General features: G+C 46.1%; 1 protein-coding gene across 3 annotated transcripts; it reads left to right on the top strand.

Annotated features, from left to right (window-relative positions):
- Window positions 1-433: 433 nt before the first annotated feature.
- On the top strand, window positions 434-61,924 carry LOC141259434 (glutathione S-transferase 3-like). 3 transcript variants are annotated; one of them, XM_073675400.1, is made up of 7 exons: window positions 434-583; window positions 28,737-28,838; window positions 28,940-28,991; window positions 34,058-34,190; window positions 36,032-36,173; window positions 56,449-56,580; window positions 61,475-61,924. In XM_073675400.1, the coding sequence occupies exons 2-7, from the start codon at window positions 28,752-28,754 to the stop codon at window positions 61,616-61,618; spliced, it is 690 nt and encodes a 229-aa protein (XP_073531501.1). In that variant the 5' UTR covers window positions 434-583; window positions 28,737-28,751; the 3' UTR covers window positions 61,619-61,924. The 3 variants fall into 3 exon arrangements, with proteins under 3 accessions (XP_073531501.1, XP_073531503.1, XP_073531502.1); XM_073675402.1 differs by having other exon boundaries at window positions 508-583; window positions 28,713-28,838; XM_073675401.1 differs by lacking the exon at window positions 434-583 and adding an exon at window positions 20,167-20,548.
- The last annotated feature ends 59,972 nt before the right edge of the window (window positions 61,925-121,896 follow it).

The raw sequence follows: 121,896 nt of genomic DNA, 5'->3' as shown, positions 1-121,896 counted from the left end.
CAGGTTTGGGGGAATGGAAATTTGACCTTAGCCTCATCCCTGTATTTTACACTGTGTAGCAGGTCTTACTGCAAGTTAAATGGAACCTGTCACCAGAAAAAACGCTATTAACCTGCAGATATTGGGTTAATTTACTGCTTAATAGCTTTACTAACTTGCCCAGTGCCCACACTTACCCAAACGCTGCAGCGAGAAAATTAACTTTATTCCCCCCGGCAGCGTTCAGTTAGGGCTTTATACCCAGTGTGGTGACTGAACCCGCACTGGCGCCGCCCCGTGACTGAAGGCCAAATGCTGCTGGTGGGAATAAAGTTTATTTTCTCCCTGCAGAGTTCGGCTAAGTGGGGGCACCGGGCAGGTTAGTAACGCTATTAACTTGCAGATTAACCCCATATCTGCCAGTTAATAGCGTTTTTTCAGCTGACAGGTTCCCTTTAAGTGGCAAGTTTTGGCAGTGGAAGTGATGAGCTGTCCTGAATAGAAAGCTGTGTATGTAGATGAACACTCCCCTTCCCTTCTGCTATATAACAGATCTGGAGCTGACTCTGGAAGAAGAGCCGGAGATTGCTGACTTTACTGCTCTGTGAGTATTTTATTTCTTACTTTATGTAGAATTTCCACTGTTAAATATCCAAATAACCCTTCTGCCTCTAATCTGGGAGTTTATTACTTTTGGGGTGTTTCTTGCGTTAACTGATATGGCATTATTAATTTTAAGAGGAAGCACAATTTTACATTATAGAATGACATCTATTTGGTCATATGCATGTATTAGATTGTAAGCATTGCCCAGAATCCCCTAAAAAGTTAAAGGTCTAGAATTCCCTTTTGTAAAGATGTTAAAAAGTCTATTGTTCACTCTGTTAGCAAATTTCTGTAGTTACATAACTATACAGGAAAAATTCTGAAAAGAAGCAGAAAAGATGCTTCAGGGCTACAAAATTCCAGAAAAGGAGAGTTTCCTTAACCCCTTCACCCCGAAGCCTGTTTTCACCTTCCTGACTGGGCCAATTTTTTTAATTTTGAATAGTGTCACTTTATGAGGTAATAACTCTTAAAGGCTTCAACGGATCCCACTGACTCTGAGACTGTTTTTTCGTGACATATTGTACTTCATGGTTGTGGCAAAATTTGTTCGATACGACTTGCATTTATTTGTGAAAATATCGGAAATTTGGAAAATTTCGCAATTTTTAAACTTTGCATTTTTATGCCCTTAAATCAGAGAGATATGTCACACAATATAATTAATAAATAACATTTCCCACATGTCTACTTTACATCAGCACAATTTTTTTGTTTGTTAGGAAGTGTAGGGTTTTTACTCATTCTGGTGCGTCGCGAGGCAAACAGGAAGCTTTTTCATTTAAATGTCCATAACGGTTTATTTGCTTCATAAACTGGTCAAAAGCAAAATGCAAACAAACAGCCTTTAGTGCAGACAAAAACAAAGAAAACAGTCCTTTAAGCAAAGTCTCTGATTAGCCAGCGCTGTGGTCACACAGGATGGTAAGCATCCAGTACACGGCTCAGTGTAGAGACAACAACACACAGGAGACCTTCTCCCTCCAAACACACTTGTGCCAAACAACGGCCTCCATTTCATAGGCTGTTAACCACACCCACAGGTGAGGTATGTGGGTAGCTGGACCCGCCCAACTCTCCAAGCTACCCATAACCCAGTCCCAGGTGCACCAAACAGCCTCTTAGTGCTTACGTGCACTAGAGAAACACTCCGGGCTACATCACAGAGGACAGCCATCTTTGTGACATATACCTCCCTTTGACTATGTGACCATTAGCCACCTTACAGAAGTTAGAGGGGTTAAAAGTTTATCAGCAATATTTGATTTTTCCATGAAAATTTCAAAACTATTTTTTTAGGGACCACAATTTTCATGGGTGTGGAGTCCATATGGGATCGATTGTTGTAGGGTTTGCCTGGGTCCTAGGGCGCCTTGCTGGGGGTCCTTCCTCACTAGATGAGGAGGAAGAAAAATAGTGGAATGTGGGATCTTCCTCACTGCCTGAATCTGTGTCAGAGGCAAGGAAAGCGTATACCTCCTCTGGTGAATAGCATTTTCTTGATGAATGGGCCATTTTTATTTTATTCTTCAAAACAATGGGGATATGGGTGTAAGTGATGCTTTTACATGTGTATTGTGTGGGGCTTGTGAAAATGGTACTATTTATTATAAAAAGTAGAGAGAAAAAACATAGAGAAAAAAAGTAAAAAGGAAAAATTTAGAAGAAACACCTAGAAGAAATAGGTAAAAAGAAAAATCAGTAGAAGCCAATTATATAATACCAATTTATGTAGATATGTACACATAAAAAGCTCTTTATAGAAAGTTAATACATCAGATATAATCAATAACTAATATCCAGGGGTATGGATTGATAAAAGTATTATAAATATGTTGTGGAATAAGATCCTACACATAAAATAGTAGTCAATACCAAAACCTCACATAAATTATTACTACTACATAGTAGAAGATCAAATATTAATAGCTAAAAAAACGTGCAACACTCGCAGGGATATGTACACTGATGCAGTTAAACAATGCAATACAATACAGATAATAAATAAGTATTTAAGACAAACGGTAAATAACCTGTGTCCAGAGAACTGAAGCTAGCTAATGCTCAAGATCAAAAAATTGGTGGTAATATGAAGTCAATATGGACACAACCCTGTATAAAAGTGAGAAATTACTATAGCAGAAAACAAATAAGACCAAAATTGGTATAGTTAGATAGGAGGCAAATAGAACCTGTGTGGCAGCCAAAGGAGCACCCCTGACGCGCGTTTCGCGTACAGCTTTCAACTTTTTTTTTTCTAAAAGAAAATCAGGCGTCACTTACACTGCGATGTCCACTCCCCTAATGAGCTACCTCCCTACCTATAAAGCTACTCTGTACTAACTACTATTATTTTTTTTTCTAAAAAAAAAAATTCGGACATGACGTTCGCTACTCTACCTATAGCTAAAAAATGAAGAAGTCCCTTGGCACAGACTCTGATCAGCAGCAATACTGATCAGAGCACTGCGGCCACGGGAAGAGCACAAATGCTCAGCGCAGGAAAAGGCAAATACAAGTGTGAGATTGACTGGTGGGTATGGGGGGGGGAGCTGGAACAGGAATTTGGAAACTGCAGCTGCTGCTGTGATCACATACCCAGCACCCAGCACAGGAGATCGCAGGAGATAGATCACAGGAGGATAGCATTGGCCACCAATGAATTTTCTCTCAGGTAACAACACAGAGGGGGAATACAACCGCGCTGCACGCCAACTCTGAGGAAAAGATGGCGTGCAGAGCGGTGATCGCTATTTTAGATCAACCCTTTAGGCGCTGATTGGTCAGTAACTATTGTTCAGATAATCAGCGCCAAAATAGTTAATGAGCGATGTCGCAATCACCCCATCCATTGTGACTGCGGTGATTTTTTACAACTTTATTGTCACATCGCTGTGATTGGCTGGTCAGAATTAATCAGTCAATCACAGCGATCACCAAAGCGGGGGCGGTACAGCCCCCCGGGGTGACGTGCAGGGATGGCCTGCTTTCAGAGACAGCAGCCATCTTAACTCGCTCATTGCACAATGACCGGAAATAGTGGCACTGTATATGTACTTCGGTTTGCGGGAACGCACTTCCCACAGCACCGTCACATGTAGTGAAGGGGTTAAGCATCATCTGTTTGAAAAATGAAAGTTTTAAAACAGCAAAAAAAGACACACCCTAAGGATTTGTGAACACATCTTAAGAATATGTGCACGAGTTGTTTTGAGTGGAGCCTCTCCAAAATTCTCATCGAAAACACTTCCAATTCATTTCTATGGGAATTCCACTTTACTGTTCATATGAGGAGTTTTTAGAGGGTTTTTTTCCCTGTAGAGGATTTGAAAAACCATCTAGTGGAAAAAAAGAAATTGCATGTCAATTCTTTGAAGAGGATACTCAAAGTAGGGTATGTGCCCACAATGTCTTTCAGATGCCAATGGACCCACCGAGGTTTTTCTATACAACAAAGCTGCTTCAGGAAAAAAAACAGCAGACTTTTCTCTAAAGCGGCTTCACTGACAATTCCCCCATTGTTTTTAGTGCGGTTCTGCCGCCGGCATCACTTTTACTATAATTTAAACGTCATTAGACATTATAAACTAGAATACAATCCCTGATGGCTAGGCAATGGACGGCAAACCTTTTGCTTTATGCTAGTTAGTTATACAATTTGCTGCTACTTTGGAGCTGTATACCTATGTAACTACAAATAGGTAGATCTATCCGTATTAATATTAAAACTGAATGATTCAACTAGCGTAGCAATTTGACATAGGTAGGAACAATAAGGAACAAAGTGTAATTTTAATGTGCACTTAATCCCTTCACGACCTATGACGTATAGGTCGTGTATCCCCTTTGATGCGGGCTCCGGCACTGAGGCCGCATCTTTTCCGGCACATGATAGCTGGTTTGATCAGCTATCATGTGCGCCTAACAGCCACAGGTGGAATCGCGATCCACCCACGGCTGTTAACATGTTAATCTTTAACATGATCGCGCCGGAAGTGCGTCACAAACTCCGCCCATCAGCGCTCCTGTCACATGTCACATGGTTGGCATGACAACCAGTGGTCTGCAGAAGACTATTGAAGCAAGTAAAAAGTGTAAAAAAAATTTAAAAAAAGTTTTTAAAAATATTTTAAATAATATAAAAATTCAAATCATTCCCCTTTTGCCCCATTCAAAATAAAACAATTAAAAAAATACACATATTTGGTATCGCTGCATTCAGAAACACCTGATCTATCAAATATAAACATAATTAATCTGATCGGTAAATGGCGAAACGGGAAAAAAATCAAATACCAGAATTACCTTTTATGGTCGACACAAAATTGAAATCAGGCGATCAAAACATTGTATCTACCCCAAAATGGTATCAATAAAAATGTCAGCTTGTTGTGCAAAAAATAAGCCATCATCCAGCCCCAGATCCTGAAAAATGGAGACGCTACGGGACTTGGAAAATGGCACTTAAATAAGAAAGAACCTATACATGTTTGGTATCTACAAACTCATAATTACCTGGAGAATCATAATGGCAGGTCATTTTTAGCATTTAGTAAATATGGTAAAAAAAAAAAAATACAATTGTGGAATTGCACTTTTTTACAATTTCACCGTACTTGAAATTTTTTCCCCGTTTTCCAGTATATTATATGGTAAAATCAATGGTGTCGTTGAAAAGTACAACTTGTTCCGCATAAAACAAGCCCTCACAAGGCCATATTGACGGAAAAATAAAAAAGTTATGGTGCTGGGAAGAAGGGGAGCAAAAATCGAAAACGCAAAAATGGAAGATCCCAAGGTTGTGAAAGGATATCATTTGCACTAGTTACTCATATTTTTAATTTAACAATTAAAAGTCATGTTCTATTTTGGATTAGTTAAAATTGTATTTTTTGGCCCTTGGCTATTGGATTTAAAATGTAGCAGATAGAAACTATATACAGAGCTGGACAGCACAGCTCCGTACACTGCATACGTGATGATTATGGTGTACTGCACCTCAGGCCGTATTCACTTCTATAAGAGCTGAGCTGCAGCGCCTGAGAACAGCCACTGTACATTGTATAGAACTGTGCTGTTCCAGTTCTGTGCACTGTTTACATCTGTCAGGAGGTGCCGGGATTTGCTTCTTCACAAATCAGTTTATTACCACCTATCCTAATGAATGGAGAAGTACTGTACTAGTTAACCCTTTTAAAGACATGCATTTTTTCAATTATAGTAACCTTTAATAGTGACTATTATGCTATTCCATACCGTTAGTTCCGTAAAATACTGATGTATACTAATGCAATGATCAGATGTCTTTCCAGTTTCCAAGAATACGTTAGAATTAAGTAAAACAAAAATGCAGGAGCAAATTACGCACAGGGTTATTTTTTTTTTTTTTAGTCTGTAACTTCTAAGAAACAGGTTAGCATTTCGCTTCGTAGATAAAACATTAGGACCCCAATTCATCAAAACGATTACACTAGAATTCTGGTGAAAATCGCTTTGAAAAGATGCTAAATTCTTGCGCAATTCTTTAAGGGGGTTACCCCCGTTTAGAAAAGTTTTTCTTATTTGCTCTGTTAGTAGTGGGAAAAAAAAGAACCTGTGCTTTACTTTACTTCTCTGAACCCAGGCAGGGTATCTTGGCTGTTGCACCTGTCTCTGTTCTCTGTCTTCAGCTCTGATGTCAAATCAACAGTGCTGCAGCCAATCAGTGAGTTCGGCAGCTTTTCTGCTGTCGATGTCGCAAGTCAGTGAGCTCACTGATTGGCTACATCACTGTTAAAGGGAACCTGTCAGTAGGATCTACCCTCATATGACGTCTATATGGACATGAAAGTTGAATAACATGATACCTTGAAATCTGCGCATCAATTTTTTTCCAGAGTAATCCATGTTTTTCTTAATTTGTAAATGAGCTGTTAAGATTTATGGGCCGGACATCTACCTCAAAAGCTTATTTTAACCTCTTCACGACATATGACCTACTGGCACGTCATACCTTGCGGGTACTTACCGTAAATGAACATACCGGTACGTCATGGTGATTATGCGGGCACAGGAGTTGTCTCTAGGAGCTCGACTTAAGTGATAGCCGTGTGCCGGCTGTCTCAGCCAAGGCCAATGCCCGCACTGCCCCCCAGCTGTTTACCCCTCTAAATGCCGCAATAAATAGCAATTGCAGCATTTAGAAGGCTAAGCGAGGGAGGTCTCCCTCTCTCACTGGATCGACACCCCGCAACATGATTGCAGGGAGCCCAATAGTTGCCATAACAGCAGGACGTCAAATAATGACTTCCTGGTCTGCCAATTACGGTGGCCTGTTGGTGTAAAAGGCGTTTTGTTAGTGTTGCCATGCATTATAGCAGTGATCAGAGTAATTAAAGTCCTATACAGGGACTAAGTAAAAAGGTAAAAAAAATTGAAAAAAATTTGTAAGACAAATAATCACATAATAAAGAACATAATATTAAAAAAATATACCAATAAATACATATATTTATGTAAAGAGAAAAACGAACAAAAAAAGTACACATATTGGTATCGCTGCGTCCAGAACAACCCAAGCTCTCACACTATTTAACTCCTCCAGTGAACACTGTAAAAAATAAATTAAAAACGTGGCAAAAAACTATGTTTTTTCATCATACCCATGAAAAAAGTGGAATAAAACACAATCAAAAAGTCAAGTGTTTATAAATATGGTATCTCTGAAAACGTCATCTTGTCCCGCAAAAAACAAACCATCACACAGCTCCATCAGCGGAAAAATAAAAAAGCTACAGTTGTCAGAATAAGGACATGCAAAAAATAATTATTTTTTTCTATAAAATTGTTTTTATTGTGTAAAAGAGGCAAAACATAAAAACTATTATATAAATGTGGTATCCCTGTAACCGTGCTGACCAGAAGAATAAGCTGCCTTATCAATTTTACCACATGATGAACAGCATAAAAGAAACCAAAATTCCTGAATTGCTGTTTTTTGTTCATTTTGAGATCAAAACTTGTTATCTGTCAGAAAATGGTACCACTAAAAACCCAACCTGCAAAAAACAAGTCCTCATATGACTGCTGGCAAAAAAATTAAAAAATTATAGATCTCAAAATTATTATTTTTTTACAAAAAATAAGTGTTTGATATACGGTAGCAAGACCTAAAAGAAAATAGATAAATCTGGTATCTCTGTAGTCCTACTGACCTGAAGAATAAAGCCATCTTTTCACTTATACCGCACGGTGAACTGTATAAAAAGTATATAAAACCAATTCTTGACCTGCTGTTGACTTGTTTATTCTGTCTCCCAAAGATCGTAGTAAGGCTCAGCGCACATTTATCCTGCGCTCTACACTGAGAGAATACATCTCGGTTTCCATGTAAATCTTTGAAATACGCGATTCTGACATCACCCCTGATGAAAGATTCCCTAAAATGAGGCAGATGGAGGCACCTTGGACTCTCTATGGCCTATGATCTGGTGGTGTCCGTCTTTTAAAGTGTGCATAAAAGTGTGGTTGGATGCAGGTGAAAGAAGGCCATATAGAGCCCAAAGTATCTGTCAGCCTCATTATAGTGAATGGTTCCCTCGAGGGTCTCAACAGAATCATGTCATTCAGAAATTTAGATGGAAACCCGATGTAAGTGCTCAGCGTAGAGCACAGGATAAATGTGATCCCAAATGTTATGTAAAATGTTCCCAATAAAAGATTCAACTCAATACACAAAAAAAGCAAATCCTCACTCAGGTCCATCATCTGTTAATGGAAATATAGGAGGCTTCCACGTTACTGGTAGCACAAAGCCTCTGGAAAAGTGAAATGGCTCCTAGCCCCCCAAAAGAAATCCAGCGAATTCTGCACTCCCAAATCCAAATTCCCCCTCCCTTTTGAGCCTCACAGTGTGCCTAAACAACATTTAGCATCCTCATGTTTGTCAGTACTATAGCGATGAGAGCCTTATTAATTTACAAAGTGTGTATCTCCAGATGCACGAGCTGGTCATAATTGTTAGAACCCTCCTGTTTGTTTTTTCCATCTTGCGTTTTGGGGTCACGTGACCATCTGCCTTTATATTCCTGCTCCGCCCTTTTGGCTGTGCTAGACTTCAGTGTTTGACTGTTTCTCTAGCCAGGTGCTTTGGTGCCTTTCTCTGTCAGTTCGCTTGGTCCTTCTGGGACCTCTAGTACCTTTTTGTCAGTTTGTCTTGTATTATATGATGATCCTGATCGAATCTCATCTGCTGAGGCAGAACTCAGGCGTTTGAATCAGGTGATGATGAAAATTATTGCACACACTTCAGAAGATGGGCCTCAGAGGTTAAATGGAATGATCCAGCTCTGAAATGTCTATTTCTTGCTGGTCTGAGTCAAAGGTTTGCTAATTGCGTTCACCTCACCTGAGACTCTGCAGGATGCCATGCAATTAGCTGTTCCTGTGGATAAGAGACTGAGATTTAGACACAATGAGTTAAAGACTCCTGTAATGCCAGGTCCTAGTCCCCAGAAAATCTGCTCTGACGGCGGAGAGCCGATGGAGGTTGGGGCGAAGTCGCTCCCCTCTCAGGAAAGAGACAGGAGGTTCGCCGAGGGATTGTGTCTTTATTGTGGTAAAGCTAACCATTTGATTAAGTATTGTGAGCTTTGTTTAAGTAAAGTAAAAAAAAAGGTCAGTTACACCCGTAAAGCTTGTTTACGCTCTGCAGGAGTATTTCTTTCTGGGAGTACTACTTTGCAGGAAAATTTGATTGGATTTCAGGTATTTGTGGATTGTGGTTCAACACTTAATGTGATTGATAAAGGGTTTTTGGAAAACCTTAAATTGAAATCCAAACCTTTGTCATCACCTATTTCTGTGAGTGCAATTGATAACACTCCCTTGAAATGTATTACTCACAAGGTTGCTGCATTTCCCCTCACTATCAATGGAGTTCACCAAGAAATTTTGGACTTGGATGTATTAGATAATTTACCCTCTCCGGTTGTTCTAGGATTGCCTTGGTTAAAACTGCACAATCCTTTGCTGGACTGGTCTACTAATGTGATTAAGTCTTGGAGTCCGAAGTGCTATGATAAATGTTGTAATGGTCGCATTGCGGCTGTGGAAAAAGGGGAATTACCTGTACCTATTCAAGATTTTTGGAGGGTTTTTTCAGAGGAAGAGTCGCAAGTTTTACCTCCTCATAGGGATTATGATTGCGCCATTGAGTTTGTTCCTGGAGCTACTCTTCCCAAGAGTCTCTTGTTTAATCTGACTATCCCTGCAAGAAAGGCCTTGGAGGAGTACATAGAGACTAGCCTGGCTGCTGGTCACATTAGACCTTCTAAGTCACCTGTGGCAGTTGGATTTTTCTTTGTTAAAAAAAAGGACATAGGTTTACGTCCATGTCTGGATCTTCGTGAAATTAATAAGATTACCATACGCAATTCCTACCCATTGCCGTTAATTCCTGACTTGTTTAACCAGTTGGTGGAGGCCATGTGGTTCTCTAAAATTGATCTCCGGGGGACATACAATTTGTTACGAATGAAAGGAGGGTGATGAATGGAAAACTGCTTTTAACACACCGGTAGGTCATTTTGAGAATCTGGTGATGCCTTTTGGTCTTACCAATGCACCTGAATTTTTTCAGAACCTTATTAATGACATCCTGAGACCTTTGATTGGTAAGAATGTGGTTGTGTATTTGGATGACATTTTGATTTATTCACCAGATCTAGAGTCCCATTGGCAGAATGTACGTGAAGTTTTGCAGTTATTGAGTGATAATTCACTCTTTGCTAAGCTGGAGAAATGTGAGTTCGCTGTGCAGAAAATTTGTTTTTTGGGCTACATTGTGTCCAGCGAAGGCTTTGAGATGTACCCAGTGAAGGTTCTGGCTGTGCAGGAATGGCCTAGGCCTATTAGTTTTAAATCTATACTGAGATTTTGGGGTTTTGCCAATTATTACAGGAAATTCAGTAAGAATTTTTCTGTAATTGTTAAGCCTCTGACCGATCTCACCAGGAAAGGTGCGAATACGGTCCAGTGGACTACTGAGGCCATTAAAGCATTTGAGTATCTCAAAGAGAGGTTCAGTTCTGCCCCTATCCTTATGCAGCCTGATGAGACCAAGCCTTTTTTGGTCGAGGTCGATGCTTCATCGGTAGGGGTAGGAGCAGTTTTGTCTCAGGAGAACAAGGATGGAGTACATCCTTGTGCCTTCTTTTCGAAAAAAAAATTTGGAAACCGAACTGGATTATGATGTTGGAAATCGGGAGTTGCTCGCTATTAAACTCGTGTTTGAACATTGACGGCATTTTTTGGAAGGCGCTAGATTTCCTATTCAGGTTTTCACAGATCATAAGAATTTGATCTATCTGGATGCTGCCAAGCGCTTGAATGCCCGTCAAGCTAGGTGGGCACTTTTTTTTTCTCGGTTTCATTTTTCTGTTACCTATATCCCTGGTACTAAGAATGTTAAAGCCGATGCTTTATCTCGCAGCTTCTCTCCTACGGTCGGTGCCAAGGAGGAGGAGAGCATTTTACAGAAAGGAGTTGTGGTGGCGGCATTGGACTCCGTTTTGGAGAATGGGATTCTGAAAGCTCAAGATGATGCTCTATCTAACACTGCCCATGGGAGGTTGTTCGTGCCTAGAGCCTTTAGGAGAGATTTGTTTGTGGAGTGTCATGAGTCTCGGTTGCCAGGTCATCCAGGAATTTCGGAGACTAAGAGACTTATCGGGTCGCAGTTTTTGGTGGCCTGGATGGCAGAAGGAAGTCATCAAGTGGGTGCTTCAATGTACTGTGTGTGCTAGGTCAAAGGCTTCACATACTCCTGCTGCGGGGTTGCTTGGCCCTCTGGAGGTTCCTAGTGCGCCTTGGACGCATCTCACAATGGATTTTATTTCTGATCTTCCTGTGTCCGAGGGTTTTACTGTCATCTGGGGGGTCGTGGACCGTTTTAGTAAGATGTGTCATTTGGTTCCATTCATTAAGTTGCCCTGCGCCAAGACACTCGCTAAGGCGTTTGTTAAGGAGATTGTCAAGCTCCATGGCGTTCCCACAGATATTGTTTCTGATAGAGGACCTCAGTTTGTGGCTCGCTTTTGGCGTGCTTTTTGTGACAGGTTGGGAGTCCATTTGTCATTTTCGTCTGGGTATCATCCTGAGTCTAATAGACAGACTGAAAGAAAGAACCAGGATGTTGAACAGTTTTTGCGTTGTTTTGTGGCGGACAATCAAGAGGTGTGGTCTGAGTTTCTGCCTCTCGCAGAATTTGCTCTTAACAATCACACATCCTCCTCTGCTGGGTGTTCTCCTTTTTTGTTGTACTGGGAGACATCTGTCTTTTGGTTCGTTCTCCAAATTGGGGTCGGCGGTGCCGGAGAAGGAGAATTTTTCCGGTGATTTGGAGAGAGTTTGGACTAATGTACAGTACAGACCAAAAGTTTGGACACACCTTCTCATTTAAAGATTTTTCTGTATTTTCATGACCATGAAAATTGTACATTCACACTGAAGGCATCAAAACTATGAATTAACACATGTGGAATTATATACTTAACAAAAAATTGTGAAACAACTGAAAATATGTCTTATATTCTAGGTTCTTCAAAGTAGCCACCTTTTGCTTTGATGACTGCTTTGCACACTCTTGGCATTCTCTTGATGAGCTTCAAGAGGTAGTCACCGGAAATGTTTTTCTCTTCACAGGTGTGCCTTGTCAGGTTTAATAAGTGGGATTTCTTGCCTTATAAATGGGTTTGGGACCATCAGTTGTGTTGTGCAGAAGTCTGGTGGATACACAGCTGATAGTCCTACTGAATAGACTGTTAGAATTTGTATTATGGCAAGAAAAAAGCAGCTAAGTAAAGAAAAACGAGTGGCCATCATTACTTTTAGAAAAATTAAGGTCAGTCAGTGCAAAAAATTGGGAAAACTTTGAAAGTGTCCCCAAGTGCAGTTGAAAAAACCATCAAGCGCTACAAAGAAACTGGCTCACATGAGGACCGCCCCAGGAAAGGAAGACCAAGAGTCACCTCTGCTTCTGAGGATAAGTTTATCCGAGTCACCAGCCTCAGAAATTGCAGGTTAAAAGCAGCTCAGATTAGAGACCAGGTCAATGCCACACAGAGTTCTAGCAGCAGACACATCTCTTCAACCACTGTTATGAGGAGACTTTGTGCAGCAGGCCTTCATGGTAAAATAGCTGCTAGGAAACCACTTCTAAGGACAGGCAACAAGCAGAAGAGACTTGTTTGGGCTAAAGAACACAAGGAATGGACATTAGACCAGTGGAAATCTGTGCTTTGGTCTGATGAGTCTAAATTTGAGATCTTTGGTTCCAACCACCATGTCTTTGTGCGACGCAGAAAAGGTGAACGGATGGACTCTACATTCCTGGTTCCCACCGTGAAGCATGGAGGAGGAGGTGTGATGGTGTGGGGGTGCTTTGCTGGTGACACTGTTGGGGATTTATTCAAAATTGAAGGCATACTGAACCGGCATGGCTGCCACAGCATCTTGCAGCGGCATGCCATTCCATCCGGTCTGCGTTTAGTTGGACCATCATTTATTTTTCAACAGGACAATTACCCCAAACACATCTCCAGGCTGTGTAAGGGCTATTTGACCAAGAAGGAGAGTGATGGGGTGCTACACCAGATGACCTGGCCTCCACAGTCACCAGACCTGGGTCTGGGTCAACAAGTGCTAAGCATCTCTAGGAACTCCTTCAAGATTGTGGGAAGACCATTTCCGATGACTACCTCTTGAAGCTCGTCAAGAGAATGCCAAGAGTGTGCAAAGCAGTCATCAAAGCAAAAGTTGGCTACTTTGAAGAACCTATAATATAAGACATATTTTCAGTTATTTCACACTTTTTTGTTAAGTATATAATTCCACATGTGTTAATTCATAGTTTTGATGCCTTCTGTGTGGATGTACAATTTTCATAGTCATGAAAATACAGAAAAATCTTTAAATGAGAAGGTATGTCCAAACTTTTGGTCTGTACTGTACGTTGTAACCTTCAAGAGGCTAACAAGAAGTCCAAGAAGTATTTTGACAGGAAACGTAAGGAGGTTTTGTTTACTGTGGGTGACATGGTTTGGTTGTCCTCAAAGAACCTGCGGTTGAGGATTCCTTCTAAAAAACTGGGTCCTAAGTTAGTGGGTCCATTTAAGGTGCTTCAGGTTGTTACCCGTCTGCTGTTAGGTTGGATGTCCCTACTTCCTGGAAGATTAATCCTGTGTTTCATGTTTCCTTGTTGAAAAAGGCTGATGTGTCAGATAGGGATGCCACTGTCACAGTTCCTCCTGTGGTGGAAGACGGCGAATATGAAATTTCTCGTATCTTGAATTCTAGATGGCATAGAGGGAGATTACAGTATCTTGTCTCCTGGAAGGGTTTCAGTCCCGAAGACAACTCCTGGGTAAGGACGGATGATGTCTCTGCTCCTAGGCTTGTTAAAGCTTTCCACAAGAGGTTTCTGGATAGGCCTGGGCCTGGAGGATATGGAGGATCCTCATAAAAGAGGGGGTACTGTTAGAACCCTCCTGTTTGTTTTTTTTCATCTTGTGTTTTGCGGTCACGTGACCATCTGCCTTTATATTCCATCTCCGCCCTTTTGGCTGTGCTGTACTTCAGTGTTTGACTGTTTCTCTAGCCAGGTGCTTCTGTGCCTTTCTCTGTCAGTTCGTTTGGTCCTTCTGGGACCTCTAGTACTTTTTTGTCTGTTTGTCTTTTTGTGTTCTGCAACAACTTCTCTGTTTAGGAGATATCCCATTTTTGTCCCAGTCCTTAGTTCTTTTAGGGACCCCTCCCCTTATGCTATAGGTCTTCTTTCAGACTAGCCGAGGACTAAGGCGGGTCTGTTCGCTATGAACAGGCAGCCCGATACATCGTAGGGATTCAGCTGAATTTTACTGTAGGGACAGTTTTCCCTTATCTTTCCTTAGTACATGTTGCAGATCATAACAGTAATGCCCTGATGTCGGCCCTGTTTATATTGTTTATGGTTTTGCCTTACAGAATATAGAATGTGACTGTTTTATCGTTTGGGGCATTCTGGAAGAAATGATACCAATTATGTGAAAGTTGTTTTTTTTGTTTTCATACAAAAGCTGTGTTTTTAGTGGCAAAACAGCTGTCCTCCATTTTTTCTTGCTTTTTTACACCTTGTGTTGGGCTTTTTTTTTTTTACTTAGTCCCACTGTGGGACTCAAATATTTTTTACTTTGATCACTGGTCTCATGACCCAGCTTGTTAGAACCTGCAGAGGGCAGGACCTAACAGGCTACTGTAATCTGAGGTCGTTACTTGACCTTGGGTTGCAATAGCAATAATCTAAACATAAGATTAGCATGCCAAAAGGTTTCAAAGAGAGAGTCCTCTCCCTCTTTTAACAATCTAGATGCTGCTGGTGCGATTGACAGCAGCATCTAAGGGCTTAATAGGCCCTGATAGGTTCTAAAACAGATCTGGATGATGCCGCCAGGTGTCAGTTGTCATATAGAGTGAGTACAGAAAGTATTCAGACCCCTTTAAATTTTTCACTCTTAGTTTCATTGCAGCCATTTGGTAAATTCTAAAAAGTTCTTTTTTTTTCTCATTAAAGTACACTCTGCACCCCATCTTGACTGAAAAAAACAGAAATGTATAAATTTTTGCAAATTATTAAAAAGGAAAAACTGAAATATCACATGGTCATAAGTATTCAGACCCTTTGCTCAGTATTGAGTAGAAGCACCCTTTTGAGCTAGTACAGCCATGAGTCTTCTTGGGAATGATGCAACAAGTTTTTCACACCTGGATTTGGGGATCCTCTGCCATTCTTCCTTGCAGATCCTCTCCAGTTCCGTCAGGTTGGATGGTGAATGTTGGTGGACAGCCATTGTCAGGTCTCTCCAGAGATGCTCAATTGGGTTTAGGTCAGAGCTCTGGCTGGGCCAGTCAAGAATGGTCACAGAGTTGTTCTGAAGCCACTCCTTTGTTATTTTAGCTCTGTGCTTAGGGTCATTGTCTTATTGGAAGGTGAACCTTCGGCCAAGTCTGAGGTCCAGAGCACTCTGGAAGAGGTTTTCATCAAGGAAATCTCTGTACTTGGCCGCATTCATGTTTCCTTCAATTGCAACCAGTCAACCTGTCCCTGCAGCTGAAAAACACCCCCATAGCATGATGCTGCCACCACCCTGTTTCACTGTTGGGATTGGGTGATGAGCAGTGGCTGGTTTTCTCCACACATACCGCTTAGAATTATCACCAAAAAAGTTCTATTTTCGTCTTATCAGACCACAGAATCTTATTTCTTGTAGTCTGGGAGTCCTTCATGTGTTTTTGAGCAAACTCTATGCGGGCTTTCATATGTCTTGCACTGAGGAGAGGCCTCCATCAGGCCACTCTGCCATAAAGGCCCGACTGGTGGAGGGCTGCAGTGATAGTTGACTTTGTGGAACTTTCTCCCATCTCCCTGCTGCATCTCTGGAGCTCAGCCACAGTGATCTTGGTGTTCTTCTTTACCTCTCTCACCAAGGCTCGTCTCCCACGATTGCTCAGTTTGGCTGGACGGCCAGGTCTAGGAAGACTTCTGGTGATTCCAAACTTCCTCCATTTAAGGATTATGGAGGCCACTGTGCTCTTAGGAACTTTGAGTAAAGCAGAAATTCTTTTGTAACCTAGGACAGATCTGTGCCTTGCCACAATTCTGTCTCTGAGCTCCTCGGGCAGTTTCTTTGAGCTCATGATTCTCATTTGGTCTGACATGCACTGTAAGCTGTGAGGTCTTATATAGACAGGTGTGTGCCTTTCCAAATCAAGTCCTATCAGTTTAATTAAACACAGCTGGACTCCAATGAAGGAGTAGAATCATCTCAAGGAGGATCACAAGGAAATGGACAGCATGTGACTTAATATGAGTGTCTGAGCAAAGGGTCTGAATACTTATGACCATGTGATATTTCAGTTTTTCTTTTTAAATATATTTGCAAAAATTTCTACATTTCTGTTGTTTTTCAGTCAAGATGGGGTGCAGAGTGTACTTTAATGAGAAAAATATGAACTTTTTAGAATTTACCAAATGGCTACAATGAAACAAAGAGGGAAAAATTTAAAGGGGTCTGAATACTTTCCATACCCACTGTACAACTGACACCCATGACATTTTACCCTTTGGTGGGGGCCAGGGCTCTACTTATTCCTAAGAGTCTACTGCCGTTAAAAAGCGTATTGGCGCTTGTAAGGTGTTAATATTGTATTGTGACCTCTTTGTTTTGTTTGCATCAGTTTCTCCAGTAATCCTCCTTGTTCGGATGTTGAATATAATTGCTCCATGTCCCATGTGAAATAGTTCATTCTTTCGCAATGTCTGACTGCTAATGATTCTGCTCAAAGATGGAATCTGCTACAAGAATTAGCAGATATTGAACCATTTAGACTGTAAAAAGAAATAATCAAATAAAAAAATCATAAACTTGTCATGAACATTTGTTAGATGCAATTAGATTTTGGCTCACTTATTGCCATACATGATGTCAGTGCTTGTTTGCAGCCATTAAATCCTAATCAATCATTTAGTTCCACAATCGCAGGTTTCCTCATATGACCAGTGCACTCACTGTGCTTGCCAAAATTATTTTGGCCTCTAAACACATGAATGCTAAATAAGTAAGAGACTGCTGAAGGCCAGCCTAAACTTTCACAAGACTTTTTTGTTTGAAATTTTGGGAAGAAAAAAGATCTCCGTGTTCTCATACAATATCATAATTTTTTTGGGATGTGTTGGGCACATGGTCATATTGAACTGCGTAATATTTATAAAAAAAAGAAACTCTGCAAAAATATCTTAATAAAAAAACACTATATACAAAACAGCTGTCAAAGTATATTTTAAAACACCCCATAAAAACCCTTTGGAACAGGGTACATATATACACATACATTATATATATATATATATATATATATATATATATATATATATATATATATATATATATATATATACAGTACAGACCAATAGTTTGGACACACCTTCTCATTTAAGGATTTTTCTGTATTTTCATGACTTTGAAAATTGTACATTCACACTGAAGGCATCAAAACTATGAATTAACACATGTGGAATTATATACTTAATAAAAAAGTGTTAACAGCAGCTCAGATTAGAGACCAGGTCAATGCCACACAGAGTTCTAGCAGCAGACACATCTCTACAACTGTTAAGAGGAGACTTTGTGCAGCAGGCCTTCATGGTAAAATAACTGCTAGCAAACTACTGCTAAGGATAGGCAACAAGCAGAAGAGACTTGTTTGGGCTAAAGAACACAAGGAATGGACATTAGACCAGTGGAAATCTGTGCTTTGGTCTGATGAGTCCAAATTTGAGATCTTTGGTTCCAACCACCGTGTCTTTGTGCGACGCAGAAAAGGTGAACGGATGGACTCTACATGCCTGGTTCCCACCGTGAAGCATGGAGGAGGAGGTGTGATGGTGTGCGGGTGCTTTGCTGGTGACACTGTTGGGGATTTATTCAAAATTGAAGGCATACTGAACCAGCATGGCTACCACAGCATCTTGCAGAGGCATGCTATTCCATCCGGTTTGCGTTTAGTTGGACCATCATTTATTTTTCAACAGGACAATGACCCCAAACACACCTCCAGGCTGTGTAAGGGCTATCTGACCAAGAAGGAGAGTGATGGGGTGCTACGCCAGATGACCTGGCCTCCACAGTCACCAGACCTGAACCCAATCGAGATGGTTTGGGGTGAGGTGGACCGCAGAGTGAAGGCAAAAGGGCCAACAAGTGCCAAGCATCTCTGGGAACTCCTTCAAGATTGTTGGAAGACCATTTCCGGTGACTACCTCTTGAAGCTCATCAAGAGAATGCCAAGAGTGTGCAAAGCAGTCATCAAAGCAAAAGGTGGCTACTTTGAAGAACCTAGAATATAAGACATATTTTCAGTTGTTTCACACTTTTGTTAACTATATAATTCCACATGTGTTAATTCATAGTTTTGATGCCTTCAATGTGAATGTACAATTTTCAAAGTCATGAAGATACAGAAAAATCTTTAAATGAGAAGGTGTGTCCAAACTTTTGGTCTGTACTTTATATATATATATATAGCATTAGTAATCAAACATTTATATCAATTAAAGAGGTTTTCCGATTTTTAGAAAAGTGTACTGCAAATGTTTCCTATTATATAACATACCTAAATCAGATAGTACTCCTCCACCCCGGGTGTAGCACATGCCTTCCGCCCCTGTTTTAGTCTCAGTGTTTGGCTGCAGCAGTGTTGTCACGTCGACAGTTAACATCACTGCATCAGCCAAACATTGAGAATAAAATAATAGAGGAGAGAAAGCTCTGTACCCGTGAAGGGTGAGTGCTAGCTGATTTTTTATGTTACATGATAGGAAAGATTTGTAGTCCACTTTTTTTCTAAAAATGAAAAAGGCCATTAAATTTAACGCAGATCTGTCACTTGATTCATGCTGCCTAAACCACTGTCAACATGCATCAGAGCGTGGCTGCACAATTTCCACCAGGTATATTTTTGTAGTTTGAAGATCTGTCCGTCTTCTCCCAGCTCCGCTCCAGGTGATTGACAGATCCCTCGCTAAATGAATGCATTCTTCAATGTGTGTATTTAGTGGGGGATCTGTCAATCACCTGGAGCGCAGCTGGATATTCAAACCACATTTTCTCTGAAATGCCGGAGCACCTGTACTCATAGCACAAGTCTCACAATGATGCCTTTAATGGAGGAAGGGGAGGACTTTTGCATCACACATTCACAACCCAGAGGCCATTTTAATTGATGGCAAGATTGCGGCTAACAACATATAGGCATGTTAAGGATGAACTTAACCTTACTTTAATGCAATATACACTCCTCAACATTGAAATTATAGCACCAAGAAGGAAAACCAAGGGACTTGTTCATGAAAAGTAAATGATGAAAAAATAGAAAACAACATTTTTACAACATGTCGCTTTATTCAGTATCGAGTATGAGCATCACACACAGAAACAAATGTACTTACAAACCTTGTCTTGCTATCAATGAAGTTATTAATGGTTGTTTGAGGAAAGTTCTGCGATGCTGAATGCACTCTGGTACACAAATCATCAAGATCCACTGCTGGCAGCACTCTTTGCAATTGACAACCACTGACACCCCAGATGTACTTGATAAGAAACAAAATCCAATCAAGATAGAGAAGTATATATGCAGATAAAAAACAATTTTATTCAAATATATATTAAAAAAGGATTCAGATAAAATGACATAAAGGAGAAGAAAAGACGAAGGAACTCACAGTGACAATGAGTGTATAATATATAAAAATACGTGGACATCATAAAGCCATAATTCATGTGGAGCTCATAAATTAGACTCAAAAGTGACTAGTGCTTAGTACATTCAAATCAAAAATAAATAAATTACATGATGATGTGCATTAAACCCAGTGGAATAATGTAATTAATCTAAAGTATGAATGGGTTAACATATGACAAAGCAAAAGTTATAAAGGGCGGCTGCAATGAGTCCAAAAGATAAGTAGACTCCAAGTTGTCCAAAGTCCAAAATAATGCTCAATGCTAATTCTCAGTAACCAATTCTAACAATAGCAGCAAACAATGAAGACAAGTGTCAGTAGCATAAGGAATAGAGTGCCAGAGAAGTATGCACAAAGCTAACAGGTGAAACAGGGACAGGGGGCAAAAAGGAGGCGATACAACCTTGTCACTGGAGGAGAGAAGACCCCAAGGCACGTTTCGCGTTCCGCTTCTTCGGGGGGAGAAGAAGTGGGCAGGAGGGAGAGACCCAGCGCGGGAAGTCCGCTAAGAATGGAACATAAAGAGAGGGGTCCCGTTAAGTGCTCTTGAGATACTTGAGGGAGTGCTGAACCCCTGCCTGGTAAACGCAGCGCGACGTGGGAGGCTGACACCTGTACAGTGCCACCTGAAGAACCTAAATAACTGTGAGTAAACTTGGATGACTGCACCCCACTGTTTCTGTCAGTTATTTCTACCACGTTATCCCTCCTGCACTACAACGCCCAGCATCACCATCTGCACTTACACTGCCCTGGAGCTGTGCTCTGCCTGTGGAGAGCCGCACCAACCAAGCTGCCCTAACATCTGCTCCGGAGGTCTGCAGCAGCGCCGGTACCCATTACTGGGAACCACAGGTGGCGTCACGAGACAAAACTGTTATTCATCCCTTCGAGTAACAGACCCCCTTTTAAAGAGTGACCCCAGGGTACGGGCCCGGGAGCCGACTGCCGTGACATCCCACAGAAGGTAAAGGCCTGGGTACCGAGTTTCCCCCATATCCCCCTGGGCGAGTCAATTTCATGTCCCCTAATGCTTTTAGCCTCCAGATATAGGGTTAATCTGCACATTAATAGTGTTCTAAAGCTGTGCAGCCGCCACTATCTGTCAGTGCTGGGGTGTGGTTACAGCCACAGCTCATTATATACTGAGTGGTGATTGAAGCCGCACCTCTATGGCTGAAAGCTGGAGGCTGCCAGGAGGAATTAAGTAAATTTCCTCCCGGTAGCCAGGCTTCCAATTCAGCGGCTGCACAGCTTTAGAACTGTATTAACCTGCCGATTAACCTCATATCTGCTGGTTAATAGCATTTGTTGACATGACAAGTTTCTTTTAACCCCTTTAAAGCCCAGGGCATACTAATACATACCTGCTCCCGCACACAGGCTGATTGTCACAGCTGACACCCGGTACTATGTGCTGGGAGTGGTCCCGCACAGCTCCCTGCACATTAACCCCCGGAATGGTGCGATCAAAGTCGATCGCAGCATTCCGGAGGTAAGCGCCGGTACTCACCTCTTCCCCGGCGTCCCGCGCTGTCTGAGGCCAGGTCCCTTGGTTGTCATGGTGACCCGAATGTCGTCATGACAACATCCGGGTCACCAGACAGCCGGAAGATACTTTGATCATGCGCAGTGCACGATCAAAGTATCTTCTGTCTCTGCAGCGCTGACAGCCTGTATAGCACAGGGATGGTGCTCCATCCCTATGCTATACAGGCGATCAGAGTAAAAAAAAGTGAAAGTCCCATAGTGGGACAAAGTATAAAAGTAAAAAAAAGTGTTAGAAAATGATAAAAAAAAAAAAAAATTGTACAAATATTAAAAAAAAAAATAAAAAAATAATCCCCAAAAAATAAAAATATAATGTACCCATCAATAAATATTATTATGAAAAAAAAACAAAACAATAAAAGTACACATATTTGGTATCGTCGCGTCCGGAACGACCTAACCTATAAAACTGGCCCACTAGTTAACCCCTTTAGTGAACACGGTAAAAAAAAAAAAATAATAAAACTAATCAAAAATCGATGCTTTATCATCATACCGCCAAACAAAAAATGGAATAAAACGCGATCAAAAAGACGAATATAAATAAATAAAATAAATAAAAATGGTACCGCTGAAAACGTCATCTTGTCCCGCAAATAACAAGCTGCCATACAGCTCCATCAGCCAAAAAATAAAAAAAGTTACAGCTCTCAGAATAAAGCGCTGCAAAAAATATTATTTTTTCTATAAAATAGCTTTTATTGTGTAAAAGCGCCAAAACATAGAAAAACGATATAAATGTGGTACTGGTGTTAACGTATTGACCCGAAGAATAAAGCTGCCTTATCAATTTTACCACACGCAGAACGGCCTAAAAAAAAAATAAATCCTGAATTGTTGGTTTTTGTTTATTCTGCCTCCCAAAAATCGGAATAGAAAGCGATCAGAAAAGGTCATGTGCCTGAAAATGGTACCAATAAAAATGTCAACTTGTCCTGCAAAAAACAAGCTGTCACATGAATCTGTTGGCCGAAATATGGAAAAATTATAGCTCTCAAAATATGGCGATGCAAAAACTAGTCTTTGCAAAAAAAACAAACGTCTTTTAGTGTGTGACAGCTGTCAATAATAAAAAAACAATATGAATCTGGTATCTCTGTAATCGCACCGACCCGAAAAATAAAGTCGTCTAATCACTTATACCGCATGAGGAACGGCATCAAAAATAAACTCTAGGGTTAGGGTTGGGTTAGGGTTGTGCTAGGGTTAGGGTTGTGCTAGCATTAGGGTTAGGGTTGTGCTAGAGTTCGGGTTGTGCTAGGATTGTGCTAGGGTTAGGGTTGTGGTTGTGCTAGGGTTGGAGTTGTGCTAGGGTTGCGCTAGAGTTGGGATTTTTTCGAAAGTAAAGAAAAAAAAATGATGACGATATGGCGACTAGTGTTGAGTGCAAGTGCTCGCTATTTGAGTTTGCATCGGGTGCTTGGGTATGCACCGAGTATCCTGGGTGCTCGAGTGACATGCTCGACTCTTCGCCCCATATGCTTCGTGGCCAAAAAAACCTCGCTGGGATTGCCTGCCATGCACGAGCGATCCCCGCATGTTTTTTTATTGAGTGTCTAACAACCGTAAAGCATGCGGGGTGGGGACTTAAGCATGTCACTCGAGCATGCGCGATACATGGTGCATACCTGAGCACCCAATGCAAACTCATGTTGTGAGCACTTGCGCTCAAGTCTAACGACAACTTATTCAATATGATGACCTAATGTTATTAAATTCTGTGTCGTACCTCTGGGTTCAAAATGTTCACTATACCCCTTGATAAAATCCTTGAGGGGTCTAGTTTCTTAAGTCACTTGTGGGGGGTTTCCACTATTTAGGCACATCAAGGGCTCTCCAAGTGCAACATGGCGTCCGCTAATTATTCAAGCAAATTTTACATTCAAAAAGTCAAATGGCGCTCCTTCCCTTCTGAACCCTGCCGTGGGCCCAAACAGTGGTTTTCAACCACATATGGGGTATCTGCTTACTCAGGAGAACATGCACAACAAATTGTGTGGTGAAATTTCTCCTGTTACCCTTATGAAAATGCAAACTTGGGGTCTGAAAAACATTTTTGTGGGAAAAATTTGAAAATCTTATTTTTATGGCTCAATGTTATAAACTTCTGTGAAACACCTGGGGGTTCAGGGTGCTCACCACACATCTAGATACATTCCCTGGAGGGTCTAGTTTCCAAAATGGTGTCATTTGTGGGGGGTTTCCATTGTTTAGGCACATCAGGGGCTCTCCAAATGCAACATGGCGTACGCTAATTATTCAAGCAAATTTTACATTCAATAAGTCAAATGGCGCTCCTTCCCTTCCGAACCCTGCTGTGCGCCCAAACAGTGGTTTTCCCCCACATATGGGGTATCGGTGTGCTCAGGAGGAATTGTACAACAAATTTTGGTGTCCATTTTTTACTGTTACCCTTGCGAAAATAAAAAAATTGGGGTCTAAAGTAAAATTTTTGTGAAAAAATTTAAATGTTCATTTTTTTCTTCCACATTCCAAAAATTCCTGTGAAGCACCTGTAGGGTTTATAAACTTCTTGAATGTGGTTTTGAGCACCTTGAGGGGTGCAGCTTTTAGAATGGTGTCACTTTTGGGTATTTACTGTCATAAAGGCCCCTCAAAGTCGCTTCAAATGTGATGTGGTCTCTTAAAAAATGGTTTTGTAAATTTTGTTGGAAAAATTAGAAATCGCTGGTCAACTTTTAACCCTTATAACTTCCTAACAAAAAAAAATTTTGTTTCAAAATTGTGCTGATGTAAAGTAGACATGTGGGAAATGTTATTTATTAACTATTTTGTGTGACATATCTCTCTGATTTAAGAGCATGGAAATTCAAAGTTTGAAAATTGAGAAATTTTCAAAATTTCACCAAATTTCCAAAATTTTCACCAAATTTCCATTTTTTTCACAAATAAACGCAAGTGATATTGAACAAATTTTACCACTATCATGAGGTACAATATGTCATGAAAAATAGTCTCAGAATCAGGGGGATCCGTTGAAGCATTCCAGAGTAATTACCTTATAAAGTGACAGTGGTCAGAATTGTAAAAATTGGCCTGGTCATTAACGTGCAAACCACCCTGGGGGGTAAAGGGGTTAAAATAACAACTTGATTTGCTTCTTAACGACCAGTGGTGAACATCTTTGTCACAAGTCGAATGCGGAATGTATACCATACTGGGCAGACACTGGATGTTTTTCACAGCCAGCGTCTTTGAGATAGCAGTGACTAGAGTTAACTCCAATTGCTGCCATTTAACATTTTAAATGCCACTGTCAATCAGTTACTTTGTATACCAATTAGTGCAGTATATACACTCCTTATCATTGAAATTACAACATCAATAGGGAAAAGTCATGGAATTATGGAAATCACAGGATGGATTGACAAGTTAATGATATGCAAATGATGAAAAAATGGAAGTAACATTTTTGAAAACATCTTGATTTATTTAGTATAGAGCATGAGCACCACATAGAGCAATAGACACACGTACACATCTTGGCATGCTATCATTGAGGTTATTAATGGTTGTCTGAGGAATGTTCTGCCACATTGAATGCACTTGGGCACGCAAGTCATTAAAATACGCTGCTGGCAGTAGTCTTTTACAATTGCCGATCAATGAAGTTTGCAAACAGCTCCCGGGACACTCTGTATAAATGACCGTTCCACGATTGACATATTCTGCACTCCAAGTGAAATTGGACATCATATACCAAACGTAAGGCATGAAAAAGTGTCTACATAAAACATCAGTAGGAGTTTTACAAGACATTAGGCTACAAAAGCCAGAAATCCAGCTACAGGTGTTCAATTAACCTCAAGCCACCACATGCAAAGGCTATCATGATGCAGAGTAAGACAGCAATGGAGGCTGAAATTGAGGTCTCTCCTCGTCAGCTATGAGTCCCGCTTTTGTCTTGAATGCAATAATAGCCGGAGATTGGTCTGGAGTCCAGTGAACACCTTGAAGAGACCTTTGCGAAGGAACGTAACACTGGTCCTACTCCTGGAATTATGGCATTGGTTGGCACAATGCATGGTAGCCGGACACCTCTGGTTATCATTCCAGGTAAACTAACAGCTTGGCGTTACATTGATTTGAGCGTGAAGCCAGTGGCACAGCCATTATTTACATCTTTGGACTTGTCTACCCTTAAGCACATCTGGTTCATACTAAGTTGGCAAATACAAAAAAGGCTGCCAGCAGCAGATCTTGGTTTGCCAGAAGCGGATCTTGATTTGCGTAAACAGGTAAAAAACAACATCAGCTCACCGGTATAAAGGATTCCATGGATATGGGTGCTGTGCAAGGAAAACTTAAGGCCAGTTCCTGGGCAACGAGAGTAATGGAAGGATGAGAAAAAAATCCAGCAACCGCAGGGAAAAAAAAAGCATAAATTAAAACATCATATTTATTTAGTACATTAAAAACCAGGTATAAAAATAAAAACTACATGAAGGAAGAAAAATAACTCATGTTTATTCAGCCCAGAGCAATACTTGTTCTTTGCAGTACATAGGGTGTATTACCCGTAAATCAAAGACTAGGATAGCAGAACACATCAATGACACTATTCCTGATTCCTTTAAAATAAAACTCTCCATGTCAAGACTATCCAGACACTTCCTAGAGAGAAAGGTGCTGTTACTTCACTGACCGTTACGAGCTGGGGACTGGGCTAATCTGTTAGTAGCGCGAAAGCATAGACCCGGTGTCATTTTCTTACTTCAAGTAGTTTTATTTTTATCCCTGGTTTTTAATGTACTAAATAAATGTTTTAATTTATACTTTTTTTTTCTATTTTTTCCTGCGATTGCTGGATTTTTTCCTCATCCTTCCATGACTCATTTTGATTTGCATACCTAAGTACATTCAATGTGGCCAAAGAGCCCTCAGACAACTATTAACGCCTTCTCACCGTGACCAATTTTCATTTTTTCTTCCCATTCTTTCCAGATCCATAACTTTTTTTTCCATCCACAGACATATTAAGGCTTATTTTTTGCTGCATGAGTTGTACTTTTGAATGACACAATTCATTTTTCCACATGATGCATTGGAAAATGGGAAAAAAATATTTAAAATGCGGTGAATTTTTGCGATAAAACCTAAATTCTGACATTGTTTTTTGTATTTCGCTTTTACGGCATTCATTGTGCAATATAAATGAGCTAGCAGCTTGATTCTCTATGTTAGGGCTTGCTCATTACTCAAAATTGAGCCTGGTATAAACGTTGTCACAGTCATAAAGATTGTTGATTGGCTGCAATGCAGCCTTGCAACAAGCTTTATTATGCGCCGCAGATTCACTTTCAGTTTAAAGAACATGTTCTGGGTTTGTACCGCAGACAACACAGGGTGTGCAGCACAGACCCTGAACATTAGCATTATGGCTAATGTTCTCTGGCTATTAATAACAGCTCATAGCTGTTTGATTAGCATTTACTGGCTAATTTACAGGAGGACTCCAGAAAAAAATTGACGTAGGGTCCCCCTATAAAATCTAACAAGCAAAAGCTAACCAGACAGCTTTGGGCTGATATTAATAGCCAATGAAGGGGCCATGGATACTAGCCCCCTCCAAGGCTAATAACATCAGCTCTTAGCCGCTCCAGAAATGGCACATCAATAAGATGCGCAAAATCTGTTGCTTAGCCTCCGCTCTTCCCACTTAACTTGGTGTGGTGGCAAGTGGGGTACTAGGGTTGGGGTTCATATCTGCCTTGCATTGGCAGTTGACATGAAGCCCCGGGGTTAGTAATGGAGAGGCGTCTGTTAGACACCCCCATTACTAACCCATAGTAAAAGTTTGTAAATAAAGACACCGCATGTAAAAATTCCTTTATTTGAAATAAGAATACACATGGTTTGACTCATTTATTTAAGGATGAAAAACACAATTATACTCACCTAATGCATAATCCCTGAAGCCATTGTCACCTGTAAAAAAATAAATAAAAAAAACCACATATCCCTTACCTGTCTGACGTGATGAAATAATTCAGTGTCCCACAATGATCTGGATCAAGTTGTAGAGTAGTCACATCAGCAGTCACTGATGTGACTGCTCTACACGACAGCAGGCTACACACTGACACAGGCAGTGTGTAGCGCTGAGCTGCCGTGAGAAAGTTCACAGCTGATGAAATCCTGTGACCTCACTTACGGCACAGGCATTGCGTGTGTACTTTCGCAGCGGTGGTGCCGTAAGTGAGGTCACCAGGGTTCATCAGCTGATGAACTCCTGTGAACTCTATCACAGCAGCTCAGCGCTATACACTGAGTAGCTGGCTGCCGGGTAGAACAGTCACATCTGCTGATTTGACTGTTTTAGAAGTGATCTGATCATCGTGAGACAGTATGGATTACGGTGGATAGGTGAGTATTATGGTAATTTATTATTTTTTACAGGTGACATGGGCTCCAGGGATTAGGCGTTAAGGTGAGTATTAAGGTGTTTTATTCTTTACAGGGGACAAGGGCATCAGTATAACTGTGTTTTTTATTTCAATATGTATTTATTTATTTTTTTAAATTTGAGCACAGGCGCCAGCTGATGACTACTCCCATCAGCGGCGATTGCGCTCGCTGTTATCAGTGACTGCAAGCTTAGGCTGATGGGAGTAGTAGTACTCTCATCAGCCGACGCCTCTTACCCGCAGTAACTTTGTACTACGGGTCACAGTCACAGCTGTGGGATCACGCTGACATCTGACAGCGTGATCCTGCAGTGCTCTGACCGGCGGTAACAATTTTACCGCCAATCAGAGCCCCTGTTTCCAGTGCTGTCACGCAAATGACAGTGTGGGAAATGACGGATGTTCGGGTCTCCCATTGATATAAATGGGGTCCAGGTTCAGGTACTGTTTTGGTACCTGAACCCAAACTTTTAATAGCTATTCGGCCGGACCCGAACATCCACCACTCCTGGGGAAAATAACCACCAAAGAGTTACCAATATTTCATATTCTACGTGTAATAAAATGTTATGCAATATTCTTTTTTTGTATCAATTTTTCACAGTTTTTAAGACTTCTGCGTCTTGTCCTTGAGTACAAACCATTATTACTTCCAGAGGACACAAACCTGTTTTGTTTTCCCTACTGAATATTTTTTATTAGTTTGCAGTAATCACTATGACTTGTTGATATTTAGCTTGATGCTAAGTTCTTACTGTACTTGGCTAAACTTGACATCCAAAAAGTTTCTTTTGTTGTAGCCTGTGTTCTCATCTGCTCACTGTCTGCAGGTAACTGTATTCTTCTTTAAACAGACAGAACATAGAAAGATGTCTGCAAAACCCAAACTACACTACTTCAATGGCAGAGGTAAAATGGAGTCCATCCGCTGGCTGCTTGCTGCCGCTGGGGTGGAGGTTTGTATTGCATTAAAATGTATCATAGTTTTGGTATTCTTAACAAACAAGTAAAATTACCTTTAAATTATTTATTCTCAGAAATTGTTTTTGTTTTCCAGTTTGAAGAAGAGTTTTTGGAAACAAGAGAACAATATGAAGCAATGCTTCGAGGTATTCTTAACTTTCCTACAATTTTTTACCTTTCACGTGGCTGTTGGCATCTGATTTGGAGGCGTTTGTATTCGTACTAGTTTTATAATGGACAAAACCCAAGACAAAAACAAAATAAGCAAACACCCTGCAGTAAATAAATAAATAGCTATAGTGCATGAAAATAATATAGGGTACTTAGTTAACATGATTTTGATAAAAAAAAATGTAAAAGCCATTCCACCACGTCAAGGTGACCCTATTCGGGACAGTCCTAACCTCTAATATTAAAACCTTAATATATGTCAAGTGACGTAATGTGAATAAAGGCTGAGAAGGACTGAGATCCGGCTAATGAACACCCAGCCATACGAATGTAATCTCCAGCTTAAGGAAGAGGGAGGCCTTATTTACAGAGAGTGCAAAAAAATGAAATAAATAAAAACCTAAAGTGATGAACTGGAATATATAAGTTGGTATACATGCATTGTGTAGGCACATGTTCACACTGGCCACTAAACAAACAAAACACTGGTTTCCTCCCACACTTCAAAGACATACTGAAAGGGATTCTAGATTGTGAGCCCAATGGGGACAATGCCGATGATGTTTGTAAAGCGCTGTGGAATTAATCGGGTTATATAAGTGAGTGAAATAAATGAATATATATGCGTCCTCCATCCTGGTATGTATGTCCTTCATCCTGGCCCCACCCTGGTACATACAGTTGAAACCAGAAGTTTACATACACTACATAAAAAGACACACATGCATGTTTTTCTAAATATCTGACATGAAATCAGAATAAGCTTTTCCCGTTTTAGGTCAATTAGGATTACCATAATTTTTATTATTTGCCAAATGCCAGAATAATGAGAGAGACAGAATGTTTTAAGGCATTTTTATCACTTACTGCAAAGTCAAACGTTTATATACACTAAGATTACTATGCCTTTAAACAATTATGGACTGCCCATATGATGATGTCATGTGTTTGGAAGCTTCTGATAGGTTTTTGGGCAACATTTGAGTTAATTAGAGACACACCTGTGGATGTATTTTAATGCACACCTGAAACACACTGCTTTTTGTGTAGCATCATGGGAAAGTGTAAAGAAATCAGCCAAGATATCAGGAAGAGAACTGTGGACTTGCACAAGTCTGACTCATCCTTGGGTACAGTTTCAAGATACTTGAAGATGCCTCGTTCATCTGTACAAACAATTATACGCAAGTACAAACAAGATAGGAATGTCCAGCTATCATACCGCTCAGGAAGAAGACGGGTTCTGTGTCCCAGAGGTGAATGTGCTTTGGTCTGACATGTGCATATCAACCCAAGGACAAAAGCAGAAGACCTTGTGAAAATAATGGCGAAAGCTGGTAAGATTGTGTCAGTATCCACAGTGAAACGAGTACTGTATCAACATGGGCTGAAAGGCCACTCTGCCAGGAAGAAGCCATTACTCCAAAAGAAACATAAAAAGCCTGATTATTGTTTGCAAATGCACACAGGAACAAAGACCTTAATTTTTGGAGACATGTCCTGTGGTCTGATGAAACTAAAATTTAACTTTTTGGGCATAATGTCCTTTGTTACGTTTGGAGGAAAAAGGGAGAAGCTTGGAAGCCTAAAACACCATCCCAACTGTGAAAACGGAGGTGGCAGCATCATGTTGTGGGGTTGTTTTGTTGCAGGAGGGACTGGTGCACTTCACAAAATAGATGGCATCATGAGAAAAGAAGATTATGTGGCAATACTGAAGCAACATCTCAAGACATCAGCCAGGAAGTTGAAGCTTGGGCGGAAATGGGTCTTCCTAATGGACAATGACCCAAAGCATACTACCAAAATGGTAACAAATTTGCTTAAAGATAACAAAGTCAATGTTTTGGAGTGGCCATCACAAAGCCCTGATCTCAATCCTATTGAAAATTTATGGGCAAAGCTGAAAAGGCAGGTGCGAGCAAGGCAACCTACAAACCTGGATCAGTTACACCAGTTTTGTCAGGAGGAATGGGCCCAAATTCTGACCAACTATTGTGAGAAGCTTGTGGAAGGATATTCCAAACGTTTGACCCAAGTCATTCAGTTTAAGGGCAATGGTACCAAATACTAATGAAATGTATGTAAACTTTTGACTTTGCAGTAAGTGATAAAAATGCCTTAAAACATTCTCTCTTTCTCATTATTCTGGCATTTGGCAAATATTAAAAATTATGGTAATCCTAATTGACCTAAAACGGGAAAGGTTTATTCTGATTTCATGTCAGAGATTGAGAAAAACATGCATATGTATCTTTTTATATAGTATATGTAAACTTCTGATTTCAACTGTATATCTCTTATCCTGAGCCCCATCCTGGTATATATTCCCCATCTTGGTATATGTCCATCGTTCTGCTGCTGTTCTTTAATGTTTAGTAGAAAATAAACCATTATACTCACCAGGGGCGTACATAAAAGTCATGGAGCTCCATAGAAGAAGTATAATGCACCCATAGTCCCCCATATAATATACTGTACAGCTCATAGTCATCCATAAAGTATAATGCACCCCCATAGTCATCCATACAATATAATGCACCCCCATAGTCATCCATAAAGTATAATGCACTCCATAGTCATCTATAAAGTATAATGCACCCCATAGTCATCCATAAAGTATAATGCACCCCCATAGTCATCCATGTACTAGTATAGCCACTGATCCTCTTCTGAAGCCGGCAGCTGACTTTGGCGTGTGACGGGAGCGTGTAACTTCACTGCCATGTGCCCCATCATGTGCACGCCGACGTCAGCTTCTTGCCTCTAATTGTCCAGCAGCGTATATTGTAGACCCAATGTATCTGTGTGTCTATGGATGCACATCCAGTTGAAGTTTCTGCTGACGTCGTGGGCCCCTGAACCGCCGGGCCTGGTTGCAGTGGCAACCGCTGTGACCACGGTCGTTAGGCCGCTGAACAATGTCATGGGTCAAAGTAATGTTCGACAGTAGACACCAAATCCAAAAATAAAACTGCAGTACTTAAAGGGGTACTTCGAGAGATAAAAAAAATTGTACTGTCCCTGCCCTCATAAACTATAAAGATGAGATGCCTAGTGCACTTTTATCATCTTTAGAACACTTGTAATTCCGTGTGACCGCAGCTGCTCCTCATTGCTCCCTCCTCCCTTCTGGGACAAGAAGTCACACATCAGTGTGCATCTCCCCCCCCCTGTAAGTTACTGCCAGCCTGAGAAGGTGTGTGTGTGTAAGGGGGGGGGGGGGGGATATCGATTATTAGGAGACTGGATGATGGTCACTGCATGGAGCTGGGGAGATTCATAAGTCTTCAGACTTATCGATTTGGACCGGACAACCTCTTTAAGGACTGTGTATCTGTCAATAGTGGGGGATACTGTATCTCAGTTATACTGCTTGGCCTGCTTTCCATTCCGATCACATTAGCATTAGGTCTTTCATTCTTAGCACAGCTATGACAGCTACAATGGGCCTCAATGAAACCCTGTTAACATCTAATGGATTTCACCAGATTTCCAGTGAAATTTGCAGCAGACAATACTATTCTCTCTGTGAAATATTAATGGGGTTTTTTATTTCTTTGTTTTTAATTTTTTTTTTTATATGGCATTATGCAGAAATCTGAATACTAGTCTTGGCTATAAGAGCTCATTCACACAAATGTACTTTCGGTCCGAGTACTGTCCATAAAAAAAGGACCGCACTAGGACCAATGTTATTTAGTAGGGCAGTGCAGATGATCTTTTTTTTTCTCTCACCGAATCTGTGTGTAAAATAAAAATTGCAGCATGCACTAGTTTCTTGAGTACATCGGACGAGACTCACCCATTCAAGTCTATGGGTGCGTGAAAAAAATCAGATGCCATACGGAGACACAGTGTAAAATACAATTTTTATGTATACATTGCAATTCTGTAACAGGAAACTGTAAATGGTCCTGTAAATGATTAATAGCTGCTGCTGTAAAAAAAAAAACAACGGATTGTATACCGATGACAAGGGAGAAAAGAATCGTCCAATTTTTCTGGATGAAACACTGAAGATTTTTTTATACGCTCATGTGAACCCAGCCTAATAGACAGTGTAGCACAAATCTAGTGTATTGTAAGGTTGTTACAAAAATGTACACTGCTTTTTTAAAGGATTATCCAGTGCCTCTCACAGAGGTCCTGGTGACATGGAGTCTTTCAAACACTTGGACAGGTTTCATTTCACAGCCAGCAGATGTCATGCACACAGTGACAATTGTTGCAGGCGACATAACTGCTATGAAAATATGAGCAGGAGGACACAGTGCTTAAGAGCCCCATTCTCTGTGGTGTATACCAACTTTTGACGTCTGCCATGTATTTCTTCCAGGAGTCAGGAGGATTTGTATGGACTGAACTCTTGTGCAGAGCTGCATCATACTAGGCAGGTGCCTGCTGTTTTACACAGGAGACACCCGCCAGCAACTGCTATGATTTGTGCAAGCTCAGATTGTAGCAGTAAACCGACATGGATACTGTTCACCATTGCATCTAAAGGGCTAGACAGAGTGGACCTCTGTGACCCTCAGTGCGCCCCTGGGGCAAGATCACAGGAAGCCAATTGTTGTTTAATGGCAGCTGGTGGCCTTCAGGGGTCCCCAATCCAGACCTTCGCTATGGGGTCCCCAGATTTCTATGTTCACCGCTGCATGCACCTGTCCTTTTAATTAGAATAGGACACATGTGTAATTTCTGTCGGGTGTGCATAATACTGGCCAAGGTCTGACAGACCCCCAAGTCAACAGCACCTCTGAACGCTGGATGCTGAAGTGAGAGTTCAATATCACCTTTCAATATACATATTTTACTTAAAGGTGAGATTGAACTCCTCTACCTTCAGAATAGATATAGATAGATAGATAGATAGATAGATAGATAGATAGATAGATGAAGATGATGCTCAAAGGTGAAAATAACCATTCAAAAAAACATATTTTAAGCAGCGATTTTGTAAACGTGTGCGTTTTATCAGTTGTTTTGGTAGATTTGTTGATGGCGTTTGTTTAATTTTTGCCACTTTAACTTTTTTCAGATGGAGCCTTGCTGTTTCAACAAGTACCCATGGTGGAAATTGATGGGATGAAGCTTGTCCAGACTAATGCAATTCTCCAATACATTGCTTCAAAGTATAAACTTTATGGGAAGGACCTGAAGGAGAGAGCTCTGTAGGACCAAATTTTATTAACTTGTTTTATTTTTTCTTACCAACCACCAATCAAACCAAACTTAATTTATGAAGCAATAATTCTGATTCCAGCCTCATTCACATACCAATCATTATAAGACTCTCTGACTATTGTGAAATGCTCCATCATGTTCTATACGTACTGTATGTTGCCATTCCACACTTGATGCACATACATTATGATGGAGCAGGTCGCTAAAATATCTGGATCCAGCAGAATATCTAGGTATGCTTCCATATAAAGGGGAGGTATACCTATGCATATATACAGTGGCATTTAAAAGTTTGGGCATTCCTAGTCAAAATTACTGTTATTGTGAACAGTTAAGCAAGTTGAATATGATAAATGATCTCTAAAAGGGCTAAAGTTAAAGATAGTACCTAGTAGCACCCCCTTTTAAAAGTATCAAAGCTTGTAAAAGCTTTTTGTATCCAGACAAGAGTCTTTCAATTCTTGTTTGAGGGATTTTCATCCATTCTTCCTTGGAAAATTCTTCCAGTTCTGTGAGATTCCTGGGTCGTCTTGCATGCACTGCTATTTTGAGGTCTAACCACATATTTTCAATGATGTTCACATAAGGGGACTGTGAGGGCCATTGTAAAACCTTCAGCTTGCGCCTTTTGAGGTAGTCTATTGTGGATTTTGATGAGTGTTTAGGATCATTATCCATTTGTAGAAGCCATCCTCTTTTTAACAGATGAAATTTGATTGAATACATTCTTCCATCTACCCATGAAATGTTCCCCATGCCATTGGGTGCAACACAACCCCAAAGCATGAATGACCCACCCCCATGCTTAATAGTTGGCGAGATGTTCTTTTCCTGAAATTCTGTGCCCTTTTTTCTCTACAGATACCTTTGATCATTGTGGCCAATTTTAACCTTATTCGTCCACAGGACTTGTTTTCAAATTCATCAGGCTTGTTTAGATGTTCTTTTGCATACTTCTGATGTTGAATTTTATGGTGAGGATGCAAAAGAGATTTTCTTCTGATGACTCTTCCATGAACAGTCTCTGAACAGCAGAACAATGTACCACAACTCCAGAGTCTGCTAAATATTTCTGAAGGTCTTTTGCCGTCAAGCGGGGGTTCTGATTTACCTCTCTAACAATCCTGTGTACATCTCTCACTGAAATATTGCTTGGTCTTCAAGATCTTATCTTGACCTCCACTGTTACATTTTGAACTGAGGAAAGGGCAACTTGAAAATGCTTTGCTATCTTCTTATAGCCTTCTCCTGCTTTGTGGGGCTCCACCATTTTAATTTTCAGAGTGCTAGGCAGCTGCTTAGAAGAATCCATGGCTGCTGTTTTTTGGCACAAGTTTAGAGGAAGGCTGGGTTTTTATAAAACTGGCAGATTTGCATCGCCTGCCCTTTCCCAACAATGATCGTGAACAAGCTATAACACTAACAGGCTACTTAAGGTTTGAAACCTTGGTCAAAGTTATCTGAGCACACAAATCTCCAAGGATGCCCAAACTTTTGAATAGGCCAATTTTCCTTTTTGGAATTTTTAAAAGGTAAAAGATGAAAATATATATTTTTTTTTACCTAAAATACAAAGGAAACGTGTCATCTTTAACTTTAGGCCTTTTAGAGATCATTTCATCTTCAACTTCTTTAACTATTCACAATAACAGTAATTTTGGCCAGGGGACCCCAAACTTTTACATGCCACTTTATAGGTGCACTATTATTAGTAATCTCTGAGAACTGGCGCAGACTACAATGTAGATACATTGTCTTTACCTAGTAAATTTTGCAACTGCTAATACTAGGACTGTGCTGCTTAATATATTTATTCTCATATCCTTAGAATAGATATGTATGTGGGAGGCACCAACGATCTTATGGAGTCCATAATGCGGTACCCCTTTTCTCAGCCAGAACTAAAAGAAGGACACCTCAATACCATTTTGCAGAAGGCAAAAAACAGATACTTTCCAGCTTATGAGAAGGTAAAAGCCTTTATCACTAACCTGAAATAACCATAAATATCACAACTTTCAATAGTCAATATACAGGTTAAAAGTAGTGTTGAGCCACCCCCGTAGTGTTCGAGTTCGGTTCGGTTCGTCGAACACCCGTGTGTTCGCCGAACTGTTCGTCGAACTGTTCGTCGAACACCTTCGAACACCGTTAAAACCAATGGCAGGCAAACAAAAACACATAGAAACACATAGAAAACACCTTCAAAGGTGTCCAAAAGCTGACAAACTGCTCAGAAGACACAACTAACACATGGAAAAGTGACAAGTACATATAGTCATGCGAAAAGAAAAGAGGTGGAGGAGTAAAAGGAGGGGGAGACACAGATATAGGCATGTCATGCCCTTCTAAAATCCAAAAAGTGAGAAGCCGACACGTTCAGTCCGCTCCTGCCCGTGCCACCTCCGCGTCGCCGGGTTTGTGCCAGAGCCGCGGTGAACCCTGACGGCCAGCCCCCCTCTCCCAATACTGGTGCCTGTCCGCTGGTGGGTCGAGCGAGCACCCCTGTGGTGGAGGCAGCTCTAAGCTTTTTAATTTAAATTGTCTCTCTAATTTGAATGAATACACTTTAAATCCATTTACAAGGATCTATTGGAGGGCAAGTCTCATGCCAGCAGCCGCGTAATTCCAGCTCCAGTAGCGTCCACTAAAGCTGCTGCAGTTATAAAGCTTTTATAAGGATTGAGCTCGGCTGTCCACTGCAAGGCATCCTACTGCCAGTCCCAGCCCCTATGCCTTGGGGTGCCTCCTGATGCTCTTCACTGAGTATCCCGTGGTCCCGAAGCATTTCCTTTGAAAAAATTAAGTGTCCAAACTACAGGTGGTGTAGCTTGCTTAACAGCCGGGATAATCCGCTGACTAGCAGACACTGCTACTAGGCACAAAGTATTTCCTGGGCTAGATGCAGTTAAAAATTTGTAATTAGATACTCTCGTTGGATGCTGAGAAAGCATTCCATAGAGTCTCCTGGCACGCCATATATGATTCTCTTAAAAAGCTTGGGGTAGGGGTCTAGGGGACCCTTTTATAGCCAAAATCACGGCCCTGTATCGCAATACGTCACCTAGGCTGAAGATAAATGGAACTGTAGCACCCTGAGGGCTCGGTTGCTACAGAGGTATTGCACCTCACCCAGAGGTGTGATATCTCACTCTCAGGTAAGGATGTAGTGTGGATCAGGACCCGACACCTGCATGCATTACACCACATTGCTGTGGGGCAGGGCGACCAATATGCCCCTGAGATGGGCACGACAGTCCCTGTCCCTGGCTGGAGTGGGGGGAGGGAACACTGAGGAAGGGGAACCCTGTAGTGCAGGAGCAGGGAGGAAGCAGTTCCTGGGTGCATTGAGAAGGGAGTATAAAAGGTGGGCACCATCTTAGTTCAGTGCAGAGAAGTCTGAGCAGAAGTGGCAGGGAGCAGGGGCTCTGCATGAGCTCTGCTCCGGAGGCGGGCCTAGTAACAGAGGCCCAGGCCTAGAAGAGGGAGAAGGAAGGAAGAGGAGCGGAGAAGGCTCCAGGAACGAGGAACGAAGGGATCCCAGGGGTGCGGACGGGCGAGTCGCCACCGCACGCCCGAATCCACCTGCGTGGAGGGGTCAGGCCAAAGGGGGAGACCGGTCCCCGAAACTAGTGGAGGCAGGAAACGACCCTCAGCTAGAAACAGGAGGCTGTGACATTTTATGTGGCGCAGCCCCTCGCTACACCCGCTAGGAAGGCACCACATAGGGTCAGGGAAACTGGCGCCAAGTTTACCAAGAGGAGGCCCGAGGCAGCCGGACAGAAGGGTTGGTAAGAAAGGCCAGACAAAGGACACACAAAGGGGGTCCTGTGAAGCGCTCCAAAGTTATCTGGGAGTCGTCTGAGCCCCTCACCTGGTGAGCACAGTACGACGTGGGCAGCCGTTACCTGCAGACGTGGTCTGGATAATAAGAACTGTGAGTAAAGGCCCTGGACTGCATCACTGACTCCGTGTCGTTACTGCTGCTGCCCTGCACCATCACCCCCATCCTCCGCATACACTGCCCTGAGGCTATACTCCTCTCGTGGGGAGTTATGCTACGCTCTGCTGCACCCACAACACCAGCCTCAGCGGTCTGCCCTGGAGCGGCGGTTCACTCTGACCGCAATCCACGGGTGGCGTAGTCGGACATTTAAACATCAAAACCACATAAATAGTTCCGCCACTGGTTTGACCGCCCTGAGCCACGGAACCGGGTCGCCGCCACGGAGACTACAACCACCAGCATCCACCAAAAAGGGTCCGGCTCCGGGTGTCCCAAGGCCCAGGGGGCGCGTCAGAACATTTTCATCACCTTTCACAATCACCAATGGGACAAGGCAGGGATGTTCTCTGTCCCCTCTCTTATACATCCTAGTGACGGAGCACCTGCTCTCATCAATTCGCCATAACCCCAATATTAGGTGGATTGAGGTGGGAGGCACCGAGTACAAGTGCTCTCTATTTGCTGATGATGTCCTAGTATATATCACTCAATCACATATATCCATCCATGCTGTTATGGCTGAAATAGATCACTTTGTTACATGGTCAAATTTTAAAATCAATGCAGCGAAGTCTGAGGCCCTCGATGTCTCCCTCCCCAAATCCATATAGGATTCCATCCAGTCCAACTTTCCCTTTGCCTGGCCCTCACAGGGTATCAAATACTTAGGAATTCCTATTCATAGAGACCTCTCCCATCTATGTTATCTTAATTTTGGGCCCTTTATTGAACAACTCCATACAGACCACGGTTGGCAAGTTAGAACTGTAAGATTCACTACGTGAACCACTGGTGTTTTGTGGAAAAGCACATGTACACTGTGTTCCAAATTATTATGCAAAAAGTGTTTAGGAGTGATAAGGGAAGAATTTGTTTGTTTGTCAGTTAAACTCATTGATGGTGATGTGTGTCAGGGCTCTTTATATCACTGTAAGCAATTGCAGACACCTGTGCTAATTAGTTTGGCAGATGTGTCCAATGAAAGGCAAGACTACTTAAGAAGGCTGTCTCACATTATTAAGCAGCCTACATTTTCTGCCAAAATGGGAAAGAAAAAGGATGTGTCGGCTGCTGAGAAGCAACAAATTGTGGAGTGTTTAGGTCAAGGCATGACTACAATCAACATTGTGCGATGATCAGGATGAAGTGTCTTGGCAATCAAGAAGTATGTAGCTGATTCACAGTACACACGTGTGCGTGCTGATAAGGGCAAATTGAGGACTCTTTCCTACAGGCAATTACGTCAGGTTGAAAGAGCAGCGTCAAAAAAGCCTTGTCATAGCAGCAGACAAGTTTTTGAAGCTGCTGGTGCCTCCAACGTCCCCCAAACAACAAGATGCAGGGTCCTTCAGAGGTTTGCAGCTGTGCATACGCCATCCTGTCGACCTCCTCTATCCACTTCACACAAGCAGAAACGGCTCCAGTGGGCCAAACATTACATGAAGACTGATTTCAAAACTGTTTTGTTCACGGATGAGTGCCGTGCAGCGCTCGATGGTCCAGATGGAGGGAGTGGAGGATGGCTGGTTGATGGACACCCCACGCAAACACGGCTACAGCGCCAACAAGGAGGAGGTGGAGTAATGTTTTGGGCTGGAATCATGGGGAGAGAGATTGTCGGCCCCTTTAGGATCCCTGAAGGCGCTAAAGATGAACTCCATAATGTATGTGGATTTTCTCAAACAGCACTTCCTGCCATGGTTCAAGAAGAAGAACCGTGTATTTCACAGCAAGATCATTTTTTTGCATGATAATGCACCATCTCATGCTGCACATAAAACATCTGCATCTCTGGCTGATATGGGCATAAAAGGGGACAAACTTATGGTGTGACCCCCATGCTCCCCTGACCTCTACCCCATTCAGAACCTTTGGAGCATCATTAAAAGGAGTGTCTATGATGGCGGGAGGCAGTTCACATCTAAGCAACAGCTCTGGGAGGGTATTCTGTCCTCATGCAAAACAATTGAAGCAGAAACCATCCAAAACCTGACAAATTCAATGGACGAGAGAGTTCAGAAGCTCCTTTCGAACAAGGGGTCCTATGTGAAAATGTAACATCACCTAGAATAAAGTTTTGAGTTGAAAACTGTTTGATTTCAGTTTCTAACAACCTGCTAATGCTTATAATTTCAAAAATGACCATTTTTTTGGTCTTTATTAAAATGAAAAGGTTGATCGAAAAGTTTGGGGGATCTAAGAGTGTGGCAACCCAGTAGTCATGATTACTTCGAATTCTGACAATATGAGGGTCATGCTGCAGGTAGTGCAGCAAGAAGGCACTTATGTATCTTGCGCATCTCGGAGCCCCAAAATTATTTTCCGGGCTAGATGCAGCTAAAAATTATTATTAATTTTAAATCTGGTGAAGCTTTAGTATAGATGGCCTAATAGGATCAGTGCTGCACACTGCTACAAAGCCCAAATTATTTTCCAGTCAAGATACAGATAAACATGATTAGTAATTTTAAATCTGGTGGAGCTTATTATAGATGGCCTAATAGAATGAGTGCTGCACACTGCTACAAAGCCCAAATTATTTTCCAGCCAAGATACAGATAAACATGATTAGTAATTTGAAAGCTTAAAACGGTTGGTAGGGTGATTTTAACCAATCATCAAGTCAAGCTTTTACTCTCCCCAGGATGACACAGGGGTAAAAAAGTCGTTTCGGATCCATGATTTGTTCATCTTTATGAACGTGAGTCTGTCTACATTATCAGTGGAGAGCCGCGTGCGCTTATCTGTCAGCACACCACCAGCAGCGCTGAACACACGTTCAGACAGAACGCTGGCTGCGGGGCATGACAAGGTCTCCAAGGCGTAAGTGGCTAGCTCTGGCCATTTATCCAGATTGGAAGCCCAAAAAGAGCAAGGGTCCAGTGACACAGTCATGGCTTCAATGTTTACTTGGAGATACTCCTGTACCATCGTCTCTAGGCGTTGACTATGTGTCAGACTTCTTGTCTCCTGTGGCCTTGCAAAGGATGGGCTAAAAAAGTGGTGAAATGATTCCGCAAAATTGATGTTACCAGCAGATACTGTGGTTCTGTTACGGTTTGAGTGCTGAACACTTGACGGTCCCACGGTTGGCAAGTTGGAACTGTGAGATTCACTACGTGCACCACTGGTATGTTGTGGAAAAGCACATGTAAGATTCTGCAACAGTCTCTGCTGATACTCCTGCATGCGTGCATCCCTTTCTATGGCAGGAATAATTTCTGCAAATTTACTTTTGTACCGGGGATCTAACAGTGTGGCAACCCAGTAGTCAGGATTATTTCTAATTCTCACAATTCGAGGGTCATGTTGCAGGTAGTGCAGCAAGAAGGCACTCATGTGTGTTGCGCATCCAGGAGCACCAAGTCCCTGTTGTGTTGGTGGCGAGGTAACAATCATGCTTCCTTCCTCTGTCCTCTCCCCCCAACCTCGCACAACAGAAATGTGATCAAGGTCTCCCTCATCTGATGAGTCTTCCATCAGTTCGTCCTCCACTTCTTCCTGGGCTCCTGCACCTTCCTCACTAGTTTGGCTGCTACCATGCGCCCTGGTAAAACCATCTCCCCCACCCTCACATGCCTGCTGCCTTGGTGCTGCCGACCGTCTGGACCTTGCAGATGTTAGCCCTTCCGCATACAACTCCTCCTCCTCTACTTCCTCCACCTCCTCTTGTGCCACCACCTGACTCCGAATTCTGTTTAACATGTGCTCCAGCATGTAAATCACCGGAATAGTCATGCTGATAATGGCATCGTCAGCACTAAACATCTTCGTCGCCATTTCAAAACTGTGCAGAAGGGTGCATAGGTCCCTGATCTGAGACCACTCCTCCAGCGTGATTTGCCCCACCTCTGGATCTCGTTGGCCCAGGCTATACGTCAGAACGTATTGAACCAGGGCTTGTCGGTGCTGCCACAGTCGCTGCAACATGTGCAGAGTTGAATTCCACCGGGTAGGCACATCGCATTTTAGCCGGTGAAGTGGCAGGCCCAACGACTTCTATAGAGATGTAAGTCGCTGAGCTGCAGGATGCGAACGGCGGAAGTGAGCACACAGCGACCGTGCCCTCTGCAGAAGGCCATCTAGTCTGGGATAGTGGGCTAAAAATTGCTGGACAACCAGGTTCAACACGTGAGCCATACAAGGCACGTGTGTGACATTGCCCCGGCGAAGGGCCGCACCCAGGTTTGCAGCATTGTCGCACACGGCCTTCCCTGGTTTCAGGTCCAGTGGAGACAACCATTCATGAAATTGGTTCTCCAGAGCTGACCACAATTCCTCAGCTGTGTGACTCACATTTCCCAGACATTTCAATGTAAAAACCGCCTGATGACGTTGAGCCCTACTGCCAGCATAGTAAGGAGGTGTGCAGGATCCCTTCTGCGCAGTTAGAAAGCTTGTGGCATGACCAGACAGGCTTTGGGTGCAGGTGGAAAACCGAGAGGAGGTTGAGGAGGCAGAAGCAGTGGAGGAACTTTGACATAAAGAGGATTGACGCACAACTCGTGGGGACAGCAAGACTTGGACAGCAGCCCCTTGTCCTGCTGTCACCATAGTTACCCAGTGCCCAGTCAGCGACATGTAAAGCCCCTGTCCATGCCTACTCGTTCAAGTGTCTGTGGTGAAATGCACCCTGTCACACACAGAGTTTCTCAAAGAAGCGGTGATGTTGTGTGCGACATGCTGGTGGAGCGCAGGCACACCTTTCTTTGAGAAGTAGTGCCGACTGGGCATCTGGTACTGGGGCACTGCGACGGACATAAGGTCTCGAAAATCCTCTGTGTCCACCAGGCGGAAAGGCAGCATTTCTGTAGCCAAGAGCTTGCAGATGGTGAAATTCAACCTCTTAGCTTTCTCATGGCTAGGAGGAAATGGTCTTTTACTTGTCCACATCTGAGGGACTGAGGGCTGGCTATTGTGCTTAGACGGGGTTGATAAGGGTGTCCCCGGCAAACTGCCGGTCTGTGAGGAAGATGCAGGCGGACATGTTAGGTTGCCTTGATCCAAAGGTGGTGCTATCGATGTCGGACAGCGCTCAACACCAGCTGGTGTTACCACCTCCAAAGAAAATGATGACCTGCCAATCACGCTGGCTGTTGCGGGTAAAGAGGTGGCAGGTCTGCGCCCCAAAACAGGTGTGACTGCTGTCCCCCCAGTCACAGAGGATGAAGAGGCCGCGGATGCACAAGATATGGCAGACGGTGGTTGGCCCGGCCGGCTAGGCCGCATTGTAGCACACTGAGCTTCCCACTGCAACTTATTCTTCATGTCCATGTGCCGGTTCATGCATGAAGTACTCAAACTATGTATTTTTTGGCCTCTACTTAGCTTTTGCTGACAAATGTTACAGATAACACGAGTTGGGTCATCTTTATCGATCTGAAAAAATGCCCAGGCTATGCAAGGCTTAGCACCCATGCGACCTGAAGAGCCACCACGACTTGTGGTGAGAGGCAGAGTTGTGTTTGAGGATGCAGTTGTTGACGTGCTTCCAGTACTACGTCTCTGTCCAGGAAGGCGCAACCTGACCTCGTCGTCACTAGCATCTTCCTCCACCTCCTCTGCTGACCTCATCTCTTGGCTGACTGTGGGTTGACAGTAAGTGGGATCTCCAACCTCATCATCATCACCCTGTGCGTTATCACACCCGTCGTCCTCAGAGCCAACCTGTTCCTGCCCTGACAAAAAACTAAAGTTGTCGCTCCAATCAGGTATTTGAGTCTTATCATCGTCTTCCTCATTGTCTCCACCAACAGGAGTTACAGTTTGGGAATGAGGGTCTACATTATGGTCAGAACCTTCTGCGTCTGGTCCTGGATCCGACTCATAAAGATTCTGGGCATCAGTGCAGATCATTTCCTCGTCTGGATTCACAGAAGCGCTGGAGTCGACCTCTGATTCCCAGGCTATAGTATGAGTAAACAGCTCTGCAGACTCAACCATCTGTTCTACCTCATACTCAGACGGGCAGCTGGAGATTTGGGAGCTGTGAGGAAGCAAGTGCGATTGGGGTGACACCTTTGAGGACTGGAGTATTTGTGATGTTGAAGTTGATGTGGAGGAGAGCCCACTTAAAGGAGCACTTGATATCCGTTGAAGCACCTGCTGTTTTTGTGCCTCATCTGGAATTTGTAGCGATTGGCGTGGCCGTAAGAAAGGGATCTTATCACATTGTCTGCTAAAAGAAGTAGACATTTTAGTTTGGCTGGAAGATGGTCTTTCTTCTGCAGATGTTACTGTTGCTTTAACACCTACCCCACGGACACAACCTTTTTTCCCCTTCCCAACACGCCTATTCCCCTTTCCACCAGCAGCAGGCCTTTTTCCACTCATTTTGGTGGTTAACTAATTCACAACACACAGCTACAAGCCCAATATTTTTTCAGAGGTAGATGCAGAAAAAAAATATATTCAGTTTGCAACCTGATGGAGGTCTGTATAGATGGACTAATAGAACAAGTCCCACACACTGCTAGAAGGCCAAATATTTTTTCAGAGCTGGATGCAGAAAAAAATTATATTCAATTTGCAACCTGATGGAGGTCAGTATAGATGGACTAATAGAATGATGCTATGCCCAAAAGATTTTACTTCACTAGGTGCAGTAAAAAAAATTGGTATTCTATACACAGGTGGTATATCTTGCAACACAGATAGGCTACTCCACTGACTAACACACTCTGCAATAGGCCAAAAAGGATTAGCTTTGCTAGATTCAGCCAAATGCTGTGAAAAAAACTTGCACAGCACTGGCACAGACCTGCCTGGCAAAAACTGATAGGAACTGATGTAACCTAGTCCTGAAAAGGACTCCAATTACAATTAGTCTTTACTCCCACAATCTATCTATTTAAGAGCACAGACCTGCCTGATAAAAGTCGTAGGAAATGCTGTAACCTAGTCCTTAAAAGGACTGCAATCACAACTATTCCCTACTCCCAAGCTATCTGTAGATTTGTGCGAAAATTGGCTTGAAATTAACAAGGTATAGCGCACACAGCAACAGGGGTGCCGTCTAACACGCAGCTGCAGCAGTGAGAAAATGGTGGCGACGGAGAAAATGGCTTGGTCTTATAGGGCAAGGACATGTGACATACACTGCCAATGACACATGCCCTTGCTTGTGTGAAAAAAAGCACTTCGCTCCGTGTGTGCGCTGCTGATAGGCTGACAGATTGCGCCTCTCCACTGTAAATGCGGGAAAGAGAAAAAAAAATGGAGATCTTCATTATTCCTGCAGAGATCCATCCCCTGCCCCTCCCCCCACCCCGCTGTACACTCAAACTGCGTATTAACATTAATTTTCATCATTACTGAGAAAAAATCCAGTTATGATTTTGGTGCACGAACAGTTATCGAACATAACCTCGAACAGCCGAATTTTTCTCAAATTGTTCGTGTTCGCCGAACGGCTCGAACACCGCCCAAAACAGCTCGAATTTGAGATTGGCGAACAGTTCGAGTAGAACAACGCTCATCTCTAGTTAAAAGGTTATTTCCATCTCCCAATTTGATTTTCTTTTTTTTCTGATCTATCAGAGATCTTAATTATACTTTAACCTGCAGATATAGGGTTAATCTACAGGTTAACCACTTCGCGCCAGAGCCTGTTTTTGCCTTCGTGACCGGGCCAATTTTTTCAATTCTGACCACTGTCACTTTATGAAGTAATTACCCTGGAACGCTTCAACGTATTCCCCTGATTCTGAGATTGTTTTTTTCGGGACATATTGTACTTCATGATAGTGGTAAAATTTCTTCGATATAACTTGCGTTTATTTGTGAAAAAATCTGAAATTTGGCAAAAATTTTGAAAATTTTGCAATTTTCAAACTTTGAATTTTCATGCCCTTAAATCAGAGAGATATGTCACACAAAATAGTTAATAAATAACATTTCCCACATGTCTACTTTACATCAGCACAATTTTGGAACCAAAATTTTTTTTTGTTAGGGAGCTATAAGGGTTAAAAGTTGACCAGCGATTTCTCATTTTTCCAACAAAATTTACAAAAACATTTTTTTAGGGACCACATCATATTTGAAGTCACTTTGAGGGGTCTTTATGACAGAAAATACCAAAAAGTGACACCATTCTAAAAACTGCACTCCTCAAGGTGCTCAAAACCACATTCAAGAACTTTATTAACCCTTCAGGTGCTTCACAGGAATTTTTGGAATGTGGGAGAAAAAAATTAACATTTAACTTTTTTCACAAAAATGTTACTTTAGACCCAATTTTTTCTATTTTCACAGGGGCAAAAGGAAAAAATGGACCCCAAATTTTTTTGTGCAATTTCTCTTGAGCGTGCTGATACCCCATATGTGAGGGAAAACCACTGTTTGGGCTCACGGCAGGGTTTGAAAGGGAAGGATGCCCATTTGACTTTTTGAATGTAAAATTTGTCTGAATAATTAGCGGACGCCATGTTGCGTTTGGAGAGCTCCTGAAGTGCCTAAACAGTGGAAACCCCCCACAAGTGACACCATTTTGGAAACTAGACCCCTTAGGGAACTTATCTAGATGTGTGGTGAGCACTTTGAACCCCAAGGTGCTTCACAGAAGTTTATAATATTGAGCTGTAAAAATAAAATTTTCACATTTTTCCCACAAAAAGTTTTTCATCCCTTAATTTTGCATTATCATAAGGGTAATAGGAAAAATTGCAACATGAAATTTGTTGTGCAATTTCTCCTGAACACGCTGATACTCCATATGTGAAGGCAAACCACTGTTTAGGCGCACGGCAGGGTTTGAAAGGGAAGGAGCGCCATTTGACTTTTTGAATGTAAAATTTGTCTGAATAATTAGCGGACGCCATGTTGCGTTTGGAGAGCTCCTGAGGTGCCTAAACAGTGGAAACCCCCCACAAGTGACACCATTTTGGAAACTAGACCCCTTACAGAACTTATCTAGATGTGTGGTGAGCACCTTGAACCCCAAGGTGCTTCGCAGAAGTTTATAATATTGAGCTGTAAAAATAAAATTTTCACATTTTTCCCACAAAAAGTTTTTCATCCCTTAATTTTGCATTATCATAAGGGTAATAGGAAAAATTGCACCATGAAATTTGTTGTGCAATTTCTCCTGTACACGCTGATACCCCATATGTGGAGGCAAACCACTGTTTGGGCGCACGGCAGGGTTTGAAAGGGAAGGAGCGCCATTTGACTTTTTGAATGTAAAATTTGTTTGAATAATTAGCGAACGCCATGTTGCATTTGGGGAGCCCCTGATGTGCCTAAACAGTGGAAACCCCACCCAAGTGACACCATTTTGGAAACTAGACCCCTTAGGAAACTTATCTAGATGTGTGGTGAGCACCTTGAACCCCAAGGTGCTTCACAGAAGATTATAATATTGAGCTGTAAAAATAAAATGTTCACATTTTTCCCACAAAACCATTTTTCATCCCTTAATTTTGCATTATCATAAGGGTAACAGGATAAATTGCACCATGAAATTTGTTGTGCAATTTCTCCTGAGTACGCCGATACCCCATATGTGGGGGAAAACCACTGCTTTGGTGTATGGCAGGGTTCGGAAGAGAAAATAGCGCTATGTTGGCTGGGATAGGTGGCAGACACCATGTCACATTTGAAGAGTCTCTGACATGCCGAAACAGCAGAAACCCCCACAAGTGACCCCATTTTGTAAACTACACCTCTCAAGGAATTCATCTAGGGAAGTAGTGAGTATTTTTTAATTTTTTTAATTTATACCATTGGACAGTGAAAAAAGCATGATTATATTTTTACCACAAAAAAATGTTTTACCCTCAGATTTTACTTTTTCACGCAGGGCAATGTGTAAAAATGGTGCCGAAATGTGTCACACAATTTCTTCTAAAAGTGGCTATACCCCATATGTGGCTGTATCGTACCGCTCAGCCATACAGCGAGATCTGGGAGGGACGGAGTGCTATTTGACAATTGGAGAACAAATTATTGTAGAATAGGCATTTGGATTTTGGAGCACAAAATTTTCTGAATTTCTTTTGGGGGGCAAGGGCCATTTCGCTTTTCCAGAGCTTTTCTGCTACCAGTAACTTGGAAGTCCCTTATATTTTTAACAGATGACGGACCTGAGTGGGGACTAGCTTTTTTGAGGACTGAGTTGAAGCTTTTATTGGGAACATTTTACATAACATTTATCCGGCGCTCTAGGCTGAGCACTTACATCGGGGTTTCCATCTAAATTTCCAAGTGATATAATTCAGATGAAACCCCTGCGGGATCCATTCACTGTAATGAGGCAGCAGAGTTACTCTGGACTCCGTCTGGCCTCTGTTTAGCGGTGTCTTTTTTTTCAGAAGTGCACAAAACTGTGGCCAACCGCACTTTTATGCACGCCTAAAACAAATGACACCGTGGGATCCCAGGCTAGACGGCGTCCACAGTGGCCTATATCTGCCTCATTACAGGGAATCTTCCGTCATGGGTTCTGGCTGAATCACGTATTTCAGAGATTTACACGGAAACTCTGGTGTAAGTGCTCAGCGCAGAGCGCAGGATAAATGTGAGCAGAGCCTTACTGCGATCTTTCGGAGACATAATAAACAAATCAATAGCAGGTGAAGAATTGGTTTTATTTATTTTTTACGCCGCTCCTCGTGCGGTATAAGTGATGAGATTACTTTATTCTTCGGGTCGGTGCGATTACAGAGATACCAGATTTATATCGGGTTTTTATGACTGACAGCTGTCACACACTAAAAGACGCTTTTTTTTGCAAAATCTAGTTTTTGCATCACCATATTTTGAGAGCTATAATTTTTCCATATTTCGGCTGACAGTCATGTGATGGCTTGTTTTTGCGGGACGAGTTGACATTTTTATTGGTACCATTTTTGGGTACGTGACATTTTTTGATCGCTTTCTATTCCGTTTTTTGGGAGGTAAAATTAACAAAAACCAACAATTCAGGAATTGTTTTTTGAGTTTTTTTTTTATGCCGTTCTGCGTGTGGTAAAAGTGATCAGGCAGCGTTATTCTTCGGGTCAGTACATTTACAGCGATACTACACTTACTGTATTTTTTTTTATGTTTTGGCGCTTTTACACAATAAAACAAATTTATAGAAAAAAATATTTTTTTTGCATTGCTTTATTCTGAGCACTATAACTTTTTTATTTTTCAGCTGATGGAGCTGTATGGTGGCTTGTTTTTTGCGGAACAAGATGATGTTTTCAGCGGTACCATTTTTATTTATATTTTGCTTTTTGATCGCATTTTTTTCCACTTTTTGTTTGGCGATATGATGAAAAAGCATATTTTTTTGCTCCTTTTTTTGTTTATTTTTATTACGGTGTGCACAGAAGGAGTTAATTAGTGTGACAGTTTTATAGCTCGGGTTGTTTTGGACGCGGCGATACCAAATATGTGTTCTTTTTTTGGTTTTGTAAAAATATACGGATTTATCGGTTTAATATTTAATTTATTTATTTTTATTTATTTTGAAATTTTTTTTTTAACAGTTTAAAAACTTTTTTTTTTACTTTTTTTTACATTTTTACTTAGTCCCTGTATGGGACATTAATTTTTATTTTTCTGATCCCTGATCTCATGTAATGTAATAGACATATATTACATTACATGAGATCTTCCCTGACTGTTTCAGTCAGAGTCTCCTGTCTGGCTCAGCTGCAGTTGAGCCAGACAGGACACCATATATGGCAGAGCTGGAGGCGGTCATGTGACCTCCAGCTGCCATAGCAACCCCAGGTCCTGGAAGGAATCGGAGGTCTTCGGAGAGGTAAGTAAGACGACCCCCTCTCCTCCTGCTGTCTCCTATATGCCGTGATCACTATAGATCGCAGCATATAGAAGACCGCAAAGGGTTAACATCACTGGGACCTGATCCAATCAGGTCCCGATGATGTTCCCTGTCAGAGCTAACGCTCTGCACCGGAATCGCAGCGCTTGCAGGACCCTGGGGGTCCTGAGCGCTGCGAGACCACCCACCGTTTTTAAACGTCCGCGCTGCACAGAGCCCAGGCAGCGCGGACGTTTATGTACAGTGGGCGGTCGGGAACCGGTTAATAGCATTTTTTAGCAGTGTCTGGCTGCTGTACTGAAAGCGCGACTCTCAGTAGAAAATTAACTTTATTCCTCCCATGAGTCGCTGGCTTTGAGGCCATGTTCACACGTTCAGTATTTGGTCAGTATTTTCCATCAGTATTTGTAAACCAAAATCAGGAGTGGGTGATAAATACAGAAGTGGTGACGTGTTTCTATTATACTTTTCCTCTGATTGTTCCACTCCTAGTTTTCACTTACAAATACTGATGTGAAATACTGACCTAATATTGAACATGTGAACGAGACCTTAGTCACAGAGGCGCGGCCACAGTCCATGCTCACATCACTGTTAGCACTTCCCGACACTTTGACTGACAGCCGGATCTACTCTGATGCACTACAGAGCCAAATGTCAGTCAGGCTGTGTGCCCACGTTGCGTATTACAAGCGTATATGCTGCGGAATTTCCGCAGCGTAAACGCTTGTAAAACGCATGTATAGCCGCACCCCATGGTCCCCAATGGCATTCCGCAATGTCAATGCCCATGCTGCGGATTTTTCCGCAGCGTATATGTAGCACCCTGAGGATTCGGCTGCTACAGGGGTATTGCACCTCAACCCAGAGGTGTGATATTCCACTCCCGGGTAAGGATGGAGTGTGGAACTGAGCTCAGATAGACTGCATGCACTACATACATCCCATTTCAGAGGAGCAGGCCGACGGTACTCCCACTTGGAAATGTGCAGGTACAACCGAGCCTGTTCCTGGCTGGAGTGGGAGGGGGGTGGTACATCCCATGTAGTGTAGGGGCAGATAGGGGGAGCAGCCTGGGTAAAGTTAGGAGCTCATTGGGTGCTGGTCACCTGAGCTCACACATAGAGGGTGCACATAGAGGGTGGGCACCAACTAAGATCAGGGTCAGATGCAGAGAACAAGTCAGACGCAGAGAGTCAGGAGCAGAGGAGAGAAGAAAGATCAAGACCCAGAGTGAGAGAGGAGAAAAGAGAAAGACCCAGAGCACAGAAGAGAAGGGACCCAAGAACCCAAATCAGAGCACCGGGTGAGGAGTCAGCATCAGGGTACCGGAACCCAAGCTGGTGGGGGTAAAAACAATCCCCAGCCAGAGACCGGAGACCGTGGGCAGTGTCTGTCACGGTCACCCACCACATTCACCCCGAAGGCACACCACATGAAGGGTCAGGGAACCCAGGGCCAAGGGTGTCCCAACAGAAGGCCCGAGGGAGCTGGACCTAGGTGAATCACTGGTGGGGACGGCTGAAGAAAGGACAGAGGGAGAGCTCAGGGCCACGCTCCGGACTTGTTTGGGGGTTGGCTGGATCCAGGACCTGGTGGACGCAGCACGGCTCGGGTGGTCACTAGCAGCTGGAGTGACCAGTACAACATCTGCAGTAAGTAAACACCCTTAACTGCACAACCCGAGTCTGTCTTCATTGCCGGCTGCACCGCACCACCACAACCCCCATCCTCTGCGCCTGTCCCCTCTGAGGCTATACCCCTCCCGTTGGGGGTGATCCCACCAAGCTGCGCATCCACCATCAGCCTCAGCGGACCCTGCTGCAGCAGCGGCCACAGCGACCGCATCACAACGGGTGGCGTAGTCGACACAAAAGAACTTTAGTAACATCTGTAAAGCTGCCACATAACACTGAGCTTGACGCCCTGGGCACGGGGCCGGGTCACAGCCGCTCGGAGACTACAAACCCCCATCTGATCCGGTGCCGGGTATTCCCCTCAAAAAGGAATATGTCCCAGAGGGCGCGTCAACTTTGGCGTAGTCGGCAGGATTACGTGCCCACAACAACCGGGTACTGCGTGCCTGAAGAAAAGTGCAAGTTTACCTCAGAAAGAAGTCTCCCGCCGGTTCCGGAGGGTCCACGCCATCGGACTCCATCACCAGTCGTTTCCCGCCGATTGTCCGCCATTTCCAGCTTGTTCCCGCCATCTGCAGAGTTTCCCGCCACTGGGCGACGCTTCCCGCCAAAACCGCAGATTTCCCGCCTTGGAAGAGCAGCGGACGCCATTATGGGCGTGCCAAAGGAGGGCAAGAGGCCACCTCCCATCGTGGGCCGGGACAGAAAATGGCGCCAAAAGTGGAAACCGCCCCCACCAACAGAGACTGTGATGCTGGAGGTGTCTGTCAGCGTGAAAGAACTACCCCTGGAGCTGACAGTCACCGAGTTGCCCCGGGACCGCCCTCTAAGTGGGAGGAGACGAAAGAGAAGAGAAAAGATGGGTGTCGCTTGGAGCAGTCTGGAGCGAGCGCACCCGGAGGCAGGAAGCCTGGAGAGGAGCAGCAGAAAAGCTCACCCGGAGATGGAGAGAAAGCAGAACAGCACCGGCCCGCTGGCCAGGAGTCTGCTAGAGACCGAGGAAGGAGGGCAGAGCAGCACCGGCCCGCTGGCCAGGAGCCTGCCGGAAGCAGAGCAGAGCAGCACCGACCCGATGGTCAGGAGCCTGCTAGAGTCCACAACCCCGCTAGGTCTAGCGGAGATCTTAGCGCAGCTCCCCCGAGACCGGGAGTGTGCACAAACTGCCCTGGAGGGCCTCGCACGGAGGATGGCCCGGGTACAGCGGGAGATACTGGCGGAGTGGAGCCGGGAGATGGCTCAGCACGCAGAGACCAGTCAGCGGAGCACGCTACCCTGGAAGAGGAAGCAGACCGCCTCTACGGATGACGCGGGAGGACCCAAGGCCGGAGACGGCGCCGAGAAGGGAGCCGAACGCATGGAGGCAGGTAAAGGGGACGCCTATACCCCAAGCCAAGAAACCGCCCACCTGCCCCAGCTCCCCGTCGCAGAGCCCGAAAGTCCCCCTGCTGTGCCCGTAGCCGCCACGTCACCGCTATGGACTAGGCCCCGACCGGAAGCCGCCGCAGCGACCCCTGTGACGTCACGCGCCTCGACCCGGAGCGTGACAAAGCAGGAAATACCACCAGCCTGGTCGCAAGGCCTAGTACCCCCGGGCGCCGCATCACCAACAGCGCCCCCTACCTCCGCGGAGCCTCCGGCCTGGCCGCAAGGCCAGGTAGCCCAGGGTGCCGCCGTTCTTACGGTGCCCTTCACCTTCCAGATACCCCAGGCCTGGCCGCAAGGCCCGGGCAACCCGGGCGCTAACACCACCGCGCCCATCACAAGAGGACCCGGACGGGTCTGAAGCAACACCATATCACCAAGAAAAAGCAGGAGGGAGCCGTCGTTGAGGACGGGAATAGAGACTGTATATAGTTGCCCGTCGGGGCACAGTGAACCGTTGCTGCTAAAATAGTCCCCGTTGGGACCAGTGAACTGTTTACCCATTAACCCCTTCATCCTACAGGCTGAGGACTGTGAGCAGCCATTCCCTTCCCTCTACCTGGCCGAGGACTGAGAGCGGCCAACTTTCCCTGTATATAGTTGCGCGTCCTAAAGCGCCCCCTACCGGTTTTATAGGAAAACCAGTTTTTCTAAGAGACTGTCGCACTTTTCCCGGACACACGTTGCACAGTGTCCGGAGGAGGAACCAGAGACAAGAGAAGTCTACGAGAATGTTTATATAAAAAAGTTTTATATATATAATGTTTTATATGTTTATATGAAAAATTTTGTATGTTTTGGTGTTATTTATGTCTTTACAGCCCGAGGACGTGCTGTGGTTTACCAGGGGGGAATGTAGCACCCTGAGGATTCGGCTGCTACAGGGGTATTGCACCTCAACCCAGAGGTGTGATATTCCACTCCCGGGTAAGGATGGAGTGTGGAACTGAGCTCAGATAGACTGCATGCACTACATACATCCCATTTCAGAGGAGCAGGCCGACGGTACTCCCACTTGGAAATGTGCAGGTACAACCGAGCCTGTTCCTGGCTGGAGTGGGAGGGGGGTGGTACATCCCATGTAGTGTAGGGGCAGATAGGGGGAGCAGCCTGGGTAAAGTTAGGAGCTCATTGGGTGCTGGTCACCTGAGCTCACACATAGAGGGTGTATATAAGGTGGGCACCAACTAAGATCAGGGTCAGATGCAGAGAACAAGTCAGACGCAGAGAGTCAGGAGCAGAGGAGAGAAGAAAGATCAAGACCCAGAGTGAGAGAGGAGAAAAGAGAAAGACCCAGAGCACAGAAGAGAAGGGACCCAAGAACCCAAATCAGAGCAGCGGGTGAGGAGTCAGCATCAGGGTACCGGAACCCAAGCTGGTGGGGGTAAAAACAATCCCCAGCCAGAGACCGGAGACCGTGGGCAGTGTCTGTCACGGTCACCCACCACATTCACCCCGAAGGCACACCACATGAAGGGTCAGGGAACCCAGGGCCAAGGGTGTCCCAACAGAAGGCCCGAGGGAGCTGGACCTAGGTGAATCACTGGTGGGGACGGCTGAAGAAAGGACAGAGGGAGAGCTCAGGGCCACGCTCCGGACTTGTTTGGGGGTTGGCTGGATCCAGGACCTGGTGGACGCAGCACGGCTCGGGTGGTCACTAGCAGCTGGAGTGACCAGTACAACATCTGCAGTAAGTAAACACCCTTAACTGCACAACCCGAGTCTGTCTTCATTGCCGGCTGCACCGCACCACCACAACCCCCATCCTCTGCGCCTGTCCCCTCTGAGGCTATACCCCTCCCGTTGGGGGTGATCCCACCAAGCTGCGCATCCACCATCAGCCTCAGCGGACCCTGCTGCAGCAGCGGCCACAGCGACCGCATCACAACGGGTGGCGTAGTCGACACAAAAGAACTTTAGTAACATCTGTAAAGCTGCCACATAACACTGAGCTTGACGCCCTGGGCACGGGGCCGGGTCACAGCCGCTCGGAGACTACAAACCCCCATCTGATCCGGTGCCGGGTATTCCCCTCAAAAAGGAATATGTCCCAGGGGGCGCGTCATATATGCTGCGGTCAAAAATCCGCAGCATGTTCATTAATTTTGCGTTTCCGCATGCGGAATCAATGTGCGGATGGTACCCAAGTCTGGAGGAGAAGAGACTCTCCTCCAGACCTGGGTACCAAAGAACCTGTAAAAAAAGAATAAAATAAAGTTTATACTTATCTTCTGATGTTTTCCCTCCGTCGCGCTGTTGTCTGAAGGACCTGCCACGTCATTGAGTCATGTGACCCATCACATGACTCAATGACGTCACCGCAGGTCCTGCACACAACAGCGTGAGCCGCTCAAGACTCCGGACGGGGCAGAGAATGCATCGGTAGGTGAGTATAAACTTTATTTTTTTATTTTTTACCATTCTGATTCTTTTTTTTAACTATTACTTGGTCACACTATATAAATCCATGCCGGTTGCATGGATTTATATAGTGTGAACAAGTTGTCAAGCACTTTTCCAAGTGATGCTTAAATCACTTGGAGAAGTGCTTGATAACCCGCATGCGGAAATGCATGCAAAGACGCTGCAAAGACGCCTCACAAACGCTTCTACCTGGCGGGAAAACCGCATGTGAAATCCGCATGCGATTTTCCCGCCAGGGAGAAGCGTAAAAAATATGCTTCAGTTCCGCAACGTGGGCACTTAGCCTCAAAGTGCAACTAAGCTGCATATAATAAGCGCTCACTATTATGAAATTATTACATGTAGTGCAGCTAATTCCACGATTATTGTCTATGGAGAATGAGGGGGGGGGGGGGTAGTTGGTGGCATCAGGGGGTTTATTATTACATATAGTGCAGATTACACCAGCCTATGTATAATAATCTCATAGTAAATCCACCCCACCCTGACTGTAATCAGAGCATTAGCTGCGCACTTACTACAGAAAATATAGGACGCACACCCAGCTGAAGATTTTGCTAGTATCGGCGGGCCCTTTACCCACGGATGCGGCCGCAGTCGTTATGCCACTGCTCCTATAGACAGTGTTGCCAACTTGACTTTTTATTTTCTTTGGACAGCTTATCAAAAAATCATGGACAGACAATATTTTTTATGGACACATTGGAAAACCATAATAAATCATTATGATTATAAGTGATGCGTGTCTACAGCCCATAATTCTGATATGTAGACATTAGCTGCATTCACTGTAAACTGTAAAATGAGGTTAATTACAGAAAAAAAGTGTATAATTATCTTGAGCTTCAAAAAAATCACAAATGCCTTCCATTTTTTTTGGACAGGGCAAAAAATTACCTTATTTTTATGGACTGTGTTGGAATTTCTGAACAGTTGGAAGCCCTGCATATACTGTAGATGAATAATTCTTTAAATTGCAGGTCCTAAGAGATCATGGAGGGAACTACCTAGTTGGAAATCAGTTTAGCTGGGCTGACGTGCATCTACTGGAGGCTATCATGATGGTGGAAGAAAAATGTGCTGATATTCTGACTAATTTTCCTCTCCTTAAGGCAAGTTTATCTGGGTTGTAGATATAATGCCATGTTTTTGCTTAGAATTAAGTATGTTGAAGCTTGTATGTCACAAGTTTACCGCAACAGAGAGGGGTCCAAAGACGGCGGTGTCTCATTTCATGTACTCCTGCACTGATTAGAAGCACTTTACCATCATATTTAATAGTGCAGGTTTCTGCTAGCAGTGCAGGGATTAATCAGTTGAAAGATTTTGAGCTATCCTGCTTTAATGGTCTCAGCTGTTCAGTATTGGCCACTTCCCTCTGCTATATATACTCGCCTTTGGCAATCAGGGATTGCTAGTGTTAGTTTCATACTGTCTGGTTCTGGAATTGGAGGTGTTGTTTTTTGTTTGAGGAGGCGTTTGGAGTGTTGTTCTAAAGACTGTTGTTTGGTGATTTGTCTTTGTGCATATCCTCATCCTCTCCTGTTTCTTTTTCCTTCCCTTTACTTCCTGGTGTGTTTGTGCATATTGGTGTGATTGGTATTTTCATTTATCCCTGTACGTCTTGCATTTTTAGTCTGGTTTGTGTATTCTTATATACTACTACTCCCCAATTCCCTGGGTGAGGGAGGGGACAGATAAGGGTTGATTTAGGAGCTCAGCAAGGCCCATGGCCCGGGCATCTTCACTATCAGAAATAATCCAGGGAGCAGGAATAGTTAGGGAGCTGCTTGCTTTAGGGTTAGGGTATTAGCCCCTAGCCCCGGGATATCCTACAACAGAGTCGTTACATTGTGTTTACATGCTAACCATAAAGCCTCATTCCGATGTCCGATTTACGAGTACATTCACATGTCCGATTTTTTTTTTTGTCGGACCAAGTGGTAAGCTTAAAGTATCAGAGACACGTCCAATTTAGATCCAAAAGGTCTGATCAAAATCAGCAATACAAGTCAATGGGTCTGATTTTTTCATGGACCCATTAACTTGCATTGTGGATTTTGATCGAATTTTCATGCACTGTCAGAATGGAGAAGGTGGAGAATTTTTTTCTTTATTTCGGATCACACTCTGATCAAACTGTGATCACAATAATTGATCCAATTTTCTCGTATACCAAAAAAATCGGACATCTGAATAAGACCTGAGGGTATGGACACCTTGTTTTAACTATTTTTGGCTACCAATCATTTAGGGGTTTCATTAAAAATATTGTCATCGTTTGCTTTTTATAGGCTCGGTGTTGCACTATCTATTACTGGCTGTAGAATGAGTTGACTAAAGCCCCCGTCACACTAAGCGAGATCGCTAGCGAGATCGCTGCTGAGTCACAAGTTTTGTGACGCAACAGCGACCTCAGTAGCGATCTCGCTACGTTTGACACTTAGCAGCGACCAGGCCCCTGCTGTGAGATCGCTGGTCGTGTCGGAATGGTCTGGACATTTCTTTGATTGTTGAGGTCCCGCTGGGTAGCATGCATCGGTGTGTTTGACACCTTACCAACGACCTTGTTAACGACCCAGACACAGAAACACATAGGCGTGCATCGTTATACAGATCGCTACGGGTCGCCGCATCGTTGCTGCGTCGTTGGGAAGATCTGACTGTTTGACATCTCACCAGCGACCACATAGCGACGCAGCAACGATCCGTGACAGGTCGAATCGTTGTCGGGATCGCTGTAGCGTCGCTTAGTGTGACGGGGCCTTTACACTGTCAGTGAGCTGGTTCTGGTGCAAGAGTTTATATCTCTTATCTTTCTTCTTCATAGCTCTTCTCAGTTGATTTATGACGACAGCTACACTTTCACGTTGGCATAAACGGACTACCAAAAAGGTAACAATGTTTTTAACTTTTGACTTTCAGGCTCCATATCTCACCATTCACTATTGCTTTGAATGTGAGACTGCCATCATTTTATAGACAGACATCTTGGCTATCTCATACATAAATTTTACTTGAAACTATTTAGCATATGATTAGTTATGCAGATTGTCATATCCCTGCATTGTTACTGTTTTGCTCCTGGTGGTGGAAAAATAGCTTTCTTCCTGTATACTACAAAATACAACCTGTTCTCACATTCCCTAATAGCTCAGTGTGTTATTAGATTGATTCCCAAATGAAAAGCCATTGGTTCGAATCAAGGAGCAGCCATGGAGAAGATTTCCCTAGAAAAGAGAACCAGCATCATCCAGCTCATCAACAGAGGTCTCTTGGCTAAGAAAATTGCTAAACTGCATCATGTGAGTGCCCTGACAGTTGGAATAATACAAAATGAAGTCCATCCATCCATTCAAAATCCAAGAGGTGAACGCCCAAGCAAAATATTGGAGTCAACAAGACGGCTCATCACAAGGTTGATCATTTCTGGCACGACAAACACGGCAGTGGAGGTGGCTCGTATGCTTTGTAATAGTGAGATCACAGATATACATGCCAGCACCATGCGACACACGTTACACAAGTCTAGAATGGTGGCCCGAAAAAATGTGAGGAATCCTCGACTTCAATATCATCTTAAGGAGCGTTGGCCTGAGTTTGCAAAAAACGTACGAAAAGTGGACAAAGATTGGAAATGAGTGATTTGGAGCGATGAGATCAAAATCGACTAGTATGCACCAACTTTGGGAACATGTAGAAGAGACCTGGGATCAGATTTCGGTTGAGAAATGCTTGAATCTGATCGAGAGCAGCCAGAAGGATAAATTTACAAAATACTAACAAAACAATAAAAAATAAAATTTAGATTTTTAGGAGCAAAACAGTAACAATGCAGAGAAATTCCAAAATCTGCTTAACTAATCATATGCTAAATAGTTGCAAGTCAAATTTATGTATCAGATAGCCAAGATGATTGTCTATAAAATTATGCTAGTCTCAGATTCGAAGCAATAGTGGATGGTGAGATATGGAGCCTGAAAGTCAAAAGTTCAAAACATTGTTACCCTTTTGCTCGTCAGTGTTAGGCTGAGTTCACACGATGCGTTTTTCATGCGTTTCCGCGGCGTTTTTGCAGTTGCGTAAACGCCGCGGAAACGCATGAAAAACGCATGGTAGAAGGGCAGCAATGTTCCCCAATGGAAATCCGCATGTGCTGTGCCCATGATGCGGATTTTTCCGCAGCGTAAACGCTGCGGTCAAAAATCCGCAGCATGTCAATTAATTTTGCGGAAACGCTGCTCTTTTGCCGCTATTGACTTGCATTAGACCGCATGGAATCCGCATCACTGTATATGTTGATGCGCTTTTCATGCGGTCTAATGTGCGGATGGTACCCGGGTGTGGATGAGAGGACTCTCATCCAGACCCAGGTACCATTAAAAAAAAAAGAATAAAATAAAAAATATATATATTCTCACCTTCTGACGGCCCGCGCTGCGTCCTGCCGGCTTCCCGGGCACTTCGCGGTTGAATGAAGAAGGACCTTCGCTGACGTCAGAGTCATGTGACGGGTCACGTGACGCTGACGTCGGAAGGTCCTAAAGTCTTCACTGCCGGCAGCCGGGACCGATGAAGCAGGACACCGGGGGCCATCAGAGGGTAAAGTATAGATTTATTTTTTATTTTTTGACATTCACACACTATATAAATCCATGCCGGTTGCATGGATTTATATAGTGTGAAGTTGACAAGCACTTTCCAAGTGATGCTAAAATCGCTTGGGAAGCGCTTGTCAACCCGCATGCGGAAATGAAAGTGAAGACCGCTTCACATCCGCATGTCCCTGGCAGGAAACCGCATGTACAATCCGCATGCGTTTTTTCCTGCCAGAGAGATGCAGAAACGCTCAGGAAAAAATCCTGAGCATTTCTGCATCGTGTGCACATACCCTAAGTCAGCAGAGAGGAGCTATGAAGAAGGAAGATAACTTATTTCCGAAGGAGCTCAGGTAATTCAATCTTCTGCCAGTAATAGCTCAACACAGAGGCTACAAAAGTTAAATGATGCAAAATTTTTAATTAAAGGGATCTATCAGCAGATTTTTGTTATGTAATCTGAAAGTAGCAAGATGAAGGGGCGGAGAAACTGATTGCAGAAATGTATCACTTACTGGGCTGCTAGCTGCAGTTTACATACAATCCCTGTTTTCTCTGCTGTAGATGTAGCAGTGGTCAGAATGGTAAACTATGTATAACCAATCCCACACAACTGATTGGCAGTTTCCTGTGTATTCTGTACATTATCAGCAAGCTGCCAATCCATGACAGCTGGGTTATGCAGATTTTCTGGATTGTCTGGTGCGAGACATCTAGTCCTGCAGTAATAATCTCCCTGGAATCAGGCTCTCTTCTCCTAAATTATTTTGCTCTCAGATTAAATAACAAAAACCTGCTGACAGATTCCCTTTAAGCAAAAATTACATATATTTAAAGGGGACTTGTCTGCACATTCTTAAATATAGAAGTAGTAGTATTGCTGTATAGGTGTGTGTCTCCAAATAAAAATAATACCTTTTTTATGGAGATTGGATGTGGCAGTCATAACAAATGTAGTGTAAATGGCATATGCAGATCAGGCTGGAAGTGCATTGGGGGTGTGCCAGTATACTTGCACTACTTTCAAATGCATTGACACGCCCCCAGCACATTCCCAGCCTTATTTGCATACGGTTTCTATACTCGATTTCTCATGACTGGCACATTAGATCTGTACAAAAAGGGAACTATTTTTAGTAAGGGATAAGCGCCTGCAGCCAAACCACTACTTCCACACATAATAGTAACTTGTTAGTGTATTTTAAGTACAAAAAATGCTCTCACACATTTTTTTTTATTTGTTTTGGGATTTTAACTTGTGGCTATTTCCAATATTTCTCCTTGTTATCTGTGAATGAAAACGTATTTACTTTTCAGAGACTGACCACATGTATTGGCTTTTTTTTGTTTCCATTTGATGCCATTTATTGAATATTGTAGTTATGCCAATTCAATTTATATTATTTAGGGCTTCAAAGCAAGAATAAGTGAAATTCCAACCATCAAAGCTTTCCTGAAGCCTGGGAGTCAGCGGAAACCAGTGCCCGATGAGAAATATGTGCAGACCGCAAGGACTGTTCTGCTGATGCACCATTTTTTATCACCCAACTAAGAAGGCCCAAGTGCTGGAATGTCCCAATCAGTAATTACCATTGGTGAAAGCTATATTATAATGACAATAGCTATATGATGAGCTTCCACCTCTATATAGAAAGCTGTAATTTACCCAATTGCACAAATCCTCCTATCATGTAACAGAGATACTAGACTTCAGTGTAATGGATATGTACATATATTGGATATGTAATGTATATGGGTTGGGCAAAAGAATAAACGCCCAAATCAACAAGCTTAAAGATTTTTTTCAAGTCCCTCAGCCAATTTTTTGTGTGATTTTAAATATAAATATATACAATAAGTATTTGTGTGACTATCATTTGGGCACAAAACTCACCAGGAATAATACAAGGCTTACTGCAAAAATGCTATTAGAATGTATCAATGTACAGCGCTTGCACTTTTTCATTGAATGTTAGGCTCTGTTCACATTTACATTTATCCTTTCCGTTTGTCTCTTCTGTTTGACAGCCTTTCTTAGAGCAATGTTCACACTGTGTTTTGGTGCTTGCCTGAAACACAGTGGCTCAGTGGTTAGCACTGCAGCCTTACAGCACTGCGGTCCTGCGTTCGAATCCCACCAAGGATGACATCTGTAAGGAGTTTGTATGTTCTCCCTGTGTTTGCGTGGGTTTCCTCCGGGTTCTCCGGTTTCCTCCCGAATTCCAAAGACATACTGATAGGGAATTTAGATAGTGAGCCCCAATGGAGACAGTGCCCATAATGTCTGTAAAGCACTGTGGAATTAATGGCGTTATATAAGTGAGTAAAATAAAAAATAAGTACTACAGAAAATGATGTCCGACTGAATACAGTGACTTCCTCTGCATCATTCCAGTCAATGGCCCCATCAGCGCTAATGTCCGAATCACTTTTTGGATGGCTTAAGACCTACAGTGTAACTGTTATTGAATTTTTTACGTCATAAATCAATAATACACATGAATATTAGCATCCTTGTAATATATCATTACAAAGGAACCATGATCTGTTCTCGGAGTTGCCGGGGCGTATGCAGGTGGTCGAGCATGACGTCCTGACGGAAGCGCATGTTATGGTAAACCTTAAGCCCTATAGGATTCCTGAAGCCCGCCGTGAAGTGATCTCAACCGAGGAGAAGAGTATGCTGGACCTCGGTGTGATAGAGGAATCAAAGAGTGGATGGTCGAGTCCCATTGTTCTTGTGCCAAAGCCCAACGGAGAGTGGAGATTTTGTAACGACTACTGCAGGCTGAATGAGGTATCCAAGTGTAACGCATATCTGATGCTCCGCGTCGATGAACTCATCGAGAGGCTTGGACCTGCGAGGTATATTACCACCCTCGACTTGACCAAGGGCTACTTGTAGATCCCCATGTCCCTGAGGGCCAAGGAGAAGACGGCTTTCTCAATGCCTGATGGGTGTTTCCAATACACCCGAATGCCTTTCGAACTGCAGGGGGCCCCAGCCACCTCCCAGAGGGCCATGGATCAGATCCTCGGCCCACATAAGAAGTATGCCACAGCCTACCTTGATGACATTGTCGTCTTTAGTCCAGACTGGGCTAGTCATCTGCCAAAGGTACCTGCGATTCTGGATGCTCTGAGGACTGCAGGATTTACTATAAATCTGAAAAAATCTGCCATTGGAAAGGATGAGGCCAAGTACGTAGGCACTGTCATCGGGAGAGGCGAAATTAAGCCACAGGTCAATAAAATCGAGGCAATTCAGAACTGGCCGCAAATCAGGGGCAGACTGGGCCCAGAGGCAGAGGTGCAGATGCTCCCCTGGCCGGTCCCCAAGCAGTTGTTAAGGGCCGCCAAGTCCTCTGCTGCTTTAGAGGCTGCGGCCAGCCCTGTACCTCGAAATGTGTGCAGGTACCGGCCAGGGCGGCTGCAGCACAGCAGACACTACTCTCCTCACAGGCTCACACTGACCTTCTTTCTCCCGCGGGAGAAGCGCTTCAGCGTGTGAGCAGTGCGGGAGGCCAGACACTGTTGCCCCTTTGTAAGTATGGGCTCCGTGAAGAGTGATGGAGGCAGGAGATTTGTGTTGTTTGTAGAGTGAGGAGGTGACAGGACGCAGCTCATCTCCTCACAAGTCCAGGGCTGGATCCTGAACTTTATCTATAGCCGCTCTGCTGATGATCAGTGGGATTTATTACAGCAGTTTGACTTTTCATTCAGGTCGGGCTGTCAGTGTGAGGTCATCGGCTCCCGATCTGTATGAAGGCTCAAACTGCCGACATAAATCACATAGTGCCCCAGATAATACAGCCACTGCAGACCTAAGTATACAGACCCCTGCACAGAACTGATCCTGCACCAGGTACAGGGCATCACAAGTATATATACATATATATTGTAAGGCGGCAATGTTCACACCTTGCAGTAACTGAGGCAGTGACCCAAGCAAGTCCAACATAAGCTGCTTTTATTCAGCAAAACTCACAGGTAAACAGAAAGTCCTCCGCTTCGCAGCCGGGTTAACACAAGTCCATAACAACGGTTGTCGGGGGCAACGGCCGTGCCGGGCCGCTCAGAGCCTGACTGGTGTAGAGCCTTCTCAGGCGTGGGTTCAGCTACTCACAGGCCCGCCTCACATATCCCCCCCCCTCTGTTCAAACTTATGGGGCTGAAGATTTGTCACCATACAGGGTGTCCGGGACAGCGCATCCGCGTTTGCCTGCGACTCCTACAGAGAAACTGAAATTTTGCAGTGACAGAAACCACCTGGTGACTCGCGCATTCCTCTCCTTGGCGTTGGACAAAGGTCCAACTTCGACACTTCATTTAATTTCCGGAAATCGTTACAGGAGCGTAAAGATTCGTCTGGTTTCGGGATCAGTACGATGGGGCTAGCCCACTCACTCTGCGATTCCTCGATGACTCCTAACTGGAGCATTTGTTTTACCTCAGCCGTGACAATGTCATGTTGGAGAACCCCAGTCCTAGCCGGTAGCTCTGAGAACACGTCGGTATTCTGCTGCACCAGTGAGCAAGCCTCCCGTCGCTGCTGTTTAGTGAGAGCATCACTTATCCTGACCTCTCCCCAGGACGCACCCCTGGCTGAGGGTACACGTACTACCAACCGATTGCCCTTGTTAAAAGACCTGACTGTGGCTCTTTTATTATATGTGCGCCTCCATGCTGCCTGGGCATCTAACAGATGTTCTTTCACGATGGGCATGACCGCCGCGATCCGGTCCTGCATACCAGCCACGTGTTCAATTATTCTCCTATGTGGAGTCGGCTCTTGTTCCCACGTCTCTTTGGCTACGTCCAACAGACCCCTAGGGTGTCTGCCGTACAATAACTTAAAGAGAGAGAACCCTGTGGAAGCCTGGGGTATCTCACGAACGGTGACCATCAAATAGGGTAGTAACACGTCCCAATCTCTTCCGTCCTTAGAAACCACCCTTTTTAACATTGACTTGAGGGTTCTATTGTACCGTTCTACTAGCCCGTCGGTTTGAGGGTGGTACGTCGAGGTGCACAATTGTTTTATTTTTAGCAGTTTGCACAGTTCCTCGTCACCTTGGACATAAAAGGGGTCCCTTGATCCGTCAGGATCTCCTTAGGTAGCCCAAGGAGACAGACATGGCAAACAGGTGTGGCGTAGTGGTATAGCCTCCGGGTACTGGGTGGCACAGTCGACGACCGCAAGTATATGTTGGTGGCCACAAGTGGATTTTACAATGGGCCCTACCAAGTTCATTGCAATCCGTTCAAAAGGTACCTCTATCACTGGCGGAGGTACCAATGGGCTATGGAAACTTGCGGTGGGTCTGGTTAGCTGACATTCGGGGCAGGATTCACAGTACTTTTGGACCTCCGCGTAAATCCCCGGCCAAAAGAACCGATGCAAGATACGCTCTTGCGTCTTTTTAACCCCTTAGTGTCCCCTCAGCAGGTGTGTGTGTGCCATCTCCAGAACTGCCCGACGGTACGACTGAGGTACCACTAACTGTTCCACGAACTCGTCCCTGATTTTGTCTACCCTATAGAGCAACTCACCGTTGACCACCTTGCGTGGAATCACAGTATCTGCATCGGGCTGTTGAGCTACACCATTTACCTCTAACACCCTTTTCGGCGCCTGAGTCAGGGTGGGATCCTGTAGCTGAGCTGTCCCAAATGTGCCCCGGGACACGTCCAGCTCGGGGATCAATGGGATCTCCTCGACCTCTCCTGACAGCACCTCTAGAGGAAACCTATTGGGGTTACACTCTGTCCCTAGGTTGGACACCCCTATGGCAGGTACCCCTTACTCGGGTTCTTCGGGTACAGCGCCCGTAATAAATTTTACCGGGGTAGAGTGTTTTTTGTTTTTCCACAGAGTCCAGAACAGAGGCAAGTCTCTTCCCAACATTGTCCCATTGGGAAGAGTTTTTACCACCCCCACCACGTTTCACGTCCCCACATGGCGTGGACAACACTACCTCCGCGGTTGGGTATTCTCGGAGGTCCCCATGGATACACACAACCCCGGTCCACTGGGGTTGTCTCCTGCCACCAGTGACTCATGTACCAAAGTCACTAGGCTCCCCGAGTCTAAGAGGGCCTCCGTTGGGTACCCATTAACCAGTACCTGGCACAGTTGGGGTTCACTGTCCGGGGGTTAGTCACTCGCAGAGCAGACGGTCTGGGTGTACAGTGAGACAAGGCGGTTATACCCGCAGTCCATGGGCTCTGTAGTCAGGGGGCAGTTAGCAACCACATGTACCGGCCCATGACACCGCCAGCACCTAATGGCAGAGGTACTGTTAGATCTTGTGACCTTTTGGGAGGGAACCGGTCTCCTGCCACTCTCACTCCGGGGTTCCCCTTCAGCACGGGTACGGTGCTGACTGTCCTCAGCAGAGGGACGCGACCCCTTTCCCGGTTCCTGATTTGGCAGGGTCCGGCATGACAGCCGCGAGGGGGCAGAGTCCCGTATAAAGTCCTGAGTAGCCGAGTAGCGCTCGACCAGGCTGACCACCTGGTCGGGGTGCCGGGGTTCCTTTGCCCCACCGAACGTTGGATAGCAGCCGGCAAAGTCCTCACCAGCCGGTCGAGTACCACCCTCTCCACCATCTGGGGTGGAGTCAAAGTATCAGGCTGGAGTCAAAGTCTCAGGCTGGAGCCACTTCTTTACCAGCTGCAGAAGGTCATAAGCCTGAGACCGGGCGGGTTGGGTCTCCACAAAGGCCCATGAAAATACGTGCTGAGCCCTTACGTATGTATTGACCCCCAGACGGGCAAGGATCTCACCTTTGAGCCTCTGGTAGTTCTGGGCGTCCTCCACAGGTCGAAGTAGGCCTTCTGGGCATCGCCGACCAAAAACGGAGCCACCACTTTTGCCCATTGGCCGGCTGGTAGGTTTTCCCACTCTGCCGTGCGTTCATAGATGGTAAGGAAGGCTTCCACGTCGTTCTCCTGTCCCATCTTCCTCAACGCTGAGCGAACCTTGTCCCGGGCCTCTCGACGTACCGGGACTGGTGCCGTCGGCATCTCCTACAGGGCTGTGAGCTCGATCAGCTCATTGGTGTGCTGCTGCTGCTTGAGCTGCTCCTGCTGCTGCTTGAACTGCTCCTGCTGCTGCCGCTGCGTGAGGACCAATTGCCTTAACAGCTCCTCCATTTTGTCCACGGGGTTGGGCTGAAAGGTGGCCGGCCGGATAGTGGTCATGCAGCTGCCGGTAGGGTATGCCTCAGTCACAATGCCCGCATTCTCCACTAAACTGTAAGGCGGCGGTGTTCACACTGAGCTGTAACTGAGGCAGTGACCCAAGCAAGTCCAACATAAGCAGCTTTTATTCAGCAAAACTCACAGGTAAACAGAAAGTCCTCCGCATCGCAGCCGGGTTAACACAAGTCCATAACAACGGTTGCCGGGGGCAACGGCCGCGCCGGGCCGCTCAGAGCCTGACGGGTGCAGAGCCTTCCCAGGCGTGGGTTCAGCTACTCACAGGCCCGCCAAGCTTTCCTGCTATGCTCCTAGCAGGTCCCCACACTGAACAACACTAACCCTTAATGCAGGGTTTTTAAAGGACCTGTGGCAAGAGTCACTGGAAAACCCAGTTTGGAGGGAGGAGGCTGTCCCACTGCTTTTCCCCAAGAAATGAAGGCCCTGCTGGGTTTTACTTAATCTGCCTTGGCCAGATAGCCTGACCAGGTCAATGCTCACCTTCATTCCTGCATTGCATCCGCTGCTGTGTCTGTGACTGCAATGCACTCCAATGGGTTTAATAGGTCTCTGTACACATTCTGGGATATATACCATCCCTCGTATACGATCCTAGTCACTGCCTCACAAATATATACAGCTATCTATGATGTCCTGTAGCCAGGATCCTGATCAGTCCAGTGCATATTCCACTTTATGTCAGTGTACAGTACATACAGTGCTGGTATATGATAAACAGTGATACAGACATCAGATGTTAAACAGTATACACATTGTCATATAGATGTACACTGCTCAAAAAAATAAAGGGAACACTTAAACAACAGAATATATCTCCAAGTAAATCAAACTTCTGTGAAATCCAACTGTCCACTTAGGAAGCAACACTGATTGACAATAAATTTCACATGCTGTTGTGCAAATGGAATAGACAATAGATGGAAATTATTAGCAATTATCAAGACACCCTCAATAAAGGAGTGGTTCTGCAGGTGGGGACCACAGACCACATCTCAGTAAAAATGCTTTCTGGCTGATGTTTTGGTCACTTTTGAATGTTGGTTGTGCTTTCACACTCGTGGTAGCATGAGACGGACTCTACAACCCACAGAAGTTGCTCAGGTAGTGCAGCTCATCCAGGATGGCACATCAATGCGAACTGTGGCAAGAAGGTTTGCTGTGTCTGTCAGAGTTGTGTCCAGAGGCTGGAGGCGCTACCAGGAGACAGGCCAGTACACCAGGAGACATGGTGGGGGCCGTAGGAGGGCAACAACCCAGCAGAAGGACCGCTACCTCCACCTTTGTGCAAGGAGGAACAAGAGGAGCTCTGCCAGAGCCCTGCAAAATGACCTCTAGCAGGCCACAAATGTGCATGTGTCTGCACAAACAGTTAGAAACCGACTCCATGAGGGTGGTGTGAGGGCCCGACGTCCACAGATGGGGGTTGTGCTTACAGCCCAACACCGTGCAGGACGCTTGGCATTTGTCACAGAACACCAGGATTGGCAAAGTCGCCACTGGCGCCCTGTGCTCTTCACAAATGAAAGCAGGTTCACACTGAGCACATGTGACAGACGTGACAGAGTCTGGAGACACCGTGGAGAGCGATCTGCTGCCTGCAACATCCTTCAGCATGACTGGTTTGGCAGTAGGTCAGTAATGGTGTGGGGTGGCATTTCTTTGGAGGGCCGCACAGCCCTCCATGTGCTCGCCAGAGGTAGCCTGACTGCCATTAGGTACCGAGATGAGATCCTCAGACCCCTTGTGAGACCATATGCTGGTGCGGTTGGCCCTGGGTTCCTCCTAATGCAGGACAATGCCAGACCTCATGTGGCTGTAGTGTGTCAGCAGTTCCTGCAAGATGAAGGCATTGAAGCTATGGACTGGCCCGCCCTTTCCGCAGACCTGAATCCGGTTGAGCACATCTGGGACATCATGTCTCGCTCCATCCACCAACGTCACGTTGCACCACAGACTGTCCAGGAGTTGGCGGATGCTTTAGTCCAGGTCTGGGAGGAGATCCCACAGGAGACCATCCGCAACCTCATCAGGAGCATGCCCAGGCGTTGTAGGGAGGTCATACAGGCACGTGGATGCCACACAAAATACTAAGCCTCATTTTGACTTGTTTAAAGGACATTACATCAAAGTTGGATCAGCCTGTAGTGTGTTTTTCCACTTTAATTTTGGGGGTGACTCCAAATCCAGGCCTCCATTGGTTAATAAATTTGATTTCCATTGATGATTTTTGTGTGATTTTGTTGTCAGCGCATTCAACTTTGTACAGAACAAAGTATTCAATGAAAATATTTCATTCATTCAGATCTAGGATGTGTTATTTGAGTGTTCCCTTTATTTTTTTGAGCAATGTATATACAGTAATGGCCAAAAGTATTGGCACCCCTGCAATTCTGTCAGATAATGCTTAGTTTCTTCCTGAAAATGATTGCAATCACAAATTCTTTGATATTATTATCTTCATTTAATTTGTCTTCAATGAAAAAACACAAAAAGAATTGTCCTAAAGCCAAATTGGATATAATTCCACACCAAACCTAAAAAAGGGGGTGGACAAAAGTATTGGCACTGTTTGAAAAATCATGTGATGCTTCTCTAATTTGCGTAATTAACAGCACCTGTAACTTACCTGTGGCACCTAACAGGTGTTGGCAATAACTAAATCACACTTGCAGCCAGTTAACATGGATTAAAGTTGACTCAGCCTCTGTCCTGTGTCCTTGTGTGTACCACATTGAGCATGGAGAAAAGAAAGAAGACCAAAGAACTGTCTGAGGACTTGAGAAACCAAATTGTGAGGAAGCATGAGCAATCTCAAGGCTACAAGTCCATCTCCAAAGACCTGAATGTTCCTGTGTCTTCCGTGCGCAGTGTCATCAAGAAGTTTAAAGCCCATGGCACTGTGGCTAACCTCCCTAGATGTGGACGGAAAAGAAAAATTGACGAGAGATTTCAACGCAAGATTGTGCGGATGGTGGATAAAGAACCTCGACTAACATCCAAACAAGTTCAAGCTGCCCTGCAGTCCAAGGGTACAACAGTGTCAACCCGTACTATCCGTCGGCGTCTGAATGAAAAGGGACTGTATGGTAGGATACTAAGGAAGACCCCACTTCTTACCCCGAGACATAAAAAAGCCAGGCTGGAGTTTGCCAAAACTTACCTGAGAAAGCCTAAAACGTTTTGGAAGAATGTTCTCTGGTAAGATAAGACAAAAGTAGAGCTTTTTGGCAAAAAGCATCAACATAGAGTGTACAGGAAAAAAAAAGAGGCATTCAAAGAAAAGAACACGGTCCCTACAGTCAAACATGGCGGAGGTTCCCTGATGTTTTGGGGTTGATTTGCTGCCTCTGGCACTGGACTGCTTGACCGTGTGCATGGCATTATGAAGTCTGAAGACTACCAACAAATTTTGCAGCATAATGTAGGGCCCAGTGTGAGAAAGCTGGGTCTCCCTCAGAGGTCATGGGTCTTCCAGCAGGACAATGACCCAAAACACATTTCCAAAAGCACTATAAAATGGTTTGAGAGAAAGCACTGGAGACTTCTAAGGTGGCCAGCAATGAGTCCAGACCTGAATCCCATAGAACACCTGTGGAGAGATCTCAAAATGGCAGTTTGGAGAAGGCACCCTTCAAATATCAGGGACCTGGAGCAGTTTGTCAAAAAAGAATGGTCTACAATTCCAGCAGAGCATTGTAAGAAACTCATTGATGGTTACCGGAAGCGGTTGTTCGCAGTTATTTTGGCTAAAGGTTGTGCAACCAAGTATTAGGCTGAGGGTGCCAATACTTTTGTCTGGCCCATTTTTGGAGTTTTGTGTGAAATGATCAATGATTTGATTTTTGCTTCATTCTCTTTTGTGTTTTTTCCTTGCAAGCAAATTAAATGAAGATAATAATACCAAAGAATTTGTGATTGCAATCATTTTCAGGAAGAAACTGAGTATTATCTGACAGAATTGCAGGGGTGCCAATACTTTTGGCCACCACTGTACATCTATATGACAGTGGGTATACTGTATACCATCTGATGTCTGTATCACCAATGTTATATACAGGATAAAATGAAGCTGGTGTAACATCTGATGTCTATAGTCACATATTATACTGTATATAACTAGTGTTGAGCGAACATGCTCGACACTGCTCGGTACTCGCCCGAGCATCACGCTACTCGGGATGTTCGGCGAGCATCGAGCATTTCCGGGTTACTCGGGCGGGAGCTCGGGTCTCCGCCCTGCATGTTTGGCGCTCTTTACAGAGCCAATGAACATGCAGGGATTGCCAGCCAGTCACTGTAATGCTGCAACCATGTTGGTTGTGGGCATTACAGTGATTGGCTGGCCGCACAGCGTCACCTCGAGTATTTAAAACGGGGCGCCGCCATCTTGGACACAGTCGCTCCGGATTAGACAGTGTAGGGACAGCGCTGCTGATTTAGGGAGAGATATAAACTGCAAAATAGTTAGTGCAGGGTCTGTAAAGGCTGCCAGAACAAACAAACAGTCCTTTTCAGGACTAATATCCATCCTAGATACCAGGCAGGCAGGCTGTATAGGAGACACAGTGGTTATACCAGCAAACGCTGCATTACAGTCCTGTGTGCTCCTGTTGCTGAAATTGCTGGACTTAGCACCAGGTGTCGGGGGCCAGGAAAAATCCTTTTTTTTTCATCTAAATCCTCCTTTTTTTTTCCTCCTTCACACTGTACAAATACCCGTCTTATTAACCTTTTGGTGTGTCCCCCCCCCCCCAAAAAAAAAGCGTGTCTCTGATTTTTCAGACACAAATATAACTGTTGAAAATAGTCTGGTGTAGGCTAGAGAAACAGAAGTGTTGTTTTGCACTTCCACAGTTCAAACCTCTGTATTATCCATTTTGGGGCATTTGTATCTAAAAAAAAAAAACAGTTTGAGTGTGTCGCTCACTGTTCAGCCGCAAATATCTCTATTTAAAAAAGTGTGGTATACCCCAGTAAACAATAACTGTGGTTTTGCCATCCCACGGTAAAAAATCTCTATTATTCAGCTTTTGGTAGTTTTTTCCGTAAAGAAAAACAGTAGTGTCTCCTGACTGTTGTGACACAAAAATATATCTGTTGAAAATAGTCTTGTGTAGGCCCGACATCCCAGTGTGGTTTCGCAGTTCCACAGGTCAAATCGCTGTACTATCCAGTTTTGGGCCTTTGGTATCTAAAAAAAAGCAGTTTGAGTGTGTCGCTCACTGTTCAGCCGCAAATATCTCTATTTAAAAAAGTGTGGTATACCCCAGTAAACAATAACTGTGGTTTTGCCATCCCACGGTAAAAAATCTCTATTATTCAGGTTTTGGTAGTTTTTTCCGTAAAGTAAAACAGTAGTGTCTCCTGACTGTTGTGACACAAAAATATATCTGTTGAAAATAGTCTTGTGTAGGCCCGACATCCCAGTGTGGTTTCGCAGTTCCACGGGTCAAATCGCTGTACTATCCAGTTTTGGGCCTTTGGTATCTAAAAAAAAAGCAGTTTGAGTGTGTCGCTCACTGTTCAGCCGCAAATATCTCTATTTAAAAAAGTGTGGTATACCCCAGTAAACAATAACTGTGGTTTTCCTCTTCCACGGTTCTAATCTACTCTTTATTACCCTTTTTCCATAGATAGTGCAAGTGTAAGCTATTTACTTCATTTACAATGGGCAAGGCGCGTAGCAAGGGACGTGGAAGTGGACGTTCTGGTGATGGTTCGCGCAGAGGACGGGGCTGTGGCCAAGGTGAAAATGTGCCACAACCAACAGCCACATCTTCTCGCTCCCACTTCTTGACCGAATTACTAGGGAAGCACAGAACAACACCAGTATTGAGAACTGATCAGTGTGAACAGGTTATTAATTGGATAGCAGATAATACTTCCAGTTACCTGGGCACCACCACCTCCGGTCTGTCTTCCACACGGTCAACTCTTAGTAGCCGTGAGTCTCGACCGCACACTCCTCCTCACCCTGATGCTCCTTCCTCCCACCATGCCGAGTGTCGTCAGACAGCAAGTGATCCCACACTTGGACACTCTGAAGAGCTGTTCACTGGTCCATTTCCATATTTGGGCCCCTCGCCTGATACGCTTGAAGTGGTGGAAGAGGAGATCCCATGTTGCGATGCCCAAATATTTGAACAGCCACGGCCACAGGAAGTCGACGTTGGCAATCTGTCACAAGAGGTGGACGATGACGAGACACAATTGCCAGGAAGTGAGGAGGAGGATCGTGGTGCGCAAGTGGAAGAGGAGGAGGTGGTGGATGATCTAGTAACTGACCCAACGTGGAAGGAGGACATGCAGAGTGAGGCCAGCAGCACACAGGGGGAGGGAGGCAGAGTACCCCAACAGGCAGGAAGAAGCAGTGTGGTGGCCGCAGACAGAAGGCAGGCAACCGTTCCCCGTAACACCAACACGAGGGACGTTGCCAGTACAAGCGGTAGGTCTTCCAGAGTCTGGAATTTTTTTAAAGACTCTGCTGATAACCCCAAAAAGGCCATATGTTCCACCTGCCATGCCAGCATCAGCAGGGGTGACAAAACTACCAGCCTGACCACCACCAGCATGATCAGGCAGCAAAGCACCCGACTTTGTGGGGCGAAACCCAGGGTCCACGACCAGTGTCAGCGGGTGTCACCACTTCTTCCACTGTTGTGTGTGCAATAGAACCCCCTGTTGTGTGTGCAAGGCAATCCCCTGTCCATACTGCATGTAAAGATGCCCCCTCCTCTCAGTCTTCACTTGTTATGGCAGTTTCTCAAGAAACAGCATCAACGTCCACGTTCACGTCCCACCGCAGCGTTCAATTGTCCATATCCCAGACCTTTGAACGAAAGCGGAAATTCGCAGCTAACGCCCCACAGGCCACAGTCCTAAATTAGCACATTTCACGACTGCTTGCATTGGAAATGCTGCCTTTTAGGCTGGTGGAGACGGAATCCTTCCGCAATCTTATGGCAGTGGCTGTCCCTCGGTACTCGGTCCCCAGCCGACACTATTTTGCCCGGTGTGCCATCCCCGCACTACACAAGCACGTGTCCCAAAGCATCTGCCGTGCCCTCAACAACGCAGTTACTGGGAGAGTCCACCTGACAACGGACACGTGGACAAGTGCTTGTGGCCAGGGACGGTACATCTCTCTGACGGCACACTGGGTAAACATAGTGGAAGCCGGGACCCAGTCGGACCTTGGGACGGAACACATCCTCCCCACACCGAGGATTGCGGGCCCTATGTCAGTCAGAGTTGCCCCCACTGTGTACAGCTCCTGTGCATCCTCTTCCTCCTCCTCCTCCTCATGTTCAGCCTCCATCTCAGATATCACCACATCAGTTACAAGCTGGAAGCATTGCAGTACTGCCTCCGCCAAGCGGCAACAGGCTGTGCTGAAACTCATAAGCTTAGGTGATAAACCTCACACTGCTTGTGAGTTGTGGACAGCTGTGAAAGAGCAGGCAGATCTGTGGCTGAGACCGCTGAACCTACATCCCGGCATGGTCGTGTGTGACAATGGCCGTAACCTTGTGGCGGCTCTGAGGCGAGGTGAGATCACACACGTACCATGCCTGGCTCATGTGCTTAACCTCGTGGTTCAGCGGTTTCTTAAATCGTACCCCGAGTTGCCAGATCTGCTCGTGAAAGCACGCCGCCTGTCAGCTCATTTTCGCAAGTCGGCTACAGCTTCCGCCGCCCTTGCTGTGTTGCAGCAGCGTTTGCAGCTTCCGGCACACCGACTGGTGTGTGATGTCCCCACACGTTGGAACTCTACCCTCCACATGTTGCAAAGGATTTGTGAGCAGAAGAGAGCAGTTGTGGAGTACCAGCTGCAACAAGGCCGTCGATATTCAGGTCAGACTCCACACATAAGACCTCAGGAGTGGACCTGGATGTCTGACATATGTACCATCCTGACAAACTTTGAGGAGGCCACCAAGATGGTGAGTGGCGATGACGCCATCATTAGTGTCAGCATCCCACTTGTCTGTCTTTTGCAACGCTCTCTGCAGAGAATTAAAGAGGAGGCATTGCAGCCAGAGTATGATGAGATGGATCAAGAAGCCGTAGCGGGCGATTACACACAGCCCAGCCTCATCTCATCCCAATGTGCATTGGGGGAGAATGAGGGAGAGGAGGAGGAGGAGGAGGAGGAAGAACAGGAGCAGCTATCATGCGTTGTAGACGGTAGTACCTGTACAAGTGTCATACCGTCGGTTCAGCATGGGTGGCCTGAGGACAGGGGGGGGGAGGAAGAGGAGGAGGAGGAGAGCATGGTCAGTCGTCATCTTGGTGAGGGCACGGAAATCTTGCCCGTTACCAGTCTGGCACGCATGGCTGACTTTATGTTACGCTGCCTTAACCGTGACCCTCGCGTTGTCAAAATGTTGGGTGACAGTCATTACTGGTTGGTGACACTTGTAGACCCCCGCTACAATGAGAACTTTCACTGTCTTATTCCTGAGGTGGAGAGGTCTACAAAAATGGGGCAATACCAGAAGGCCCTTGCTGCAGAACTCTTAAAAAAATTCCCATCTGAACACGCTAGCGGCAGAGGTCACAGTTCGTTGCCCAACCAAGGCGTACAGGCGAGAGAGATGCAACTCCAATCCAGCAGAGGCAGGGGAACACTGTCAACGTTCTGGGACAGTTTTCTGACACCCGCCCAGCTTACAGGCCCTGAGGCGCGGGGTACTCTCACAAGGAGTGGAAAGTTTCAAAAGATGGTGAGGGAGTACCTTGCCGATCGTACCAGCGTCCTCCGTGATTCCTCTGTGCCTTTTAATTATTGGGTATCCAAGCTGGACACTTGGAATGAACTCGCTCTGTACGCCTTGGAGGTCCTGGCCTGCCCTGCCGCTAGCGTGTTATCGGAGCGTGTTTTTAGTGCCGCTGGGGGAATTATAACTGATAAGCGCACTCGCCTGTCAACTGACAATGCTGACAAGCTGACCCTTATCAAAATGAACAAGGGCTGGATTGGGCCAGACTTCTCATCACCACCAAATGACAGCAGAGTAACATAAAGTCAAATCCACTGTGTTATTTTGGGAGGTGTATTCACATGCACCGCTTCACACCCACACATGGGTATACGCTTCCTCGTTTCGGCTGTTTAATCTTCTTCTCCTTATCCTCAGCCTCCACCACCACTATACCACCAGGGTGCCAGCACTGCAAGTTCCTCCGTCCTTATTTTTGGCAGCTTTTGCTTGCAAGGCATAAGCAAATACTATGGGACACCCACTCCCCAATAATGGGACTTATGTTTGTAATATGCTGTACTGCATGGCTCTTGTAAGGGGCATTGCAAGTTGCTCCGTCCTAATTTTTGGCAGCTTTTGCTGGGAAAGCATAAGCAAATACTATGGGACACCCACTCCCCAATAATGGGACTTATGTTTGTAATATGCTGCACTGCATGGCTCTTGTAAGGGGCATTGCAAGTTGCTCCGTCCTAATTTTTGGCAGCTTTTGCTGGGAAAGCATAAGCAAATACTATGGGACACCCACTCCCCAATAATGGGACTTATGTTTGTAATATGCTGTACTGCAAGGCTCTTGTAAGGGGCATTGCAAGTTGCTTCGTCCTAATTTTTGGCAGCTTTTGCTGGGAAAGCATAAGCAAATACTATGGGACACCCACTCCCCAATAATGGGACTTATGTTTGTAATATGCTGTACTGCATGGCTCTTGTAAGGGGCATTGCAAGTTGCTCCGTCCTAATTTTTGGCAGCTTTTGCTTGGAAAGCATAAGCAAATACTATGGGACACCCACTCCCCAATAATGGGACTTATGTTTGTAATATGCTGTACTGCATGGCTCTTGTAAGGGGCATTGCAAGTTGCTCAGTCCTAATTTTTGGCAGCTTTTGCTGGGAAAGCATAAGCAAATACTATGGGACACCCACTCCCCAATAATGGGACTTATGTTTGTAATATGCTGTACTGCATGGCTCTTGTAAGGGGCATTGCAAGTTGCTCCGTCCTAATTTTTGGCAGCTTTTGCTGGGAAAGCATAAGCAAATACTATGGGACACCCACTCCCCAATAATGGGACTTATGTTTGTAATATGCTGTACTGCATGGCTCTTGTAAGGGGCATTGCAAGTTGCTCCATCCTAATTTTTGGCAGCTTTAGCTTGGAAAGCATAAGCAAATACTATGGGACACCCACTCCCCAATAATGGGACTTATGTTTGTAATATGCTGTACTGCATGGCTCTTGTAAGGGGCATTGCAAGTTGCTCCGTCCTAATTTTTGGCAGCTTTTGCTGGGAAAGCATAAGCAAATACTATGGGACACCCACTCCTCAATCATGGGACTTATGTTTGTAATATGCTGTACTGCATGGCTCTTGTAAGGGGCATTGCAAGTTGCTCCGTCCTAATTTTTGGCAGCTTTTGCTGGGAAAGCATAAGCAAATACTATGGGACACCCACTCCCCAATAATGGGACTTATGTTTGTAATATGCTGTACTGCATGGCTCTTGTAAGGGGCATTGCAAGTTGCTCCGTCCTAATTTTTGGCAGCTTTTGCTGGGAAAGCATATGCAAATACTATGGGACACCCACTCCCCAATAATGGGACTTATGTTTGTAATATGCTGTACTGCATGGCTCTTGTAAGGGGCATTGCAAGTTGCTCCGTCCTAATTTTTGGCAGCTTTTGCTGGGAAAGCATAAGCAAATACTATGGGACACCCACTCCCCAATAATGGGACTTATGTTTGTAATATGCTGTACTGCATGGCTCTTGTAAGGGGCATTGCAAGTTGCTCCGTCCTAATTTTTGGCAGCTTTTGCTGGGAAAGCATAAGCAAATACTATGGGACACCCACTCCCCAATAATGGGACTTATGTTTGTAATATGCTGTACTGCATGGCTCTTGTAATGGGCATTGCAAGTTGCTCCGTCCTAATTTTTGGCAGCTTTTGCTTGGAAAGCATAAGCAAATACCATGGGACACCCACTACCCAATAATGGGACTTATGTTTGTAATATGCTGTACTACATGTGACGCGCCCCCTGGGCCGTGTGTACACGTGTATGGGATACCCGGTGCCGGGTCTCTGGGGTCTGTAGTCTCCGTGACAGTGACCCGGTCCCGTGGCTCAGGCTGGTCAAACCAGTGGCAGTCTTTCTTAGGTTTTGAGGTTAATTGTCCGACTGCGCCACCCGTGGATTGCGGTCAGGGAGTACCACCGCTGCGAGGCAGACCGCTGAGGCTGGTGTTGTGTGCGCAGCATAGAATAGGATAACTCCCCTCGGGAGGAGTATAGCCTCAGGGCAGTGAGTGTGGATGATGGGGGTGATGGTGCACGAGCGCAGCAGGAATGACTCAGAGTCTTTGCAGTGCAGTTCAGGGTCTTTACTGATGATTATAAGGTAGAACCTCCCGGGAGTACTGGCTAGCATAAGAGGCCTGGTCAGTCTGTGAGCAAGCAGGAGTTCCCCTGGCCAGGTGGAGTTGTAGGCCTCCCCGTCTGTCTGCACTCTTCCTGGCTACCTTGCTGTAAGCGGGTAGAAGTAGCCCACGTCCCTGAGTGTACCGTGTAGTGCTCACCCATATGGCTGGTGACTTGGGGCCTTCTGTTAGCCTCCGCTCCACGACGGCGGTGCTGGTCCCTTGCTTGTGACTGAGCCTCCGGGCTTCTATGGCCAGAGGACCTGAAATCCTCTGCCGGCTGGTTTCTGCTGCTGGATATATAAGTCCTCACAGCTTCGGACTCCTGTGTCCGGTTCCTATTGTCTTCTGCCAGGGCGAGCTCTGCTCAGCTTCCAGCCCCTGGTCTTTAGCTCCTAGCTCCTACAGAGCTCCTTGCTGTTACTTTCCCTTGCTCTCACTCTGACTCTGACTGTTCTCTGACTCACTCAACCCCGCCCCAGATCCAGTTTATAAGGGCAGAATTCTCCCCTCCCAGGATTGGGGTAGGAGGATGTTGCATGTTTAAGGGATCCTGACCAGGAAACCTCCCACTTGCTCTCCGACGTAATATCTCTATTACTGTGGTGACCAGACCCCTGGGGTGCCACACATGGCTCTTGTAAGGGGCATTGCAGTTCCTCATAATTTTTGGAAAGCCTTCCATTCACTGCTTAGGCCAACAGTGCACGGGAGACCCAGTTGCTATAAATGGAAAAAAAGGTTAAGTTAATGCCCTCTGACCTCCATGTCATTTCCAAGGGGCATTGGAGTGGCTCGAAATTTTTGGTAGGCATTGCACTCACTGTATGCCCTATAACTGTGTAGCCGAACCGCTCCTTTTGTTACAGAAACATATCCTACAAGACATATCTGGTTGACTGGCCTGATATTGATGTGAATGGTCCCTGTTCCTCCTGCTCTTTCTCCTTTGCCACTACCTCATCCATCATTTATCACCTGAAGCTTTGTTTTAACGGGAGTCATAGAACTTGGATAGTAGCAGGAAAACATCCAGCAATCCTCGGAGGAGGTAGGATATGCGCCAAAACGCTGACCACCTCAGGCCTAGCCGCTATTACATACATGCGCTTGCATTACAACAAAACAAAGCAGATGCTAACTTCTATCATCCTCATCATGCTCCTCACCTTGGCACTCTCAACTCCCCTGATGGAGAAGCCAGGGCCCACCGGAGGAGTCTGATAGTCCGGTGGGCTCGGCCAATGCTGCCCTAAAGCAGGCCAGGCTAAGAAAAGTGTGGGAAAGGTTACCGGGACAAATAGGGGTGGCTGGGGACCGAGTATGGACACCCGGCCACCCCCTGGAGGCTGGGGAGCAAGCGGGAACACCCGGCCACCAGGCGGCTGGGGACTGAGTATGGATACCAGGCCGCCGACACAGCCATGGCGTGGTGGCCAGATTCCGCCTCCACATTCCTAAAAGGCCCAATTTAAAGTGCAAGCAAGCAAGCAGTATGGTATTGCAGCCTGGGGGTGGGTGGGTGGCAGGCTGCATACTTGCGCTTGCATTGCAAGGAATAGGAGAGGTACAATTGAACACTGCCCTGGGACAAGGACTTGAATGGGGATAGTTGCAAGTCTGCAACGACAGGTGCAAGGTGGGAGGCATCTTCGCATGTACCATGAACAGGGGTTTGGCATGCACACACTACAACAATTAGAAAGGGGTGTAAGAGAAAATATATATGTAAATGTGTCTATTTAACCATAAAACCTATATATATGACACATAGACTAGATATAATATAAAATATAACATTTATTGATGATAATTTAAAAATGCATAATAAAAGATGGGGAAAGGAATCACAGAAAAGGAAGTATATTAGCACATTGCACTTTACCACTGTTTCACTTTATTACCTGCATATATAATATTTTAACACTTCATGTGGAGAATTGGTTGATATATTTACTTTATTTTTGTGCATGTTCATCTGAGTACTGCTGATACTTACCTCTGTGGCCTTCCTTTTCTGTGATTCCTTTCCCCATCTTTTATTATGCATTTTTAAATTATCATCAATAAATGTTATATTTTATATTATATCTAGTCTATGTGTCATATATATAGGTTTTATGCACACACTACAGCGGAATAGGCTCTCCTTCCCACTAAATGCACTGTGGAGGGCACAGGTAATGTTTTGGTATACGCGCTTAATCTTATGTATAAGGCACACCAGGACAAATATGGGCGGCTGGGGACTGAGTATGGATACCTCGCTGCCGAAGCAGCCATGAGGTAGTGGCCAGCTTCGGCCTCCTCCAAACTAAAAGGCCCCATTTCAAGTGCAAGCTAGCAGTATGGAATTGCAGTCTGGGGGTGGGTGGGTGGCAGGCTGCACACTTACACTTGCATTAAAAGAAAACATAGCAGATGCTAACTTCTGTCATCATCATCATGCTCCTCACCTTGGCACTCTCAACTCCACCGATGGAGAAGTCAGGGCCCACCGGAGGAGTCTGGTTCTCTGGTGGGCTCGTCCAATGCTGCCTAAAGCAGGCCGGGCTAAGAAAAGTGTGTGGGGGGATGTTCCAAGAAGAAATAGGGGCGGCTGGGGACCGTTTATGGACACCCGGCTGCCCCCAGGCGGCTGGGGACCGTGTGTGGACACCCGGCCGCGGGGCGGCTGGGGACCGAGTATGGACACCCGGCCGCCGGGCGGCTGGGGACCGAGTATGGACACCTGGCCGCCGGGGACTGAGTATGGATTCCAGGCCGCCAACACAGCCATGACGTGGTGGCCAGATTCCGCCTCCACATGCCTAAAAGGCCCAATTTCAAGTTCAAGCAAGCAAGCAGTATGGTATTGCAGCCTGGGGGTGGGTGGGTGGCAGGCAGCATACTTGAGCTTGTATTGCAAGGAATGGGGGAGGTACAATTGAACACTGCCCTGGGACTAGAACTTGCATGGGGATAGTTGCAAGTCTGCATCTTCTGATGCGGTAAGGATCACTTATGATGGGCACACTTTTAGACAGTGACCTGGGAGTCAGAGATGCTTCCAGGGGTCTTCCCCATGCTGTTCCCTTGTCTTTTCAGCACTTTATGCATGTGTCACACAGCACATGGCCAGATAAGGTTGTAAAATGTTAAAATGACATTTCACGGTGAATGCATTTGTCATCGTTGAAAGCAATACAAAAGTGCAAAACCGCATAAAAAATGCTACTTGTGAACATAGCCGAAGGTGTGGAGGAGTATTTTTGTTTTTGGTCATCTATTTTAACTTATACACAAGTCTTTGCCCTGGAAAGGATGTTCCTTAACATATTTCACAGGAAAAAAGTTTCACTTTCGTTTTTGAACGTTTTATTGTGAGCCAGTAAAAGTGGCTTAATACCTCTGACCACGTTGTTGACAGCAGTGACCTGGGGGTCAGAAATGCTTCCTGGGGCGATCCCCATGCTGTCCCCATGTCATTTGAGCACTGTCACTATCGTTTTGGGCGCTTGTTAGGCTTTTAAAAGACTGCCGGGGGTGCCACCGCAAAAATGCTCGAGTCTCCCATAGACTAACATTGGGCTCGGGGCTCGTTGCTCGGGTCGAGCACCCGAGTATCACGGCGAGCTCGGCCCGAGCTTCGAGCACCCGAGCATTTTAGTGCTCGCTCAACACTATATATAACCATTGTATGTCTGTAGTAACAGTTTATCATATACTCGTACCATCACATATTCACCTGTATACCATATGTGGCACACTATGTGCACAAATATCAGATGATATATGCAGGATAATATGTGGCTGGTGTTAAATCTGAGGTTTTCAGTCATAGTATAATATATACCATCAGATACTGTCCTGTATGACATCTGATGTCTGTGTTTCATCATATCAGTGTAGTATCGGCGTCTCTGCCCCCTCACAGGCAGAGACGCCGTCCCTCTTACCGCCGCTCTTCTGGCCCGGCGTCTTCCGGCTCTCCTGCTGCTGCCGGCGCGCGCAGCTTCCCGGGCACTGTGCTTAGGGTGCGTGCTCTCCCTCCCTCTTAAAGGGGCCGCGTGCGCCGTCCTAAGGAGTCCCCGGCCAATGGCAGGAGGACTTCTCATATAAAAGGCACCTCCTCCAAAATGGAGGTGCCCGTGCAAGGTTGTAGCTTTGTTTTCTAAACTCTGCTTCAGCCCTCAGGTCCCGCTGCTAGTCTGACTACCAGTCAAGTCCGCCAGCCTGACTACCAGTCCGGTCCGCCAGCCTGACTACCAGTCCGGTCCACCAGCCTGACTACCAGTCCAGTCCTCCAGCCTGACTACCTGTCTCCGCCAGCTAAGTGCACTCTCCAGCCCGACGGTCTACCTACGTTCCAAACCCGCCAGTCTGTATATGGGCCAGGCTTGCCTGCCTACCCGGAGAACGTACCATTTACCTGCCGTGCCTACCAGCCAGCCTACCTGAAGGCTCCTACCAGTTACCTGCCATGCCTACCAGCCAGCCTACCTGGAGGCTCCTGCCAGTTACCCGTGGGAGTCAGCTGCTCTCATACAAGGACTGGCCCAGAGTAGCACCTGGTCCCTCTGCTTGGTACTTCCCTGGTTCACGAAGTCGATTGAGCCGCCGTGCGACCTTGGTCAGTCCAAGTTGATACCTAGTTACGCCCCTCTGGTCCCTCCTTGCATCGCAGCACAGAGTTTTCACCACCCGGATCCATAACAATCAGTACACCATCATATTGTTTCTTATGCCAATCACATACCGTATTACCTATTACCCTGTACACTGTATGTGGTTTATTGTGCGCACAGACATCCAACGTTATATGTTAAATACAGGATAATATAATGTGACTGGTATTCTGTAATAATATGTAACAGTCACATACTATGCTATACATGCCATTGGATGTCTGTAGTTACAGAATATCATATACTAGCTTTTGGTTGTGAGAATGGAGAGGTACACTTCAACTATGAGAGACAGAATCTAAAAATAAAATTGAGAAAATCATATTGTATGATTTTTACATAACTAAATTGAATTTTATTGCATGAAATAAGTATTTGATACAATAGAAAAACAGAACTTAATATTTAGCCCAGAAATCTTTGTTTGCAATTACAGAGGTCAGACGTTTCCTGTAGTTCTTGACCAAGTTTGCACACACTGCAGCATGGATTTTGACCTACTCCTCCATACAGATCTTCTCCAGATCTTTCAGGTTTTGGGGTTGTCGCTGGGCAACATTGAGCTTCAGCTCCCTCCAAAGATTTTCTGTTGAGGTCAGGTCTGGAGACTGCTAGGGCACTCCAGGACCTTGAAATGCTTCTTACGGAGCCGCTCCTTAATTGCCCTGGCTGTGTGTTTCGGGTCATTGTTATGCTGGAAGGCCCAGACACGACCCATCTTCAATGCTCTTACGGAGGGAAGGAGGTTGTTAGCCAAAATCTCGCGATACATGGCCTCATCCATCCTCCCTTCTATTCGGTGCAGTCGCCCTGTCCCCTTTGCAGAAAAGCACCCCCAAAATATGATGTTTCCCCCACCACGCTTCACGATTGGGACAGTGTTCTTGGGGTTGAACTCATCCTTTTTTTTCCTCCAAACAGGGCGAGTGGAGTTGATACCAAAAAGTTCTATTTTGGTCTGATCTGACCACATGACCTTCTCCCATATCTCCTCTGCATCATCCAGATGGTCACTGACAAACTTCAAACGGGCCTGGACATAGACTGGCATGAGCAGGGGGATCTTGCGTTCCTGCAGGATTTTAATCCATGACGGCGTAGTGTGTTACTATCGGTAATGTTTGAGATTATGGTCCCAGCTCTCTTCAGGTAATTGACCAGGTCTTCCCAAGTAGTTCTGGGCTGATTCCTGATCTTTCTCAGAATCATCCTTACCCCACGAGGCGAGATATTGCATGCAGCCCCAGAATGAGGAAGATTGACAGTCATCTTGTGTTTCTTTCATTTTCTAATAATTGCTCCAACTGTTGTTGCCTTCTCACCAAGCTGCTTGCCTATTGTCCTATAGCCCATCCCAGCCTTGTGCAGGTCTGAAATATTGTCCCTGGTGTCCTTAGACAGCTCTTTGGTCTTGGCCATGGTGGAGTGATTGGAGTGCGATTGATTGAGTGTGTGGACAGGTGTCTTTTATACAGGTAACAAGTTCAAACAGGTGCAATTAATACAGGTAATGAGTGCAGAGTAGGAGGGCTTCTTAAAGAAAAACTAACAGGTCTGTGAGAGCCAGAATTCTTGCTGGTTGGTAGGTGATCAAATACTTGTTTCATGCAATAAAATGCAATTTAATTATGCAAAAATCATACAATGTGATTTTCTGGATTTTATTTTTAGATTCTGTCTCTCACAGGTCAAGTGTACCTATGAAAAAAATTACAGACAGCTCCATTCTTTGTAGGTGGGAAAACTTGCAAAATCACTAGTGTATCAAATACTTATTTTCTCCACTGTATGTATGTATATGTGCTATGTATGAAGTCCACTCATTTTTTAAATTTGGTGTAGTGGACTACTAAATTTGTATTCCTGATTTTCTATGTCAGACAAGTAATGATACTATAATGCTATTATGATAATATAATTTTTTAATTATTCCAGGTTAACATACTGATTAATAATCAATAGTACCCATCTATTTGTAGCAACTAAATAAGATTTAAAATAGAGAACAAAAGTCCATGCTACTAATAAAATATCAAATGTTATTATTTTACATTTAAAACATAAAAAAGAAACATATGCACTTTATCAATAGTGACAAAAGCAAGTGGGCATACTTACTGGAACAGTAAAAAAATCCCAGAAAAATAGGGTCACAGTTGCTGCTCGGGTGCAATGATAAATGTTTACATAAGGAGGATGATATGTCTCACCATAAAGCAAAGGCATTTTGTGCATAGCAGAAAGTAAAGTATTGGAGAGTGTCTCCTTGTACTGTCACACTGTTAGCAGCAAGACTTCAATATCTAACTGCTGTGGCAAGACGACTCGCTCGGCTCTCCAGGAGGCAGACTCAGGACACACGTTCTCAGGTTACCTTTCTGCTGGTTTATTGTCTGGCATAAACTCGTGCAGGGTTTCGCAGAAAAAATAAACAAGACCCCTCTGGGTTAAACGGAAAAACAAAACAAAGTATAGCTCAGTCCATAGTTGAGCGGGTTCCGCCCGCTCTCGGCCGCATAAACTGCACAGGTAACAAGCTCTGCAGCTTCCACAATACTGTCTGGAGACTTCCCTCTCCAGACCACACTTCACAGGAAAAAAAACAGGACTGAGCTTTTACACATTGCTCAGCCACACCCTGAGGGGAGGTAGGGGGAATGGCATCCCGCCCTCTTTGCCATTCCATAAAACAGCACACCCTTTAACAGAGTAAATCTACCAGCATATAACATGCTGGCAGAAAAATAAAGTAGGTCTTAGTTCACACAGGAGAGCATCCTGAGTGACACATATCTCCCCTCACATATAAAACCAGTGACACTGTCACATATTCCCCCCCTCTGCCCAAAGCCGGGGGTTTGGGCACCTTCTGACACCAGGCAGGGAATCCTAGAGAGGGCATCTGCATTCCCATGTAACTTCCCGGGCCTATGCTCCACATGAAAGTTAAAATCTTGAAGCCCTAGGAACCATCTAGTTACCCTGGCATTTTTACCCCTCTTCTCCCTCAACCATCTCAACGGGGCATGGTCTGATACTAATTTAAACTTCCGGCCTAGTAGGTAATATTTCAGTGTATCCACGGCCCATTTTATGGCTAAACACTCTTTCTCTACTATGGCGTATTTCTTCTCGCAGGAGGACAGCTTTCGGCTTATATAGAGAATGGGATGTTCGTCCCCATTTATCTCTTGGGAGAGTACAGCCCCTAGACCAATCTCTGAAGCGTCCGTCTGGACCACAAATTCTTTCTTGAAGTCTGGCGCAACCAGGACCGGCTGCTTGCACAGTGTTAGCTTCAACTGTTGAAACGCGGTCTCCGTTTCTTCCGTCCATTTCACCATGATTGATTTGGTGCCTTTTAGAAGATTCGTTAGTGGCGCAGCAATCATACCGAAATTCGGGATAAACCGCCGGTAGTATCCCACCATTCCCAGGAATGCTCTCACCTGCTTCTTCGAGAGTGGTTGCGGCCAGGTTTGAATTGCCTCCACTTTCTTGATTTGCGGCTTTATTTCGCCTCTCCCGAGAACATAGCCCAGGTACTTGGCCTCCTCCTTTCCGATGGCACACTTTCTCGGATTTATGGTAAATCCTGCCTTCCTTAGCGCGTCCAGAACGGCCTGTAGTTTAGGTAGGTGACTAGCCCAGTCTGGGCTAAAGACCACAATGTCGTCGAGGTAGGCTGCGGCATACTTCTTATGTGGGGCTAGGATCCGATCCATAGCCCTCTGGAAAGTGGCTGGGGCCCCCTGTAGTCCGAATGCCATCCGCGTGTATTGAAAACACCCATCAGGTGTTGAGAAAGCCGTCTTCTCCTTAGCCATCTGGGACATGGGGATCTGCCAGTAGCCCTTCGTCAGGTCGAGAGTGGTGATGTACCTCGCCGGTCCAAGCCTCTCGATGAGTTCGTCGACGTGGGGCATCGGGTACGCGTCACACTTGGATACCTCATTCAGCCGGCGGTAGTCATTACAAAACCTCCACTCTCCATTGGGTTTCGGCACGAGGACGATTGGGCTCGACCACCCACTCTTTGACTCCTCTATTACTCCGAGGTCTAACATCCTCTTCACCTCGGCCGAGATCACCTCCTGGCGTGATTCTGGAATCCGATACGGCTTCAGATTCACTCGTACCTGCGGCTCTGTCAGCACATCATGCTCTACCACTTGAGTATGCCCCAGCAACTCTGAGAACAGCTCCCGATTCCGCTGTAGTAATTCTCAATACTGTTGCTTCCGGGGCGGTGATAGAGTCTCTGCAATAGTGACCTCCTCCACCTTGCCTTCTGGTGCGGCTCCCAGGCAAGGAGTTTCCACAGGTTCACGGTCCCGCCACGGCTTGAGCAAATTTACATGATATATTTGATGCGGCTTTCTTCGGCCAGGCTGGTGGACTTTATAATTAACCTCGCTGACTTTCTCCACCAGCTCGTATGGACCTTGCCATTTGGCAAGGAACTTGCTCTCGACGGTAGGGATCAGCACCAAAACACGGTCCCCGGGCTGGAACTGTTTTAGTCTCGCCGACCGGTTATAGACCCTCGCCTGGGCTTCCTGCGCCTGGAGGAGATGTTCCTTCACGATGGGCATCACCTTTGACATTCTCTCCTGTAACTGGGCGACATGTTCGATGATACTCCGGTGTGGCGTGACTTCAGCCTCCCAAGTTTCCTTGGCGATGTCTAGGAGACCTCTTGGATGCCGCCCATAGAGGAGCTCAAATGGAGAGAAGCCAGTGGAGGCTTGAGGAACTTCTCTGACCAAGAAAAGCAGAAATGGGAGCAGGTAGTCCTAGTCTCGCCCATCCTTTTCAACGACCTTCTTGAGCATCGCCTTTAAGGTCTTGTTGAAGTGTTCTACTAGGCCGTCCGTCTGTGGATGATAAACCGATGTCCGAAGCTGAGTTATCTGAAGGACTCTGCAAAGCTCCTTCATCACCTTGCTCATGAAGGGGGCTCCTTGGTCTGTCAGAATCTCTTTTGGTAGACCTGTCCGAGCAAAAATATGGACCAGCTCTCGGGCTATACTTTTACTGGACATGTTCCTTAGGGGAACCGCTTCCGGATACGGAGTCGCATAGTCCATGACGACCAGGATATATTGGTGGCCCCGAGATGATTTAACTAAGGGGCCCACGAGGTCCATGGCAATCCTCTCAAAGGGAACCTCTATCACAGGTAGTGGGACTAAGGGGCTACGGAAGTGGGAGGAGGGAGCAGTTATTTGGCAGGTGGGGCAGGACCTACAATAGTTTTGAACTTCTCGATAACACCCTGGCCAATAAAACCTTCTCAATATCCTCTCCTGAGTTTTCTCAACCCCTAGGTGTCCCCCCAGAACATGTGAATGGGCCATATCTAGCACCCGCCGTCTGTATGGCCCCGGCACTAACAGCTGTTCCACTATCTCACCGCCCCTCAGTTTGGCCACCCGATATAGCAACTCCCCCTGCACTGCAAAGTGGGGGAATCTGGTGTCGGCCACCGGCTCTTGGGCAACCCCATTACATACAGTAACCTGGTCGAACGCCCCTTTTAAGGTCAGGTCTCGAACTTGAGCAGTCCCAAAGTTCTCTCTGGAAATATCTAACGCAGGGAGGTCGGCCTCCTCGGTCACCGTCTCACCCTATCACTGGATAGGCATAATAGGAGACCCGTCTGCCTAGGCTGCAGTCCATGGGCTCAGGGGATATTTGACACCTGGCGGCTACATGTCCAGGGTTGTGACACCGCCAGCAAACTATATCTTTACCAACTGTTCTAACGGCACCTTCAGGGGGAGTGGGACGCCCCCCAGTGGTGGCTCTAGACCCCTTCCGTGGTGAACCCGCCCCCCTTTGGGTATCCCAGTAGGGAGAAGTTACTGCATCCGGTTTCCCAAGAGATCTCTCGACTACCTGGTACCTCTCTACCAGGCCGATGAAGTCATCTGCGTTCTGGGGATCACCCTGGGCAACCCAGGTCTGTACTGGCTTGGGAAGGGAATGCATGAATCTGTCAATCACCACCCGCTCAACCATCTGGGCCGGAGTGGAAGACTCCGGTTGTAGCCACTTCTGAACCAGATGCAGGAGGTCAAACATCTGCGAGCGAGGGGGTTTGTCGCTAGCATACGCCCAGTGATGAACTCGTTGGGCTCTCACCGCCATATTTACTCCCAGACGTGCTAAGATCTCTGTCTTTAGTTTGGGATACTCCTTAGCATCTTGCAGCGCCAAGTCAAAATACGCCTTTTGGGGTTCACCCGATAAATATGGCGCCAGAACCTCTGCCCACTGTGCTGGTGGAAGTCTCTCCCGATCAGCCACCCTCTCAAAAACAGTCAGAAATGCTTCTACATCATCCCCAGGGGTCATCTTCTGCATGGCCCGCCTTACCGCCTTCCTGACGTGAGAATCATCAGTCGGCCCTGGGGGTGGGGCGGCCGCCCTGCTCTGGATGGCGTCCGCCAAAAGCTGTATCTGCTGTTGCGCCTCCTGCTGGTGCTGCTGCTGCGACTTTTGCTGCAACTGGATTTGCTGAAGCAACAGTTTGGTCGTCTCCTGGTGTTGCTGCTGTATGCTCTGCTGGGCCTGTAGGTGTTGCTGCTGCATGCTCTGCTGGGCCTGGACCAGGTGCTTAACAAGCTCCTCCATGCTGCTGGACTTCTCTCGCTTAACCAGAAAAACAAAACAAAGTATAGCTCAGTCCATAGTTGAGCGGGTTCCGCCCGCTCTCGGCAGCATAAACTGCACAGGTAACAAGCTCTGCAGCTTCCACAATACTGTCTGGAGACTTCCCTCTCCAGACCACACTTCACAGGAAAAAAAACAGGACTGAGCTTTTACACATTGCTCAGCCACACCCTGAGGGGAGGTAGGGGGAATGGCGTCCCGCCCTCTTTGCCATTCCCATAAAACCGCACACCCTTTAACAGAGTAAATCTACCAGCATATAACATGCTGGAAGCAAAATAAAGCAGGTCTTAGTTCACACAGGAGAGCATCCTGAGTGACACATTCCTCCCCTCACATATAAAACCAGTGACACTGTCACACTGCCTATTGCGAAAAGGTAAATACAACGATCTATATCTATAGAAAACAGTCCATCTGTAATGCTTAAATAGTCCACTATTTATACATTGATGCCCTATCTGTCGGCCGGGGTCCGAACCCAGCACCCCCGCCAATCAGCTGTTATCGGTGTCTGCGGCGGAAATGGGCCATGGCTGTGTACTTGCCCCCCAGACTAAAAGTTGCCAGCCAGCCCCTGCCGCAACTGCTCTTCATGAAGCAGGTGAGAGCGTTTCTTGGAATCATGGGATATTACCAGTGGTTTATCCCAAATTTTGCTATCATTGACGCACTACTGACGGACCTTCTGAAAGGCACCAAATCAACGATGGCAAAATGGACGGTTGAAACTGAGATGGCGTTCCAACAGCTGAAGCTGACACTGTTTAAGCAGCCGGTCCTGGTCATACCAGACTTTACTAAAGAGTTTGTACTCCAGACAGACACCACAGAAGTTGGCCTAGGTGCCGTGCTGTCCCAAGAGATAAATGGTGAAGAGCATCACATCCTGTATATGAGCCAGAAGGTCTCGTCCTGCGAGAAAAATTATGCCATTGTGGAGAAAGAGTGCTTGGCCATAAAATGGGCCATAGACACGCTAAGATATTACCTACTTGGCCAAAAGTTTAAACTGGTGTCAGACCATGCCCCTTTGAGATGGTTGAGGAGAAAGAAGGGTAAGAATGCCCAGGTAACTAGGTGGTTCTTAGGTCTCCAAGGCTTTAATTTTCACGTGGAGCATAGACCCGGGAAGTTACATGCTAATGCTGATGGCCTCTCCAGAATTCCCCGTTTGGTGTCTGAAGGTGCCCAAACCACCGGCTTTGGGCAGAAGGGGGAATATGTGAAAGAGTCACTGGTGTTATATGTGAGGGGAGATATGTTTCCCTACGGCTACTAGCCTTAGTGAACTGAACCTACAACTTTTCTCCAGCATGTTATATGTTGGGAGGTTAAATCACCATTGTGAAGGGAGTGGTTTTGTGTGAATGACAGAGACGGGAGGGAAGTCATTCACCCTATCTCCACCTCAGGGTGTGTCTGAGCAAGGTTAAATGCTCAATCACGTTTTTTTTTCTCTTGTTGGGAGTTTGGAGAGTCAAGTCTCCAAACTGTGGAACTTCAGCTCAGGAGGAGCTGAAGTTTGCTGCAAAGTGGTGCAGGCGAACCCGCACACATATGGACTGTGTCAGGGCTGCCACTAGGAATTTCTGGGCCCCATACTGTCAAAGTTTCCAGGCCTCCTTGAGACTCCACCCCAGCTCCACCTCCACCCCAACTTCGCCTCCACCCCTCAAACCTTCTACAGTCCCACCGCCCACTCTTGGAAAAACTCCATTCTGCACCACATCCTCACCAATCACACATTAACAGTTTCCATCAAACACCATATTACATACAGTACAGACCAAAAGTTTGGACACACCTTCTCATTTAAAGATTTTTCCGTATTTTCATGTCTATGAAAATTGTACATTCACACTGAAGGCATCAAAACTATGAATTAACACATGTGGAATTATATAGTTAACAAAAAAGTGTGAAACAACTGAAAATATGTCTTATATTCTAGGTTCTTCAAAGTAGCCACCTTTTGCTTTGATGACTGCTTTGCACACTCTTGGCATTCTCTTGATGAGCTTCAAGAGGTAGTCACCGGAACTAGTTTTCACTTCACAGGTGTGCCCTGTCAGGTTTAATAAGTGGGATTTCTTGCCTTATAAATGGGGTTGGGACCATCAGTTGTGTTGTGCAGAAGTCTGGTGGATACACAGCTGATAGTCCTACTGAATAAACTGTTAGAATTTGTATTATGGCAAGAAAAAAACAGCTAAGTAAAGAAAAACGAGTGGCCATCATTACTTTAAGAAATGAAGGTCAGTCAGTCCGAAAAATTGGGAAAACTTTGAAAGTGTCCCAAGTGCAGTTGCAAAAACCATCAAGCGCTACAAAGAAACTGGCTCACATGAGGACCGCCCCACGAAAGGAAGACCAAGAGTCACCTCTGCTTCTGAGGAAAAGTTTATCCGAGTCACCAGCCTCAGAAATTGCAGGTTAACAGCAGCTCAGACTAGAGACCAGGTCAATGCCACACAGAGTTCTAGCAGCAGACACATATCTTCAACAACTGTTAAGAGGAGACTTTGTGCAGCAGGCCTTCATGGTAAAATAGCTGCTAGGAAACCACTGCTAAGGACAGGCAACAAGCAGAAGAGACTTGTTTGGGCTAAAGAACACAAGGAATGGACATTAGACTAGTGGAAATCTGTGCTTTGGTCTGATGAATCCAAATTTAAGATCTTTGGTTCCAACCACCGTGTCTTTGTGCGACGCAGAGAAGGTGAACGGATGGACTCTACATGCCTGGTTTCCACCGTGAAGCATGGAGGAGGAGGTGTGATGGTGTGGGGGTGTTTTGCTGGTGACACTGTTGGGGATTTATTCAAAACTGAAGGCATACTGAACCAGCATGGCTACCACAGCATCTTGCAGCGGCAGGCTATTCCATTCGGTTTGCGTTTAGTTGGACCATCATTTATTTTTCAACAGGACAATGACCCCAAACACATCTCCAGGCTGTGTAAGGGCTATTTGACCAAGAAGGAGAGTGATGGGGTGCTACGCCAGATGACCTGGCCTCCACAGTCACCAGACATGAACCCAATCGAGATGGTTTGGGGTAAGCTGGACCGCAGAGTGAAGGCAAAAGGGCCAACAAGTGCTTAGCATCTCTGGGAACTCCTTCAAGATTGTTGGAAGACCATTTCCGGTGACTACCTCTTGAAGCTCATCAAGAGAATGCCAAGAGTGTGCAAAGCAGTCATCAAAGCAGAAAGTGGCTACTTTGAAGAAGCTAGAATATAAGACATATTTTCAGTTGTTTCACACTTTTTTTGTTAAGTATATAATTCCACTTGTGTTAATTCATAGTTTTGATGCCTTCAGTGTGAATGTACAATTTTCATAGTCATGAAAATACAGAAAAATCTTTAAATGAGATGGTGTGTCCAAACTTTTGGTCTGTACTGTATATAGCCAGCAGCTTTTATTTTGGCCAAAAGATTTCTTAAGCCACATCCCCCTCACCAGCCTCCCCCTCAGCAGCCTCCTTCCAGTAGCCCCCCTCTCATCAGCCTCCCCTCAGCAGCATCCCCTTAGTAGCCTCCCTCTCATCAGCATCCCCTCAGTAGCCTCCCTCTCATCAGCATCCCCTCAGTAGCCTCCCTCTCATCAGCCTCCCTGCAGCAGCATCCCCTTAGTAGCCTCCCTCTCATCAGCCTCCCCTCATCAGCATCCCCTCAGTAGCCTTCCTCTCATCAGCATCTCCTTAGTATCCTCCCTCTCATCAGCCTCCCCTCAGCAGCACCCCCTTAGTAGCCTCCCTCTCATCAGCCTCCCCTCAATAACCTCCCTCTCAGCAGCCTCCCCTCAGTAGCCTCCCTCTCAGCAGCATCCCCTCAGTAGCCTCCCTGTCATCAGCCTCCCCTCAATAGCCTCCCTGTCATCAGCCTCCCCTCAGCAGTCTCCCTCTCAGCAGCCTCCCCTCAGTAGCCTCCCTGTCAGCAGCCTCCCCCTCAGTAGCCTCCCTCTCAGTAGCTTCCCTCTCAGTAGCTTCCCTCTCAGTAGCCTCCCTCTCAGTAGCTTCCCTCTCAGTAGCTTCCCTCTCAGTAGCCTCCCTCTCAGCAGCCTCCACAGAGTAGTCTCCCTCTCAGCAGCCTGCCCTCAGTAGCCTCCCTCTCAGCAGCCTCCCCCTCAGTAGCTTCCCTCTCAGTAGCCTCCCTCTCAGTAGCTTCCCTCTCAGTAGCTTCCCTCTCAGTAGCCTCCCTCTCAGCAGCCTCCACTCAGTAGCCTCCCTCTCAGCAGCCTCCCCCTCAGTAGCCTCCCTTTCAGTAGCTTCCCTCTCAGTAGCCTCCCTCTCAGTAGCTTCCCTCTCAGTAGCTTCCCTCTCAGTAGCCTCCCCCTCAGTAGCCTCCCCCTCAGTAGCCTCCCTCTCAGCAGCCTCCACTCAGTAGCCTCTGCTCAGTAGCCTCCATCTCAGCAGCTTCCCCCTCACTAGCCTCCCTCTCAGCAGCCTCCTCCTCACTATCATACACAGACACACTGCACGCCGCCTCCTCACTAACACACACACACACACTTTCACTTGCCTGACCGCCACACACACACTCTCACACACACACACTCTCACACACACACTCTCACACACACACTCTCACACACACACACTCTCACTTGCCTGACTGCCCGCCGTCCTTGGCTGCAACTGAGTGAAGATGAGAGCGCACAGCCGAGCAGCCTGTCACAGGACCATGATGCACCCGGCGGATTAAAGGTACAGCACTCATTTCCGTCCGTCGGGTGCATCATACGCCGAGCTGCTATCCCTAAGGGCCCGGTAAGCAGAAGCAAAGAGAGGGGGGGGGCCCCGGGCTTGGGGCCTGGGCTGGCGGGGCCCCCCCTTTACAGCAGTAAGGGCAGTAATGCCCTGATGGGGCCTTGGACTGTGCTAACCTTTGTCTTTTGTTTTACCTTTATGCCAGCAAGGCTGAGTTTTATTTTGCTGAAGTCTGCAGTGCGTTATGCTGATAAAATAAACTTGCAGCCGAAACCGTTCCTGTGTCTACTTCCGAATGCAGCCGAGAGAGTCGTCTTGCCACAGGGCATACACATCACAGGAGGGGCTGGGTGCATACACATCACAGGAGGGGCTGGGTGCATACACATCACAGGAGGGGCTGGGTGCATACACATCACAGGAGGGGCTGGGGGCATATACATCACAGGAGGGGCTGGGGGCATATACATCACAGGATAAGCTGGGGCCATATACATCACAGGAGGGCTGGAACCATATACAGTACATCACAGGAAGGGCTGGGGCCATATACATTACAGGAGGGGCTGGGGGCATATACATCACAGGATAAGCTGGGGCCATATACATCACAGGAGGGCTGGAACCATATACAGTACATCACAGGAAGGGCTGGGGCCATATACATTACAGGAGGGGCTGGGGCCATATATATCACAGGAGGGGCTGGGGCCACATACATCACAGGAGGGGCTGGGGCATACACAGCACAGGAGGAGCTGAGGCCATATACAACACAGGAGGGGCTGTGGGCATACATATCACAGGAGGGGCTGGGGCCATATAAATCACAGGAGGGGCTGGGGCTATATACATCACAGGAGGAGTGGGACATATACATAACAGGAGGAGTGGGACATATACATCACAGGAGGGGCTGGGGGCATACACATCACAGGAGGGGTTGGGTCATATACATCACAGGAGGGGCTGGGGCATATACATCACAGGAGGAGCTGGGGCATATACATCACAGGAGGGGCTGGGGCATATACATCACGGGATGGTCTGGGGCCATATACATCACAGGAGGGGTGGGACATATACAGCACAGGAGGGTCTGGGGGCATATAAATCACAGGAGGGGCTGGAGGCATACACATCACAGGAGGGTCTGGGGGCATACACATCACAGGAGGGGCTGGGGCATATACATCGAGGAGGGGCTGTGGGCATACACATCACAGGAAGAGTGGGACATATACATCACAGGAGGGGCTGGGGGCATATACATCATAGGAGGAGTGGGACATATACAGCACAGGAGGGTCTGGCGGCATATAAATCACAGGAGGGGCTGGGACCATATACATAACGGGAGGGGCTGGGGCCCTATACATCGCAGGAGGGGCTGGGGGCATGCACATCACAGGAGGGGCTGGGGCCCTATACATCGCAGGAGGGGCTGGGGGCATACACATCACAGGAGGGGCTGGGGCATATACATCACAGGAGGGGTGGGACATATACAGCACAGGAGGGTCTGGGGGCATATAAATGACAGGAAGGGCTGGAGGCATACACATCACAGGAGGGTCTAGGGGCATACACATCACAGGAGGGGCTGGGGCATATACATCGAGGAGGGGCTGGACATATACATGACAGGAAGAGTGGGACATATACATCACAGGAGGGGCTGGAGGCATATACATCACAGGAGGGGCTGTGGGCATACACAACACAAGAGGGGCTGGGGCATATACATCACAGGAGGGGCTGGGGCCATATACATCACAGGAGGGGCTGGGGGCATATAAATCACAGGAGGGGCTGGAGGCATACACATCACAGGAGGGGCTGGAGGCATACACATCACAGGAGGGGCTGGAGCCATATACATCACAGGAGGGGCTGGGGCAATATACATCACGAGAGGGGCTGGGGCCATATACATTACAGGAGGGGCTGGGGCCATATACAGCACAGGGGTGGCTGGGGGCATACACATCACAAGTGGGGCTGGGGGCATACACATCACAGGAGGGGCTGCGGTCATATACATCACAGGAGAGGCTGGGGGCATAGACATCAAAGGAGGGGTTGGACATATACAGCACAGGAGGGTCTGGGGGCATGTACATTGACTCGCCCCCTGGGCCGTGGGGCACTCGGATCCGGGCAATAGGGGAACGATGGGGGTAGTAGTGGCTACCCGGTTCCGTGGCTCAGGGTGGTCAGACCAGTGGTAGTCTGCGACGCGCTGTTGGTGTGTCTGACTACGCCACCCGTGGATTGCGGTCAGTGCGGACTGCCGCTGCCAGGTAGACCGCTGGGGCTGATGATGTATGCAGCTGGGATAGTGTGACTCCCCACGGGAAGAGTGCGGCCCCAGGGCAGTATAATGGAAGATGGGGGTGATGGTGTAGGGCGTCCCAGTACCGTTAGTGCTGGAGGAGCAAGGAGCACGCAGACAACAGGTTGCAGTCCAGGGTCTTTACTAGAACATGTGAACTGACCCACAAACAGTCCCGGCTAGGAGGGGACCTGGATATCTGAGAGCAATTGGGAAATTGGCCGTGGTCAGGGTGAGGGTGTAGGCCTACCATGCTCTCTGCGCTCCTTCTGGCTATCTCCTCCTGGTAGGGTAACAGCCCACGGTCCCGAGCTCACCGTGTCCTCTCACCCGTATGGTTTGCAACGTGTGTTCCTTTCTACTCCCGGCCTGGTACGGCTTTGCTGGTCCCTTCTGGTGTGGCGGAACCTCCGGGCTTCTTAGGCCAAGAAACGTACAGTCCCCTGCGGACTGGTTATCTGCTGCAGGACGTGGAATCCTCACAGCCTCAGACACCAAAGTCTGGTAAATTGGGTTCTTTGTCTGCCAGGACGGGCGTACTTCACCTCTTGTCCCTGGCTTGTGACTCTCCTACTGCCACACGTCCTCTTAGGGTGCAATACAACTGTCCCTCACTGCTCTGGGACACCTCTCAATCCAGAGACAGGTCGTCCAGTTCTCCCTAACCCTGCCCCCAGTTCCAGCTTTTATAGGGGCAGTCTCCTCCCCCTACTGGCCTGAGACAGGAGGTATTGCATGCTAATGTTCCCCTGACCAGAGAACCTCCCCCTTGCTCTCAGATACAGCTTTATTATATTTGTGGCATCCAGGCCAGGGTGACACATACATCACAGGAGGGGCTGGGGGCATACACATCACAGGAGGGACTTGGGCCATATACATCACAGGTGAGACTGGGGGCATACACATGGCTGGAGGCATACACATCACAGGTGGGGCTGGAGGCATACACATCACAAGTGGGGCTGGAGGCATACACATCACAAGTGGGGCTGGAGGCATACACATCACAAGTGGGGCTGGAGGCATACACAGCACAAGTGGAGCTGAGGCATATACATCACAGGAGTGGCTGGGGCCATATACATCACAGGAGGGGCTGGGGCCATATACATCACAGGAGGGGCTGGGGCCATATACAGGTGCATCTCACTAAGTTAGAATATCAACAAAAAGTTAATTTATTTCAGTTCTTCAATACAAAAAGTGAAACTCATATATTATATAGGGTCATTACAAACAGAGTGATCTATATCAATTGTTTATTTCTGTTAATGTTGATGATTATGGCTTACAGCCAATGAAAACACATTTTGACACAGGGCTATAATAAAAGAAGGGCATCCTGCCATACACAGACATGTGGCACAGCGCTATAATAAAAGAAGCAAGACAAAAATATATCTCATACCCTACCATAATTATATATAAATGTAAAGCAAAATTGCATAATAAATATAGGGTACTTAGTGAACTATTTTTGATCAAAAAAAGTATACAAGCCGTCCCACCAGCGGCAAGGTGACCCTAAATTGGGACGGTACCTATACTGCCTATATTAAAAACCTTACTGTATATCAAAGTTGAAGTAATGCATATAAAAGGGTAGACAAATAGGACCGGGTCCCAACTCCAGACCACCTAGGCCCGTGGTAAGCTACATATATACCAATCAGCTCAACAAAGGGCATGCCACACCCTTAAATTGCACAGAATGCAAACAAGTCAAAAAAACAGACAATGTGAACTGAGGTCTAAGATGGCAGACATACAAGAAACAGAGGCATGTTCACACTAGCAAAAAAGAAGCAAGACAAAAATATATCTCATACCCTACCATAATTATATATAAATGTAAAGCAAAATTGCATAATAAATATAGGGTACTTAATGAACTATTTTTGATCAAAAAAAGTATACAAGCCGTCCCACCAGCGGCAAGGTGACCCTAAATTGGGACGGTACCTATACTGCCTATATTAAAAACCTTACTGTATATCAAAGTTGAAGTAATGCATATAAAAGGGTAGACAAATAGGACCGGGTCCCAACTCCAGACCACCTAGGCCCGTGGTAAGCTACATATATACCAATCAGCTCAACAAAGGGCATGCCACACCCTTAAATTGCACAGAATGCAAACAAGTCAAAAAAACAGACAATGTGAACTGAGGTCTAAGATGGCAGACATACAAGAAACAGAGGCATGTTCACACTAGCAAAAAAGAAGCAAGACAAAAATATATCTCATACCCTACCATAATTATATATAAATGTAAAGCAAAATTGCATAATAAATATAGGGTACTTAGTGAACTATTTTTGATCAAAAAAAGTATACAAGCCGTCCCACCAGCGGCAAGGTGACCCTAAATTGGGACGGTACCTATACTGCCTATATTAAAAACCTTACTGTATATCAAAGTTGAAGTAATGCATATAAAAGGGTAGACAAATAGGACCGGGTCCCAACTCCAGACCACCTAGGCCCGTGGTAAGCTACATATATACCAATCAGCTCAACAAAGGGCATGCCACACCCTTAAATTGCACAGAATGCAAACAAGTCAAAAAACCAGACAATGTGAACTGAGGTCTAAGATGGCAGACATACAAGAAACAGAGGCATGTTCACACTAGCAAAAAAGAAGCAAGACAAAAATATATCTCATACCCTACCATAATTATATATAAATGTAAAGCAAAATTGCATAATAAATATAGGGTACTTAGTGAACTATTTTTGATCAAAAAAAGTATACAAGCCGTCCCACCAGCGGCAAGGTGACCCTAAATTGGGACGGTACCTATACTGCCTATATTAAAAACCTTACTGTATATCAAAGTTGAAGTAATGCATATAAAAGGGTAGACAAATAGGACCGGGTCCCAACTCCAGACCACCTAGGCCCGTGGTAAGCTACATATATACCAATCAGCTCAACAAAGGGCATGCCACACCCTTAAATTGCACAGAATGCAAACAAGTCAAAAAAACAGACAATGTGAACTGAGGTCTAAGATGGCAGACATACAAGAAACAGAGGCATGTTCACACTAGCAAAAAAGAAGCAAGACAAAAATATATCTCATACCCTACCATAATTATATATAAATGTAAAGCAAAATTGCATAATAAATATAGGGTACTTAGTGAACTATTTTTGATCAAAAAAAGTATACAAGCCGTCCCACCAGCGGCAAGGTGACCCTAAATTGGGACGGTACCTATACTGCCTATATTAAAAACCTTACTGTATATCAAAGTTGAAGTAATGCATATAAAAGGGTAGACAAATAGGACCGGGTCCCAACTCCAGACCACCTAGGCCCGTGGTAAGCTACATATATACCAATCAGCTCAACAAAGGGCATGCCACACCCTTAAATTGCACAGAATGCAAACAAGTCAAAAAACCAGACAATGTGAACTGAGGTCTAAGATGGCAGACATACAAGAAACAGAGGCATGTTCACACTAGCAAAAAAGAAGCAAGACAAAAATATATCTCATACCCTACCATAATTATATATAAATGTAAAGCAAAATTGCATAATAAATATAGGGTACTTAGTGAACTATTTTTGATCAAAAAAAGTATACAAGCCGTCCCACCAGCGGCAAGGTGACCCTAAATTGGGACGGTACCTATACTGCCTATATTAAAAACCTTACTGTATATCAAAGTTGAAGTAATGCATATAAAAGGGTAGACAAATAGGACCGGGTCCCAACTCCAGACCACCTAGGCCCGTGGTAAGCTACATATATACCAATCAGCTCAACAAAGGGCATGCCACACCCTTAAATTGCACAGAATGCAAACAAGTCAAAAAACCAGACAATGTGAACTGAGGTCTAAGATGGCAGACATACAAGAAACAGAGGCATGTTCACACTAGCAAAAAAGAAGCAAGACAAAAATATATCTCATACCCTACCATAATTATATATAAATGTAAAGCAAAATTGCATAATAAATATAGGGTACTTAGTGAACTATTTTTGATCAAAAAAAGTATACAAGCCGTCCCACCAGCGGCAAGGTGACCCTAAATTGGGACGGTACCTATACTGCCTATATTAAAAACCTTACTGTATATCAAAGTTGAAGTAATGCATATAAAAGGGTAGACAAATAGGACCGGGTCCCAACTCCAGACCACCTAGGCCCGTGGTAAGCTACATATATACCAATCAGCTCAACAAAGGGCATGCCACACCCTTAAATTGCACAGAATGCAAACAAGTCAAAAAACCAGACAATGTGAACTGAGGTCTAAGATGGCAGACATACAAGAAACAGAGGCATGTTCACACTAGCAAAAAAGAAGCAAGACAAAAATATATCTCATACCCTACCATAATTATATATAAATGTAAAGCAAAATTGCATAATAAATATAGGGTACTTAGTGAACTATTTTTGATCAAAAAAAGTATACAAGCCGTCCCACCAGCGGCAAGGTGACCCTAAATTGGGACGGTACCTATACTGCCTATATTAAAAACCTTACTGTATATCAAAGTTGAAGTAATGCATATAAAAGGGTAGACAAATAGGACCGGGTCCCAACTCCAGACCACCTAGGCCCGTGGTAAGCTACATATATACCAATCAGCTCAACAAAGGGCATGCCACACCCTTAAATTGCACAGAATGCAAACAAGTCAAAAAACCAGACAATGTGAACTGAGGTCTAAGATGGCAGACATACAAGAAACAGAGGCATGTTCACACTAGCAAAAAAGAAGCAAGACAAAAATATATCTCATACCCTACCATAATTATATATAAATGTAAAGCAAAATTGCATAATAAATATAGGGTACTTAGTGAACTATTTTTGATCAAAAAAAGTATACAAGCCGTCCCACCAGCGGCAAGGTGACCCTAAATTGGGACGGTACCTATACTGCCTATATTAAAAACCTTACTGTATATCAAAGTTGAAGTAATGCATATAAAAGGGTAGACAAATAGGACCGGGTCCCAACTCCAGACCACCTAGGCCCGTGGTAAGCTACATATATACCAATCAGCTCAACAAAGGGCATGCCACACCCTTAAATTGCACAGAATGCAAACAAGTCAAAAAACCAGACAATGTGAACTGAGGTCTAAGATGGCAGACATACAAGAAACAGAGGCATGTTCACACTAGCAAAAAAGAAGCAAGACAAAAATATATCTCATACCCTACCATAATTATATATAAATGTAAAGCAAAATTGCATAATAAATATAGGGTACTTAGTGAACTATTTTTGATCAAAAAAAGTATACAAGCCGTCCCACCATAAAAGAAGGGCATCCTGCCATACACAGATGTGGCGCTCCTGAGGGTTCAGTCGCCACAGAGGTACTGCACCTCACCCAGAGGTGTGGTGTCTCCTTCTCTCAGGTAAGGAGGGAGTGCTGCCCGGAACCCCAACACCCACATTCAACACTACACTACTCCAGGCAGACTGGAAAGGCAAGATGCACTGTGTTTTCCTGCTGAGCCCTGTCCCTGGCTGGAGTGGTGGGAACCCAAAGGTAGGGGGAACCAGTAGTGGGTGTGGGTGGAGAAAGCAGTTTAGGGGAGCACCATAGAGTGAGATATATAAAAAGGGAAGCCATCTTAGGGTGGCAGAACAGTTGAACAAAGGAGAGTGTCAGTCAGTCAGGGAGCAGAGTCTCTTTAGGAGCTCTGCTCCAAAAGTAGGGCCCAGTCCCAGAGGCCCAGGTGGGGAGCAGAGGAGTAGGCTCCGTTCTAAGAAGGGATCCTAGGGGGCACAGCGAGTGCAGGAAGGCACCCGTACGCCCCGCATCTGTCAGAAGACAGGGGGATAGTAGGCCGCAAGAAGGGGACCGGCCCTTGGTCCAGCCGTGTTACTCCAAGTCTCGGCTGGGAAAACCATAGGCTTCTGGCTTCTATAGCCAGTTGCTGAAGCCTCATTCTAATCCCCGTGAGGGTCAAGCAGGTCCGGGAACTCTGACGTGACAGGAGGGACTTCAGAGCATACGAGCGGGATTGAGAGTGGGAAGCGCAGGGCAGGAGGGAGAAAGACCCAGCGTGAAGTCGGTCTAGCTAGGAACACAAGAAAGTGGGGTTCTGCCAGGTACTCCTGATCTGCCTGAGGAAGTGCTGAACCCCTGCCTGGTGAACGCAGCGCGACGTGGGAGGCCGACAACTGTACAGTGCACCAGTGGAACTGTCATAAGAAATGTGAGTAAAGACTCGGATGACTGCACAGCACTGCCTACGTCCCTTCTTTCAACTGCGCCATCTTTCCCTCCCTGCACTACAACGCCCAGCGCACCTTACAAATCCTACACTGCCCTGGAGCTAGCTCTACCTGTGGAGAGCCACACCATCCCTGCTGCCGTAACACCAGCTCCAGAGGACTGCTCCGCAGCGGCGGCTCCCTCTAGCCACATTCCACAGGTGGCGTCACGAACTTTTCCAAATCCCCTATAAATATCCCCCTTTTACTGACCGCCCTGGGTCACGGACCGGGCCAGCCACCGTGATATCCCCATAGCGGCATCATGAGGCCCGGCTGCCGAGTACCCCACGGCCCAGGGGGCGCGTCACAGATATGTGGCACAGTGCTATAATAAAAGAAGGGCACACTGCCATACACAGATATGTGATACAGGGCTATAATAAAAGAAGGGCATCCTGCCATACACAAATATGTGACACAGGGCTATAATAAAAGAAGGGCATCCTGCCATACACAGATATGTGGCACAGGGCTATAATAAAAGAAGGGCATCCTGTCATACACAGATATGTGGCACAGCGCTATAATAAAAGAAGGGCATCCTGCCATACACAGATATGTGGCACAGCTCTTTAATAAAAGAAGTGCATCCTGCCATACACAGACATGTGGCACAGCGGTATAATAAAAGAAGGGCATCCTGCCATACACAGATATGTGGCACAGGGCTATAATAAAAGAAGGGCAGACTGCCAGAGATGTGGCACAGGGCTGTAATAAAAGAAGGGCACACTGCCAGAGATGTGGCACAGGGCTGTAATAAAAGAAGGGCACACTGCCAGAGATGTGGCACAGTGCTATAATAAAAGAAGGGCATCCTGCCATATACAGATATGTGGCACAGCGCTATAATAAAAGAAGTGCATCCTGCCATACACAGATATGTGGCACAGCGCTATAATAAAAGAAGGGCATCCTGCCATACACAGATCTGTGGCACAGGGCTGTAATAAAAGAAGGGCACACTGCCATACACAGACATGTGGCACAGGGCTGTAATAAAAGAAGGGCACACTGCCATACACAGATATGTGGCACAGGGCTATAATAAAAGAAGTGCATCCTGCCATACACAGATATGTGGCACAGGGTTGTAATAAAAGAAGGGTATCCTGCCATACACAGACATGTGGCACAGGGCTATAATAAAAGAAGGGCGCACTGCCATACACAGATATGTGGCACAGGGCTATAATAAAAGAAGTGCATCCTGCCATACACAGATATGTGGCACAGGGTTGTAATAAAAGAAGGGTATCCTGCCATACACAGACATGTGGCACAGGGCTATAATAAAAGAAGGGCGCACTGCCATACACAGATATGTGGCACAGGGCTATAATAAAAGAAGTGCATCCTGCCATACACAGATATGTGGCACAGGGTTGTAATAAAAGAAGGGTATCCTGCCATACACAGACATGTGGCACAGGGCTATAATAAAAGAAGGGCGCACTGCCATACACAGATATGTGGCACAGGGTTATAATAAAAGAAGGGCATCCTGCCATACACAGACATGTGGCACAGCGCTGTAATAAAAGAAGGGTACACTGCCATACACAGATATGTGGCACAGGGCTATAATAAAAGAAGTGCATCCTGCCATACACAGATATGTGGCACAGGGTTGTAATAAAAGAAGGGTATCCTGCCATACACAGACATGTGGCACAGGGCTATAATAAAAGAAGGGCGCACTGCCATACACAGATATGTGGCACAGGGCTATAATAAAAGAAGTGCATCCTGCCATACACAGATATGTGGCACAGGGTTGTAATAAAAGAAGGGTATCCTGCCATACACAGACATGTGGCACAGGGCTATAATAAAAGAAGGGCGCACTGCCATACACAGATATGTGGCACAGGGCTATAATAAAAGAAGTGCATCCTGCCATACACAGATATGTGCCACAGGGTTGTAATAAAAGAAGGGTATCCTGCCATACACAGACATGTGGCACAGGGCTATAATAAAAGAAGGGCGCACTGCCATACACAGATATGTGGCACAGGGTTATAATAAAAGAAGGGCATCCTGCCATACACAGACATGTGGCACAGCGCTGTAATAAAAGAAGGGTACACTGCCATACACAGATATGTGGCACAGGGCTATAATAAAAGAAGGGCATCCAGCCATGCACAGATATGTGGCACAGGGTTGTAATAAAAGAAGGGTATCCTGCCATACACAGACATGTAGCACAGGGCTATAATAAAAGAAGGGCACACTGCCATACACAGATATGTGGCACAGGGTTATAATAAAAGAAGGGCATCCTGCCATACACAGATCTGTGGCACAGGGCTGTAATAAAAGAAGGGCACACTGCCATACACAGATATGTGGCACAGGGTTATAATAAAAGAAGGGCATCCTGCCATACACAGATCTGTGGCACAGGGCTGTAATAAAAGAAGGGCACACTGCCATACACAGACATGTGGCACAGGGCTGTAATAAAAGAAGGGCACACTGCCATACACAGATATGTGGCACAGGGCTATAATAAAAGAAGTGCATCCTGCCATACACAGATATGTGGCACAGCGCTATAATAAAAGAAGGGCATCCTGCCATACACAGATATGTGGCACAGCGCTATAATAAAAGAAGGGCATCCTGCCATGCACAGATATGTGGCACAAGGTTGTAATAAAAGAAGGGTATCCTGCCATACACAGACATGTGGCACAGGGCTATAATAAAAGAAGGGCACACTGCCATACACAGATATGTGGCACAGGGTTATAATAAAAGAAGGGCATCCTGCCATACACAGACATGTGGCACAGCGCTGTAATAAAAGAAGGGTACATTGCCATACACAGATATGTGGCACAGGGCTATAATAAAAGAAGGGCATCCTGCCATACACAGATATGTGGCACAGGGTTGTAATAAAAGAAGGGTATCCTGCCATACACAGACATGTGGCACAGGGCTATAATAAAAGAAGGGCACACTGCCATACACAGATATGTGGCACAGGGTTATAATAAAAGAAGGGCATCCTGGCATACACAGATCTGTGGCACAGGGCTGTAATAAAAGAAGGGCACACTGCCATACACAGACATGTGGCACAGGGCTGTAATAAAAGAAGGGCACACTGCCATACACAGATATGTGGCACAGGGCTATAATAAAAGAAGTGCATCCTGCCATACACAGATATGTGGCACAGCGCTATAATAAAAGAAGGGCATCCTGCCATACACAGATATGTGGCACAGCGCTATAATAAAAGAAGGGCATCCTGCCATACACAGATATGTGGCACAGCGCTATAATAAAAGAAGGGCATCCTGCCATACACAGATATGAGGCACAGCTCTATAATAAAAGAAGGGCATCCTGCCATACACAGATATGTGGCACAGGGCTATAATAAAAGAAGTGCATCCTGCCATACACAGATATGTGGCACAGCGCTATAATAAAAGAAGGGCATCCTGCCATACACAGATATGTGGCACAGAGCTATAATAAAAGAAGGGCATCCTGCCATACACAGATATGTGGCACAACGCTATAATAAAAGAAGGGCACACTGCCAGAGATGTGGCACAGGGCTGTAATAATAGAAGGGCACCCTGCCAAAGATGTGGCACAGTGGCGATGGTAAAAGAAGGGCATCCTGCCATACACAGATATGTGGCACAGCGCTATAATAAAAGAAGGGCATCTTGCCATACACAGATATGTGGCACAGTGCTATAATAAAAGAAGGGCATCCTGCCATACACAGAGATGTGGCACAGGGCTGTAATAAAAGAAGGGCATCCTGCCATACACAGATATGTGGCACAGTGCTATAATAAAAGAAGGGCATCCTGCCATACACAGAGATGTGGCACAGGGCTGTAATAAAAGAAGGGCATCCTGCCATACACAGAGATGTGGCACAGGGCTGTAATAGAAGAAGGGCATCCTGCCATACACAGATATGTGGCACAGCGCTATAATAAAAGAAGGGCATCCTGACATACACAGAGATGTGGCACAGGGCTGTAATAAAAGAAGGGCATCCTGCCATACACAGATATGTGGCACAGTACTATAATAAAAGAAGGGCATCCTGCCATACACAGAGATGTGGCACAGGGCTGTAATACAAGAAGGGCACACTGCCTGAGATGTGGCACAGGGCTGTAATAATAGAAGGGCACCCTGCCAGAGATGTGGCACAGTGGCGATGGTAAAAGAAGGGCATCCTGCCATACACAGACATGTGGCACAGGGCTGTAATAATAGAAGGGCATCCTGCCATACACAGACATGTGGCATAGGGCTATAATAATAGAAGGGCATCCTGCCATACACAGATATGTGGCACAGCGCTATAATAATAGAAGGGCATCCTGCCATACACAGACATGTGGCACAGGGCTGTAATAATAGAAGGGCATCCTGCCATACACAGACATGTGGCATAGGGCTATAATAATAGAAGGGCATCCTGCCATACAGAGATATGTGGCATAGGGCTATAATAATGGAAGGGCACACTGCCAGAGACGTGGCACAGTGGCGATGGTAAAAGAAGGGCACTCTGCCATACACAGAGATGTGGCACAGTGGCGATGGTAAAAGAAGGGCACCCTGTCAGAGATGTGGCACAGAGCTATAATAAAAGAAGGGCATCCTGCCATACACAGACATGTGGCACAGCGCTATAATAAAAGAAGGGCATCCTGCTATAAACAGACATGTGGCACAAGGCTGTAATAATAGAAGGGCACCCTGCCAGAGATGTTGCACAAGGCTGTAATAATAGAAGGGCACCCTGCCAGAGATGTTGCACAAGGCTGTAATAATAGAAGGGCACCCTGCCAGAGATGTGGCACAGGGCAGTAATAAAAAAAAGGGCATCCTGCCATACACAGACATGTGGCACAGCGCTATAATAAAAGAAGGGCATCCTGCCATAAACAGACATGTGGCACAAGGCTGTAATAATAGAAGGGCACCCTGCCAGAGATGTTGCACAAGGCTGTAATAATAGAAGGGCACCCTGCCAGAGATGTGGCACAGGGCTGTAATAATAGAAGGGCACCCTGTCAGAGATGTGGCACAGGGCTGTAATAATAGAAGGGCATCCTGCCAGAGATGTGGCACAGGGCTGTAATAATAGAAGGGCACACTGTCAGAGATGTGGCACAGTGGCTGTAATAATAGAAAGGCACACTGCCAGAGATGTGGCACAGTGGCTGTAATAATAGAAGGGCACCCTGCCAGAGATGTGGCACAGGGCTGTAATAATAGAAGGGCACCCTGCCAGAGATGTGGCACAGGGCTGTAATAATAGAAGGGCACCCTGCCAGAGATGTGGCACAGGGCTGTAATAAAAGAAGGGCACCCTGTCAGAGATGTGGCACAGGGCTGTAATAATAGAAGGGCACCCTGACAGAGATGTGGCACAGGGCTGTAATAATAGAAGGGCACCCTGCCAGAGATGTGGCACAGGGCTGTAATAATAGAAGGGCATCCTGCCAGAGATGTGGCACAGGGCTGTAATAGTAGAAGGGCATCCTGCCATACACAGACATGTGGCACAGGGCTGTAATAATAGAAGGGCACACTCTCAGAGATGTGGCACAGGGCTGTAATAATAGAAGGGCACCCTGCCAGAGATGTGGCACAGGGCTGTAATAATAGAAGGGCACCCTGCCAGAGATGTGGCACAGGGCTGTAATAATAGAAGGGCATCCTGCCAGAGATGTGGCACAGGGCTGTAATAATAGAAGGGCATCCTGCCATACACAGACATGTGGCACAGGGCTGTAATAATAGAAGGGCACACTCTCAGAGATGTGGCACAGGGCTGAAATAATAGAAGGGCACCCTGCCAGAGATGTGGCACAGGGCTGTAATAATAGAAGGGTACCCTGCCAGAGATGTGGCACAGGGCTGTAATAATTGAAGGGCACCCTGTCAGAGATGTGGCACAGTGGCTGTAATAATAGAAGGGCACCCTGCCAGAGATGTGGCACAGGGCTGTAATAATAGAAGGGCATCCTGCCATACACAGACATGTGGCACAGGGCTGTAATAATAGAAGGGCATACTGTCAGAGATGTGGCACAGGGCTGTAATAATAGAAGGGCACCCTGCCAGAGATGTGGCACAGGGCTGTAATAATAGAAGGGCACACTGCCAGAGATGTGGCACAGGGCTGTAATAATAGAAGGGCACCCTGCCAGTGATGTGGCACAGGGCTGTAATAATAGAAGGGCACCCTGCCAGAGATGTGGCACAGAGCTGTAATAATAGAAGGGCACACTGTCAGAGATGTGGCACAGGGCTGTAATAATAGAAGGGCACCCTGCCAGAGATGTGGCACAGTGGCTGTAATAATAGAAGGGCACCCTGCCAGAGATGTGGCACAGGGCTGTAATAATAGAAGGGCACCCTGTCAGAGATGTGGCACAGGGCTGTAATAATAGAAGGGCACCCTGCCAGAGATGTGGCACAGGGCTGTAATAATAGAAGGGCACCCTGCCAGAGATGTGGCACAGGGCTGTAATAATAGAAGGGCACCCTGCCAGAGATGTGGCACAGGGCTGTAATAATAGAAGGGCACCCTGTCAGAGATGTGGCACAGTGGCTGTAATAATAGAAGGGCACCCTGCCAGAGATGTGGCACAGGGCTGTAATAATAGAAGGGCATCCTGCCATACACAGACATGTGGCACAGGGCTGTAATAATAGAAGGGCACACTGTCAGAGATGTGGCACAGGGCTGTAATAATAGAAGGGCACCCTGCCAGAGATGTGGCACAGGGCTGTAATAATAGAAGGGCACCCTGCCAGAGATGTGGCACAGGGCTGTAAGAATAGAAGGGCACCCTGTCAGAGATGTGGCACAGTGGCTGTAATAATAGAAGGGCACCCTGCCAGAGATGTGGCACAGGGCTGTAATAATAGAAGGGCATCCTGCCATACACAGACATGTGGCACAGGGCTGTAATAATAGAAGGGCATACTGTCAGAGATGTGGCACAGGGCTGTAATAATAGAAGGGCACCCTGCGAGAGATGTGGCACAGGGCTGTAATAATAGAAGGGCACACTGCCAGAGATGTGGCACAGGGCTGTAATAATAGAAGGGCACCCTGCCAGAGATGTGTCACAGAGCTGTAATAATAGAAGGGCACCCTGCCAGAGATGTGGCACAGGGCTGTAATAATAGAAGGGCACACTGTCAGAGATGTGGCACAGGGCTGTAATAATAGAAGGGCACCCTGCCAGAGATGTGGCACAGGGCTGTAATAATAGAAGGGCACCCTGCCAGAGATGTGGCACAGGGCTGTAATAATAGAAGGGCACACTGTCAGAGATGTGGCACAGGGCAGTAATAATAGATGGGCACCCTGCCAGAGATGTGGCACAGTGGCTGTAATAATAGAAGGGCACACTGCCAGAGATGTGGCACAGTGGCTGTAATAATAGAAGGGCACACTGTCAGAGATGTGGCACAGGGCTGTAATAATAGAAGGGCACCCTGCCAGAGATGTGGCACAGGGCTGTAATAATAGAAGGGCACCCTGCCAGAGATGTGGCACAGGGCTGTAATAATAGAAGGGCACCCTGTCAGAGATGTGGCACAGGGCTGTAATAAAAGAAGGGCACCCTGTCAGAGATGTGGCACAGGGCTGTAATAATAGAAGGGCACCCTGCCAGAGATGTGGCACAGGGCTGTAATAAAAGAAGGGCACCCTGTCAGAGATGTGGCACAGGGCTGTAATAATACAAGGGCACCCTGCCAGAGATGTGGCACAGGGCTGTAGTATTAGAAGGGCACCCTGCCAGAGATGTGGCACAGGGCTGTAATAATAGAAGGGCACCCTGCCAGAGATGTGGCACAGTGGCTGTAATAATAGAAGGGCACCCTGCCAGAGATGTGGCACAGGGCTGTAATAATAGAAGGGCACCCTGTCAGAGATGTGGCACAGGGCTGTAATAATAGAAGGGCACCCTGTCAGAGATGTGGCACAGTGGCTGTAATAATAGAAGGGCACCCTGCCAGAGATGTGGCACAGGGCTGTAATAATAGAAGGGCACCCTGCCAGAGATGTGGCACAGGGCTGTAATAATAGAAGGGCATCCTGCCATACACAGACATGTGGCACAGGGCTGTAATAATAGAAGGGCACACTGTCAGAGATGTGGCACAGGGCTGTAATAATAGAAGGGCACCCTGCCAGAGATGTGGCACAGGGCTGTAATAATAGAAGGGCACCCTGCCAGAGATGTGGCACAGGGCTGTAATAAAAGAAGGGCACCCTGTCAGAGATGTGGCACAGTGGCTGTAATAATAGAAGGGCACCCTGCCAGAGATGTGGCACAGGGCTGTAATAATAGAAGGGCATCCTGCCATACACAGACATGTGGCACAGGGCTGTAATAATAGAAGGGCATACTGTCAGAGATGTGGCACAGGGCTGTAATAATAGAAGGGCACCCTGCCAGAGATGTGGCACAGGGCTGTAATAATAGAAGGGCACACTGCCAGAGATGTGGCACAGGGCTGTAATAATAGAAGGGCACCCTGCCAGAGATGTGGCACAGGGCTGTAATAATAGAAGGGCACCCTGCCAGAGATGTGGCACAGGGCTGTAATAATAGAAGGGCACACTGTCAGAGATGTGGCACAGGGCTGTAATAATAGAAGGGCACCCTGCCAGAGATGTGGCACAGGGCTGTAATAATAGAAGGGCACCCTGCCAGAGATGTGGCACAGGGCTGTAATAATAGAAGGGCACACTGTCAGACATGTGGCACAGGGCTGTAATAATAGAAGGGCACCCTGCCAGAGATGTGGCACAGTGGCTGTAATAATAGAAGGGCACACTGCCAGAGATGTGGCACAGTGGCTGTAATAATAGAAGGGCACACAGTCAGAGATGTGGCACAGGGCTGTAATAATAGAAGGGCACCCTGCCAGAGATGTGGCACAGGGCTGTAATAATAGAAGGGCACCCTGCCAGAGATGTGGCACAGGGCTGTAATAATAGAAGGGCACCCTGTCAGAGATGTGGCACAGTGGCTGTAATAATAGAAGGGCACCCTGCCAGAGATGTGGCACAGGGCTGTAATAATAGAAGGGCACCCTGTCAGAGATGTGGCACAGTGGCTGTAATAATAGAAGGGCACCCTGCCAGAGATGTGGCACAGGGCTGTAATAATAGAAGGGCACCCTGCCAGAGATGTGGCACAGGGCTGTAATAATAGAAGGGCACCCTGTCAGAGATGTGGCACAGGGCTGTAATAAAAGAAGGGCACCCTGTCAGAGATGTGGCACAGGGCTGTAATAATAGAAGGGCACCCTGTCAGAGATGTGGCACAGTGGCTGTAATAATAGAAGGGCACCCTGCCAGAGATGTGGCACAGGGCTGTAATAATAGAAGGGCACCCTGTCAGAGATGTGGCACAGTGGCTGTAATAATAGAAGGGCACCCTGCCAGAGATGTGGCACAGGGCTGTAATAATAGAAGGGCACCCTGCCAGAGATGTGGCACAGGGCTGTAATAATAGAAGGGCATCCTGCCATACACAGACATGTGGCACAGGGCTGTAATAATAGAAGGGCATCCTGCCATACACAGACATGTGGCACAGGGCTGTAAAAATAGAAGGGCATCCTGCCAGACATGTGGCACAGGGCTGTAATAATAGAAGGGCACCCTGCCAGAGATGTGGTACAGGGCTGTAATTATAGAAGGGCACCCTGCCAGAGATGTGGCACAGGGCTGTAATAATAGAAGGGCACCCTGCCAGAGATGTGGCACAGGGCTGTAATAATAGAAGGGCACCCTGCCAGAGATGTGGCACAGGGCTGTAATAATAGAAGGGCACCCTGCCAGAGATGTGGCACAGGGCTGTAATAATAGAAGGGCACCCTGCCAGAGATGTGGCACAGGGCTGTAATAATAGAAGGGCACCCTGCCAAAGATGTGGCACAGGGCTGTAATAATAGAAGGGCACACTGTCAGAGTTGTGGCACAGTGGCTGTAATAATAGAAGGGCACCCTGCCAGAGACGTGGCACAGTGGCTGTAATAATAGAAAGGCACACTGCCAGAGATGTGGCACAGTGGCTGTAATAATAGAAGGGCATCCTGCCATACACAGACATGTGGCACAGCGCTATAATAAAAGAAGGGCATCCTGCCATAAACAGACATGTGGCACAAGGCTGTAATAATAGAAGGGCACCCTGCCAGAGATGTTGCACAAGGCTGTAATAATAGAAGGGCACCCTGCCAGAGATGTGGCACAGGGCTGTAATAATAGAAGGGCACCCTGTCAGAGATGTGGCACAGGGCTGTAATAATAGAAGGGCACCCTGCCAGAGATGTGGCACAGGGCTGTAATAATAGAAGGGCACCCTGCCAGAGATGTGGCACAGGGCTGTAATAAAAGAAGGGCACCCTGTCAGAGATGTGGCACAGGGCTGTAATAATAGAAGGGCACCCTGCCAGAGATGTGGCACAGGGCTGTAATAATAGAAGGGCACCCTGCCAGAGATGTGGCACAGGGCTGTAATAATAGAAGGGCACCCTGTCAGAGATGTGGCACAGTGGCTGTAATAATAGAAGGGCATCCTGCCATACACAGACATGTGGCACAGGGCTGTAATAATAGAAGGGCACACTGTCAGAGATGTGGCACAGGGCTGTAATAATAGAAGTGCACCCTGCCAGAGATGTGGCACAGGGCTGTAATAATAGAAGGGCACCCTGCCAGAGATGTGGCACAGGGCTGTAATAATAGAAGGGCACCCTGTCAGAGATGTGGCACAGTGGCTGTAATAATAGAAGGGCACCCTGCCAGAGATGTGGCACAGGGCTGTAATAATAGAAGGGCATACTGTCAGAGATGTGGCACAGGGCTGTAATAATAGAAGGGCACCCTGCCAGAGATGTGGCACAGGGCTGTAATAATAGAAGGGCACACTGCCAGAGATGTGGCACAGGGCTGTAATAATAGAAGGGCACCCTGCCAGAGATGTGGCACAGGGCTGTAATAATAGAAGGGCACCCTGCCAGAGATGTGGCACAGGGCTGTAATAAAAGAAGGGCACCCTGTCAGAGATGTGGCACAGGGCTGTAATAATAGAAGGGCACCCTGTCAGAGATGTGGCACAGTGGCTGTAATAATAGAAGGGCACCCTGCCAGAGATGTGGCACAGGGCTGTAATAATAGAAGGGCACCCTGTCAGAGATGTGGCACAGTGGCTGTAATAATAGAAGGACACCCTGCCAGAGATGTGGCACAGGGCTGTAATAATAGAAGGGCACCCTGCCAGAGATGTAGCACAGGGCTGTACTAATAGAAGGGCATCCTGCCATACACAGACATGTGGCACAGGGCTGTAATAATAGAAGGGCATCCTGCCATACACAGACATGTGGCACAGGGCTGTAATAATAGAAGGGCATCCTGCCAGACATGTGGCACAGGGCTGTAATAGTAGAAGGGCACCCTGCCAGAGATGTGGCACAGGGCTGTAATAATAGAAGGGCACCCTGCCAGAGATGTGGCACAGGGCTGTAATAATAGAAGGGCACCCTGCCAGAGATGTGGCACAGGGCTGTAATAATAGAAGGGCACCCTGCCAGAGATGTGGCACAGGGCTGTAATAATAGAAGGGCACACTGTCAGAGTTGTGGCACCGTGGCTGTAATAATAGAAGGGCACCCTGCCAGAGACGTGGCACAGTGGCTGTAATAATAGAAGGGCACACTGCCAGAGATGTGGCACAGTGGCTGTAATAATAGAAGGGCACACTGCCAGAGATGTGGCACAGGGCTGTAATAATAGAAGGGCATCCTGCCAGACATGTGGCACAGGGCTGTAATAGTAGAAGGGCACCCTGCCAGAGATGTGGCACAGGGCTGTAATAATAGAAGGGCACCCTGCCAGAGATGTGGCACAGGGCTGTAATAAAAGAAGGGCACCCTGTCAGAGATGTGGCACAGGGCTGTAATAATAGAAGGGCACCCTGTCAGAGATGTGGCACAGTGGCTGTAATAATAGAAGGGCACCCTGCTAGAGATGTGGCACAGGGCTGTAATAATAGAAGGGCACCCTGTCAGAGATGTGGCATAGTGGCTGTAATTATAGAAGGGCACCCTGCCAGAGATGTGGCACAGGGCTGTAATAACAGAAGGGCACCCTGCCAGAGATGTGGCACAGGGCTGTAATAAAAGAAGGGCACCCTGCCAGAGATGTGGCACAGGGCTGTAATAATAGAAGGGCACCCTGCCAGAGATGTGGCACAGGGCTGTAATAATAGAAGGGCATCCTGCCATACACAGACATGTGGCACAGGGCTGTAATAATAGAAGGGCATCCTGCCATACACAGACATGTGGCACAGGGCTGTAATAATAGAAGGGCATCTTGCCAGACATGTGGTACAGGGCTGTAATAGTAGAAGGGCACCCTGCCAGAGATGTGGCACAGGGCTGTAATAATAGAAGGGCACTCTGCCAGAGATGTGGCACAGGGCTGTAATAATAGAAGGGCACCCTGTCAGAGATGTGGCACAGGGCTGTAATAATAGAAGGGCACCCTGCCAGAGATGTGGCACAGGGCTGTAATAATAGAAGGGCACACTGCCAGAGATGTGGCACAGGGCTGTAATAATAGAAGGGCACCCTGCCAGAGATGTGGCACAGGGCTGTAATAAAAGAAGGGCACCCTGCCAGAGATGTGGCACAGGGCTGTAATAATAGAAGGGCACACTGCCAGAGATGTGGCACAGGGCTGTAATAATAGAAAGGCACCCTGCCAGAGATGTGGCACAGGGCTGTAATAAAAGAAGGGCATCCTGCCATACACAGAGATGTGGCACAGGGCTGTAATAATAGAAGGGCACCCTGTCAGAGATGTGGCACAGGGCTGTAATAATAGAAGGGCACCCTGTCAGAGATGTGGCACAGGGCTGTAATAATAGAAGGGCACCCTGTCAGAGATGTGGCACAGGGCTGTAATAATAGAAGGGCACCCTGTCAGAGATGTGGCACAGGGCTGTAATAATAGAAGGGCACCCTGCCAGAGATGTGGCACAGGGCTGTAATAAAAGAAGGGCACACTGTCAGAGATGTGGCACAGGGCTGTAATAATAGAAGGGCACCCTGAGATGTGGCACAGGGCTGTAATAATAGAAGGGCACCCTGTCAGAGATGTGGCACAGGGCTGTAATAAAAGAAGGGCACACTGTCAGAGATGTGGCACAGGGCTGTAATAATAGAAGGGCACCCTGAGATGTGGCACAGGGCTGTAATAATAGAAGGGCACCCTGTCAGAGATGTGGCACAGGGCTGTAATAACAGAAGGGCACCCTGTCAGAGATGTGGCACAGGGCTGTAATAATAGAAGGGCACCCTGTCAGAGATGTGGCACAGGGCTGTAATAATAGAAGGGCACCCTGTCAGAGATGTGGCACAGGGCTGTAATAATAGAAGGGCACCCTGTCAGAGATGTGGCACAGGGCTGTAATAATAGAAGGGCATCCTGCCAGACATGTGGCACAGGGCTGTAATAATAGAAGGGCACCCTGCCAGACATGTGGCACAGGGCTGTAATAATAGAAGGGCACACTGTCAGAGATGTGGCACAGGGCTGTAATAATAGAAGGGCACCCTGCCAGAGATGTGGCACAGGGCTGTAATAATAGAAGGGCACCCTGTCAGAGATGTGGCACAGGGCTGTAATAATAGAAGGGCACCCTGTCAGAGATGTGGCACAGGGCTGTAATAATAGAAGGGCACCCTGCCAGAGATGTGGCACAGGGCTGTAATAAAAGAAGGGCATCCTGCCATACACAGAGATGTGGCACAGGGCTGTAATAATAGAAGGGCACCCTGTCAGAGATGTGGCACAGGGCTGTAATAATAGAAGGGCACCCTGTCAGAGATGTGGCACAGGGCTGTAATAATAGAAGGGCACCCTGTCAGAGATGTGGCACAGGGCTGAAATAATAGAAGGGCACCCTGCCAGAGATGTGGCACAGGGCTGTAATAATAGAAGGGCACCCTGTCAGAGATGTGGCACAGGGCTGTAATAATAGAAGGGCACCCTGCCAGAGATGTGGCACAGGGCTGTAATAATAGAAGGGCACCCTGCCAGAGATGTGGCACAGGGCTGTAATAATAGAAGGGCACCCTGTCAGAGATGTGGCACAGGGCTGTAATAATAGAAGGGCACCCTGTCAGAGATGTGGCACAGGGCTGTAATAATAGAAGGGCACCCTGCCAGAGATGTGGCACAGGGCTGTAATAAAAGAAGGGCATCCTGCCATACACAGAGATGTGGCACAGGGCTGTAATAATAGAAGGGCACCCTGTCAGAGATGTGGCACAGGGCTGTAATAATAGAAGGGCACCCTGTCAGAGATGTGGCACAGGGCTGTAATAATAGAAGGGCACCCTGTCAGAGATGTGGCACAGGGCTGTAATAATAGAAGGGCATCCTGCCAGAGATGTGGCACAGGGCTGTAATAATAGAAGGGCACCCTGTCAGAGATGTGGCACAGGGCTGTAATAATAGAAGGGCACCCTGCCAGAGATGTGGCACAGGGCTGTAATAATAGAAGGGCACCCTGCCAGAGATGTGGCACAGGGCTGTAATAATAGAAGGGCACCCTGTCAGAGATGTGGCACAGGGCTGTAATAAAAGAAGGGCACACTGTCAGAGATGTGGCACAGGGCTGTAATAATAGAAGGGCACCCTGCCAGAGATGTGGCACAGGGCTGTAATAAAAGAAGGGCATCCTGCCATACACAGAGATGTGGCACAGGGCTGTAATAATACAAGGGCACCCTGCCAGAGATGTGGCACAGGGCTGTAATAATAGAAGGGCACCCTGCCAGAGATGTGGCACAGGGCTGTAATAATAGAAGGGCACCCTGCCAGAGATGTGGCACAGGGCTGTAATAATAGAAGGGCACACTGTCAGAGATGTGGCACAGTGGCTGTAATAATAGAAGGGCACCCTGCCAGAGATGTGGCACAGGGCTGTAATAATAGAAGGGCACCCTGCCAGAGATGTGGCACAGGGCTGTAATAATAGAAGGGCACCCTGTCAGAGATGTGGCACAGGGCTGTAATAAAAGAAGGGCACACTGTCAGAGATGTGGCACAGGGCTGTAATAATAGAAGGGCACCCTGCCAGAGATGTGGCACAGGGCTGTAATAAAAGAAGGGCACCCTGTCAGAGATGTGGCACAGTGCTGTAATAAAAGAAGGGCACCCTGCCAGAGATGTGGCACAGGGCTGTAATAATAGAAGGGCACCCTGCCAGAGATGTGGCACAGGGCTGTAATAATAGAAGGGCACCCTGCCAGAGATGTGGCACAGGGCTGTAATAATAGAAGGGCACCCTGTCAGAGATGTGGCACAGGGCTGTAATAATAGAAGGGCACCCTGCCAGAGATGTGGCACAGGGCTGTAATAAAAGAAGGGCACCCTGTCAGAGATGTGGCACAGGGCTGTAATAATAGAAGGGCACCCTGCCAGAGATGTGGCACAGGGCTGTAATAATAGAAAGGCACCCTGCCAGAGATGTGGCACAGGGCTGTAATAAAAGAAGGGCACCCTGTCAGAGATGTGGCACAGGGCTGTAATAATAGAAGGGCATCCTGCCATACACAGACATGTGGCACAGGGCTGTAATAATAGAAGGGCACCCTGTCAGAGATGTGGCACAGGGCTGTAATAATAGAAGGGCACACTGTCAGAGATGTGGCACAGGGCTGTAATAATAGAAGGGCACCCTGTCAGAGATGTGGCACAGGGCTGTAATAATAGAAGGGCACCCTGTCACAGATGTGGCACAGGGCTGTAATAATAGAAGGGCACCCTGCCAGAGATGTGACACAGGGCTGTAATAATAGAAGGGCACACTGTCAGAGATGTGGCACAGTGGCTGTAATAATAGATGGGCACACTGTCAGAGATGTGGCACAGTGGCTGTAATAATAGAAGGGCACACTGTCAGAGATGTGGCAGAGTGGCTGTAATAATAGAAGGGCACCCTGTCAGAGATGTGGCACAGGGCTGTAATAATAGAAGGGCAACCTGTCAGAGATGTGGCACAGGGCTGTAATAATAGAAGGGCACCCTGCCAGAGATGTGGCACAGGGCTGTAATAATAGAAGGGCACCCTGTCAGAGATGTGGCACAGGGCTGTAATAATAGAAGGGCACCCTGCCAGAGATGTGGCACAGGGCTGTAATAAAAGAAAGGCACCCTGTCAGAGATGTGGCACAGGGCTGTAATAATAGAAGGGCACCCTGCCAGAGATGTGGCACAGGGCTGTAATAATAGAAAGGCACCCTGCCAGAGATGTGGCACAGGGCTGTAATAAAAGAAGGGCACCCTGTCAGAGATGTGGCACAGGGCTGTAATAATAGAAGGGCATCCTGCCATACACAGACATGTGGCACAGGGCTGTAATAATAGAAGGGCACCCTGTCAGAGATGTGGCACAGGGCTGTAATAATAGAAGGGCACACTGTCAGAGATGTGGCACAGGGCTGTAATAAAAGAAGGGCACCCTGTCAGAGATGTGGCACAGGGCTGTAATAATAGAAGGGCACCCTGTCAGAGATGTGGCACAGGGCTGTAATAATAGAAGGGCACCCTGCCAGAGATGTGGCACAGGGCTGTAATAATAGAAAGGCACCCTGCCAGAGATGTGGCACAGGGCTGTAATAAAAGAAGGGCACCCTGTCAGAGATGTGGCACAGGGCTGTAATAATAGAAGGGCATCCTGCCATACACAGACATGTGGCACAGGGCTGTAATAATAGAAGGGCACCCTGTCAGAGATGTGGCACAGGGCTGTAATAATAGAAGGGCACACTGTCAGAGATGTGGCACAGGGCTGTAATAATAGAAGGGCACCCTGTCAGAGATGTGGCACAGGGCTGTAATAATAGAAGGGCACCCTGTCAGAGATGTAGCACAGGGCTGTAATAATAGAAGGGCACCCTGCCAGAGATGTGGCACAGGGCTGTAATAATAGAAGGGCACACTGTCAGAGATGTGGCACAGTGGCTGTAATAATAGAAGGGCACACTGTCAGAGATGTGGCACAGTGGCTGTAATAATAGAAGGGCACACTGTCAGAGATGTGGCACAGTGGCTGTAATAATAGAAGGGCACCCTGTCAGAGATGTGGCACAGGGCTGTAACAATAGAAGGGCACCCTGTCAGAGATGTGGCACAGGGCTGTAATAATAGAAGGGCACCCTGCCAGAGATGTGGCACAGGGCTGTAATAATAGAAGGGCACCCTGTCAGAGATGTGGCACAGGGCTGTAATAATAGAAGGGCATCCTGTCAGAGATGTGGCACAGGGCTGTAATAATAGAAGGGCACCCTGCCAGAGATGTGGCACAGGGCTGTAATAAAAGAAGGGCACCCTGTCAGAGATGTGGCACAGGGCTGTAATAATAGAAGGGCACCCTGTCAGAGATGTGGCACAGGGCTGTAATAATAGAAGGGCACCCTGCCAGAGATGTGGCACAGGGCTGTAATAATAGAAGGGCACACTGTCAGAGATGTGGCACAGTGGTTGTAATAATAGAAGGGCACACTGTCAGAGATGTGGCACAGTGGCTGTAATAATAGAAGGGCACCCTGTCAGAGATGTGGCACAGGGCTGTAATAATAGAAGGGCACCCTGTCAGAGATGTGGCACAGGGCTGTAATAATAGAAGGGCACCCTGCCAGAGATGTGGCACAGGGCTGTAATAATAGAAGGGCACCCTGTCAGAGATGTGGCACAGGGCTGTAATAATAGAAGGGCACCCTGCCAGAGATGTGGCACAGGGCTGTAATAAAAGAAGGGCACCCTGTCAGAGATGTGGCACAGGGCTGTAATAATAGAAGGGCACCCTGCCAGAGATGTGGCACAGGGCTGTAATAATAGAAAGGCACCCTGCCAGAGATGTGGCACAGGGCTGTAATAAAAGAAGGGCACCCTGTCAGAGATGTGGCACAGGGCTGTAATAATAGAAGGGCATCCTGCCATACACAGACATGTGGCACAGGGCTGTAATAATAGAAGGGCACCCTGTCAGAGATGTGGCACAGGGCTGTAATAATAGAAGGGCACACTGTCAGAGATGTGGCACAGGGCTGTAATAATAGAAGGGCACCCTGTCAGAGATGTGGCACAGGGCTGTAATAATAGAAGGGCACCCTGCCAGAGATGTGGCACAGGGCTGTAATAATAGAAGGGCACCCTGTCAGAGATGTGGCACAGTGGCTGTAATAATAGAAGGGCACCCTGCCAGAGATGTGGCACAGTGGCTGTAATAATAGAAGGGCACCCTGCCAGAGATGTGGCACAGGGCTGTAATAAAAGAAGGGCACACTGCCAGAGATGTGGCACAGGGCTGTAATAATAGAAGGGCACCCTGTCAGAGATGTGGCACAGGGCTGTAATAATAGAAGGGCACCCTGTCAGAGATGTGGCACAGGGCTGTAATAATAGAA

This window comes from Phyllobates terribilis, unplaced genomic scaffold (assembly GCF_046119375.1).
Source record: "Phyllobates terribilis strain yellow unplaced genomic scaffold, ASM4611937v1 Scaffold_3__8_contigs__length_932513732, whole genome shotgun sequence".
NCBI classification, from domain to species: Eukaryota; Metazoa; Chordata; class Amphibia; order Anura; family Dendrobatidae; genus Phyllobates; species Phyllobates terribilis.
The sequence above is the reverse complement of the archived record's forward strand: the minus strand, read 5'-3'. Positions and strand labels throughout refer to the sequence as shown.

What these genes read in the sequence shown, in the direction of transcription:
- LOC141259434 (XM_073675400.1), top strand. Translation starts at nt 28,752, where the DNA reads ATGTCTGCAAAACCCAAACTACACTACTTCAATGGCAGAGGTAAAATG. An exon ending in GACCTGAAGGAGAGAGCTCT is followed by an intron (nt 34,191 to 36,031) that starts GTAGGACCAAAT and finishes TCATATCCTTAG; the next exon opens with AATAGATATGTATGTGGGAG. An exon ending in ACTTTCCAGCTTATGAGAAG is followed by an intron (nt 36,174 to 56,448) that starts GTAAAAGCCTTT and finishes TTTAAATTGCAG; the next exon opens with GTCCTAAGAGATCATGGAGG.